This window comes from Falco biarmicus, chromosome 3, assembly GCF_023638135.1.
Source record: "Falco biarmicus isolate bFalBia1 chromosome 3, bFalBia1.pri, whole genome shotgun sequence".
Lineage (NCBI taxonomy): Eukaryota > Metazoa > Chordata > Aves > Falconiformes > Falconidae > Falco > Falco biarmicus.
In genome coordinates this window covers 30,869,194-30,996,629 of record NC_079290.1, presented here as the reverse complement: position 1 = coordinate 30,996,629, position 127,436 = coordinate 30,869,194, and the positions used below count along the sequence as shown (strand labels likewise).

General features: G+C 43.2%; 4 protein-coding genes and 1 long non-coding RNA gene across 17 annotated transcripts in view; 2 read left to right on the top strand and 3 right to left on the bottom strand.

Annotated features, from left to right (window-relative positions):
* Positions 1 to 5,856: 5,856 nt before the first annotated feature.
* TP53INP1 (tumor protein p53 inducible nuclear protein 1) lies at positions 5,857 to 18,153 on the bottom strand. Of its 4 annotated transcripts, XM_056331998.1 has the most exons (5): positions 17,387 to 17,619; positions 14,139 to 14,422; positions 13,267 to 13,615; positions 11,595 to 11,634; positions 9,142 to 9,276 (listed from the first exon to the last, which is right to left on the bottom strand). In XM_056331998.1, the coding sequence occupies exons 2-5, from the start codon at positions 14,248 to 14,250 to the stop codon at positions 9,259 to 9,261; spliced, it is 519 nt and encodes a 172-aa protein (XP_056187973.1). In that variant the 5' UTR covers positions 14,251 to 14,422; positions 17,387 to 17,619; the 3' UTR covers positions 9,142 to 9,258. The 4 variants fall into 4 exon arrangements, with proteins under 4 accessions (XP_056187971.1, XP_056187972.1, XP_056187970.1 ...); XM_056331996.1 differs by lacking the exons at positions 11,595 to 11,634; positions 17,387 to 17,619 and adding an exon at positions 18,025 to 18,153 and having other exon boundaries at positions 5,857 to 9,276; positions 13,267 to 13,618; XM_056331997.1 differs by lacking the exon at positions 11,595 to 11,634 and having other exon boundaries at positions 5,857 to 9,276; positions 17,387 to 17,596.
* Positions 18,154 to 19,695: 1,542 nt separating this feature from the next.
* On the bottom strand, positions 19,696 to 37,289 carry LOC130147090 (uncharacterized). The gene is made up of 3 exons (XR_008821113.1): positions 37,151 to 37,289; positions 28,582 to 32,490; positions 19,696 to 26,922 (listed from the first exon to the last, which is right to left on the bottom strand). It is a non-coding gene; the product is annotated as an uncharacterized LOC130147090 (long non-coding RNA).
* NDUFAF6 (NADH:ubiquinone oxidoreductase complex assembly factor 6) lies at positions 36,836 to 56,128 on the top strand. 7 transcript variants are annotated; one of them, XM_056333871.1, is made up of 9 exons: positions 36,836 to 37,152; positions 39,913 to 40,016; positions 40,909 to 41,031; positions 45,301 to 45,357; positions 46,894 to 46,996; positions 49,732 to 49,865; positions 51,601 to 51,702; positions 55,408 to 55,464; positions 55,979 to 56,128. In XM_056333871.1, exons 2-9 carry the CDS (start codon positions 39,996 to 39,998, stop codon positions 56,105 to 56,107), a joined length of 726 nt encoding a protein of 241 aa, XP_056189846.1. In that variant the 5' UTR covers positions 36,836 to 37,152; positions 39,913 to 39,995; the 3' UTR covers positions 56,108 to 56,128. The 7 variants fall into 7 exon arrangements, with proteins under 7 accessions (XP_056189846.1, XP_056189849.1, XP_056189842.1 ...); XM_056333874.1 differs by having other exon boundaries at positions 36,976 to 37,152; positions 39,913 to 40,012; XM_056333867.1 differs by lacking the exon at positions 36,836 to 37,152 and adding an exon at positions 37,159 to 37,385 and having other exon boundaries at positions 39,913 to 40,012.
* Positions 56,129 to 56,377: 249 nt separating this feature from the next.
* On the top strand, positions 56,378 to 90,166 carry PLEKHF2 (pleckstrin homology and FYVE domain containing 2). Of its 4 annotated transcripts, none has more exons than XM_056333876.1 (2): positions 56,378 to 57,411; positions 86,826 to 90,166. In XM_056333876.1, exon 2 carries the CDS (start codon positions 86,840 to 86,842, stop codon positions 87,587 to 87,589), a length of 750 nt encoding a protein of 249 aa, XP_056189851.1. In that variant the 5' UTR covers positions 56,378 to 57,411; positions 86,826 to 86,839; the 3' UTR covers positions 87,590 to 90,166. The 4 variants fall into 4 exon arrangements, with proteins under 4 accessions (XP_056189851.1, XP_056189850.1, XP_056189853.1 ...); XM_056333875.1 differs by lacking the exon at positions 56,378 to 57,411 and adding an exon at positions 66,780 to 66,932; XM_056333878.1 differs by lacking the exon at positions 56,378 to 57,411 and adding an exon at positions 81,567 to 85,396.
* A 31,619-nt stretch (positions 90,167 to 121,785) lies between these two features.
* The window catches only part of CFAP418 (cilia and flagella associated protein 418), a 7,844-nt gene continuing 2,193 nt past the window's right edge, over positions 121,786 to 127,436 (bottom strand). The window contains exons 3-6 of the mRNA XM_056332802.1: positions 125,534 to 125,604; positions 124,978 to 125,043; positions 124,068 to 124,163; positions 121,786 to 122,131 (exon numbers count right to left, since the gene is read on the bottom strand). Coding sequence (XP_056188777.1) covers positions 121,972 to 122,131; positions 124,068 to 124,163; positions 124,978 to 125,043; positions 125,534 to 125,604 — 393 coding nt within the window. The 3' untranslated portion in view covers positions 121,786 to 121,971. The remainder of the gene's footprint in view (positions 122,132 to 124,067; positions 124,164 to 124,977; positions 125,044 to 125,533; positions 125,605 to 127,436) is intronic.

Genomic DNA, 127,436 nt, shown 5'->3' with positions numbered 1-127,436 from the left:
TGGTTATCCTTTTATGGAGCCCCCTTTGAAAGAGCCCAGAGTCTTACCAGGGATCTATAAAGCACAAATCAAGAGCCACAAGGATCAATCCAGTTACTGAGTGTGCTTAATACTGCTCTTCTCCCAGAGCCTTTGAATATACCTGGTTGCTCCCAAGGAAAGGAGCAGTATTTCATTGTAAACGTTTCTACACAGCTCCACTGTGATCCAGGCACAAAATAACACAAAGTATCGCCCCTTGTATTCCTATCTTACTGCAGTAAATACTTCACTACGTTCACTCGCTTTGCTGCTAGGTTTTGTCCTTGGAGTCACAGCCATGTTGTCAAAGCTATTCTGTAACTTAGTTAAGGGAAAAGCCTGCTCCAAGAGCCTTGTGTGGATTAACAACATTGTTTTTATGAGTTTTAAACTTAGTCATTGCAGGATGGCTCCAACTACATAGGCAGGCAAAGCACCACTAAAGCTTTATACCATTCCTAAAGAGAAATCCTTTAGTAGGAGTTGCATCCTTTCTAAACTGTAATGTTTTCTTTTGTTGAACAGGATGGGATAACTTGAAACCCTGAGGTTTCAACCCCCTTTTTTTCTGTTAGAACCTATAATATTCTACTGCTTTCGTGATATCTCTGAAATGAAACATTTTCAAACAAGGCGTAATCCAGTTTAATACACATTAAGGAATATTTTTAAGACCTTATGAGACTGACTTATTTTGTTGGATGGTTTTGGAGGTGGTTTTTTTTTCCTGGTTTGGTGGGGAGGAAGCCCATGTTACAGTTATGAAGAACCTGCTAGCTAAAATATAACAGAGAGTAAACCTTTTAGTCATAAGCTTGTGAATACGTCTTTCTAAGATCAACACCAACAACAGAGAGCATAGGCAATGACCAGCTGTTGATAAGCAGCCTGTGTAACAATTTATTGTTATACTTGTTAATGACAAATTATTTTTATAATAGGTGAAGAAAACTCATGCGGAGATCAAGAATAAGTTAACAGTTCCCTTAAAATTTGCAGGGTCAGACCTACAACAGTATAGCACGATACAAGGATTTCCTTTGCCATTAGTTTTTCAAGGCATTAATTTAAAGCAGGGGGAGCAGAGCGTTACCAACCTTTTAAACCCACATTCAGAAGTAGACGACATCACTTCACAGCATTCATAAAGCAAACCAACCATCTGTGTCCTTCTGGCTCTCATTAATAGCTTTTTTCTTCTTGAGATCATGTGTCTTTCTCAGCAATAAGCTTGGAATAAACATTATCTTGTCCTGAAAGCCCTTTTGTGCAGGATAGGCTTTATCCACGTCCTGTCAGAGACCCTTAAACTCCCACTTTCAACACACCAAAGATGAAACACCTTCAAAATACAATCCTTGTGGTTTATCCCCTGAACAAAGCCCGCAGTCACACCCCAATAAGGACAACATCTCTGCAGTGGGAAGCAGCACCTGTGACTAATAGCCAAGCATCTATCTTCATCTACCCCTGTGTTGGATCTCCTGTCCACATCTCAAAGAAATAACAAGATGCACCTTCCTCAAGTTTTCCAGCATTGCTTCACCACTAGGCTGTAAACATTACACCTGTTGGACCAGGAGGTAAGTGTAGGGAGGGAAAAAGAAGGAATTTCAGGTGACAGAAAAGAGCTGTATAGAACAAAAGTAGGACAATAATACAGTACTTTTGAAAACCAAGACAGATGAACTTATCCTCACCATGACCTCCTAGGGTGGGCAGCATATTAGGAGACATCCCTTTCCCCTGCTGCCAGGAGAGGTAAGCAGCTGGCCACCAGAGAACACGCTCTGCTTCCTGGCTCAACCTCTGACCTAGGAGTGCAGGTGGTTCCTTATTCAGGTGATTCACATCACCTCATCAGACCTACAGCTGCTGGGCCCTGGGCTCAGGACTTTGCCTCCCAAGCATGCAACACGAAGAGTATTTACTGCTGATGCTCCAGCTCCTAAGCACTGTAGTAAACACCTTTTCAACACCTGGGACTAAGACTTATGATTGCCCACAGCCCCGGTCTTGGCTATGTTTGGGGCACATCACAGATCTCCCCAGAGGCAAAGGTGATGTGCAGGAGCTAATACCCGACCCAAACTGCCCACCATTAGTAAAGACGTATGTACTAATTCAGCTGTTTGGTGGTTTGTCACCAGCTACAGAAGCCAAATTTCTCTCTTTCCTGCCCATTTAATACAAGACACATCCATCTCCTATTTCTCAGTCCCACACCACAGGCAGAAGAGCTGGAGCTGAAATTCACTGCTGTGAGTGGACAAGGGGATATCTCCGCCCATGTCACACATGCACACACACACTTTCTTAACCACAATCTCATCTTCTTGATTCACCTTGCAAAAATTGACAGCCTTTGGCCCTCACCAACATATCCCAAAAGCCGCCCTCCTCCTCGCCTCTCTGCCTCTACTAGTTCTCTGCAGAGCACCATTTCAGGGAATCTGTGACTCTTTTTAGCCCACTTTGGGGCATCATTTCTTATTGGCCGACTAGGTCATCTTGCTTGGACACAACACTGTGAAGGCTGCACTTAGAAGAAAGTATAGACTTATGGCACAGACCACGTCTGCAAGTTGAGATCTGAAGTCTGCTCCTGGCCACTAGCCTAGTTTTGTTACTCCTACCTGGGTTTCCTTTTTTGGCTATTATTCTTTTTTCCTTAACTTGCCCATGAAATTACAGTTTAGTTCTCTTCCTCATTAAGATATTTGAGTGTCCAACTATCAATCTGCCCACAAAACTTTGGAACAAGTCAATAGACTTAAACTTCTGAAGTATTAGTTATATAGCAATAGCTCCAGGACGGTATTTTCATGAAGAAAAAGGCTGGCTGAGGAAAAAAAATAAAATTATATGCAACCTGTTAAGTTCAGTCCCATTTATTCTGATTGATCTACCACGACCACATCATGGGAACAACAGTGCAGCAGCAGCTTCTTTTGATGAGTCATTTCTCTGTGTGTTAAAAAGCCTGAACCCTCCTTGCAGGTATTACTCAATGACGTTGGCGACAACATTTTGTGGTTATAAGCATGCACCAAAAGAAGTCAATAAGACAAAGAAAACAGATATCAAATGACTCAGTAAGGAAACAGAGTGCCTCCATCAGTGTTGTGTCAGAAAGAACAGTAATTAGTATGTCAGCTTCATCAGAGATGTATAAGGATTTAGACAAACAGGAAAACGAGAATGTAAAATGAGAATCTAGGTCAGTATGTTTACATTAATATGACCCTTTATATGAACATTTTTGCTTTGGCCTGGAGAAGTTTTTTAAAAAAATCACTAGTTCATGATGTTTTGGAAAGTGTCCAACCTAAATTTAAAAAGCTGCATTAAGTCTGAACTAAGCACCCCCAAGAGGAACACTATCAGCATAGCTATGTCAGGTTATCTGTATGGATACAATTATACAGGCATAATTGGTCAAACTTTCTGCTGCAGAATACTCTACAGCGCTCCACATAGACTTGCTGCTTTGATAAATGTATGGATCACAAAATCTGCACTTGAAGAGGAAACCTTTTATTCAGTGCTTGCTCTGGGAAGACGGATGCTTTGTTGCACAAACTCCTTTTCATCACTGACAGCTAGATCATTTTTCACCCAGTTATTTCAGTGGGTGAGAATGAAGTCAGGGACCACTTGCAACAACTCAGCCCATACAAGTCCATGGAACCCAAGAGCCTGCAACCCATGTGCCAAGACAGACGGCTGATATTTGTGCAAGGCCATTCAACAATCTTTGAAAAGCCACAGGAATCAACAATCCCTGATGACCAGAGGAAAAAACCAAAATCACACACGGTTTCAGAAGAACCCACAAGAACAACCTGGACACGACCAGCGAGCCTATTTCTTACATTTAAATAGAATTTCCCGTATTTCAGCTTGCACCCATTACCTTTGTCCTTTCACCAGGCACCACTAGGGAAGAGCCGGGGTCTGTCTTCCTTATTGCCCCCAATCAGGTGTTTATACACCTTGACAAGATCCCAGCCTTTTCTTCTCCAGCCTAAACAAGCCCAGCTCTCAGCCTCTTCCCATTATCTCAGTCTTTGATCCTATCACCGCCTCCCCAGCCCCTTGCTGGATACGCTCCTCGATGTCCACGTCTCTCTTGCAGTGGGACCTCAGCAGGGGACAAAGCGTTCAGACGTGCCTCACCAGACCAAAGCGGAGGGGCAGGAGATGCCACCTGCTGCCAACACCCTCCCTAACGCAGCCCAGGAAACTTTCCGGTTTGGAGTCCGCCAGGGTGCACTGATGGGTCATGGCCAAGTTGGTGTCCGCCCATACCTTTCCTACCTACCACGAAGCTTTCCAGTCAGTTGGCCTGGGGTTATTTTTCCTACTGCGGCAAGACTCCACATTTTCCCTTGTCAAACTCCACGAGGTGCCTGTCAGCCCCTTTCTCCAGGCTATCAAGGTCCTTCTGAATGGCAGGCACAGCCCTCTGGTATATGAACAACTTCTCCCATCTTCTGCAAACTTGCTGATGGTGCACTCTGCCTCATGACCCAGGTCATTAATGAAGGTTTTTAAGAGTATAAGATCCACTGTTGACAGAGTACACTGGTAGCAACTGGCCTCCAGCTAGTCTCCGTGCCACTGATCACAACCCTTTGAGCACAGCAGTTCTCAACATACCTGCTCACCTACTTACATGGCCCTCCCAAACTGGTGAATTATGGATGTAACGGGGGACCGTGTTAAAAGCCCTGTTAAACTCAAGATCCACTGCTGTCCCCTCATCCACTAAGCCAGTCATCTACGTAGAAGGCTACCAGGTTGTCAGGCATGACTTCTCCTGCATAAATCCATTCTGGCTATTCCTCATCACCTTCTTGTTCGTGTTTGTGCTTTCCAGGATTATTTGCTCCATCATCTTCCCAGAGATCAAGGTGAGACTGACTGTCTCGTAGTTGCCCTTGTTCTCCTTGCCCTCAGGAATCCTGTCCATTACAACCTTTAAGATAACAGAGAACAGCTTCACAGTATCAGCCAGTTTCCTTGCCGGTCACAGACATGTCCCATAGATCTGTGTCTGTCCTATCTCTAAGCATTTCTTAACTTGATTCTTCTCAACCAAGGGTTGATTTTCCTTGCTTTAGCCTTTCCCGCTGGCCTCAGAGGCCTGCAGTTACGAAAGGCTGTCTTAGCAGCCAAGACCAAGGCAAAGACATGGAGTACCTCAGCCTTCTCCAGGTCTTCTGTCATGAGGACTCCTGCCCAGTTTAGCAGCAGGCCCATGTTTTCTCCGATCTTCCTTTTGCTGCTGATATACCTGTGAAAGACCCGTTGTCCTCTACATCCCTTGCCAGGTTCAGCTACAGATGGCTTGGCTTCCCTAAGCCGATCCTTGGACATTTGCACAGGATCCCCATGCCCCTCACAGGTTACCTGTCCCTGCTTCCACCTTAAATGCTAACAGCAGTCTTCCATACAGATGCTTCAGCGGTGTGTGGCAGGAGGATGACAGGCAATGCGTACGAGCTGGAACAAGAGAGGTTCAGCCTAGATAAGGAACAACTTTCCCCCCACCCCGTTCATGCTTTAAGTGGTAGTGTGTTTTTATCTCTGTCCTGTTCACCTATAGCACTTCTGCACGCTGATCAGGAAACACACCAATTGGCAGAGATGTGTAGCACTACTTGAACCGTGCATTGTCACTCGATCAGCAATGCAAACGGATTCCCCAAGGAACTCCTGCACTATAGCAAGCATTCCAAGATACTTGGTACTTGCACCTCCTAATCCTGAACAGGGTGCTCAGGCATTTGGATTTTGACTGACCTGTAACGTAAAAGAACAGACTGACAATTTGTAATAGGCCATCTTTTATTGAGAGTTAAGATCACATCTCCCCATGGTGCGCAGAACGCACTATGAAAACAAAATACAGAAGATCGCTTTAGTAAATACACACCGGTTAAGCAATGCTACTTTTTGGCAAAGTGCTGTATTTTGTCGGTTTTCAGCTTGTGTTACACTATTAAAAATAAGAGCCAGACATTCTTCTGTATCAAAAGGACTGCTACAAATAGAGAAGTGGCTCTGGAGAGAAGCTGCCATATATGCATAGACTGCTGTACAGTATTAATCCTAACTGAAATGTCCCTTTTGAATCTTCAAGTTTGCTGTGTAGAAGGCACAGTTTAAAATGCAAGTCTGTCTATTGACCAATACATATGAAAATACAGTTTCTGCAAGATTCATGAATATCAATCAGTATGAGACAGTGCAAGGCCTCCACTTTTACAAGAAAAACCACACACGAATACAATTCAAAAAACCATATAAAAGCCACACAGCTCACTATTATAACAGAAAACCAAAACAAATCTAATTGCCCAATAGCTCCAGGCACAAAACAGGGCTAGACCAACATAAATATGTAAAACAAATTAACAAAAAGCCATTGATGCAGTACTCACACAATAATATGGTTTCCAATATTACAAATTGAGAAGCACAGCTTTGTGCAACAAAATAGTTTATATCCTGAAAGATATAGGTTTTCATCACCAGAAAGTCATCTAGTAATGCAGTATAAAAAGATCAGTATCTCCCAATTCCAGGAGCAGTCTAAAGTTGCATTTAAGACCAGACCAAGGCTCTCATTGTAATGCCTGGGAGCCTTACACTCTCAACTATCTCCCCATTAAGAGTTAAAGGGTTACTTACTCTTTCCAACACGGGGAGCTGGAGACTCCATCTTCCTTCATTTCACTTTAAGAAAATTAAAGCTGAAGGAAAGTAGTTACTTTTATATAAAGAAAAACCACAGGAAAGCAAAGAATTTTCCTGAGCTAGAAAGTTGGCAGTGAGAAGGAAGTTTAAGACTGGCAAAAAGCTGGAGTGATAAAGGTAAATAATCTGAAGCAAGTAAGAGCATTTGTGAACAGATGAGAGACTAGTGAAACTGCAGCTATTTGCAGATAAACTGGAGTATTCGGACCACAAAAGAATTTTATGGACATGGGCACATACTGCTGAAAAGAGTAGTAACAAAATCGGTTTTGGATTCTCACGACATGACCGATTTTGTTCTTTCACTGTCCATATGAATTCAGTGTGTCTTAAAAAAAAAAATAAAATCAGATGAGACTAGCATACCCAGGACAGCACCTCTAGCTTTTATATGTTTAACTACTTGTCAACATCCCTTTGCAACGATCTTAACTAATCCCAGTGAAGCAGCACATCTGCATTGAAACAGATGTTATGAATGCTGTTTCCTGTACACTAAATATGTTCTGCAACAATTCCAGCTGCAGAATGTGCAACAGTACCACTACATCAAGGTCAATCCAAACCGTTGGGATTTTGCTTCAGGGAAACTGAAGCATTTGGCTGAATTTAAAATACTTCACAGGTCTGGAATAATTCACATTATTGATCTTGCCTAATTTCAAAGGCTCCTTATACTAACTTCTGTTTAAGGACTGCTGGAAGACATGGTTGAACATCACGTTAACACTTTTATGCCCTAGGCACTGAACACAAGGTAAAACACAGTAAGTCACATCAAGCACTGACAGAAAGGGGGATAATTCACTTATATTTCCCCCCTTCTTTCAATGCAGATTTCTGCTTCCTCACCTCCCTAACCATTTAACCTCCTTCCTAAATTAATCTACTGGGGTTCAGCAGGCCATGTGGCTGCTGTGTAATACATATACTTTTTTTTTTTTTTAAGTGCCCACCAACTTCCAAAACATCTTGCAAAGTGTTTTTAAGAAAACTACTTGTTAGTTTTGAATGGCTTTTCTTTCCTGTTGGCCCACAAAATCGCTATCCAGTCCTTCTGCCCTCAATGGGCCAAGGGAACAACTGCTGTTGATCCATCTCAATTCTTAAACACCCTGTTATCACTGTGTTGAGCTCTATAAGACTGTTTTTCAGCATCCTCTTCTCCTTGCCACACACTGCCCCTCATTTTCAGTCACAATTAACTCAGACTTCATTTTCATAGAAGACAGACAGAGAATGAGGAGAATTTCTAATAAAACCTTCCTTCTAGCTAATTTTGAGTTATTCTCAATCTGTAAATATGAGACAACCTAACAGCAATTAGCAGCTCAGAAGCAGTTTGCCATCAGCCTGACTTCTTTAAAAAGCGGTCAGCTACTGATGGGATTAAAAGAACAGTCGATCCACCATCTTCTTCCTTTAACTAGACTAAAGAGTAAATGAAATAGCGTAGGGGAAATACATCCTTCAGAGACAGAAAGAGAAGAGTTAGAGAAAGGGAGTAAGAACTCAAACTGCACCGAGTAAAACCCAGGTCAGGTCTCTGGGCTGTGTGTCTGCACTTAACCCATAGGTCCACTTTTCCTTCCACTCCACTATGAGGTACCACACCTGTAACACCAGTGCCATATCACACTACAACAATACTGGGGGGACATTTAACTCTTTTCCAATACCCATATCAAGTACCCAACATACCTACACAGACTCCACTAACACAAGTGGGTACTAGGCAATTCAGATTAGATGTCCTTCTCGTAACAGTTCAGCATAGCTATGTAATATCCACTGGCAGCTGTAGTATTTTCTTGTTAGGAAGTAATCACGTATGCTGAATATGGACAGATATACAAGCTGTCAAGTACTAGTCATTACAGCATACGGCTAACCTCAAATTTTCTAACTCCACTTCAATGAACGCAAAAATGTAACTGATTTCCACCTCAGTTAAGTTCCTTTAAAATACAAACTAAGAACCCATCTATACATCATAGTTTATAAAACAGCACACAAATATTGTACTGATAGGCTTCCGAGACATTGATATTTAACATCAACATTTAGGACTGCTGCAAAATGTTCAGAGTGTTATGTGCCATTTCAAAAAAAATGCAACTCTAGTTATGATTGTGTTTGAGGGATTGACGATCAGCTTCAGATTGACCACACTTACCTATGCATGAAAACAAGAGCAACCTAAAAAACAATTAGACCATAGATTAAAACCACAAAAGCCATCAGTAATTGAACTGACGCTGGCAAGGCTGGTGAACAAACAGTCCGTTGTGCTTGATTTGCCGAGAGTGGCAATCCCTGGTAAGGTTTTGGCGACGGAGACTGTTTCTGTTGAGATAGTGTCTTTCATTACGGTCTTTTATCCAGTGGGTAGGACGAAAGCTCTTGTTTTTTTCCAGAAAAGCTGAACGAGTAGCAAGAGCTGTGACATAGCAGTGAACACGCTGTCCCGTTTCATTTCGGGCCTCCAGTCTAGAAATGGAGCAAGCAGATATCTGTCATTACTGAGGTGCATTGGAAAGACAAGCAAACTATGAAGGGCAGAACACAGACATCAACCTCCAGCATTTCAAAAGGGCACTCTTATTCTACTGGACAGAGATCTGGGCAGAGGTGAGGTCAAGCCAGTTCAGGAAAACTGCACTGAGAAGTAATACGCAGTGCTGCACAAGGGCACCACAACAGCCTTCGGACTTTTGCACCCTTCCTTCCCCACCCCACCTCCCTAAGCCCAAGATGCAACATAGATCAGAAATAAAAGGCAATGTGTGTCACACTGCTCCAGCTTTAGAAGACTTTGCGTTATCCGCTAGGCAAAGTTCAGGTTTAAAAATCATCTTGAACATCGGTGGCTCAGCCTGAAAACAAGGATGCTAATGGAAGTGTCACTGGATTGCCAGCCACACGAGTAAATCCAAACAACATTCATGCAGAGGAACAGAAAAGATAGACCAGTTGTGACACACACAGGAAATAACTTAGAAGGATTGTTCCTCAACCAGCCCTCTAGATTTCACGAGCAGAAAGTCAGCAGTTTTGGCAAACCCTTACTCCATCATGCACTAGTAAAAAACAAACCAGCAGCCTATGCAAGCAGGGACTGACATATTGAAAACTGACTTCCCTACTTGACAGAACAATCACTGGCGTTTCCTGAATCTTCCGAAGTAAAGCTAAAAATAGCCTGGCAGTTTTAAAAGCAAAGCAAATAACAAGCCTGAGCGCCCCAGTTGGTGTGAGACCAGTAGCATCCGAGTTGCTTGCCTTCTTTTTCCCCCACCCAGGACTCCATGCCTAGCTGTCAACTCAGTGGTTCCCCAGAAAGGTGTCTGCAAGAGCAGGAGCTTGCTTAGCACAAGCAAGAGGTCTCTTGGGAAGTCTGTTTTTCAGCACTAGCATGACTCTACAATAAAGTCTCTTCTGGAAGAGCTTAACATGCATTTATTGTATCACATCTCTGTAGACGTGTCTGGTCTGCTGTGCCCATGGCACACCCTTGTGGCCTTGCTCTTGGTGGGCTGCAAGTATCTAGCACAGAAGTGAGCTCTTCTGCTGTCCCCCAGCTCCACACTGGAGCAAAATACCTTGTCAGCATGGGGACAGTTCCTCCCTTCTACAATTTTTTTCCTTCAAGTATCCTAATCCACTTGATTTTGGCTCTTGAGTAGCTTGATATGACTGATGAAGCCTACAGACTCCAGAACAGCCATGTGTGACATGCTGTTTTTTCCCCTGTTCATTCACGGGATGTTTCCCTAAACCTAACACTTGAAATATAAAGCAAGAAATAAGTGAATAACATCACACAAATCAATTCACGGTGCCTTGCAAATACCTTCTATGCAGATCACACCAGTTTAATTTACACAAGGATGCCTGCAAATACGGGGCTACAGTGCTAGAGGTGGAATTCCAAATGAAGCCTTTCTGGGGAAAGCTGTAAGGAGCTAGGAAGCCACACCACACTTACCAGAACCCATACTTCCTAACCATGCCCATGTTGCACGTTACTAGCTAGCAAAGGACATCAACTGCTAATACAAAGTAGCGTGGTTTGTTATGGAAAGGCGACTAAACTGGCAAACAGAGGGAAGTTGATACAACATCCTTTTGCTCTGAAAGGAATTTAAAAGGAGCAAATATATTTCCTCCACCAAAGGAGAAAAACTGGTTTAAAATTGCTGGTTGAAGGTATTTAAGCTTCCTCCCCTTCTTATCAAATACCCTTCCAGCACTGGTTTGCAAACCAACACTCTTCTACTTGTCATCTTAAAGCGAAACTGGGATAGCAGAGGTGATTTGAATTAACTAAAAGGCCACGTACTCTTCCAAAGCGTAGCATTTTGGTATCTTAGTGGTTGCCTTTGGTAGCCTGGCACTAGTGAGCCCTAGGCACCGAGAGAACAGGGCTGATGAGCCTCCATCAACACTGTCAAAGTGTAATTTTAGACAGGCTGTGTCTAAAGCTAAACTACATACATTCACTGCTGCCCCCCATCATCTATTTCACTAGAAAACAAAAGTGTCCTGCTGGATGCACTATAGAACCAGACCTCACAAGAAACATTAAAGGCTTCAGACCCCACCCCAATTAACAACGACGTAATTTTTCTGCACTTAGCATTTTGAATTGTTAAAGCAGATGTAGTTAGGCTTGATCAAGTAACATCATTTGGCACAAAGGTTAGTCCTATACCCAGTATTGTTTTGGCAGACAAGGCTCTAGAGGAAGCAGTGTTGCTAGCAGCCTGATCAAACAAAAAGCACTGTCCCAAACCAGCAGTACTTACTGTTACTGTGCCAGTGTGCCTTAAGCAGCTTTTCTTGGCCCTACAATGTTAAATGGCCAACCATTAAACCACTAGAGACTTCAAAACAGCTTTTGAAACTTACTGCATTATCAGTGTCATTGATGTTTCCAGTTTCTGTAGTTTGCCTCAGCTTTAGACTCAAGTCTCCTCCCAGCTCTGCCACTCAACATAAAGTACACAAAAGTCTAGATCGTCTGACAAGGAATTCAGCATAAAGAAACGTGCTCACATACCAGTTGAAGATCATCACACCTTTAGCCTCCCCACACATTAAAGCGGCTTAACTGTATACTGTAAGACAGGACTCTTCTCCAGAAGAATTTACGCTATTATCCCCGGTTCAAGCCACTGAAGTCAGTATCCAACTGTGTGTTACTGTCCACTGCAAACTGGTATTTTAGATATACTGGTCTACTGTCTTTCACTAGGGCATGCCTCACAGTCTACAGTTTTCTTGCAGACTCCTTCAGACCCTCATTGCTGCCTGCTTACAGCTTCCCCCCCGGTTTAAGCTAAGCTAGACTCTCGATGCTTAACTTCACAAACTGCACAAATCCCCCACTCTAACAGTATCAGCGCTATACTTTGAGATGACATGCTGCTGTATAATATGTCACCTGTTTCTTTGAACCAAGAACTTTAAATGCAGCAAAGAGATGATCAGAAAAGTCAATCAGCATCTACCTACAGCAACTCTACCACTACACTCATTTTTTCCTGTGTAACAAAGTTTAGTATACTATGATTTTTTATTATTTTTAAAAGGTAAGCACCAGTTGGTACAAAAAAAAAATCACTTTGTTATTAACCAGGACTCACAAAACACCCAATTATTTCCTAATCAGTGAACACATGGGCAAGTGTGGAATCATAACAACAAAGTAATACCCTACATGTACACATCTACATACACTATACTTGTATAGATGTATATACTGGACATTTAACACTGAAGCGGCAGGTAATGGCAAACCTGCCTCTGCAATAATCCCATATGGCCAGATCTTCTTTAGGACCTGAAACTAAAAAGCACAACTTCTTACCTTGCTAAAAGTAGAAGTTTGCAGCACAGATTCTACCTTGAGGGAATTAAGTTTTGTGGAATATTTCAGTTTGCTTTTGCTCCACAAGTCACCTGTGGAAAAACTTAATCCTGTCCTAATCTATCACTAGGCTGAGGAACAACAGAAAAAAAACCCACACTAAAACAAGACTTCCCTGTCAGGATAATTAAATAACATTTTTCATCTCATCAGATGACTGAAAGGGTACTGACTAACAGTTATGATAAATCCACATAGCTATGAAGGGGGCAAAGTGCTTTCAAATCTATGTTACCAGCTACAGAGTTAACTACCACCAGTTTCAACAGGACCAGAGTATATTCTGCAAGGGAATAATTAGGCTCCATCAATATTCATTGCAGTGTCAGAACAGCATACCCAACTGTTTCCTGACACAACCATCTTGTATAACATTTTTCTAAGCAGGCAGGCAGCCCTGACCACCCTACCCACCTTGTCTAGTATTCATGCTTTATTCACCTGCTCCAAAATAAGCTGGAAAATTCAGTATTAAGTGTCTAAGCTGATCAAGTAGAAACCAGATATTTTCAGCAACAGGGCTTCCTGACAAGAGAAGTCAGACATACCTGGGACTACCTGGGCTGTGAAACTCCTCATCTCCACATGCAGTCTCATTAAGGCTGTGACAGGTATTGTGGACAGCATACACAGACATGCTGGGATGCTCTATTAGGAGATTCTCCATTGGACTGGTTTCCACTTTGATAGTGGTTAATCCACCTGCAGTAAAACATGGGGGAGGGGTAATAAACCAGCTCTCCTCCATGGGACACGACTCAAACTGGATGAAGCAAGACTCGCTGGCCTCTGGCAAGTGTTCCAAAGGAGATGGTAAACAAGAGAAGACCGGGGAGCCGTCCGTGGTTGATGCTTCAGCGATGTCTGCTTCCTCCACGGAGCAATTAGTGCAAGTGTCTGCTGTAGGTGGCCATTAGTCAGTCGAGCAGAACCCATGGATGTTGGTGATTGCAGGAGGCAGAAAACAACAAGGTTGCATGTAGCCAGAAACAAGATATATATATATATATAAAAAAAAAAACAATGAAAGAAAGAGAAATAAAACCCTATTAGCACATACATTATTTTTTTTCTTTTAAAGTAAGGGGAGGGGAAAAGGGAGTTCCCTGATAAGCCATGCTAGACACGTAAAACAAGTGCTATCAGTAAAGCAATAAAATTGCGTAATAAGTCAAATATTTTATCTGTACAAGTGGTTCTGCTGAAGGCTGTATCAGGCTTCTAAATCTGACATCATTTTTCTCATGAATTTACATAACATGCTTTGGTACATTTGCTTCGAAGACACTCTACGCTCTAATCTACACTGGGTTTTTTTTGGTAAAGTTTCTCTCGGGCTACTTGCTTGTCTTGCTTCCTTGCGAAGAAACAAGAGCCAGAGCAGGACAAAGGCAGAGCTTACATTTGACAGATGTCTTACCTATAAAGTCAACCAGAATCCACTCGTCGTCTTCTTTTTCACTGAACTCTGGCTCTTGGCTGGACAAGCTATCAATCTCTCCCATGAGCATGTTATTTAACCTCTGGAACATTACTAAGGCAGGAGCAAGACTTTGGCTGGTAGGTCTTTATATCCAAGGTTCAAGGCACAGCTCACACTGTACTAGCAGAGTGGCATAGACTTGAGATTAAAGTGCATAGATGCTTTATCAGCTTAGGTACAGGGCACACAGAGGCATGACTAGTAAACAGTTTATGTGAAACCTGCAAAAAACGATGACAAGGGTCTTAATGACAAAGCAACATGTAACATCTCTAGGGAACAAATAAAAAACCCTCTCGTTAGTGCAGTCAGAAGTACCAGTGAACATTTTTCCCTAAGAGGAGAGGCAGCTTCACTGGCATTCACCATCCCCTCCCAGCTACACGCATACAGGAAAAGCCTAGGTCTCAAGTGCCTTCCCTCTTGACCCTCCTCCCATGCAAAGGGCTGTTTAGCTGTCAAATCCCATCTTCTCCTATGGGAGGAGAGCAGTCTTGTGCCTATGCTCACCGAGATGCTCCCTGTCTGTCTTCCTCCTGGACTGAGAAAGATGCAAAGGGCAATTGCATGTTTTCTGCTCCAGACAACACATCTCTGTTGACACAGCCTCAGACCTCTCCCAGAGATCCCTGCCAGTGCTCCCAGGGGTGCCCAAGGCAGCTTCTTCTCCCTCCCATCACACCAGTTCACAGGCACCGCCTACAAGTTAATGCAGTGGGCAGGCATGCCCCACCTTCAGGCTTGAAGCGCACTGGATAGTCACCGGTGACATCATTTTCACAGCAAGTGCCCAACTAGTCATGTATGGTAAGTCTAAGTAACAAAGAAAAGTAACTTGTATACTTAATTAAAACCAATGTTTTAAACTCAATACACTTCCCTAAATCTACATGTAATTAGTCACCATAAGCCTGAACTCTGCATTTGGCAGTTAAGGTGAAAAATCCCGTTAGCACTGAGAAGCTGAATGTTCAACCACTTCAGATTAGCATGCCTACAGCCCTTGAATATTTACATATGAGTCGATAAATAGAAGCTATTGAAGTAGCAGAAAAAGACTACATGTGAAAAATATCCACTAATTTAACTGCAAATTAGTTTCACCATAGTGATATTTGCATTATCACAGCATGTCAGAATTATTACATATTAAACACTCCTTTAATAATTAAATAGGGAATAAGATATGCATGTAAGAGGGTATGAGTGTCTGCATTCAGGAAGAGAAAGGGAGTAAGACACACTAGACTAGACACACACAGCCATTAAAAGAAGATACAATCCATGATGAATATTATTTAAGGGCAGTATACCTTGCTTCACCCGTAACTCTCAGACCACACTAAAGGGTCAGGTTGGCCTCCTACGTCATCCTACCCCATCCTACCCCAGGACACCAGACCCCATCAACTACTTGTTCATTACAAGGACAAGCACCTGCTCCATACATATAGCGCTCCTATAGACATTTATGCAGCTACTTCTTTATTCAAACAGCACAGAAAGATAGGATTATAATTCAAAGTACTCTTCAGAAGCAATATGAAAAGGTACAGCGTAACTCAAGAAGTGCACTCAAGTTCTTCTACAGGAACTATCAGCCACAGGAAAACACAAGACTAGGAACAACTGGCTCAGCTGCCGTAGTGATAAAAGGCTCGTTTTTAGGACCACACTCAGAAATTAAACATCTGGGCTCTCCAAGAGAGCTGCAAGAATGACCATAAGTCTACAGAAACATAATAAAATTTGACAAATGGAAAGATTTAACAGAGCGAATGAAAGAAGCGACAACAGTAGTCAATTACGTGAAGAAAGAGGCAAACATTTATTCCCTTCTCCTATGTTCACAGCAAGCAGAAGCAGCTTTTAACTGCAGTAAAGTTAAGTTTTCAGTGGTTACTAGCAGGAAATGCTTTTAACCATTAAGGCTGCTAAGCCCTGGATGGGTTACCCAAGGAAACGCCAAATGCCCACAGTGTTCCTGAGCATCTTCTTGAGAAGGTTTGAGTGCTTCAATTACAGACAGAGCTTACCACAGATAAAGAAAAGAACTCTAAGTGAAAGTTTGAGGTCTGTAGCTTTCCAGTTATCTTCCACATCCATCCCTAACCCTCTTCTGGCATAAGGCCTATGAACAAAAGAGTTTGTTTTTTCTTTGGGCTAACTAACTAGCAAGCCACAGTGTACTCGCTGATCAGCACTGGCTTTCCCTGTACTCCCAGATGCATGCATTACCTCCTTCCTAGATCAAGGCTGGAAGTACCTTCAGGCAGAAGCTGTTTTTCTGTTTTGTACAAGATGAGAGCTCACACTCCTATATTAAGGCTCCACAGGCATCCACAGCAACATCAAATAATTAACCTCTAACAAGGAAAAGAGATATCCCCATTCCTGAGAACATAACGTAAACAAACTACAGCTTTTGACCCATAGATGTCTTTCTGTAGATCAAAAGCAGTTTGTCCCATTTCCCCCTTCCTCCACCCCAAGGAGGATCCAAAAAAACCATCTGAATCATTTAGAAACGGGTCAATGTTTTGGCATCCTTTTGGATAAGCGCCTTTAAAAATGCCACACTTGCACATTCTCGTGCAAGGGGACCAAGAAGTAATGCTGTTATCAAGGGCCTTTGTTAGGGGAGGCAAAGGAGACAGAGACTGAAAGAGAGATACTGTAGCTCTTAGACAGGAACTACCAGCTGCAAGAAAAGACCAGGAACAACTGACTCAGCTACAGCGGTGATTAAGAGGCTGTTACAGATAACACACCTGATGCATGTCAACAATATTGTATTGTCGTCTAGAATCACAGAATGCTTTGGGTTGGAAGGGACATTAGAGGTCATCTAGCTCCCACCCCCCTGCCACGGGCAGGGACACCTTCCACCAGACCAGGCTGCTCAAAGCCCCATCCAGCCTGGCCTGGAGCACTGCCAGGGATGGGGCATCCACAGCTGCTCTGGGCAACCCCTGCCAGGGGCTCACTGCCCTCACAGTTCAGAATTTCTTCCTAATACCTCATCTAAATCTACCCTCTTTCAGTTCAAAGCCATTGCCCCTTGCCCTGTCACTACCTGCCCTCGTAAAAAGCCCCTCCCCAGCTTCCCTTAGGCCCCTTCAGGTACTGGAAGGCAGCTGCAAGGTCCCCCCGGAGCCTTCTCTTCTGCAGGGTGAGCAACCAACCCTCACTCTCCCAGGCTGTCTTCACAGCAGAGGGGCTCCATCCCTCTGACCATCGTCATGGCCCTCCTCTGGGCTCGCTCCAACGAGTCCATGTCCTTATGCTGGGGGCCCCAGGGCTGGATGCAGCACTACAAAGAGATCTCACGACCCCATTAAAAAAAAAACCACCAACAAACACAGGGTGGTTTTTTTCTTTCTATCCTAGCAGAGGAGAGGAGATGCACACCAAATAAACCGAAAAGCAACACACACACACCCCGCAGCAATCTGCCGGAGCTCGGCCGCCGGCGCCCCCCGCCGCAGCCCCCCGCCACCAGCAGGCGGCTCCCACACGCCGCTTGCAGCGGAACCGGCGGGTGACCCGGCAGAGCCCGCAGCAGCTGCGCACCTACCCGGCTGCACCCCGGCGGCCAGCCCCGGGGTGGGGACACACACACACGACCCCCAGCTGCCGAGCACCCGGTAAAACGGGCAAAACCCTCCCCGTCTCTACGTTTATCCGAGGAGAGAGACCGATGCACGGAGAGACGGGACCTCCGCTGCTGCTTTGCGAACCGCAAAGCACCATTACACCCCGCCGCGCAGTGCGCGGGGACAACAGCAGCGTGCTCGGACCCCATCCCGCTAAACGAACTCACCCGCACCGCACCGCCCGCTACCGCGCCGCCTCCGCACCCCGCGGAGCCCTTTGTTGTTACGGCCGCGGCGCGCAGCTGACGGCCCGGCCGCCCTGGCCACGCCTCTCCCCGCCCCTCCACCAATAGGCGGCGGCGGCGGCTGTCGCTAACGCACGTGACGGGCGGGCAGGGACGCTGCGGGGGGGTGGGGCGGGCGCGGGGGCGGGGCGGGGCCAGGGCCCCGCCCCGCCCCCGCGCCCGCCCCACCCCCCCTCCTCCCGCCGTTACCGGCGCCGGTTACGAAGTTTAGGGAAATAAAGTGCTATTCCGTTAAGCTGGTAGTAATACAGACCTCGGAAAGCAGGTGGTGAGGAACAGAGTTAACGGCAGTCTACAAAACCTTAATTTATAACGCAAACATATGCAAAATGATGGCTAATTAAACGTGCTGACTTAATTAGGAGCTAAATATGCACAGCCTTCAGTTATAGAGGGGTTGGCCCCAGAGGGGTTTTCAAAGATTGCCTAGATCCTTCACACACCCCTGCCATGGGCAGGGACACCTTCCACCAGACCAGGCTGCCCAAAGCCCCATCCAGCCTGGCCTGGAGCACTGCCAGGGATGGGGCATCCACAGCTGCTCTGGGCAACCCCTGCCAGGGGCTCACCGCCCTCACAGTTCAGAATTTCTTCCTAATATCTCATCTAAATCTACCCTCTTTCTGTTCAAAGCCACTGCCCATTGCCCTGTCACTACCTGCCCTCGTAAAAAGCCCCTCCCCAGCTTTCCTTAGGCCCCTTCAGGTACTGGAAGGCCACTGCCAGGTCTCCCCGGAGCCTTCTCTTCTCCAGGCTGAGCAACCAACCCTCACTCTCCCAGGCTGTCTTCACAGCAGAGGGGCTCCAGCCCTCTGACCATCGTCATGGCCCTCCTCTGGGCTCGCTCCAACAGGTCCATGTCTTTTCTGTGCTGGGGACCCCAGAAAGCTGGATGCAGGGCTCCAGGTGAGGTCTCACAGGAGCAGAGTAGAGGAGTAAAATCACTTCCCTTACGAATCATTAGGCTGAAGGACCTTAGCTGGGCTGTAAAGTTTACAAGTCACGTATCTGAAGCCCTACAAAGCTTGTGCATTACATCTCTTACTTCATCCACTCCCTGTTTTTTCTTTAGGGAAAAAAGAAGAGGCAATGAACATAAATACAGTGCTCTTCTGAGAGATGAGTAGCTAAAAGGAAAGGGATTTCCAGGCAGTGAAGTTACAGTCCAGGAGAGCTGTTGTAGCTGTGCTGCACACCTTCACTTGCTTCGTGTAACTCCAGACTGCAGCAAATGCTGGCCGGGCAACAGTCTGCAGCCTTCTGAAGATGCAGAAATAAATGGGTGATATGTAGGCAAGCAGCTTTTTACATGCAACACACTTTAACCATTTGGGATTTTTCATGGTTTCAGTAGTGCTGAGTAACTTGATTTGTAGCAAGCAATAGTAACACTTTCTACTAAAATACAAGGTGTGCAACATGACTGCCTTACAGTTACTGGAGTCCAGATAAACCTCTTGATCTTTTAACCACAGTGTTTAATGTCTTGTTTGTACACCTTTCCCCCCCGCCCCCCTTCCTTGTAAGGACAAAGCTTTTCTATGTAGAACATAATGCAGAAAGTACATTCTGGAAAAATGCTGCAAAGTGTCCTCCTGTGGCTGGGAGCAGACTGTCTGATTTGACTGACAAACTGCTAGCTGTACAATTTGCAACATTTTTTGCAAAAATTTCAGATGTCTGGTATTTGATGATACTTTTCTAGACTGAACTAACCCTTCCTGAATTATGAGATCAACTTTATTTTTATATCGGCACCATCGAGGGGTATAAACTGATTGTATGTTCGATTGAACTTTTGGTTTATAAGCTGATACAATGTATGAAAAAACCCTACAAAGTCTCTTTGATTTTCAGTGACAGTGGCTGCAAGGCTGAAGGGGGGAGGGGAGATAGCAGAACCAGCGCGTGTCTGTGAATTCAAGATAGGCGAGACAGAAAATTAAATTTACAGAATAAATGCCCCAAAGGTTTTATCTGTATTGCAAAATTACATTGTGTTAGAACATGTTAATTAAGGTGATAGAAAGCACTTAGTGTAGACAAGAACTGTCATGTTTAGCAGCTGGGTTACCTTGGGTCAACAACAACAACAACAAATGTTAAACATGGTAGTCTTTGTTTATATTGACTTTTACATTAAGCATTACGTGTTAATCAATTAACATAATGTATTTTTCCAGTGTAGGCAAGCCCTAGGAAGGCTTGGGTTGTATTTGAAACACAGACTCTGAATGAAGTTAAAAGGCCAGTGTTCATATTTTTTAAAGTCCTCTGAGAAGTAATTAAAGGGATAGAACCTCGCTTCTTTCTGTGGTGTTGCTTTCAATTTCTTTTCCATCAATTTCACTTACCTTATTCCTTAATTCCCTATTGTCACAAAATGGTGGAAACAACAGACTTGCTCATTCTTCCCTCCATATCACATTGCTGTTGGCAGGAGAGGGGCAGATCTGAAAGTTACCCCACTTCTCAGCCTGGCAACCAGTGCTATTGTTCCAGTCTGACAAGTACTTAGGCATATGAATGGTTTAAAATGAAATAAATTATGTGTGTCAACTTAAATACCAGCTGACCAAGAGCCTGGGTATTTCATCCTACACTCACTGAGGTCAACGACAAATTTTCTGGTGATTGCAATGGTGCAGGTTGTGGCCTTAGATGCTTTATCCAAAGTCTTTCAAATCAATTAGCCTTTCAATTGATTCTAATGGTTGTTAGATCAGGCCCTCAGACAGCAAAAGAAATACAGTCACTTTGGTCCGGGTCTTGCTGGACACAAAAGCTGACTGGCCTTCCCTTGTGGAACTTGACTTCTATATTTGTATTACAGAAAAAAAAAACCCAAACCCTGAAGAGATCTCTGGAGCAAGGGAACCGTTCATGTTTCCAATAATACATGCCCTTGCATGATTCTGAATTACTGGTAGGAATTAGCAGAGAGTCTGTCGTACTTTCTGTGTGCTCAGTGGCAGCTTAATGGCACAGCCATTGCTGTGCCTGCAAATATTTCCCTGTGTGTCCAGAGCGCCCTGTGTCACAGGAATAGTAAACGACTGGGAAGCTGTCCCCTGTTATTTGAACTGTATTGATTTGTCAAGATCCTACATATTAATGCAAGGCATGACCTATTGTCCAGGTTCCCGCTGCGATGAAATACTACAGCAGTATTTAGCAGGCACAATGTATGTCTAGCCATGGAGTACAGAAACACTGACCTTCTTACCACAAGACCTGTGAGTTACAATGAGCACATTGAGCTTATAACAAAGCACTGCCATGTGTTGTGCCTCTTGGAGAGGCCCTACTCCACAGACGTGCCTGTTTAAATGGTAGGTGAGAATGCAGATCTATCTCCACATTAGAATCATTGAGTAGCAGGAAGGGAGAATGACGCCAGAGCTTGCACAGACTGAAAAATAAACTCCCTCTAAACCTTGGAGAAGATATATCCTCCAGACAAATAAAAATTCTTTCCAAATAATGTGCAACAAAGCACTTTGATATCATTCTGAGTGATCTGCATGAACAAATCCATTGACCCCACGTAGCATGAACCTGGCATATCTGTACAGGAACATCCACACCATTCATCTTTGCCGATGTGTGTCATTGGTTTAAGGTGAGTGCAGCACAGCCACCAAAACCAAAGTTTCGGTTTAATGTTCAGTTAAAAACCGATGCCCTAAACCTAATCATAGTTAAGACCAAGCCTAATGCCTTCTGCTCCATGGCTTCCAGATATCTGGCTGTGGCAGAAAGTCCTGTGCTCTGTGGGAAGAGATTCTGTGCAATTTTGCATGACTCTGCAAGATCACTGCTGTCAGACAGGTCTTGGTCTGTCCAGCTGAATGCATTATGCAGAAATAGCTGGGGTTTATAATTTTAAAAATATCTCAAGTTTGTGATTAACCACAATTAAATACTATTTTTTCCCCTTATGGAAAGGATACTAGCTCCTGTTCAAAAGAGTCCAAGCTTTTCTGTCCAAATTTAGGTACAAACACTTCAAACCTGTTGTTCAAAGCATGAGCAGTCTGAACAGATCCAAGCTTAAAAAAGCACAGTCTGACATTTGTGTCCTTGCACAAATGTCAATCCCTTTTTTTGAAGTGGACGTCTAGATTTAAACAGCAGTCTCAACAAAAACAGGCACTTCCTTTTCTGCTCTTCTTCCTCTGACTTTAGTTAGCGCAAAGGTTTCTGCAATGCTGGCTTAAGGACACCAGATTGATTGTTCCTGCTGTAAGTCACAAGTTTCTAATGCTATTTTCCCAAACAGCAAGTTAAAGTTTTGAGTAAGAGCAGGCCTTTCCAGACTTTTATGCAAAACAGGTGTTAGAAACCTGTTTCTGTATTTCTAGAGCATGAATTCAGCAAATTCAAGAATCTAGTTTTGACATTAGTAGGAGCCTCATGATTTGGCTGAATGAGATCCAAGGAAGCAGAAATTACCAGATATGATCCTCCAAACCAGACCGAAAAAGTTGAGGGATTCAGTTTTCTGTTGAAGAAGTATTATCTTAAAACATTAAACCTGTTGTCCTCTTCAGCAAAGAGTCCACGTCAGAATAAAGTTATTTTTCCTTAGAAACTGTCAAAATGTAATTCCTGCTTTTCATATTGTTCAAGAGCAAAACCAGGTATTCAAATAGCCATTGGCAGCAAGCCATTGTAAATCATAGCCAGATTAAAAAAATAACAGTAAGCCTAGCGACACTTTGAGCTCTTTTCCTCCGCTCTGTCAAAATAAAAACCCTCTTAGAAGTCAGTATAGATTTCCATGGTCTGAATAACTCTGCGCATTTTTTTTAATTTTTTTTTTTTCCTCTAGAGCAAGTTCATCATCAGCATTTGAACCCTTAGGTCAGACTGGAGTGTGTCGGGCGACTCCGCAGGTAGTGCTGTACTGCAGTGCCAGTTAGCAGGGAGCCAAAGGCAGATGCCTCTTCTTGTGTCATTATGTGAACCGTTTTTCTCCTGAGCCCAGAGGCATACATCAAACATTTTCCATTGGGATTGTCTGTCCTCTTTCATATTTGCCTCTTGTACTAGAAAAAGTCCAGCATATTTTCACTACTCTTGCCTGAACCTGTCCTCTCCTTCAGCACTTGGTAATAAAAGACCCTATTGTACCTCTGTGTACAACCAGGAACCATGCTCTTCTGCTGTTTTCTTCTTTGCCCTGTGATTAAAGAGGCTTTCCAGAAGCACACCTCCTGCCTAAGACTGTCACATTAAAGGAGAGATGACCTGTGAATTTTTGACGGTGGCAATGAACATGCATTTGTTCATTTGTTACGTTTATGAAATTCCTACATGCTTCCGATGTTTGATGGGTTATTACCATGGTTATTAACCCTTCATAGCTTTTTGTTCTTTATTTCAGTGGTGATGTTAGGATGATGGGCATCCCGTGCTCAATGTATAGGCAAGTCTGCTTGATCAACTACAATAGCTTGACTTTAAGAGGAACTTATTTTGGTACCATAATTTATTTTCCTATGCTAGATTCATCTTCATAATGATTGTCAGTTAATATTTAGTGAGAGGATAAGTAGGTTTCTCTGTCTGTAGCATATCTGCGTTTTAAATCATGTGGGAATGACAGACGGTGCGCAAGACAGCTTCCTCCTTAAATTGCCAGCCCAAAGCATGTTTTGTTGTGTGGCTAGCCATGCTTAAAACCCTTCCTTGAATTTTTCTGCACAACCGCAGAGTCAGCAGACACACATTGTTCACATCTCTGAGGCATTTTTAGTCTCACCGGCGATGCATTTGTTTCCTTTTAGCTCTCCTACTGATTCATATACTTCCTAAAATAGTGAGCACTATCTTTGTTCTGTTGTGACGAGTTACAAAAGAATTAGCAACATTAGTTTAGCACCAAGTAATATGAATCACATCATATGGTTGGATGTGCTTGGATTTCAACTGTAACACTCCAACTGATTGCAAATTACCATTATTTTTGAAAGATCTCTTAGTCTTTGCAGGGTACAAAGCCACGAACCATGATTCTGCATTGTTATTCTTTTCAGCCACGGATGTTTCTTGCAAATACTGAGCCCAGTGTTTCTCAGATTGGCCCCAATCGATTAAAAAAAAAAAGCCAAGTACTTCTGAGAGAAGATCAAATAATGTCTGTCACCATGGAGCCTGAGGTGATGATGGTGGGTAAAAAAGATGTGACCTTTCCTGCTCTCAGGTCTCAGGCACTGCATTGGTAACAAAGCCAATCAATACTTCACCGCATCCTTAGCTTGCATGTTAAAACTTAATTTTAGCATAGTATATATACAAATATATATGTGTGTGTGTATTTCATAATTACTTATACAGTACTATTACAGTATATATGTATGTATATATAGTTCACACATGGAGGAATTGACTGGCGATCCCAAGCACTTATTGACGGGTTCCCTTTCTTGCTTAGGTCAGGCAGGATGAATGCCAGCATTCTGTGCCAGCTGAGCTCTGCTGAATGAATAAATAACGTGGGAGGTCTTGCCTGTTGGGATAAGCATTTCATAGAAGCCAGGTGCAAGCGTCATCATTGCATACTGAATCGCTGCAACTCAGAATCTGGTATTACAGTCATCTGAAGAGCTCTTTTCAGATAGCATTTTAAAACTGGCTCCACACAATAACAAATAAATGAGGTTTCAGCCTCTGCAAGATATGTTCTAATAAGCCTCCAGGCAAGAGACATACTGCCACATGCCCTTCCAGTCTGGAAAAGTTAGTGTTCACAGCAAGGTTTACCTTCCCTGCATAACAACGTAACTCCCCAGACGACAGCAAAGATTTCAGTAAAACTTGCCAGCAAGATTGTCTTGTCCTGTCATCACAGCAAGAGACCTGTAGTTCCAGATTCAGTCGTTAAGTTGTTGCATGGCTTTGGGCAGACTATGTAACGCCACATAAGTTCCTTGTAACTCTGCCTAAGTTCCTCATACTAGGATGTGGAGGATGTGGTCAGGTAGTCAGGTACTCCACCGGGATGATGCAAGAGAGTTGTGTGCACTTAACCCTTTTTACTATAGGCTAAGAACTTTTCAAACAGTCGTATTGTTGTGGAAAGGTTCTTGGGTAAGGTGAAGTAGAGCTGCTCCTGGGGTGTTCTTCCAGCTGCTGTGAGGTCCAAAACCTAGAGAAAGTTAGTATGCTTCAATTCCTAAACACACACAACAAAACGGTGCTTTCTTGGCTATGAGTGACAGTGTGACAGAATGCGACAACTTGACAGTGATGCCCTCAGTCTCAAAGCACCTGGTATCCCCCAAGGCTCAAACCCAGGAGCTGAGGGGCTAAGAGTCATTCGCCTCACCTGTGCCAGTTCTTCAAAACACGCTACCTGATGTATTTTAAAGATACATCTTTCATCCTGCTGCGGTGAAAGTGGTCAAGTATTAGAAATTTTTTTATATAACAAAATTCCTGGCAGAAGCAGGGCCTTAGAGTGTCTTCCAGGGTTTTTGGAAAAACAACATGACTGGTTGTGACAGAATGAGGAATGTGTTGTGAGAAAACAGGCAGTTCAAGAGGAGAGCTAAATAAAAGATGCTGAAGTTGAAAGAACTCTTTTTCTCTGTGCCTGAATTTTAGACATATTAACACTCAAATGTCAGTGTTTGAATAATTAAGGTGGTGTAATGAGATGTAATTGCCAGAGCTGCAAGGACAGTAAACATAACTGTGCTATTATCAGGGCAAGCTGAGCTCCCAATGGTGCAACAGGTCAAACAGCTATAATCATACCACTGTACCTGGAATAGGATAAGGGAAGGGGCCACGTGCAGGCTGCACATGAACATATTGTACCTGGGCTCTGGAACTATAACTAGAGCAAAGCTGAAGGTTTATAGAGCCCAGACACAAACCAGCATGATAAAGCTTAAAAAAATTTGAAAGTAAGTTGGAAAAAATATAAGCTTAATATTCAACTGAGCAATGTCACATTAGTTAACTACATAGCTGGGATTGTTAGTGAAGAAAATGAAGATGCTATTTAAGAATAGGAAATCCAAGATTTTACATCTGGTCACTGCAAAAACACAGACTGAAGAGCAAATGAGTAGGGAGCAGCCCTGCAGAAATATTCTGGAAGTTGCATATTCTTTCAAAAAAAGCAGACTACATACTCAGAGGTACAAATATAAATAGAGGCTATAAAGTAAGTGAAGTAATTCTTCCACTTTTCTCAGTATTGGCAAAGCTCATCTGGAGCTCAGTGAGCCTGGCTTGGGGCACCATGCTTGGGGGAGATAAAACACTCACCAGGCTACAAAGGAGAGCAATGTGTGTGATCAGAGCTCTAGAAAAAAACAGATTAGATGGGAAGACTGGAGAAATAGGGGGTGCTGGCTCTAGTGAAGAGAAACTTGACAGAAATATGAAAGCAGTCTTAAAAAATAAAGATATTGCAGATTAATAAGACATTCCATTGCAGCAGAAATAGACTTTGGTTAGACATTAGGAAAAACTTTCTAAAAATAAGGCTAGTGATGCATTAAGCTAGATTGCCTGGGGATTGTAAATCTTATTAAAAGGAGATCAGATAAAACTTAGTCAGGAATGACAGAGATAAAATTAATCCATCTGTAGAGAGTGGGATGGTATAGATGACTTCTTGAGATCCCTTTTCATCTGTATTTTCCATGATCATCCAAAAGATGAGTGTTTTGTTTTTTCAGACTTGCTTATTTATTCATGCTGTTTACTAGCTTCTTCATCTTGGAAATGGAAATCCCATTATTCAGTTCCAGTCAGCGCTGACTTCAGGTTTTTCTTGTACTCTGTAGCAACACAATGTGACTGTTCAAGTTGCAAAGACATCAAGACAAAGATTAAAATGGTGTTAGTTAAAATAATAACTTTGAAGTGACAATCATACCAGTCAAAATTCTTATCACTGGCTCCAAATCAAAAGGTTTAATGAAAACAAGTCCTAAGTCATGGGTCTCAGGTAATGTGCGTGGTCTCTGACACTTCAAAGAAACCACGTTTGGATGAAATGTGCAAGTTTACTGGGACAGGCAAGACAAGAGTCAGGAACAAACCCATTTGGATCCACTCTGCAAAGCACCTGTTCCCACTCTGGTGTGCCACACGGAAAGCAGGAGGCCTGTTATTATTTCACAGCGCTGCCAGCACCCATTGACACTTGCATACACAACCATATCCACTGCCAACACAGAACAACCTGGAGTCCCTCTAACAGAAAGGAGGTGGCAGGTGGATTTAAAGGCTGCCCACAGTGCTCTCACTGGACAACTGGGCCCTTTGGTAGGATAAACCTGAGACAAGCTCAGCAGTTTAGGCCTCCTCCTGCTTCCACAGATGCCTTTGGTGGTTTTCTTCCTCCAGTGTTCCTATGGCGGCAGAATCAAAGCTTTGAACAGCTAATCTTCCTGCCTTATATCCAGGGAGATCTGGGCAACATTTGACTATGCCTCTGTCTCCATGTAATTTTGGTTATTACCGAGAGAATTTTTCACTCGCCTTCAAATTATTTAAACTCCATTACAGTGATCCTTGTTGCAACATGTTAAGGCACTTGGCTCCTGAGCAAGTGCCTTATAAAAAGGATAAAGTGCTTTTACTTATTATGATTAATATTGTTTTGTTAAATATGGAGGGCACTTTGGCTGCCCTCCCCCCAAGTTGCTACAGCAACACACATCTGTTAGGAGTCATTCTTCTAATTGTGTCAATTAGGCTTATATAAGAGTATTTCAGTGATCCAAACACTGTGGAAAGCAAGGTCTGAGGTCTGGCTGAAGATGAACCTCATCCTCCAAACACTAACGAAATTATTTTAAACTTCCTTCTGGTGTAATTGCGTTAGTCATGGTGAGCAGGAAGCAGTGCAGTGGCCTGCTGAGCTGGGCAGGTTTGCTTGCTTCTCTGATGGAAAGGAGCACAACAGGCAGCTTCTGAAATGCGTCTCAGGAACAGAGGAAACAAAAAGTGAGCTTGCACATTGTTTGCAATCCGTTATTTAATGATCAAGCAAAGGAAATCAGAATGCAAACCCAGCATGTAATGATGTTATATTAATGATTAATAATTTACAGCTAAATGGTGCCAGATTAATGACTAATACTTTACAGCTATACATTGCTTTTCAAATAAAACCAATCTGTGAAATACATACAGATGTACAAAACGACAACAGTGAAAGTGCAGCAAATCTCTGATTGAGATCTTTGACTGGAGCAATTTGAAAGCTGCAGGGCCATATGTAAACTTTCCAGACAGCAGCAGGGCCTTTCTCATGCGAGAAAAACATACTACTTTCCACACAATAAAATTAAATGAAGGAGTTTTTACTAACTAGCTACTTATTTTATTAGCTCTATCCTCCAAGGGTGTTTTGGCAACCCAGATCGTTACATGTGAATAACAAACACTTTCTGAAAATGTGGTCTACTTGAGATGGTTGTCGTTAAAATATTAACAGAAGACACTCACTTGCTGTTACATGACATTACACCACCACATGTGCCATGATCTGCCAATGTTGTGACTCATCATAGGAGTTTGCTAGAGACTGGCTATTGAAATGCCATCCAATTGCAGTTAATTGCTGGCTGAAACCTCCTGAAACAAAGAAAATTGTATCTTTAAAGTGAGACAACTAGGCGTAATTACAGCCTGTGATAGCCATCAAATAATGTAACTGTCTAAATGTCACAGTATCATTGTTCAAATATGTAAATCCACTCATCCAAAAGAAATCTAAAAGTTTCAAATTCTCATCCTGTGTTGCAATGGAATTACAGATCAGGTTGGAATAGTGCTTATTGTGTAGAATACAGTGAGAAAGCATTTTCACATAATGTTTTCAGATTATAGGAAAGTGTAAAAATGGCACTTCGAAGAAAAGTTTATCCTTGCTTCATTTTTAACGCAGTTACTGGAGGGCCACAAAGTAACTCACAGTTGTCTATGCGTACCAGACCAATCTTGAAATGTTTTCATGTTAAAAGACGATAGTGGCTTATACAGGGTAAAAGATGAGAAAAGGACCCCTACACACACGGACGCCAAACCTCGGTGCTAGCCACATCTAATAACTTGCTAACTCTATGGTAAAATAAGGATCACTGTACTCAGAGCAACCTATTTTATCTCACACCAAGCTGCCTAGTGCTGGAGTCTTTGGTTCAGAGTTAGACCGTGGAGCTGAATGCTCAGTATGTGAAATTGCAACACCGAAATGCACTGGCTTCCCTTTGTCAAAGAGGGGGTGGGGAGGAGGCAATGGGGGGGAAGGAAGCAACTAGAGAGGTTCCCCAGCTTAGCATTTCCAGTGCAAGCATTGACCTACATTGACCTGCCTCCCAGAACTGAAGCTTTGCTATACTGATGCAGAAAGGATTACTTCTCCATGGTTTTTAGTCGTCAATCTTCCAACCTAAAGCTCCTTTCTCCTCAAGGTTCTCAATAATTCTTCTGTTTCAGCAACCACAGAGTTGTCATAAATCACCTTTCTGCATCAGCACTTTTTCCCCTTCTGTGCTCTCTAAGGGTGTTTTGTCATTGATCTCGTCTGCTCTGCAACTCTTTTCACTATTTTAGCTGCATTTAATTAGCACAACCATTTATAATGCTCAGAACTGAACTCTGGACTGTTTGTGGATTTGAAAACGGTTTTTAAAAGGTGTTTTAGAAATGCTTTGAGATCCCACACCACCAGAAAAATGTGGGGAAGTGAAAAGGAGGGCAGCAACTAGGCATCTAATTTTTCCAGCAACTTCTGTACTTTGCTGGTTGTTTGACTGATAAGGGCCACTTATCAGTCTGGGGGAGAATGTTTCTACCTACCACTGCAGATTCAGTATCAAAATTCCTATGCATGTTTGTGACCTGAAATCCTCTACAGAAGATCCTCCCAGTTCCTGCCCAAGTGTGTCCCCTCTCCTAGACCCCCAGGATCTGACAAATCACTTTGGCCAAACAGAGCTGGGAGGGATTCTCTTCTAGGAGTAAGAACGTCATCTGTAAACAAGGATGATAACTGCTGAACAATGTGAAGTTTCCCTACCTGTGATGGCTCTGCTTTGCAGATTCCTCTCGTGGAAAAAAACACCCTTGAAAATAAATCTGGCATTATTGCCTGACTACATGGATATTTTACTAACTATACACTTCCCTGAAGCACTTGAGAAGTTACTTGAGTTTGGTGTCCAGAACCGAAATGTCAAGCTTCCTTGTTTACTCTGCACGTTTCTTCAGTACTTTCAATTTCCTACTACTTTGTACATACTCTTCCCAAGGATACTCAAGTGCTTTCTGTTGATCCAGTGAGGACTGGTACTACCATTTATATTTTTCAGTTACAGAATGACAGCATCAGTGGATTCTGTCAGTCTGGGAGGTGCCTCTGGAGATTGTCTGGTCCACCCCCTGTGCTCAAAGCAGAGCCAGCTAGAGCTATTCTCTACCCCATGCCTGGGCTTCCTTTTGGTATGTAAGGAGAAAAAATGCAAACATGAATGCTTATGTGGACAGCTGGAAGAGTAGGATCCCGATGTGAGATGGGGCAGACCGATGTGACAGGGCAGAAGCACTCTGTGTGACCTCTGAGGAACCATGCTGAGTTTCCGAGGGGATATGGCTGCCTAAAGATGCAGCAGAAAGCAGTTTGGGCATGCAGGCCCTGCTTGCTGATCTGAGGACCTGTAAGTGCCCAATATTTTGTCAGGAAAAAGATACTTAGACACCCAAGATCCTGTTTCTGTGCATGGCTCTAGGTGCTATCATCTTGGCAGAGCTGGCTGTCGAGAGCATCTCTTGTATATCAGCATCCCTTACTCACCTCAGGGACCAATCCTAGGAAACCCTGTATCTTCTCAACAATCATTTTTAAATGAGTATAAATTGAACAGTGTCTCAGGAGTCTGTGTGGGTGTCTCTACTCTGTATTCTTCAGTCCTGTCCCTACAATTGTTCCCTATGGTCTGCGCTGTATAAAACTGTCAGATCATTTAAGGATACTTCAGTGGGGTTGGCAGCCCTGCACCCCTGCACAATGGGTTTCAAAAAGAAACTTTTTTCAAAAAGAAGCTTTCAGGGTTTGGGGCACTCTCTTGCTAAGCAGCTGACTGCACGGCCTGCTTTCACTGGGACTGCCTGGCACAGGCCATGAGAAGCTGGGATGAAGGAAGGACAGAGGAGAAGAGGCTAGTTTCATACCATGAGCAGGGAAGGAGGCTGCCACTGGGAGGCAGAGAGCAAAAGTCAAGTTGGAATGAATCCGTGTTGGTGTCCTTGTAGTTCTATAAGTTTTGGACATGTTGCTGTCAGCCATTTGTTACAGGTGAACTTCCCAAAGCATTGTCTCATCCCCTGTGACGGGCACGCTGCCTGACCTGCAACACCCCCGGAGTGCCTGTTCTGCACAGAAAATTTTCTCTGAGCCCTTTTATGAGCTGTTACAAGAGCCTTGGAGGCTGCAAGGGTGCCTGGGATGCTGTAGCACTGCCAGCAATCTGTAATGTTTTGCTCAGATGCCTGGCAGCACACTCAACCCTGCAAAAGTTTGAAGCCTGGTTAAAGTTCCTGGACAGGTTAGGGGTCAGGCTGAATTGACCATAATGATGAGGGATCCCCTCAGGCCACCAGTGTTTTAAACAGCAGAAGACAGCAGAAGTTCCTGCCTTGTGTCTGGTGGAATGTATCCAAGTGCCAAAAGGCGCCGTCATCTTGAACTCTGCCAAGGTAACCAGTTTATGAATTATCCTCTTTTACTGACAAGGCTGGGGCAGATCAGGGTGCAGTATCCTTCCTAGTTCTTGCCGATACAGACCCCATGTGGCAGGCAGCAAAACTAATGTGGGTCCTACTTCTGTCTCTAGTTTTGGTGAAATGGCATTGGGTGAACTCCCTTACAGCTCAGTGTCTAGGACAGGGCACTCACAATACCAAGTTCTACCCTTTACCTCACTCTAACACACAAAAGCAGCAAGCACCAGCATGCCTGCTCAGGGAGCGCAGGGCAGAGGATGAATGGCAGAAGAGGGAGTGGTCCATACCCAGCCACAGGGACTGCTGCTGGTCTCATCCCCTCTGTCTCAGGTAGCAAAACTGGAAACAGGCCTGTGGATGTTTCCTCGGTGGAACAGGTCTCATACCACCCTGTGTCTCTGCCAATACCCAGTAGTGATGTGTCTTGTGCACCCAAAAGGTCTTGAACTGTGATTAGATGCAAGTCAGTTAAAATGACTTGGCCCAGGGACCACGAAGTGTCAGCTGCTCTCAGATGTGACCATTGCAGACAGTACATGTGTTGTCACAGGAGCTCAATGACAGGACTTCAGAAGCCAAGCTGCCACCCTTGTGCTTTAATTACTCAGTAATGCTCCCAGCTGTAAGTTCCTAAAAAAAGAAAACATAGGAAAATGTAGAGATCTCAGTAGAACATGATAAGGTTCTGGAATAAGTTGTTCTCTCCTACTGTTGCCTCTTTGTTGAAATGCCTGAGGGCTCTCTCACCTTGCTATATCTGCTGTCACTTCTTTCTAGACTTGTCAGGGACAAGTCCTAGTGATGCAGTTTCCCATTAATTCACCTTCCCTCGCTTGGAGTGCTAGTCTGTTTTGCAGGGGTCCAAGCAAAAAGATAAACAAGAGCAGTGTTCACAACAAATACACCTGCCTTCAGGCACAGCAGACAACATTTAGCTCTATTTTGGCTCTGGTAAAAAATAAATTCACTTAGTGGATTCCATTGAAATCCTTGTTATATTTGCAGTTGACTTCACCTGCACACCAAAAATGAGTTTGCACACCCCCAGCTTCCTCTCTTTCTCATCTCCCTCCCAATAACTTCACAAGAATTTTAAATAAGAAAAGGTTGGCAACTGGTTGAAAGAACACAGAGACCTTGTCCTTGCTAGCCAGAGAAAAAGTGCTGGTTCCTGTCTGTCAAGAACTTGTGGCTTTTCAGTTTGCATGTTTCTTGCTAACATTGTTTATCCAGGTAGCACAGATGGGGCGTATCACTTGGCAGGCTTACCCCTAAGCTTTTTACAACACAGATGATAGCAGGTGCAAGATAAGGGATACATACAAAAACAAGAGTTCATTACAAATACATTTGCATCCAAAGCAGCAGCAGCAGCAGGACTTGGCTTTATTTTATCTTAAAAGCATACGCTTTGTGAATTCCATTCAAATACTTGCTGTATTTGCATCTGATATTGTATGTGTGTCACCCCAGGCAACAACATGGAACCGAACTGTGTTTGCGTGGGCCTGTGCTTCTGTGCAAGAGTAGCCAGGTAAGTCATCTCTTCTCATGACAGTATGGAGGTTTTAGGATGGCTCTTGAAAAACTAGAGACAAAATTCTGAAGGGAGTGCATTGTCCCCACAGAGAGCAGGATTTTCAAAGGAAATTGTTAGATTAATAGCAAAGGCTTCTTAATTCTGAAGGTCTTTTTTTGATCTCAGAGTGGAAGCCGGGCACTTAGGAAGTGCTAAGCCCTTGAAAATGTGGCCCCAAGTTCTGCTTCTGCCTGTTTGTATGTTCAAATAATGTGGCACAGCTGTGGAGATGTTCCTGGTCAGAAAGGGTCAGTAACTCACAACCAGAGAGATCAAGGTTAATAAGCATGATGCGAGTGCTGAAGCTATGTCCATATTCTGAAGACATGTCCTTATTCTACTCTCTAGAAGTTCTATTTTAATCCAGTGGCTAAAAAGAGATAAGAGACTATCCTAACAAAAGATAGGTATCAAAAGGTGTCACGCGACAAAAGCTGCATGACCTGAATACCACTATTTCACTCACAATTCTGCAGTCTGAATCAGGAGTAACTGAAAGTTGGTAGTATCTGGCCGTTCCTTGACGGTGTACATAAAGTGTGTTGTTGATAGATCCATCCATTTCATGGGAATAAAACTGAATCTTAGGTAAAACCACAGGAGGATTGAGAATATCAGATGAGCAGCAATACCTACTGAGTGCAGTGGAGTATGCTCACAGCTGGCAGAGGAGGCGGTGGATAAGGAAAAAATGCTGTTTCCTTTCATTCTGAAGGACAGTTACTCCAACTCAGTCCAGCACCACACAGCCAAGGAAGCATGCAGTGGTCCTCACCCTCCATAAATCACTGAGACCTTTATTTCCCACTGCTGTTAGCATAGCTCCTTCTACAAACTTTATATGTGTTTGGAACTGGGGAGTGAAAGAGCACAACAGTAACAAGAAATAAATGAAAGTTTACCAGCAATTTATTTACAGACAAACCTACAAAAAATAAACACATGCAGCAGCAACAGATACAAAACCCCTCCACTGCAACATCCTTTGGGAACTTTCTGTCTACCTTGTAATTAAAGACTTGGGTGTTTAAACCATGGAAAATGGAAAACCTATGTTTTAAAGTGGCCCAGTGCTTGTTCCCACATGCATTAATGTATTATTCTGTGGCCAGGACTGAAACGACTGCAGTTAAACATGTTTTCTTAGTCTACTCCTTTAAACAAAGATTTTTAGTTGAATATTTTTAGGAGTCCAGGTAAAAATAGCTGCATGTGCCTGTTGATTGAGGCATGGAACTGGACAGGAAACACTATTGTTACAACACACTGATTTTTCCTTAACTCTGATACTGGAATGAATCCAGGATTATTCAGAAGAGGAAAATCAGAGAGTGGGAGAATACATCCTTGCCCATGTGAGCATAGAGAACAGACCTGTCAGATCACTGTTCTGATTTCTGCTGTTGTCACTACAGATGACGGATCATGGGTGCCAGCCTCCCATAGCCCAGTGAAGACCTCAGCCTCTGGTCACTAGATATTCTGAGGCAGGTCTCTCTCTGTCCCCCATTCTCCTCTCCATGAAGACTTTTTTGGTATAGGCACGTGAATATATGTAGACCTCCTAAAGGTCAGCCTCTGTTTGGCCATCATGGAACAGCTGAGGGCTCCTTTTTCTCATTATACGTTGACAAATAATATCCGGCTGTTCTTTTATCAAGGGTTGGCTGTAACTGATCAGTATTTCCTGACACAAAACTTGTCTTTATTCAGAAATTCCAGGTTAGAGAAATAACTGAATTACTTCTATCTAAACCAGCCGTTGCTGCCACTAGCATTGCTGTCCAAGGATTTCAAAGTTTTATCTGATGAGTCAGCAGGACAAAATACTTCACTAAGAAGTACTCATAAGAGAGACAGACAATCATCTTTCAGCTTCTGAGAGAAATATTGGAAAAGGTGATGAAATGTGCTCTTTAACACAACAAAATCATGAAAAAAAAATTTTTAGACACTCCTTACTATGCTTAACTTTTCATATGCAGTGTTAAAAACTCACTAAAACATTAAGCCAAATCATGACTCCCACTGCGCCGGCAGCACAAAAGGCCAATTTACTAGAATCTATACAGATTTAAAGAATTTTTTCAATAACTATACACAACACATGAAACATTTGTTTAAAGAAAAAAACCCCTGTAATTTAACGAACCAGTAAAGGTACAGAACAATAGGAAACAAATGTCAGCACACTGAGAAAGAGGTCAGGATTATTGTTTCTTACATGACACCTGGTTTATTCTTTTGTACTAAGGGTTTAAATCAGTTTAGCACCATTTTGGTTCATTCAGAGATTAACAAAAGTTAATATTTTATAAGATTTATTTATAATACCCTTGAGGTTTAGAGTGTGTTTATGTAACCCTTCTGCCAGGAACTGGCAGCAGCTGAAAGAGCTGGATTGGTTTATCTAGGGGTTCTCTCTGAAAACTTAAACAACAGCAGTTTCAGCCTCCACCCAAAGCTAAATGACCTCCTTTGGGTGCCCTGACAAACAATAAATCCTGCTCAGGGCATAGCAAGAGTTTAGAACAAGATCCGGAGTTTCAAGACAAAAAGAACTTTAGAGACGAGGAAAAGGGAAGAAGAAAGGCTCAGGGTAAACCCATAAAAGCCACTAATCAATAAAATAAATAATGCTTAAGCAAGATCCCTAACCTCCCTCTCCTTGTCGTCTCTGTGGCACAAAATAAAGGCTTGCTCTCATTTCCAGACAGATGCCTTGTCACTTGAACATCGCTGCCCACTCAAAATTCTCCCCATATTTACTGTGTGGCTTCACTTTACAGCTAAGCTTATCAACATATGCATAGGAAATCCTACCCTCTCTCCAGCCCCCAGCCCCTTGTCCTGCTAACACCCTGTGCTGGTGCTGGTGCTCCGCTGACCATGCAGGGAGCTGATTCAAGGCACCAAACTGGTGGCAAATGAACTCAGCAAAACCAAAAGCAAGCAGTGGATAGTTTTCTGCTGGTTTAACTCCCTGAATCGACTTACTGTACTATAAAATGGAGATCAAAGCTAGCACCAGGGAAGAGGATGGCAAGGCTGGGGATAGAAAGAAAAACCAGACTGCTGTTGCTTCTATTAGTTACTAATAGGTTGGGCTGGTGCAGCGTTAAGATGAAGCTGCTCTCAAGCGTGGTGGCACTTTTATGTATTTGCTGGCTTTTCCCATACAGGCTAAACTTGGAGGGAGAGTGGCTACTCTGGCCATGACTACAGGAATAACAGGGCCCTTCTGTCTCTAAATAACCCTGTACAGTATCAGAAGACCCTTCACCCAGCCAAGCGGAGAAGTAGGGCCTCTGCTGCAAAACTGGAACACCCCATTTTACGGAGGACTAACCCTGTGGTCTGCCTCGCTGGCCAGGCAGCACTGCCCTGCTCCCCCCCGTCCCTCACAGAGCGAACAGGCCCTGAGGCTTCTTCCCAGTCCCACGGCCACTCCCGTACGTCCCCTGTGCCATAGCTAGATTTTGACAATTCAGCTTCCTCAGGTTTTTGGGGCACCCGGTGAAGATACCTAAGCGCCTGGTTTCCCCGGGAGCGGCGGAATTCACCTCGCACGGCCGCCACCAGCGCCCGCCTCGGGAAGCGGGGCAAGCTGAGGCACGGCCGGCCGGGCGGGCGCCATTTGCAGGACAACAAAAGGCCGTAGCGCTCCCACAACCCCCGGGCCGGCACCGCGCATCCTCGGGTGCCACCTACCGGTACCGTCTCCGTTAGACGCTGACCCGGCGCTGGCCCGGCGGCGCTGGGTAACGGCGGCCGGGGCGGGCAGCATGGCGGCCGCCATGGCGCGGGCCGGGCTGAGGCGCGGGCCTTGCTACCGCCTGGCAGGGGCGGCGGGCGGGCGGCCGGGGCTCGGCGGCGGGCGGGCGGCGGCGCGCTGGAGCCGCTCGGCGCCCGGAGGAGAGGTGCAGTACTGCGCCGAGCTGGTGCGGTGAGTGCCCCGCCGCGGAGGCCTGCGGACGCGTGGGTGCCGCTCCCCGCGGAGGAGGGCGGCCAGCCCGGCAGAGGGAGGCCTGCGGGCGCTTCCCTCCTGGCCGAGCAGCTGCGGAGTTTCCCGGGAAAGGCGGCCGGGTTTCCCCCCGCGGCAGCCGGGGGCCCGGGCCGGCGGGTGGGGTGCGCCTCGCCGCCTCGGGGCGGGGGGCAGCGCAAAACGGGCAGATACTGCAGCCGCGTAGAGCCGTTGGGGTTGGGAAGGACCTTTAGAGTGGCCGAGCCCGGCCGTTAGCGCAGCACTGCCGAGCCCACCGCGAAACGCCACATCTGCCGGTCTTGTAAACACCTCTAGGCATGGTGGCTCCACCACCGCCCGGGGCAGCCTGTGCCCGGGCTGGACAGCCCTTTCCGTGGAGACATCTTTCGCCGATGCCCAGGCTAAACCTCCCCTGGCACAACTCCAGGCCATCACCTCTCGCCCCATACGGTGTAGCCCGATGGCAGTCTCCGCCCTCCCCCCCGCTTCTTTCGTAGCAGTTTCTCTGAAATATCGAACGTTTCCATTTCATCATTTCGCCTTTTTGGAGAGAAGGATCACCGAAGTGGGCGTTTCAAAATAACGGATATTTTCAGGTCTACTTGTCTGCCGGGAGATGGCCGAGCTTCTGAAGTACTCCCTGGAAAAATGAGCAAAAGCAGAGGGAATGTGGCAGCTGGACAGAGGGCTCACCGAGCTTCACTGACCTGAACCCAGAGGGCGAGGAAGTCCCTGTCTCCAAAACCACCCGGTTTTGGTCAAATCCAGAATGCCACAAGAGGAGCTGGAGCGCAGCTCAGAGGCTCCCAGGCCAAGTGGCATTTCTTGCTTGGCTTCTGGACTGTAGTCGATGTGCAGGGCCCCTTAGCTGCCTTCCAGTCCACGGGAGTTCAGAGTTACAGAGTAAAAAAAAAAAAAAAAGTCTCCTTGTAGAGACTTAAGTAACTTTTCTTTGGATACAGCTGTCCTAGACAGATGGTTGACAAAAGCAGGGAGAGTACTTCCAAGCATGTATAGAAAGAGTGGAACGGGATCATCTCCAAACTGATGCTTGTAAAAGATACAAAGGTGTGCATGGTCAGCAGTAACATTTCAAGTAGGAAAACTAATGGAAAAAAAATAGTATTTTTTTTGCTACACTTAATTTTTAAGCTTAGAATAATTGAGGAAAAAAACATTGCAATATGCCACCACCATTACTAGATGGAAGAGAAACTTCTCTTGTTGTGCTGACCTGTACTTTGTGTAACATAGAGGTGGTTCTGTGTTGCATAAACAACTCAGGCAAACTGCGAAACTGGAACTAGGAAAATGTGGCTGTGAACCTTGGAGCTCTGCCCAGGGTGGGCAGTACTAGGTATTACTAGTCACCCTTGAAAAAAATACTAGGTTTTGAGCTGATAATACTTTTCAGAGTGTCTTAATTGAGGGAGGTTTTGTGCACCTGTTCTTTAATATGAAGGTGACCTTCAAAGCCTTCTGAAATTCATAAATTTTTTTTTTTTTTTTGGTTGGTGCTTTTAAATTTGCATCAAGCCCTGAAACAAGTTTCACAACTGTTGCGAAAACTCTTAAGGATTTGCTAGTTATCAGCTGCTGTGTATTGTAGGGGTAAGATCCTCTGTTAGTCTCACTTCCTGATTGTTTGATGCTTGAAGTAGCAACCCTGATAACCCTTGGTTTTAGTTTAGGTTTGCTATTTTAAGCTCACATTCAAAAGAAACATGAGCACATGTAAGAACAGCAGACTTCATGAAAATGAGAAAATATGTTTTCCTTGACACCTGCTTCTCCACTTTTGAGGTGAAACTTGGGGTTATTGGTCTTGTTCTAATGAAGGATCAGGTTATAGTCTTATCAGAAAGTACACAAAAACGTTATTTCAAAACAAGCAATTTAGCTTTTCAGAGGTGACCAAGTGTTTTTATTAGCTGCCATTATGTATGATTTTGCAATTTACAATTCTGTGCACTGATTGTTTTTAATTTAATGGCACACCCAAGTGGCCAAACAAAGGCATATCACTCTAGATCGGCCACAAGTTACCTGCAGCGAAACTGCCGAGACCCAGAGTTTTTATGCTTTGAATATAGTTGCCAATAAACAAAAACTTACTGGTTAAGCAAGTGCTCTTTTGCCAAGCTCCAAATCACAGTCTTTTAAAGAAATGTGGTTTCATGTTTGGAACAGAAGTCTGGAAGTTGGACAATCTGGATTCTGTTTGCAGTTCTGCCACAGCCTGGTTCCATGCTTTTAGCCAAATATCTTGAGATACGGATTTGAGAGATGCGCTGAGAGTTCAGACAGCATCCTCTCTGTCTTGGAGTTTGTCTTTTTTTAAAATAAGCTTAAAAGCTGCTGATTTTGCATAGCCAGAGTTTTGAACTATAACTTCTTGCTACTATTTTTGGAGCTCAGTGCTAAGCAATAGCACACCCGGTTTATATAGAGCTGTAAATAATAAATGTATTTTTTCATTCTTTTATAGGAAGCGTGACTATGAAGGGTTTCTGTGTTCTCTGCTGTTGCCTGCAGAATCTCGAACCTCTGCTTTTGCTTTGAGAGCTTTCAATGTGGAACTGGCTCAGGCAGGTATTAAAATATGTTTGTGAACTCTGGAAATGTAAAATAACACTAAATTACAAAGATTACAAATTCTAAATTACACTAGTAGGGGGTGTTTTGCCAAGATTAACTTTCTGTACTATCATGTAGTATACTATAATATAAATAGTGCAATACAAACCTCTGATTTTGAATGGCCCTTGGAAAGTAGCCAGCCTCCCCCAATTTATTTTGTTTATGTGTATAGTTTTTCTGACTTTCCTCTTTGTCATGCATTTTAAAAATAAATTATAACAAACAGGCTGTGGTCTTTGATACTGCTGTGTGACTGCATCTATGTCTGGCTTCAAATGCAGGGACTGAATGGGTTGCCAAGCCATATCTGTAGAAGCTTTGTCAAAAACTTGGATGATATAATCAGTCCCAGGTCTTTGTTGGCAGAAGCTAGGTGATGGAAACGCTGCTGGGAGGGAAGCTAATTAGACAGTTGTGGAAGTGGAGTGGCTGCAGTCTCCCCCCTTTGCTACATGGCCAGAAACTGCCAGTGCAACCAAGAAAGTTGGTAACACTTGCCAGAAAGGAACAATCCAGGAAATGTGCTGACCAAGTAAAACCCCTCATCAGCTTCTGTGAGCAGCGCTTCTGTCAATCTGTGACGCTTCCTCACTGCTTTTACCTCTTCTTATACTTCTGGGAAGAAAGCTAAGGTTAGGGTTGCCCAGGTTTTAACCTTCATGGGTGAAGATATTTTTTTTTAAACTCTCATAGTGCTCATATGCTTTATGAGCAATAAACATAAATTCAGAACTGAGCACTTCCCCTGCTGAGTTTGCCTGTGTCCTGTGTCTGTCTTTTCAGTGTAGACAGACCAAGTGCCTTAAAGGAACTGTGAATTTCACTCCAGATGTATCCTTTCCAGATTAAAGACTCCATAACTCAGAAGACTACAGGTTTCATGCGAATGCAGTTCTGGAGGGAGGCTGTGGAAGACATATACTGTGATAACCCACCACATCAGCCCGTTGCTACAGAACTGTGGAGGGTAAAATATACCTTTATTGTCCTAAAATTCACTTAACTAAAATATTACTGTGGGAAATAATGTCCTTGTTTTGTGTGTGCTGTGTTGCATAGTTAATAGCGTTATTTTATATAAAACAGGTAATGTAAACTGTGTTTGTGTGATGTTGTAAGTTACCTACAACCAAAGGGCAAAGTTGGAGAAGGAGGATAGTGGGCAGGACCTACCAGGAGGGTCAGACTTCTGCAAACAGTCTGCTTTTTTCTCTTCTGTTTAGGTGAAGGACTGAGTAAACTGTGGTAAGCTGTAAGTTGATAGCAAGTGAAGTGCATAAGTATACTATCTTGAGCCAGTGCTCATCCTGCCTGAATAGATTTAAGCTGTACAAAAAGACAGGAGGCTAAGCACAGGTGTTGAACTAGTAAATAGGGCATGAGGAAAAGTCCGAGACCTCTGTATGCAGTTACTGGGTTACAGGGAGAATCTTGATACAGTCTTCTCCTTGCATCAGGAGTTGCTTGATGACGTCTATTTAGGTATATTTTCCACAGATCCCGTTGTGTGCCATGAGTAACAGGGGATGTACTCGGTGAACTTAACAGTGCATTGAGTAACAGGGAATGTACTTGTGAACCTAACAGTTTATTTTTAACAAGATGCCCGAGTTCTACAGGCACTAGAACATCACACATAAAGTACACCTACAGATCTGTTCCTCTGCTGTTCATGGCCAAAGAAACAGAAGCTTTCTTCCAAAATTTTTTGTTTCTAGTTAGGACTGTCACTGGTATGTTCAAAGTATGGTTGAAAGTCTGAAGACAGTGTAAATGGATTTCCCCTTGATACTGATCTAGAACCATGGAATAATTTAGTTGGGAGGGATCTCTGGTTGTCATCTAGTCCAACTTGCCACTGAAAGAAGGTCTAACATCATAATTGGATCATGTTGTCAGGGTCACATTGAGCTGAATTTTTAATCAGGGATGGAAATTCCATTCATTGCTAACTTGTCATCTTAGGGCCGTGGGCCACAGCAAATCAGAACCTTCCAAAAGAGCAGCTACCATAAGGCCTTTATAAGATCAGAACTTAAACTAAATTTCTCTGAGCTCCTGGACATGAAAAGCTGCAGTCTGTCTAGATATCAATAGCTGAATTCAATTAACATGAATCCCATAGGTAGTTAGGTTTGTGGACCTTCTAAAAAACAGGCAGTGAAGTGTGGAGTCTTCACCTAAGTATTCATCTGCATTGTTCCTTTTAAAATCCCAGGAAGAGCAGGACACTCATTGTAATGCTGGGTTAGGCCAGTGCAGTTCCTGTGGGATTAAAGCATTTCACTTGTTGCCATTTTGGCTTCATATCTACTCCGCTGCACCTTTGACACCACAAAAATTAGTCCTTTCCAAATCCTCTATAAATGCTTTTTGGCAGTGCTGAAACTGTGGCCTCTCCTTGACTCTTCCTCCTTCAAATGTGAAATAAAGCATAAGTGAACATTTGTTCCTGTCTATCAACACTCATGTTTAGATTAAAGTTCAGATTTAAACAAGGTATACTTTGTTTAACTAAGAGAAAACATAGGTAAAGCCAAGAAGTAAAATAAAAGAAAAACAGCTGTTACAGTCACTTCTAGGAGGACCAGAGCTATTCACAGGTGTCTCCAGCTCAGATAAAGCGTGTGCTGTAGCCACAAAGAAATGTTCATACAGTTAGAATGAAGACTGGCAAATGTTGTGAGCCTCTATGGGATTATGGGAGTTGAAGATGCACCCAGGGTGGTACTTCAAGGTAGGCATTAAAATGCAGAACTGGTCATTTTGCATGTCAATCTGACTGTGCCTTTGCCCCTTATTTCCTTCTTTCTTTCTGTCTTGCATATTGACTTAGAATATGCTGATATTGTAAACTTGCCAGGAACAAGACCCTTTTCTCCCAAAATGCTTTTGTCTCCTGTCCAAGGAGGAACTTGCTTTAGTGTAGCTTAACTTATTTTTGTTTCCGAAAGATTCTCATTCAGTTGTCGGGTTGAGCAATTTAGGTACAAGTTAGTTTTGGATGTGATTGTATATATTCTTTAGACCACTTTTAATTTCGGGCTGCGTGTGTGTGTATCAATGTCCAACCAGTCTCCGAGCAGAGCCCCCTCCCAGCACCAACTTCCCCCCTAGTTTTATTGCTGAGCATGACATCCCATGATGTGGAGTAGCCCTGTGGTCAGCAGGGGTCAGCTGTCCCAGCTGTGTCCCCTCCCAACGCCTTGTGTGCCTCCAACCTACTTGCTGGCAGGGCAGTATGAGCAGAAGAAAAGGCCTTGATGCTGTGTAAGCCCTGCTCAGCAGTAACTAAAACATCAGTGTGTTATCAACACTGTTTTCAGCACAAATCCAGAACGTAGCCCCATACAAGCTGCTCTGAAGAATCTTCACTGTCCCAGTCAAAACCAGTACAACATTCAGATGTAAACCATTCAGATACTGAGATCAGTTGCAAACCTTTCCAATAGCTAAGGCTGCCAGTTATACTCCTTTCTCACAAATCAGAAAATTGATTTTGAAGTGGAAGCAAGAATTGGTCTGTCTCTGTGGGTAAGATTTCACCTCACGTGATTTCTGTAAAGGAAGACCAATAAAAGACAATCCAAACAGAACTGGTTGTGACGTAGGATTTGAAGAATAATTCTGAAAGTATTTCTAGGAGCTCTGATAGCTCGGAACACTGCCATGTGCTGGAGCGAACTAACAGTCTGACTTGACCTGGTGACCTTTGCACTCAAGATGTGATTTTATTTCTACATTTCAGCAAATAGCCCAAGAATGACTTGTTCGAAGAGCACAGCTTCACAAATGTTCAAGAATGTCATTGCAATTCTTAGAAGGGTTTGGAAAGACACCTGAACTCACAAGTATTGCAGAACTGTTAACAGAATTGCTGTCTCTTTTGTACAGCATATTTTACATATACTCTTTTCTTGCTGTTGAGTTTGTATGAGGACAGTTTTGTTTTTCTAGAATAAATACTAATTTATCATGCTAAGCATGTTTCCGAAGTTTTGTATATCCCAGAACACTCACATTTGGATTCCAAGAGTTTTATGCAGTAGTAAGATATAGAAATAGCTTTTAATAGTATTTCTAGAATTATTAATAGCTCAACTCTTAGTGACTTTCGTATAAACTTACACAGCAGCTGTGTGATAGTTGTTCTTACTTATCTGTCCATTTTGAACATACAAAAAGTGAGGCCTAATTCTCCGTTGATTTCTGTGGAAGAAGTCAGTTTTCAAAAGCTGAAAAATGAGGACCTGTGTGTTTGAATGAAGGTAGCTTAAAATGGGTGTAATGTACAAAGTGGATTATTTAGCATAACTCAGTCACAGGTCAAGTCTTAAAGCATCAAACTCTTTCAAGGATTTCATTTACAAAGTGATACTCAAGATGAATAAGTGAGAAGTAAACCTGATGTTAGTAGTTGTAGCTTTAAATTTGCCTTTTCACATACCAAGTACTACCTCAAGCAGATTTTGTTGAATCAACAAGAAGATCTAGTTTTGTCAGACCTTAGAAAAAATATTTATAAATACAACGGATATAAAGAAGAAGTTGAAAGTGAGCTATAAAGGCTAAGATTGTGAGAAATCTGTTCCATAGGTTTTGTTTATATGTGTGATTGTAGCCTTTCTGACAAAGTGGTCTGCAAAATTCAGCATGTGTAAGTAAGGGGATGGAAGGTAAGTTGATAGGAAGGGGTACAGGAAGGAAGTCAAATACAAAAGTCAAATACAAGTTAAGAACCAAAAGGGGAGTGCATGAACATGAGATGCTGTGGGATACGTTTTTGAACAAAACCATAATATTAATTACATTTCTTTGTTAGGATGCTGTCTTTACAGTACCTATTTGTATGTTGTACTGACATTTTCTGAACATTTATAGGGGAAGTCTTTTTATTGCTTGACTGTTCTCTTTGGAAAGCGAACATAGTAATCTGCGAATATTTTGTGGGAATATGTGACTCCATGAAAAAATAAATTACTTTCAAAAATATTTTTAAATGAATGCTTTTAGTTAACTGTCTTGATGTCCCAGATCTCATTTTTTTGTGTGCAACAACTTGTCACAAATGCTAGTTAAATTTTTTTGTATTTGAAGACGATTCTCATTTTCCACTGACATGCCACTTTGATTTAACCCAGTGAATACAATCCTTGGGAGGAAAGGATTATCTAAAATATTTTTCAGCCTTCAGAATGCATACATTAACATGGATGTTTTATCTGATAATCTTCAGGCTGTCAAGAGGCATAAATTGACTAAAATGTGGTTTATGAAGATCATTGATGAAAGAGTAAGTATTTACCAATCAAAGTCTGATTCTGGTTTTAGTCATATTTGGGGGTTTTCCCCTTATTTTTAGGTGTTTGTGTGTAAAACAAAAGCTTAAGTAATTAATCTTTTCTGGGCAGTAGTATTTCTCCTTAAGGATGGTACTGCTACATTTCCTTTTAATTCCTTGATGCCCCTCTTCATAGGTTCTGAACTTTCTGTCTAAAATGGCTAATAGAATCCTTTGTTTATTTTTGCTTTAAAATAGATGTAGTTTTTGAGTCCACATCTTTCTTGTTCCCTGTTTTGACGACCCGTGTATCTGTGCTCATGTTTTCTGTTGCTGGTCTGTATTCCTGATTTGAAGTGGTTGCTCCTAGAGGTATTCCATTGGGAGTTACATTTAGATACTTTTCTGTGTGTAAGTGAGGGAAGTTCCATCATGTGGGGTTATGTAGAAAGGTCTCCATGTGCTAAGAATTCTGGAAAACTACATTTTAATAGAAATGGAAATGAAGATTGTGCAAGAAGGAAAGTCCGTACATGTTCTCTCTTTGTGCCATTCCAATCCTGCCCCAGGAGAAAGGCCAACTTGCATATTGCAAAAAGTTGCACAGATCTACATCATTGGCATCATCTTATTTCTCCACACCTCTTTTCTTACCATGTCAATTTTGCCCCTAAATAGCCTTTTCTTGTGATGAGTCATTGATATAAAATCTCAAAAATTAAATGACCTGTCTGAACCTTTCTTCCACATTTTTCTGCTTCTCCTTATCATGGATGTGGAGTTTTTTCTAAGCAGCACTGTAAAATGGAGTATTTAAATCACATGAATTTTAAAGTATCTATCCTTTTTCTGGGAAAAAACAAGAGGAAGAATTTCACTGATACAGTGATGCTGCTACCAACTGTGACACAAGGGCAAGACTGAATAGCTGAGGGCAGGAATTTCTTAAGTGACTTTAGCTGCTAAAGTTAGTGTCTCATGAAGTTATACCTTGAGAAAATTGGTCAGTTACTTGTGGGGTCTCATTGCTGTGAAAGACTGCAGAGTTTTTAAATTTTAAGACTGGTATGTTTTAACCACAAAAGCCACTAGGACAGGAAGAGCGATGGAGGATGTTATATTTTTGTGTGTATTTGCATATGACTTTGGAACTCGTGTGTATTTGGTGGATTGATTTTTGTGCATATTTCAACAAGTGTATACCTGTTTATCTAAGTTTCTCTGTGCTTAAGGATTAAAATTGGCAACCTCGTAGTGTAAGAATACCATATGCGTTTTGTTTAGGCTGTATCTTTTTTAATTAAGAATTCTGATTTTTTATTGTTGCAAAAAGTTACATTTGCTCCAGTAACCAGACTTGGCTGCAGTTGCATGTAGCTGTTTGGTTATGTTAGACTTGCTGTACGTTTTAGTGACCGAGTTTATACTGTCTCTTAATTTTGTCCTTTTTTCTTCTAATAGTGAATTAGGCTGACATGATTGTAGTAATAAACTTGTACAAATATCATTGTGTTTACATTTTACTGAAGTTCTGTGTTCATATTACAGGAGAAGAATTTGGATGATAGGGCGTACCGTAATATCCAGGAGCTTGAAGCATATGCTGAGAACACTCAAAGTGCCCTCTTGTACCTCACCTTGGAAATGCTGGGTAGGAGTTTTCCCCTGTTTAGATTTTCTTGATGACTCATTAGTGCAGACAGAATATTTACTGATGTTTCAAAAAGCCTACTCTTTTTTTCCACTGGAGTTTAATTTCAAGAGAAGCTGTCTTGGGTAATACTTCAGATACCTTTTGAATGCTCAGTGATAAATCTGGAATCTTACTGCACCTGTCCTAGAACTACATACTTTCCTTAGAAGCTGCTCAGTGAAAAGCTCACTGAAGTGTGGTTTCCTACTGCTCTGTTCTTTGTTGCTTTGTTTTGTCTCTTCTTGCTCCTGTTGCAGTGTGGTGAATTCAGCTAGCTCTTCTCCATATTTTCTGATTGTCCCACTTGACAGAACACAAAGTGCTGTAGTTATTCTGCAGATGTTGTTCTATATTGCAGTGATGTAGACTGCTTATCTTGGAAAAGCTGACTTCCCAACCTCTAAACTTCGCTTGGTGGTGGTGTAAATTTGGGTCTGAATCCTCTCCTCTTCGTAAAAGTGGGTTAATTATCAATAATTGAATAGCTAGAAAAAATGTGACAAAGATGATATGATCCTTGCAGTTAAGAGCTAGTCTGTGTCAGGTTTAACACAAGAGTCACAGATTGGGAAATAACTGTTCCATTTGCGGTGAAGAAAAGGTTAACTTTCTTTAAGGTGTCTTGTTGCATTATGGAAGTATGCCCTGTATGAGTTCAGGAGTAAAAGAAGGGTGAGAATTACTATTTTGTAGTATTTAGTATTGTAGTAGCAGTATTTTCTTCTTCCTTATCAGAGTAGTCTGATGGAAGGCTGATGCTGAGTTTAAAAATTTAAAAAGAAGAGAGAGAAGTAAAAAGAGAGGTACAGAAAGTACATTATTCTTTGGAAGAAATGAGGAACCTATTTCTTAACATCTGATGTTCGCTTCCTCAGTGGGAAATCAGTGAAATGGTGCAAGTGTCTTTCTGAACTTCTCATTGAAGAAATGTAGGAGTATGAAAAATAACAACATTTTCCATTCTGAGAAATGTCCTCAATCCTGAACAAGTTCAGTCATTCTTGGGTCACTCCTAGTACAAGTCAGATGATCCTGTTCTTGAAAATCTGTTATGGGGGCTGCAGATTTTCTAGGTGCCCTATTGTCATGTTTAACCTCTCTTAAATACACTAGTGTAACAAAATATCTAAGCAAAAGTCTCCTTCACTGCATATTAAACAGTTAACTTCTGTGGTTTTTTTCACAGATGGGAGAAATTAATTGAACACAGACCTTTTCTTGGTGTTTCCCGTCAGCAGTCTTTTCTAGACTAGGTGGACCTGGTTTCATTACAGGTCATACTTGCTAAATTTCTTGTGGTTTTTAGCTTCTTTATTTCTGATCTATGTTCAGTTTGTGTGTCTCTCTTCCAGTAGCAGTGCTGCTTTATTCTTACTGATTTTTGGGTTTCTTCTTTTGTCAAGCTCACTTTGACTGGTAATCTTGTTGTGCAAAGTCCTGGTACTTCCTCCCAGCTTCTGTCATTTAAAAATACTAACAATGTGCTCTCTGATTCATTGCCAAAGTAGTGAGGAGTCTGGTACTACTCAATAATTTTGTTAAACCCTTTCAGAGCCTCACTTTTGGGATATATTCCAAGGTTGAGCATGAGTCATTGCTAACTCTTAGACTTTGAGGTGTTGGGTTTTTTTTTGTCGTGGTTTTGTTTTGTTTTTTTTTTTTAATTCCTAGTTATATGTAAAGCTTGAGCTGCCCAGTCAGTATCGATGTTATATCCATTGATTCTTCCAAGCCATGCTCTGCTTTCTGCTGCCATTGCCAAAATAAGTCCATGTAGTCTACTGATAGCCACTGTTTTGCAAAGGCTTCTGAGACCTGTGCAAGGCTCAGGCAGGCTTGGGCAGCAAAACTGGTACGCCCAGTGTCCTTTCTCAGGTGTCAGTAGGCTCATCGGTCTTCACAGAATGCTGCTTCTGTTAGAGCTGTTGTGAATTTTAATTTCAGTTTTCCTTTAAGTTTTCATTCTATCCTAGATCAGTCCTACGAAAACATTACGGCTTTATGATCAGTCTAAGCCAGCTCTGTATGTTCTTGCCATGAAGAGCAGTGGTGCTGCTCTGCCCCACTCGCCTCCCTCTTCTTTCCCTTCCCACAGTTATGTGACCATGCAGTAACTAAAGTTAGTTTTCCATTGCTTTGGTGATCTGATTCAGTTCACTATGGTACTACCCGCATGGCCTGTGACAGCACAAGGGAGGTGGCAGAAGTACAGGTTCTGGGGGGAAGCATAGGACCATTCTCTTTGGCCTCAGTACACAGCTGAATCAGCTGCAGCTAATCATGAAACCATGCTGTAAGCATTAGTGCTTGTCAGGAATCTCACGGTTGTATGACTTTTCTAGCAGGAAAAAACAGTTCTTGGAATACTGTTATCCTGGGAGAGGACATGGCAATGAAAATGAGTTTGTGTACTGATGTATCTGAATAGGTACTGCTCTGCTAAGTGTTCACTTTGCCGAAACTGCAACAAGCTGAGAGGTATTTTGCTCTTCAGTGTGGAAATCGATGACCTTGCCTGCTGCTTTGCACCTCTGAGATGAGACCTCAAGGCAGTTTATGGATATAGACAGTTCTATCATGGACCGATGCACTTAGCTTTCCTTAAATATGACTGTGGTACGCGTCAGGGAAGACTGTACCCCCTCAAAAGGCCTGACAGTGTATTTCTAAACTTATTATTTCTGCAATTTTAGGTGTGAGGGATATCCATGCTGACCATGCGGCCAGTCACATTGGGAAAGCACAAGGCATAGTTACCTGTTTAAGAGCAACTCCGTATCACAGTAGAAGACAAAAGGTCTTTCTTCCCATGGACATTTGTATGTTGGTAAGAGAAGCAAGTTGTCTGGAATTGAACAGTACAGTGTTTCTAACTGTGTCTCTCAGAATTTATTAGGCTAGAAACAGAACCCTTTTTTCTTTATTTTAACTCTTCGTGCTGTGGCCTAGTGATATGCCAGTCATGGTTTTGTGTCTTCTGGGAGGTGAAAGGAGTGACCTTTATGAAACTCTAGGGTTTCTGAATTTTTTTTTTTTTAATTTTATTAAATGTAGTAGTATTTTAGCTTTCAGGAATTTTTCCATTAATGTGTAGGATTACACATATGGAATAGTGCCTGGGTTCTGGTTTTTGGGTTTGTTTTCTTTTTTCTTTTCCTCTCCCCGTAAAGGAAATGCTGTGAGAGGTTTTACTTCTGAACAAAGTTCTTGTGTTTCCCATTACTACATTTCATAAATGTGCTGGTGATTTTGGGGTTTTTGGGGTTGGTTTGGTTGGGTTTTTTTGTTACATGTTTGATAGCTATAAGCATACATTCTATACATTGCTGTAGGAGATAGTATAGTCCTCCAATTTAATTGTACATGTAATTTGCATTGGAATTTAGCAGACATTGCAATTTGGGTAAAACGGGATTAAAGCTCAAATTTTTTGGTTAAAGATCTCTGGCTAGAACTGTAGGCATCTCAGCTGTTATTCCTTCATCTCCAGTCTTTATTTTTAAATATTAATGCTGTTCGTTTTATACTTACCCAAAATCTATGTAATATATTGTGGTGATACTTAAGGCAGTTGTGTTAGTATTTTTTGAATGTTGTTGTAATACAATTGGAAGTTTTGAGTTGAAGTTTAGTAGTTAGTTGCAAAAACCATAGACCTAATATAGGTCAAGGCTGTAAGAATGCAGAAAGGAGCTGCACCCTGCTTTCAGCCCTTCTGGGACTGGATGGTATAGGAGGCCTTCCAAGATTTTAGCTTTTCAAACACAGCATGAAAATTCACAGTCATTCCTTGCCACTGAAGGTGTTTTACAGTGAAACTGTAAAAACAGCTTGCATCCCTTCTGTGCAAACTGAGCATCTTGCAGGCATTTCAGCTGCTGGCAAGTATCACAGAGTGCTGCTGGAGTCTCTGCCTCCTGTGAAGCCTACCTGCCTACCTTTATACAGCTTCCACACGTTTGAGTGTTGTTGAGAAGAATGGGCAACTGGTGCAATTCTGAATATACCATATTCTGTCTTACATTGGTCACTATAGTCAAAGAATTAAGTTTGGGGTTGGGTTTTGGGGCAGTGGGGGTGGTTTTGCTTTTTCAGTTTGTTTTGGATTTTGGGAGTGGGGTGGTTTGAGTTTTTTTTGTTTTGTTTGTGTTTTTTTAGTTTTGCTGGGATTTTTGGTTTGGGTTTTTTTAAGAAAACTGAAAAAATATTGGTTCTTGGGTTATGGTTTTAAAAATGGGGCATCTAAACTGATCTAAATTCCCAAACCTTTAAAATCTGACTTGGTTATCTGACTGACCACAAAGTCTTTAGGGAAAGAATTCATGCAGAGAGTCTGTACCAACTGTCCTCTTTGTTCTCTTGATTTTTTTTCCAAGTGATCAACACAAAAAAAAAAGGGGGGGGGGGAATTTAATAGGGGGGGGGCAGTGGGAAAACATTTAGGCTGTTTCAGTCTTATGTCATTAGTTTGGTGGCTGGGACAGGTTTCTGAGAAGCTAAAAGGGTAACTTGATATTTATTGAGGTTTTTGGTTTTTTTTTTTAATTTTCTTTCCTGTCTAGCATGGAGTTTCACAAGAGGATTTCATAAGAGGCAAGCAAGAGAAAAATGTGAGAGATGTAATTTATGACATTGCCAGCCAAGCCCATATTCATCTAGAACACGTGAGATTCCTTCCCTTTTATTTATTTAAATAAATGTAATTGATGCTAATCTTCACAAAGCATTGTGCGCAAGTGTTGTTAGAAGACTTAGAGCTGCATACTTATTTTCAGGCATTTTACTGTTAATTACTTCCAGTGTTTAAATAAAAAAAAAAACCAAAACAACAACCCAGCCACACAAACCCTTTAAATATTACAACTACTTCTGTAGGAATATTATATTTACCTGTGTGTAGTTTACTCACAGCCGGGCCCAAGTGCATATAGATAAATACTGCCTAAATGCCTTACTACTGGCAGAGAAACTTCAAGCAGATTTTTATAAATGCAGCTATATGCCAGCATGGGATCAGCACCATAGAAAGCACTTCTGCATATGGTATTTCACAGTCAGGGGAATGGCTGCCAGGAAAGCAGAGCATGTTGCCTTTAACTGCTGGTTAGTGTGTGTGGGAGGGGGGATTCATTCCTTAACATGACCGTACATGCTTAAAGCTATGTTGGGAAAGGTACTTACTGTTACATTTCTTTTCTGGCTCACAACCAAATGAATTAGGGAAAGACTTTATTTGCTTGGAACAGCGGATGATGAATCCTAGAGAACCTCAGAGTCCTCTTGTTTTTCTTCTATGCTCCTATTTTAGCTACACTCTGAATTGTTTGTTGGTACATAATACAAAAGCAAAAGAATGTTTCATCAGTAATGCTGTGTCTGCCTTTATCTGGAAAACAAAACTTGCAAGCAGCACTGTAGAGTGTGTCTTAAGTCTACAAGTACATGTAAACATATACTTTGAACATTGCACCCAATACTTCCAGTCAAGGTAGTCTGAAAAGATACCACTTTGAAGTGAAGTGCCAGATTTATCTCTGCATTTACACCATTAATACAATCCTCAATTACAGTGTTACCTGCGATCACAGTACTTTATGCAGTAGCGATAGGAGAGCCCTTCATTTTTCTGAAGGTAAAATGAGGCATCCCTAGCTTGTTCAGTCAGTGGTTAGTTGATTAATATTTTGGGGTTTTTTTTTAATAATATGTAGCCTTGGGCTTTATTTTTAATACAGACTCTTTATAATTGGCATTTAATGCATTCCTGTTCATGTTGTTTCTTCACCTGATGTCTCCGTTTTTGTTGTCACATGCCCAAGAAAACTTTATTCCATTTAGAAGCAGAGAAGACAAAATGCAACATCAGAACTGCCCACTGTCTTTGTTCAAGCTGAAATATTTTGATTTTTCTTTTTTTATTCCCCACCCCTCAACCTATAATGCACAGTGTATAAAACCCACTGACTTTCATTGCAATTGTGGCTTACAAAAATGCCAAGTGTCTGGCCTGAAATGCCTCACATCAGGGATGGGAGGCATGGAAAACAAGCAACATGTATTTATTGTCCAGATGTTTAGAATTTAGTTCTTGGTATTGCATGCAAATTTTGGGACAGAAATGGAGAGAATTCACTTCTGCAGAGCCTTTCAGATAATTTGGTAATTCTTAGTGCAATGGTCCCCTGGCTCCCAACATGCCAACCAGCTTCTGAAGAGAACAGGCAGATCCTTACTCCTGCTTTCTTCCCACTCCATTCCTAGAGCAGAGCCCATGTTATGCACTGGGAGGGTCCTATGGGAAATACGCAATGTGATCGTGTAGTTGGAGACTATATAGAAAGTAGAAACACAGGGAAAACAGATTAGGGCAGCATTAACATTTTATTCAATTGAATGTTGATGTTGGGGTGTGTCCCTCCTTTTTTTTTTTCTTTTTCCTAAATTGTGGGTTATATCTTCTTAATTAAAATAAAAAATTCTCTCTGAATACCTGCTTCCAGCCTCCATCATCATCAGCGAAGAATAATTGACAGTGCAGTATCTCTAAAGTGTTCAGACCACTTGAACTGGCAACAGCTGGCAGTAATAACAGGGTATTAGCCTCCTTGATAATCAGATGGTCTTTGTTAATGCAAGGATGAAGATACTTTCTCCCCTAATGGATAAACCAGTCTTGCTGGCAACATTTGCGGGTGTTTCAAGACATTTAGGTGAATGTAATGGGCTGGTGCCTTTAAATGCATCTGTTCTCTGGTATAAAATCACCATCTTGTTTTGCCTGAGGGTCTTTCCAGCCACTTCACCCTCTGTCTTAGTTGGAATTACAGGGTCGGGTAAAGTTTAAACCTGCAGAGTGGTTTCAACAATCTCAGCGTTTGTTACATAAACCACATATTTTGGAGGATGAGGGTAACAGTTACCACCCTCATTTCACAGTCAGAAGAAACATAATTCTGAAGTGCTAAATTAAGTCTCAGCGATGCTATATGAAGCGTATTGTAGCGATGTGGCACTTGATCTTGGGGAAAAAAGTTTCTGTAGTGTGGTCAGCTCTTCCTGATACTGCGACTGATGACCAGCAGAGGGCAAAATAAGGTAATGAAGATTGCAGTTTTCTTTAGGAATTGTGTATTTTCTTAGAATAAAAGCATATAATAAAAGTTCTCTGTCAGTCCCACCGTGATCCCTTTGAAAGCCTGCCAATACATTTACATATGTGTACCCCTATTAAACACCCCTTCCCCTGTTCTTCTTATTTAAGAGTCTCCTTTTGGCTTTTTGCATTTATCTCAATTATGCTAGATCATTATGGACTCAGTTTACCAAGGAAGATAGCATGGTTTTCGAATGACAAGCAACCCATTCTGGGTTAAGCAGGTCAAGCAAGATTTTATTCTTTTCTCATCCCACAACTAATAAGGCAGAACATTAGATCAGGGAAGAGCATTTTGTGTTTTTTAGAGAGAGATGTATACACACACACACACACACTTTATTATATCTCAAAGTTTTAAAATAATTTGCCTTCTGAAAAGATTCAGTATTTTTCCCTTTTAAACAGCCTAATTTTCTCAATTGTCTGGAAAGACCCATGGAAAATTAACAGAAATGTGTATTCTCATCAGTATTAATGGTTTGTTTGTTTTAAACTGCAAGGAAAGGAAAACAGGGAGGGATTCTGTATTTATAAATAAGCATTACAGCAAGATTTGATTCAGCTCTGTTAGATATACCCGAGTTGTACATGGGTTTAAACTGTAGATTTGATTCAGCCATGTTTTAAGACTGTTTTTATGTAGATACTGAGGACCTCAGGCACTGCGATCCTTTCAAAGTCCCATAAATGTAAATGGAGCATAACTGGACTTCTGGGACTGATGGCAACACTGGACCAAAAATATGTACTCAGAAAAAGGCATTTCTGGTCTTCCATCATTTCTGTCTCTTGGGATGTAGAGAGTTATTTGGTGGGGGGCGGGGGGAAAGGGCTAGACCATATTTATTAAATCAGATGTAACTTGGAACTTTGTTGGAACAAGGGATGCTAATTTACATTGGCTTATTATATCTAAACCGTAAGGCTGTCAAACTGTGCAAGAATTTTAGTAGGACTCTCCCATTATTATATACTTTCTGTGCAATTACTTTTGTATACAGTGAGGGATGGTGCTGGCATGCACGTAATGAAAAATTACAGTTTCAGGATGTCAGAATAAAAAGGGATGAAGCTTGTAATGCAGTCTGTTGCCTCTAACCATTATATATAGTACTTGATATTTAATCTGAAATGTTAAATTCTCCTAATAAGTATGTTTGGTTTTTATTGGTGTTTTTTTTTTCCCCTCCCACCTCACCCCATTTACTTCCAGGCTAGATCTTTCAGTAAGAAAGTTCCTGTGAAGGCATATCCTGCTTTTTTCTGTACGGTGGGTGTAATATCATACACTCTTTAAGTGGTGGACTCACTTCTGTGCTAATATGCTTGTGAAGACTAGAGTATCAGATGAAGCATGGTTAACTAACACTTCAAGTGTCTATTTTGGGAGGATGTAATACTTAAAACTTGTGAAAATCATAATGTGTGCCTGACTCTGGAACCTCATATTTTTGATCAACACTTCTAATCCTTCTTTAACTACATTGTTTTGCTCAAGATGTCTGTACATTCACAGACCATTGTTCTGATGCAAGGGCCCAAAATCTTGTCACAAATTATTTTTGTAATTTGCTGTTTGGTCTAGTAAGAGATAATGCTTCTCTTCACAAAGCCTGCCTTTTTTATATCCTTTGAATGTGACAGTTACACTACCACTTAATAAAACAGGCTAATTGTGAAGCCTTTTGGCAGTTCCTCAATCAATTTCATCGGTTGCTTTTTAAACTTAATACCCAGTTATTTGTGTGCACCATATGGATTAAGCTTTTTTTCTTATTTTCTAGGTTGCTTTAGATGATTATTTATGTAATATGCAAAAAGTGGACTTCAATATATTTCATCCAAGCTTACAAAAGAGGAGTACATTATTACCATTGCATTTATATATTAGATCTTGGAAAAAAACATATTAAAGTTTGTTTTTTTTAATATGGGTTCAGTGTGCTGAGTTTTTTCTTTAATGTCTTATCTTGATAGAATTGTTAAGTGTCGAACTTCACACTTCTGCAAAGTGGAGCTCATGGGAAACAGCAGATGCGCATGAACTGTAGCTGTCAGCTTGCTGGCAGTAGTTGTTTGTTCTTGAAATATTAGGCTGATACCTCTGCTTCACATGTCTGCCAAGTCATATGTCCTTGTCTGAGATTACTTTTCTTGTCTTTCCTGTAGTAACAGCAGTATGACAGAATTCTTCTTGGACAAATTCTGTGCTAATGGATACTTTTGACAGTTCTAACACTTCACTGAAAAAAAAGAAAAAGAAAAAAAAGACTGCTTGCTTTGTGCCCAAAAGCAGTTACAGTAGATGCCTTCTAAATCAGCTAAGCAGTTCTGTTCAGTGCAAGGAGCAGACTTCTCGCAAGTAGTAATGATGCTTCATAGTTGGAAGAATGAGCACGTGTATTTGAATGCAAGAAAACTGTCAGGAACAGCTTTAGCTGTTTTAATTATGTAGTTAATGTTTATGTAGAGTTTCAGAATGGTGCAATAGAGCTGTAGTACAGAAACTAATTGCATGCTGAGATTGAGCATTGATGTTACTATAGGTAGTAGGAGGAGAGCTTTACAGTGTAGGAAGAGAACCCTTACACAGTTTTCATCTCCAGCTCAGCTCTATGCTTAGCTGGGCTGTATCTTCCTCCTGGCCTCTTGTCTCTCTGTTGTTGCCCACGGCTGTCATTACAAAGCTGAACTCCTTTTCTACAGTACTATGAAGAAACATATTCCTGAATGTTCCGGGTCATTTTAGTCCGCCCTCTCTGTAAAGATATAGTGCTCTGGTTTTTTGGTGGGAAATTACCAGGAGCTTTGTACTCAGCATCTCTTAGGATCAAGGTAAATATTTTTGTCTGATTTGTTATTTGGTGAAATAATAATTCCTAACATGCAGCTTGATTCAGTTGCACAAATCCGGTAGTTTATTCTGACCTTGTTCTTTTAAATAGCAGCTTTTCCCAGAGATTTTTATGGTTTTTTTAATCGGGGTTAATCTCCCCAAATGCTTGGTTGTATAACAGCATCCTGTATTTTAGTGTACAATGCTACGTAATGAATTTCTGAGAACAGGATTGGTGGTTTTTTTAATCACAGAAACTATCAGCATGGTAGAAATCTTAGGAACCCAACATTCAATCCTTCATTTATTGATTTTATTTTACGTGTTTGAAGTCCGTTTGTGATACAGATCATGGTTAATTCTGCAGTTTCCTATTCACGGGTAAGACATTTCTCTTTGAATTGTTCAGCTCAAGATCTCTGTTTCTGTATTACTAGAGGTGTGATAATCAAGGTTGATAACGAACCTAGAAAAATTTGTGTATACTGCATCAAGAGTATACTGGCTGTTTTCTAAAAGTAAAATCTTTGCAGGCTCTGTCCACTTTTCAAGTCAGCTGCTGTATCTTACCATTGGTGGGTTTGAATGTGGCAAAGAGGTCTGGTGAAAAGGAAATATTTCCTTCCCATGCCGGCATCGCAGCTCTTCCTGCCAAATGAAGAGCAAAGGCTTAGGCTCTGTCGCTGCTACCAGGCCAGCTGCGTATTCGCCCTGTTTATTTTGTGTTCTGGAGAAAGCGTTACAAATGTCTCTTTCTGCAGTTGGTCCTTGTCTTGTTCCGAGCGTGCTGAGTCAGGACAATAGAGGCAGCCCTGTCTGTCCCCTCAGAAGCAGTCGCTCTCCTGTAAAGTTAACTTTTGGCAGGGGCGCAGTACAGTAAGGAGGAAGAGAAGGGAAACCACGCAGTATCACCAGTACATCGAGTTGCTACAGTGATATCTTGCTTCCAGGCCACAAGGCCAGCGCTTTGCTTCGGTGTTGAAGTGGAAAAAATTTGACAATGTGCTTACAAAGGCATCAATGGAAGGGCTGATTTGTTCTAGTGTAGAAAAGAAGCCCTGTGATGCGGTGAATGGTTAGTATAGTGAGAGGGACTTCTCAGGGAATTAGTAAACAGGATATGGAATAAATAAATTCAAGTTATGACTTCAGTCACAAGAGAGTTTTGGGTACCCTCAGAAAGTAAAGCAGTACTTTGAATTGCAAGTGACAGGAGGCTGCTTGAATAAGTAATTTATGTCTCCTTTGTATCCTTCAGGGGAACAGCTCTCTTGGATGGCCATGCCTGATTCTGTCCTTAGGGACAATGTTGTGAGTGCAAGCATTCAATACTTGTCAAACAAGTTAATTTGTCTGCTTTTGCTAGTATTATCTCCTTTTATTTCTCAATAGCAATTGGTGCCATATAAGAAATTCCATTCATCAGTTCTGATAATTTATAATTCTACATTCAACAAAAATTTGTCCTATTTCTCCTTTTTGGAGATTGGTTTGGTGGATTATTTTTTTTTCCTGATGTGACAAAATATTTTCTTATATTGGTGCTAACTTACTGCTTATTGCTATCAGAAAAGCAACTAGCAAATCTGTTGCTAGCTGCTAATTACATATTTGAATAAAATTTCTATGTCTAATTACCCTGGTTCGTGTAAAGCAGCAGCCTTGCAGGTATCCTCCTCAGTGACCTTATGTGTTTTCTCATCTTTGATCATTGTCTTGCTTGCTTTTGGTTAAGCACAGAATTGTATCTCCATTTTTTTCTTCAGAGCAGCAGTTCACTGGAGTCTGTTCCAGAGTCTCTTTCCACTTAGACTTGGAGGTTTAAATTAGCAAAACATAAGAATTGTATTGGTCCTGTAACAGATGGTAGTATTTTGTCCATGGTAAGTAACAGCTATGGGATCAAAAGTCCTGAATGAACTGAAACACATCAGACTTCACATGCCTGGTGATCTTGCAGTTTAATTGGTTTCCCACTTAGCTATACAAGAGTCTTAGTAAAAGAAAATTCGAGGAAAAATGCAAAAATCTCAATCATTGCTTTTGAGAAATTCATCCTACAGGTCATCTCTGTTTCCCTCATAGCATAGCATCTGAATATTGGCATCTTATTTGGGCCCTCTCCAGTATCAAACCCTTCAACAATAACAGAAAATCCTTTCTAGCCATAAACATAGGAACTGCTATACTGCAGAAGGGGAGGGCTGTGCAGTTTTGTCATGTTTTGCAAAGGAAGATACAAGAGGAACCTTTTAGATGATTATGAGCAGGCTGCCAGAATAGTGAGGATTTTTTTTCTTACTGCTCTGATGCCAGGGTAAGAACTACAAAGGTTTAGTTAAAAAAGGATTTAGAAAGGGATACAGTGTTATGCTGAATGTTCTCGGAACCTGTTTTCCATTGTGTTTGCCGGTGGCAGTTGTGCATTGTCAAAACTGTTTGTCTTTCAGTTGTCAAAACATCTCCACCTTTTTTCCAACTTTCATGAATTTTGCTCTAAGTCTACAGGATTTTTTTTTTTGAAGTGTGGCTGACCCTCAACCACTTTGAATCCATTGAAGCTGATCCAGTAAAAAATTGTGATAGATAACAGCCACAGATACGTAAATCAGAACAAAATATATATACAAGCAGTCCTTTAAAATGCTTCAGGCTATACATTGATTGGTATTTGCCTTTATAGACAGGCTGCAGATAATAATTCACCAGTGTGTGTTCTCAGCTGAAGCAAATGGTGTTCAGCACTCTGCTCCAACAGGGGCAAGTTATATGGCTCAATCTGGATATTTTAGATTCCCTGTTCTAGGATAGGCCCCTCTGTATCTGCACAAAGTCAGAAAGGGAGGATAGATGTGCTTTTCTGTTTCATGGATAAAAAAGCTGGGAGTCTTTAAAGAAGGATGCTGGGTTTCTTTCTTCATACTAGAGGGGGGAATTCTGAAACCTTTTAATTGTGCAATATTAAGTGGTTAAGGGTTTTTTGTCGAGTCAGCAGTAGAAGACAACTTCTAAGTGGTAGCTACGCCTGTATAACCTGCTGTAAGGTCTAGGAGCAGCTATCCAAGAACTGCTGTCTGGAACAGGATTATTTTGATCTGTGTGTTTCAGGCTGAGTGCTCTCCCTTCTTACTCAGGCCATTCAGACTTTCTGTTTTATTTATCTAAAGACTGCAGAGGAATAATAAATAAATAAATATGTAAAGGTGTAACTGTCAGTCACTATCCAGAAGGCTGGGATTTGCCTAAAACCAGAAATCCTTTTTTGTTGTTGTACATAATGCAGAAAATCCACAGCTTATTTCAAGCTGCAGGTAGATAGTGTGTGACAATGCAGGGCATTTTTCTAATTTGTCCTTTTATTAAATTACCTTAGTTGTAGTTCATCAGCCTAAACATATTTTTTCTCTTTAAGCACCTAATAAATCGGCATGCCTGCTTAACCATCATATTCACTGACAACTTAATAGGTTGAAAGATCTCCTTTTTCCAAATAGCCACAAATGCGTGTCTTCTGTTTGCTTTTCCCTGTGGGCAGTACCTTAGCGGGAACGAATCGGGTCAATTGGGCATACAGATCTGTTACGCAAACATCTTGATGATTCCACTCAGATATTCAGTACAGCATCATAAAAATAGGGCTGAAAGGGACCCTGGGAGGTAATTAAAGTACCAGTCCATCTATTAGCAGAATCAACTGTAGCCATCCAATTACCCATTTTATGGATGAAATGTTGTGCATAAATGGATTATATTACGCATTAAATAACAGGGTTTTTTTTATTATTGTCAGAGATTTGGAATTTTTAATTTAATATAGGTTAGGAAGATGGCAGAAAGGACTCAAAATGATTTTTGCTTTCAGTTTTTCCCCAGGATAATTCTGAAGCAAGATAAAGGATGTTTTAAATCGTATTGGGGTGCCAGTGGAGCAAGGAGGGCAATGCATCCACAGATGACTCTCAGGGCTACAGTGACTGCCATCATGTTTGCTGCCTGCTACTGCTTGGTCTTTAGTCTGTGCCAGTGAGAGAGGGGCTGTGGTAGGGATGAGAAATTTTGTATGCTGATTATCTTGTACGGTATTCTACATCAGAATCACAGTGCTCTGGAGAATCAAAGCCAAAATGTTGGGGCTAGGATGGGGAGATTGTTTAGACTTGTCTCAGTCTATAGTTTTTTTTTTAAAAAAAACAAAATCACAAAAGCATAACAGAGCATGTGTGTCGTTTCGCCAGTGTATTTAGATGCTGTTCCTTGACCTATTATTGAAAATAATCAGTTAAGGCTGACATGTGAAAGCTTAGATTTTGTAATTTCACATCTTTAGTTACCCGGGGCAGAGCAAAACACTGTGGTCTCAGACATCCGTGCCTATTTAGATTGCCATGCTTAAATAAGCATAAAATTAAATGAAAGGGAAAGAAAACCACTTTAAGGTATAACACTTGGGCTTCTTCAGTGTCAGAAAGACCACATTCCTTCAACAAAGTTCCCCCTAGAACCAAACTCCCTCCATAGGAGGGCTGGGCCAACAGTGGGCATGTATAAGGGGCTTCATAACAGACGCGATGGTTGGAAATGAGGTCTGAACTGTAGCTACAGAAGTTGCATGAAATCTGCCTGCCTGCCTATACTGCTTTTTGTGTAGTGTGAGTGAAGGACATGAGCAACTAATGTGAGGCAGAGGAGAAATTCACCCTAAAATCACAGTGCAGATAACTGCTGGCCAACAGCTGCCACTAATCTTTACAGACCCCTATCTTTCAAGGTGCTTGCAGCAGTGTCTGTGGGCCGGCTCAGAGCTGTCCCAGTATGGGCAGTCTGGTGTTTCTCTCATCACCACATCGTACAGGCTCTGGATATACAGTGTCCTTCTACTGAGTCCTCTTGAGCCCCTCAGCAAGCCAAGGACAGAACAGTACAGCTGGGTTTCCACAAAACACAGCCGTGGCTGCTGTCCTTCATGGGCATCCCAGGAACCCAGGAACGGAGACTCCAACTCAGCTTCCTTGTAGCACTTCCAAGGCCTCATCATGCAGAAAGGTGCCATATCCACCAGGAGACAGCTAACCTGAAGCTATCGGGGATGTCAACAGGCTGATTTGTGTGACAGCTTTTCCCACAGGAGTTGTTCCATGATGCAGCAGAAGATTCACGATGTGATTGTAAGAGGTGAGATGGACTGGGACAGGCCTGGCTGTTCCATTTGTCACCTGCAAGAGGAGAGCAGCAAGCTCTGGTGTCTGCTTCTGAGGGTGGGAAGTAGGCATTTATGTGCCTTTAAGATGTGGATTTAGGCCTCAGTCCATTGGGTAACTTCGTTGCAAACTGTTCCTAGAGGGATGGAGGTCTGAAACTCCTTCCCTGCCAGTGCACAGTCAGATGCTATTGCTTAAAAATCCTGAGAGATTCATGTATAGCTTAACATCTGTTTGTCATCTTCTAATGTCAGGACATGTAAAAGCATCCTGAAAATTTGTCCATCTGCGCTTTCTTAATTGAGCTATTGCTTGTTACTGCCCAAGCTGAGCACAGGAGTTCACCCTCTTAAACCACAGCTCTGGCCAGGAGAGTTTAAGGATGGAATTCCAAATTTTGGTGAACGGTTTATTCAGAAATGAACACGTGGGACTGTACTCCTTCTGTGTTTTGTAGAACCCTCCACAAAGCCAGACTAATATGATTTGTTATACTTCACAAATCTTACAGTCTAAACTTTTAGTAAGGTAATATGCTTTGAACTGCAAAAATTTTATGCCTTTAGAGCACTTGGAAAGCCAAAAAGGTACAAAACTTAGCACCTATTGTAGTTTTTGCCTTAAAAAAATAATCTATCTTATCAGATTAATTTCTAATAAGGAGTAGAGAATCATCTTTTGCTTTCAGCTATGCAAGTTTAGAATTCAGCATTGTGGATTATTTAATGAAAGCGAAAGTTTAAAACTACACGAATACTTGCAGGGACAGAACGAGACACATCCATTCCCAGGAAATGAAGAGTTATTTCTGGTTCAGCTTCTGTGCCCTTTCTTTTCAAGCCGATGGCTAGCAGTTGGGCTGTGGAAACTGAGGAAAAAGAACGCTATTTGGAAGAGAACTGAGTTTCTGCAACAAAAATGGAATGAACACCATTAAATAAAAGGTTGTTTTATGTTTATATGATTTTCTATTATAAACATCATTTCTAGGGAAAGGCCGTGCTTCTTGTAGCTACTTCTTTGCCAAATTCTTTCATATCTTAGGTATACAATGAGTGCAACCTCTTGGTTATGATGAATTCTCATCATATGAAAACTCAGAGCACAAACAGTGGATTTTGTTAGTTTTCCCTTGGCTGATCAGAAACTGCCCTCAGATAGTTCCAAAGGGATTTTGGATATACAGATGGTAAGCAAAAATGCTTACTGTGTCAAAACCAGCAATCCCTTTCTGTCAGTGTCAGAGAAGCGATCCATCAGAAAATGAGCTTGGTTTGAGTCTTTCTGTTAAAATATTGTTAAATTATTACATAAAATAAATTCTGATAAAATGTTGAGCGCTGTGTTAAATGGTTATTGCTGAGTCTCGTCTGTATGGTATCTACACCCAAGGGGCAGAAAGAAAAAGCACTGTATTGTAGGTTATCTTGGTCTCACTTCAAAAATAACCTAGCAATTTGCAATTTAGCTGTTAAGGGAGGTTAAAATGTTAAACTCTGGTATGGTTGTACGTGGACACAGCTCAGTCAAAAACTGAGAAAAAACCTACAGATAACCATCTGAATTCAAGTTCACAGCTTGGGGCTAAATTTACAGAACACACTTAAGCAATTTTATCCCAGAGAGGCTGGGAATCAATCTGCAGTCTGGAATCTGAGTTCCCAAGTTTAGTTTCTATTGTACATGCACAGATACCGGCTCTCATAATAATACATCGGTGCAAGCTCTTCATTATGCAACAGTATATGTAATTTTAATGCAACTTGCAAAACCTTTGCAACAATTTTTTTTTGAAGATATCTAACAGCCAGAAATTCATATTACTAACATAAACTTGACAAAATATTTTTAAATTATATAAAATTACAGATGGTCCTCTTTTATTGGACATGTTGTTTATAATATGAGAGACGCAAATGTGCATTTTCACAGAAAAAAAAAAGTCCATACATTTACACGTTTTTATTTTTAAAGGGAAATGCTTAAAGCCAATTATCGAGTTATGTTCTTTTGACTGCCTCTTCTCATAAATGTTACATGGAAAGTAAGAACCATCATATATAAATTTTATGAGTGTTAAATAGATTTCCATAAAAACGGTGTGAGAATCTCTATTTGTCACTCAGCTATTTCCATTGCAACTGTGATCTGTTTGCTACTAACAACATTTTTTTTCCCTATGCCAAGAGTAAAATTCTAACCCCATGCTGGCCCAACCGAAGGTAAAATACTTGTTGACCTGAGTTCTGTTTAGAGAACCAGGGTGTTCAGAAATTATTAACGGCAAGTTTCCACGGTTCATCTTTGGCTCTGGTCAGCTGGTTAGTGGGCTGTGGTGGGTTTGCCAAAAGCTAACTGCTCAAAGGTAAGCAAGCAGGTGTAACAATTTTCCAAATACAAAATATACTCTTAGGTTTGCTGGATCCTATTAAATGAACAGAAATAGATGATGGCAAAATTTTTGTAACATATATATTTATAGATAATATATATTCCAATTTATTTTGAAATTATGAATCATTCCATCATTGACTAATGAATTTCAAAAGAATAAATAAATCAACACCTGTTATGAAAAAAAGAATGAGATTAATTTAGGGATTCGTTATTGGCTGGTGTCTATTAAGGATCATGTTAATTGCAACCTCTATCACGTGAAACCCACATTCCTCCTTCACCCCCCAAAAGAAGACGTATTAGAAGCTCAGTTAATGAGATAAATACGTAATTGTGCTATTTTTACTTGTTTTTCTTAAGCCTCCGCTAGTGGTCACTGTTGGGGACAGGGCACATAGTTAAGTGGACGTCAAACCCCACCTACGGCTGCTGTTGAGTTTCAAGAAGAGTGGCCTCTTTTGACCATTATGAAGCTTTTATTGGTTTTTTTTAAATTATTTTTTTCACCTATTTCTGTCTACAAAAAAATGAACAGATACCAGAAAAGAGTGAGGAAGTTATGAGTGGAAAAAAAACCCTCATATATTTTGCAGAAATGCTCTAAAAAAATAAAGTTGTGGTTGACAGGCAACATACATGGGTCTACATCAGGGCTTACAAAGCTACCACAATACTGTTTAGAGAAAGAAAGAAAAAAAAAAGAATAAAAAATGTTCTTCATGCATGCTTGGTTTTCCAACTATTGCTTGCTTTCTGCTTAGAATCCAAGTGGCTTGCCATGGGTTTCTTGTCTTGGTGGGAGATTTGCTCTCCTTCACCAGGCGCTTCCTGCTTAGCACCATTCATTGGCTCTTCATCAGGGTCCACTGGAAGAGGTCAGATCTGTCCTTGCAGAAGAGATGTGGGTTCAGCAGCTCTGCTTGCTTTGGTTCCGTAGGAAATTCACTCACGGGGCTGGGAACATGTCTGAATCTATGTTAGTGGTCTTTTACAGCTGTCCATGTCACTTGTCACACCCCCACACAGAAGCTTTTCGATGTGTTCCACATCCAGAAGCCACGTCTGTCACATTTCTGTCCTTCAACAGACCCAGCTCGGGCTGAATGCTGGGTGGATTTGAATGGGGAAGCAGACAGCCAGGCCAAGCTTTGGAGTGGGAGGACAAGCATGCTCAGCCCTCCATGTCCTCCTGCTCCCTTCCCTGTCTCCCTCTCCCACTGCAGGAGGGACCCAGCTCCATGATGCAGCTCTTACCTACCCGTGTCCCTGTCTGAGCTGGGATAAAAATTTCAGATGAAAGTCGGAAACTCCAGTGGGTTCACTGTTACCACTGGAAAGCCCCACCACCTAACTACTCTTATTTTTTTCCTCTCTGAAAAGCCAACCGTGCTATTGCTCAATAATGTGAAATTTGGAAAACAAAACCCTGCTATATTGCATGTAAGTGAAACTTTCTTGGAAAAAAAAAGCCCCTCGGGCCATTTTCCAGAGCACAGACTTGGCCACTGGAGTGGCACCACAGCAGTGCCTGGTGCTACCATGGGAGCAGCGGAGCTGTGTCCTCTTCTGTCCCGCTCCATGGCTCCCCAAAACACCCTCCCACTCTGGTGGTGCCCATCGACGCCTGGAAATGTTAGAAGGACCAGTTAACTGCGGATCTGCTGCTCTGTCTGGAGACACTGAAAATGGCCATGGGGAGGAGGGAAGGGGCTCCTCGCATCCCTGACCCGGCCCAGGCAGCGTTTCTGGTGGGAGTTATACCAGACGACCTGATCATAGTTTCCCCAACCTGGCCAGTAACTCTTCAAACTAAAACATGTTAATAACTTCCTTCCATGTGCTATAAAGGGCTTGTGGAGGGAGAGGTAATGAAAAACATGACCATCCTTATTTACTTCTAGGAGAAAATGTCTGGAGCCATGGATGGACCTGGGACGGTGCCCAAAGAATGGAAATACGGGTTCTTTAAAAAAACTCAGTAAGGTAATGCTCTCGTGTCCTGAGGGTCCCTCTTCCACGAGGTGCCACTCGTGGGTCGCGAAGGGCCGGGCCCTCCCCGGCTCTCCCCACGCAGGGCGGCCCTTCGGGCCAGGCCGGCGGGGCGGACGGCGCCGCCGCCTCAGCGCTTCCCGCCGCCTCAGCGCTTCCCGCCGCCCGGCTCCTCCCAAGATGGCGGCGGTCCCGCCCCGCGCGGGTGGTGTCCCGGAGCCCGTCCCCCGGCGGCGGGGTGTATGACCGCGGCAGCGCGGGGAGCGGGGCTGGCGGCAGGCGGGCGCTGGGGGCGGCAGCCGGAGCGGAGCGCGCCGGGTGAGCAGCGCGGTGCCGGCCGCGTCCCAGGTGGCGGGGTTCGGCCGCCGGGGCCGGTCGGGGAGGAAGAGGGAAACTTTCCTGGCGGAGCCCTTCCCCGCCGGGGCTCCGGCCGCTTTTCCGCGGCCATGTTGGGAGCCGGGGGCTGCCTGGCGGGGAAGGAGCTTCGCCCGGTGGGAGGCGGCGCCGGCGGCCGCTGAGCGGGGCTGTCCCGCCGCGGGGCTGGGGCGCTCCCGGCCGCCCGCGGGGCCACGGCCGCTTCCCGCCGGGAGGGAGGCGGTGGGGCGGGAGGGAGCCGGGGAGGAAAGGGACGGTGGCGGCGGCGGGCGCTGGCTCGTCCCCGGGCGCCGAGGGAGTTGCGGGGCCTTGGAAACGAGTTCGCCTTCGGGGTGGGGTGGGACAACAATGACAGCGGCCCCGCGGTGTTACATAAGCGCCTGGAGCTCCCCAACTCGTGACTGGCGCCGAGGCCCGGGCGGCGGCGGGACGGGACGGGGCGGAGGGCGCTTCCTCCCGCGGCCGGCACCCGCCGCCCGCCCGCCGCGGGGAGACCCCTCGCTCTCCCGCCGAAACTCCTCGCAAGCCAGTCGCCTGAAAAGTCCTGATGCTGTGGTTAGAAAAAATAAAAAATAATAAAAGGCAGCGGAACCGCGAGCGGTGCGGCTGCGAGCTTACGGTGCTATTTTCTTCTGTGAGACTCGCGTATTTTGTGGAGAGGAACGTGACTGGTCCGCTTCAGATATATAAGGCGCTTTAGCTGTTGTCTGAAAGCGGTTGAGGGAAAGGCGGACACGTGTTTTTCCTCTTGCCTGATCTGAAATGCTGTGTGCATAGACACTGATATTTATAAATGGCAAAACTGCGCATCGCAGCAAAAAAGCAACGAGCGAGTCTGCAGAGCAGCACATCTCAGTGTCGTCTTTGTCCCCTCTAAGAGAAACGGCTGTAGCTCCAGCCTGGATGTGAAACACGAGTGCAATAGTTGTTGGTAACCAAAATGACCTGTTATATGTCCTTAACCAGAGATCGAGGACTCCTTTGCCTGTCACGTGGTTGAATTGATAAGAGTGGTTCCAGAAGCATTGTTGGATCCTAACTCGGGCTGTCCAGTGTGCGGAGTGGTTACCGTGGGGGTTGATGCTGGTTTGGCAGACACTGCATCTGAGGCTGCAAGGTGCCTGACAGCTTAACTTCAAACAAGGTTAATACAGTAGGCAAAGCGAGTCTAAAAATCAAACCCACAACACTGGAATCGGTTTCAGAACTGAGGTTGCTGATTCCTCTTTCCTGAAATAAAGAGAACTTAAATATTTGGCTTTCAAGTTCTAAGACTGTTGCGTTATTTTAGGGATGGCTATCTGAAAGAAGGGGTGTGTTTAATGATGGCAGCGTAATTGGTGCTGAGGGCCTGCAGATGATGTGCTTTGTGTGCAGTCATCGACATGCAGAAAGGAATTGGTTATTTAGTCCAGAAGGCAGTGTTCTTGCTTTTAACCTATATAATCTAAATACTGTTGACTAATCAAGTGGGAAATAAGAATCCCTGGGTAGTTAAATCTCATGTGTATCAGCTGCGTTTAACAATTTCCCAGGTGTTTTAGTGCTGTGCTGCTTAATGTTGAAAACAGCAGTGATAGTGGAGTGTTGTGAGCTTGAATCCCAAAATCTTGCTTCTGAATGCAAATTGGCCATGTGCTTTTGGAAGTGTCTGAGTTTTGCTGTGTATAGAAACCCACATAGAGAAAGTCCCTCAAACGCTAAATGAAAACCAGTGAGTAGAAATTTGGAGTTGGAGAAGCTGGATAAGTTTCTTCTGTCATACCCTCTGGAGAGAGACAGAGCAGTGTCTTTTCACCTAGAAGCAAGTTTTCATTAGATGCAGTGATGAAGTAATTCTTTAGCAAGAGCTGTGTCCCGTTTCCCTTAAATAATGGGATAAGACTTAACTCTAGTATTACATACATCCCTGGACTAGCAGAAGATCTACCCCTAACATCTTGATGGCATTTAGTTTACAAAAATATATCATTGGCAAAATGGTCTTAATATTCAAATGGCATGGTGGCTTAGGTTTCACTGTTGCTATTAGTGGGTGCAGGAAGGTTTCAGAGCAGTAATGAGAGGTTGAACTGCAAGTTTCAGGTGAGGCATGATATGACAGAGCTTGGTACAGCTCCTTTACCTCTCCAAGAGCCAAGTGAGGGCAATAGAAGCAGGGTACAAACACTGGTTTTGTTACACTTGCAGCATTTTTGGTGCACACCGAAGTGGGCTAGATGTGTTAGAGTGAAAGCTTATGGTCAAATTATGGCACGTAGATGGGGGCAGCTTGGAAGCTTTTAACACTTGCAGATGCAATTTTGTGAAAATACGTTTGTTGGATAAAAAGTTGGAAGGGGTGGTCAAGCAAACAAGTGGCATGCAAGTTTTTGTTCTTAAAGGCCATTTATTAGTGGGTGAGGTCAAATAAGGAAACCCCAGCATTAACAATGGATATGTTTCTTAGATGTTGATTGGGAAGGCTAACTACTTGATTTTTGTATTAAGAAATTAAAGGTTATTCTGTACTGCTTCAAGTTCTAAAGGTTCATTTGTGACTCATTCTGAGCTCTGTTGATAGTCAAGCTTACTTTTCCATTTAATTAATGTAATTTTGTTAGAATTATAGATGGTGCTTGTGTATGTGTATATATATATTTATTATTTTTTTTACTACTGTCAAGGATTAATTCAGTTATTTGATGAAAGGATGATAATCTTGGAATTGTTCCAAAAGAGAATACATAAAGTGCAAAACCAGGCTTTTGAAATAGAATCACATATTTAAACATTTTCCCTATGAAGTAAATGGCAGAGTTCGCTGTTGTGGAATAAGTTTTGTTTTCATATTTAGTGAAGGACTTGTTTTTACAGTTGAGGGGGATGAAAAGCTACTCTGTAGATAGGTGTGGTAGAACATGTTTACTATACTGAGGATTATTTTAGCAGTCATGAGCTGTAAGATGTGATGATGACTGTGTTAGCAAGTAGCGTCCTGTAAATTTGAGCCACATCAGTCGTCCTGTTGAAATAGATGAGTCCACTTGCATGAGAAGAGGCTTGACTGAGAGTTGTAGGACAAAGATTCTCCTTACATGAAAATAAGTAGTATTGTGCAGAAGTGTTACTGAACACAAGGGTGCTTCATGTTTGTCAGCCTGTTGCTTTAATACTGCATAGTAAAAAATGCGCTGATATGTTTACTTTGTTTTTTAAAAGTTGCATAAATAGGTAAGAGTGCTGCTGGCTTGGACATAATGTGGTTTGTGTTTTGTTTTGGGGTTGTTTTTTTGGTTTTTTTTTTTTTTTTAAGCCTGCTGGTGGTTGTAAATAATTTCAGTATTTTAAAAATTATTTGGGAGTGACTTTGTTTTCTCTTTGCATCATTATGTTTTACAATACAACAGCATTAAGCATAATACACGTAAGTGTATGTAATGTAGCAGGATTTTGGCATTTTGTATAAGTTTAAAATATGGACAAATAGTTGAAGGTTAAGGATTTCAAATACAGGAATATGTTCTCTACACACATCCCAGCTCCTAAATGTAATAGCATCACAAACAAGCAGTTAGTTGCTGTGTTGAGATGCAATCTCTTGAGAAGTTGTACTGGTTCAAACAGATACGGGTAAGCTGCTAGATAGTGATGTATCTGATCTTTCTGTCAGCAGCTTTGGCTTTCCCTAGATACCTCTTGTACTTCAAACATACCATCTAGAGGTAACAGTTTTGCTTTTAAGTACTTAATATGCCTTCTACAAAAGGAAAAGTTACAGCATGTTCTTTGATATTTGCATTTCTAAAGTGTATGCGTAATTTGTTAATGCAAATTAATATTAAAGAGTGTACTGTACATGCTACTCTTCAGGTTGTCCGATAGCATCTTTCTCGAAACAGTGAGCTGTGCAGGTTAACTTCAGTGCAAACCTCTATGCAGCTTCCACAGTTTCCTCTAGATCGTCATCTTTGCTGCAGCAGTGAGGGCCTAAAAGCAAAGGAAAATGGCCTGCTGGATGAGAATCATGTGGGCCACAAGCCCCTGCGGTATTCTGGACGGTGTTTATTGCACTCAGAGGACTGGGTTGTGCTGAGTGCTCTAATGTCTGTACTCCAAGTGCTTTCTGCATAACTTTAAAATGCATCAAACACATTTGCCAAGCAGTAAAAGGGAAAAAGGCCAGTGAGTACATTTCCCAGGAAGGCCACCTAAAGCAAACCATTGTGATTACGGGGTTCTTTCAGGAAGTGACATTCACCCCCACCCCCTTCTTTAAACTTCTTCTGACTTAGCTGGTAAATGTAAAACTTCTGAGACTGAGATTTTCAGCGTACTTCTGTTCTGAAAGCTCTGTGTTGACAGCGATCCTCCCTCCTCCCCCTCCTTTCTGATGTAAGTTAGCAGCATGGAGACAAGTGAACTGCCCTTTTAACACACAGGTTATGACTGCAAAGCTGGTTACGTGACTGACAAATTTTATTTATGGTGTCATTGTTAAAGCTTTCCTTTTGGCTTTTGTTGATAGCTGTCAGATGTTTGTTTTCTAGACCTTCACTGTTCACCTATACATCACCAGGTAGCAGCATGTGGTATAAAAAAGGGCTTATGTCCTTTGGTCAGGAAAGAGCAATTCAATGCATGGCTTATCACCTTAAATATTTTAAATATTGCTGGATAAATAAATTTTAAGTGTTGCTGGGGGACCGCAGTGACAGGTCCACGACTGTAGCGCTTCAGTATTGTCAGGCTTCCCGAAAATCACAACATGTGGTTTGTTTCCAAGCCCCAAGCTGTGTTTTGGCTGCCGGTGAACCCCTGGTTTCTGCTGGGCTGGTGGTTTGCAGCCTGATGATAGCCCTGCTGTGCGCATGGCTACTGGGGCTTGAGCCACTTTTTGGTACCAATTTGAGTGACTTCTTTAGGAGGTTTAGTTTAAATGGTAGGAAGAAGGTTCCTTGCAGCCAGCCATACTTGCCCTTAGTCTGTTGTTGCTGGTGAATAAGTGTTAGAAATTATTTGGCACTTTCTTTTTGAGTTAAGAATTTTAAGGAATAAATATGTCTGAACATGCCGGAGTTTGTACTGCAATACTGAAAATACACCGTAGCAGTGCTTTGTCTGACCCTGTTAGGTAGTGGCCAGCTGCCTAGCCTCCTGAAAGTATTTCTACAGTATAATATAGTATTAGGGTTGATCCCTAAATAGGAGATTTCTTACCTTGAGTTAAGAGCAGCAGCAAAGTTGAAGTGATTGCACCTGGTTAGAGAAGGAGGTTGAGTGTTGTTACTTGGCTTGTGTATTGTGTAGTTTTGTGGAAATGCTTGGAATTACTGAGCTGGTAAAAAAAAAAAAGCCTCTTTATTATGCAGCTTCTTTTCCTATAACAGGATAGCTGAGTTTAAAGGACACATGTATGTGAAAATAATATTGATATAATAAAATGAGATAGTGATGATGTGGTTATGCTACTGTGCTTGTAAACTGTGAGACTGCATGGGAAAACTTTGCTCCATTTTAAAACATGGTTAGCTAAAAGCAGAGGTCCTTTTGTGTTGCAGTTATTGGTAGGAATTTAATTGCTCTTTGCCTAGATTTGGCTGCTTGGTAACTCTCTCTGTAGCTTGGTCGTACTATAATCAATTACGTATAGTCTAGTCCTCGTTAGGGCTGCTAGTAAAATTCGGTAACTTCTATCATAATGTTAATAAAAGTAAACTAAAGAAAACCTATTACAGAAAACTTGTTTTTTAATACTGGCTGTTTTAAGTACCTGTGCATAGCAAAAAGGCATAAGCCAATGAGCAAAGCCAGGTGTGTCATAGATGTGCATTCATGAAGAAAGGGAAAATAAAATCCTGTTAACTTGAGGAAGCTTACTTGAACATGTAGATGTTCTGGTAGCTCTCAAGTGCTAAAACATGCAGGTGCTTTGAAATCTAGGAGGTGCAATTTTTAGTGTATACTTGCGTATAAGAAATACACATTGGAAATCCTATAAATGTTCTCTACTTGTAGGTTAAAGAAGCAGCATGCTGGCAAATACTATTTATTTCAGTCACTGAAGACCAAATCCTGTTTTTCACATTGACTGAGAGACAGTCTAGCTAGCTGTTAGCAAGTTGCCTCCACGTGTGCTCCCAATACAATAATCTGTAACAACAACAAACCACACAACCAATCTGGTTTTGGAGAACTGCTTGCAAGATGGATTTGGCAACGCTTCATCTTGAACAGCTGTATCGGGATCTGTTTTTCCTGTACTTATGATGCTGTGTCCCTTCCCCGAAAGAATTTAAGTAAGTCTGTTTATTTCAAGATTTAAAAGGTATGTTGATGCTTGTGGCTTCTCTTCAGTGTGCTGGGCTGGCAAAAACTTAAGGCAGGATCTAGATTGCTCTGAAACTGGTCAGATCCTTGTGATTGATTTTTCATGTCCCTCCCCCAATCCATTTAATGTTAAGCGTGGTGGTATTTGTGTATGTAAAGTTATTTGCTAGCCCAGGTGTGTGCCCCTGTGCTGCCGAAGTGGGCTGTCACCAGTTAAGCTGTTCCTTCACAGGCAGCATAGATGGGAAGGGCACACCCGGCGCCTGTCCAGGCAGCCTGGAAGGGAGGAGTACATCGCTGCTGCCAAACTGGAAAATAACATTTGCTGGGAGAGACTCTTCAAACAGCTAAACAATTGGAGTAGGGAAACATTAAGTTGTAAACAGAAAAACTTACTCCAGTTTTTGGTATCACAGCCTGGTCAAGTAATCCTTTAAGCATGGGCCCATCATGGGTTCATGTCTGCTGGAGCTTCTCGAACCAGAGCAGGATCCCAGGCTCCTGTCCTCTGCCTTTGACTTTTCTGGCGCATTTCAGAGGTGTTGGTCTGTTGTCTGTGTTGTTCTGGTGGCTTTTAGCTACTCAGAGCTGTGGAGAATTTTGGAAGGAACTTGGATGTTTTTGGACTCAGGATCTGTGGAATCTGGTTTTGAAACGATTCTCGTGTATGTTCCCAGTACTTTGGTTAAGATGAAAGATGCAATTTGCTAGTAGCAGAGGCTAAGCTAACCACTGCTAGTGCTCCTAAATAAATGCAAATGGAAAGTTGAAATATAAGGGCATTTTCCCATGGCAGCAAAGATTTGATTTTAGTATTGGATTTTTTCAGTTGATTGTTGTTAAGTAAAAGGTCACATGTGTATTATAGTTTTTATATATACGTGGGGTTATATATATATATATATATATATAAAAAACATAGAAAACCTCAGCCTTTTTACTTATACCCATTTCAGTATCCATATTTGCTGGATCTTGCTTTCTGTGCTTTGGTAGATGAGTTTGATGTCACACTGGAAACACTGGTCGTGGTGGGTCAGGCCTGCCTGTTCACCTCTGCAGAACTCGAGCTTTCAGGCTTGTGTGACTGGGGGGTTTTTTGGTTTTGCTTCTTTTTTTAATTCCTTTAATTCTAGCCATTACCTGGTTTACACATGCGTGTGCTGGCTACTTCCTCTTTCACGGCATTAAGAATTTTCTCATCTGAATGGCAGCGGTTCGACTGGCAGTACTGTGTTTCACAAGGGCTGTTCGGAGCTGTGTAAGCCTGTAGTGGTGCTTGGAGAGTGCTCAGCTTGTTGACAGACGGATAAAGGACATGGAGATGAAATGAGTTTAGGAAGTTGCTCCCTTTGCTCCTCCAGCCCTTGATTACGAACCAGGTGGTGGGTGGAGAACTGCATGTTTCTTTCCAGCAGCAGCTCTGTCTTTATTGTGCCAAGAGACAAAACCAGTATCAGCTACCATGGTTCATTATAAATAGAAGTATATTTATTATAAATAGAAGTATATACTACTATAAATAGTAGTAATAAGCAGCTGATTTCATTAACAAGCTGGATCTCTTACATGTGTATTGCTCCTGGGCTTCCACAGTGAGGCTTCTTCTACGCCAAGAGACATTCAAGGACTTTTTCCAGTGAAGCTGAGGGCAGAATACAACCACTTCCAGTTGGTCGAGGCTCTCCTGATCAGGTGCTTCCCTGTGGTGTGAACCCTTCAATACTGTTTGGGTTCTCGTCTTCTGTATTTTCTGTTGCTGCCAAATGGGAGAAGGTAGTGGGAACAGCTCTGGGACTCAGCAGTTCTGTATTTCTGTGTCTGTTTAATGGGTGCCACATGTTTCTTGCTTGGAGCAGGGGTGCTGGCATTTATGGCACGTGGCGTTACAGCTGAGGTGGTTCTTCTCGCCTTTCGTGCAGGGCGGGCTGCAAACTGGCCAGACTTGTCCGGTGGGGCAGCCAGCTTCCCCATGACTTTGTTTTCCTCAGGTCCCCTCTATGATTAGTTAGCATTACAACTCATTCAGGACGTGGGAGCTAGTCTTTCTGTTTACAAGCAGGTTAAATTGGTGTCCTCTTTCCAGCTGAGGGTTATTATGTTAAATACCAAACCTCGTGAGAAGCTAATGTCAGGACTTGGATGGTTTTGCCTTGATACAGCAGCTCAGGCAGTGTACTGGCTGTGAGGGAGGGTAGCCTGGACAATAAAACAGCATTGCTCTGCTCTTGCTGTGCTAATACATATGCTACTTGGCAAAACAGATAGTGTTTTGCTAAAAACAGCTTTTTGTATCCAAACTAGCTTCTGAGTGGGCTGGGGAATATAATAATGTCATACATCTTGAAAGCTTTACCTAGAAATTATCTCCATCCCCCAAATGCAGTTGGCCTTTCTCGGCATTCCTAGCTTAATTGCATAATGGCTATTGCAAATTTGGAGAGTTAATGCATTTGCCATGCAGGTTTGATAATAAAGGTTTTTTTGTTCATTTAGTCATTTACATTCTCTGAGCAATTCTTGCACAACTGGTCAATTAAAGTGAAATGGCAGTCCTTTATAAGTTGGAAATCAAGAGTTTACTAAAATTAACTGCAGTGTATTGAAAGAATTTCTAAATTGTAAATTGTTAGGCAGTTAAAACAGGGATTTCTATGTTTTACCTTCAAGAAGAGTTTTAGTAGGACTGGACTTGTGACAGTCATTTGCAGCAATTTAAAAACAAAACCCAAACATCTGCCTGGGTTACTATGGTAATTATAGGTTTATGAAGATACCTGACTAAACAAATGCATGGATTTACTTTTGTGATTTATTTGGACATGACTAAATGCTGGACTGAGAAATAATCTAAAGATTTCTAAAATATTTCAAGGCAGAATATTACAGTATGAAGTAACGTGATTGCTGTTAACATATTTCCCGCATGGTTTCTGTGAGCCTGTGGCTGATGCCAGAACATCAGCCAACAGGTTGAGACAAATGAAAGGTTAAGACTGGTGGTTTGTACTGGATATATGAGTGAGGGAGTGAGTTAGCTCATCTGTGTTTCCCCACACTGCAGCCATTGCTCCACAGGCTTGTGCAATGCAGGAAGCAGTGTCTTCACAGTGGGGAATTGAAAAATCACATTCACGTAGAAAACATTGCCCTCAGAATCATAGAAATGAGACTTGGGAGAGGTCCACACATTATCCATTCCACTTTCCTGCCAATCTAGTACTGATTGATGCTTACACTGTTTTCTCTATAGTATTGGGATGAAAATGTCACAAGCATCTTTGCTTCCTTGGAGTAATCAAAAGCAGCCTCAGTATTGCCACCATCCTTTTCCATGTTTCAGCTTGCTGCTTTTTTTGACTTTATTAAATGCCAGTAATTAATAAGGGTGTGAGAAATGGTGCAAAGAGGCAACAGCATACACTGTCTTAAGGAAAAGGTAATTTTTTGTGTGTCTGTAAATAAAGTCAAAAGTTTCTGTCCCGTTACCGGTACCTTTCTGAATGCTGCAGCCATTAACCAGATTACTCAGAAGTGCTCCTGGATAAAGATTGTGTTGAAGAAGTTCAGAGAGGGATCTTACTGCCTCCTTTCCTGCTGTCATCTCTACCTTAATATAGTCTCTGTAATCTCTTGGTCCGTGTTATTTCTTTGCAGTATCGTGATGCTGCTTTTTGTTGTTGTTGATACTCCTGTCTTTCAGATACCATCAGGGTTATCCTCTGCATCCTTACCAGCTGGTTACAGTAGCAATAGCAAGACAATTTGCTAAATACAACAGCTTTGGGAATACTTTTGTGAGGAGAATTATTAGAGAACTGCTTGTTAGAAGACTGTATTTCTCTTTAACTGACAGATGTTGTCTTATGTTTTAAATAGTACCCAGGACAGCTAGCTCCAGCACAGCACAGGCATTTAGTTGTTACTGACGTGTCAAGTTTTTAGCAGTGATGAAGACCTTTAGAAAGTGTTTATCATACTTCTATCTCCTCTCAACATATTTTTGGGGTCAAATGTCTTTTAACTTCACTTAACTTTATGTTCAAATTGGTCTTTTTATTGTTTCATAAGAAGCAACCGGTGAACAATGGATATATAGAATCAATATTAAAACTTTCAATTAATTGTTGTATTTAACTATAAAATATAGAATGAAGTACTAATTCATTAATGGGTTAATGGATACTTCAAACTTTGTTTTCCTCAATATTTTACACACTGAATGGTAGAAATAAAGTTTAATTAAATACCTCTTGCTGCTATTTCTGTATCATGTTTAATCTAGCTCTTGTTATTACCTTTATGGTCCTTGACAGGTAGTGCTGACTTGTGTGTGAATGTTTGGATTCTGATTACAGCTAATCAGATCTAAGTGCATAGAAAAGCTTAATTTTGCCAGTGAAGATGACACAGTGAAACATTCACGACAAACGAATGGTATCATCCTTCTCTGTATATATTGAAGGAGGCTGTGTAGGAGGTGGAACTAGTGAAGCCAAAGTAAGATTTAAAACTTAACGCTGCTTTCTCTTCTGTATCAGAAACTTAGAATTTCTAACTGCTGTGCATGTGTTTATTTCAGCAATTTTCCACACTAAAACTATTTTCAAAGCATTAGACATTGATGGCTTCCTTAAACAGGTTGCACTTCAGAAATTTACACTGTTTTACTTGGCAGTGGTGGAGAAAGTCAAGTGTTGCTCTGAAGAGCAATACATCTAATATTAATAGAGATTAGAGTACTGTATTACAGTATTGAGATACCTTCATAGCTGAAAGTTTGCTCACAAACAGTAGCGATATTACCATTTCAGACATAGCTTTAAATCAGAGGGACGTGTAAAGGTTCTGTGTAACTTAATTGCTTGTGTTTATTCAACTGTAAGTCTAATTAGCATGTCTTCCTTGCATAGGCAAAGTGCAAGAGGAAAGCTGAATTAATCTGATGTGATAACATACCAATTATTTGAAACCTGTTACAAAAAAATATATGTATATGTACTAAATGACTGATTCTGCCTGATGAACCCTTGGTTTAGAGACAGTGTGATGTTTTCCTCTGTAGATCCAAAAGATGAGTTGTGTTACAAACCAGTTATTTAATGCACATTAGATATCTGGTCTGCAGATAGTTTTGTCTGTCTTAGGTTTACAGTTTACTTGTTTCTGTCTTGTAATTGATCTTCTGTACCTTTCATGTACGTTTAACTTGTCTGATTAAGTATAATAAAAACAAGATTCAATTCTGTTTTAAATCTGTTTTATTCAGACCCTTCGAGTTGTGGAGTCAGACAGGATAAAACCTTTAACTTTTTTGCCTTTTATTAAGTGACTCTGAACAGAAACTCTTATTATGAAACTGTGTTACCCTTGGGCAAGAAGGAAAATGGGTTAGTTTGAATGTATCTGGTGAAACATGGTTGCTGATGTTGTCTGTATGTTCAGATGCAGGTGTGAGAACAAGGGCTCTGTATGACAACTGGATAATTATTTAGAAGTTAATTGGGTTGTAAGGTATAATGTGCTTTCATTTAGACCTGCTATTTCTACCTTTTCTTTCTTTATTCTATTTCTTTTGTATGCCAACGTTTCTGAGTCTTCTCTTTGCTATTCTCTGCATTAGCTTCACTGCAACAATATCTACATCTCACTTCATCCATTCCACTGGTGTGATCAGATACTGTGGTTAGTGATGTGGGTTTTGTTTTTTGTTTTTTATTGGACTTGTGTTACTGAATATGGCTTGGAAACATCCAGAATCTGCTGCTGCTGCTTTAGGACTGGATGGACCTCTGTGTGGTTGGTTTTGAGCTCTTGTACTTTTTCCAGCAGCTTAAATATTTTTTCTTTAAAGCTGTCACCTTAACTGTGAATATATGTAGTAATGGATGAGCTGCCTGCATCTTGATACCATGGCTCTGAGAAATCTAGATTGCCTGCTTTGTATTAATGCAATGTGTGAAATGTTGTTAACAGCCTAATTGCTAATTGTAAAGATGATGATAAATGAACTGGCAATTATGGCAAGGGCAGTAGCATTTTCCTCCCTTGAAGGATTGTTGAAGAAAAAGAATGCTAAAAATTATGTGCTTATTAATTAATGCTTGTTAGCAGGGACTGTGTACTGGACAAGACTTGTTCTTGCCCAGGCCAGAAAGTAATGGAGCACTGCAGGTTCTGCTGTATTGCTGAAGAAACTTGGGAATTGATGTTGCATCCCTCTCTTGCATACCCTGTCCTGCAGTCTAAACGTGTGCTTGCCGTGATGGTAGTATGCACTGAGCTGGGGTGAGGAAATGTTTTTGCACTGAGCTGTATGCAGTCTGCATCACTATGCCATAATAGCTTTTTTCATCTCATTTCTCCCCTCCAGCACCTTTGTGTTATTTGTGGTTCGGCTCTGTGTGATCATGTGAGCTGCTACACTGCTAATGTAATAGTAGAAGGCTTTTTCTGGCAGCGTTGAATTAGGTGTAGCTATGTAAGTCAGGGTTGCTCAGTATGTCTGTCTTCAGCTATAGCTATTCTGTGCAGCTTAGTCAGGCCTCAATCAAGAGCAGAGCTGGCATATAGAACAAACGTTCTTCTATTTTACGTAAGACCTGTAGAAGCACTGAGTCCTGGCAGGTGGTTGGTTTGGTCACTGGGATACAGTGGCAGAAAGAAACAATTATGTGGGAAGTGACTTGTCAGTGTACAGCAGTCCCCCAAAAATTACTTTTCTGCTGCTGTAGCCTGGAATGTTAATAAAAGTAGTAAATATGTTACTACTTCAACATGGGTTCTGTTTTCGCTAAGTGGGTAACTTGGTTCCTCAAAGGCTTCAGTAATATCTAAGTTTGCTCACTTTGAAGATGACTGTTCTCTCCAACAGGATACAAATGCAAAACTGGAATGGAATAGGGGAGCAAGATGATCTTGGTACGTTCAGAATTTTTATTTCTGTAGAAGCATCTTGTGAGTAAAAGTAGAAATAACTTGGTGTCAAAGACTGTTCTGCATATGGTAAAGGAGATGGGGCTTTCTGTATCAAGAAATATTTTGTCATCTTTAAGTAGTGTATTATGCTATGGAGATGAAAGCCTTTGCCCAGGGTCTTCATTGTGAAATGGGCTTACTGAGAGCATGTGTGAGAGAAGGAGGACAAACTGAAGGTATTGCAGCATTTTGAGAGTTGAGATCTATGTATTCGAAAAGGCTGCTGAACTGTGCTTGTGGTGTAGCTCTATGTAGCTAATTTTTCTTAAAGGGTCATCTATTTATTTTTGTGAAGTTTTGATTAGCAGCTGGTACTACACTGCAGTCTGGACACAGAAAATGAACCTAATGTGATGGATTGATGGTCCTTATAGACAAATAGTCATCCTTGCATAAGGGCCTGGGGACCTTTGGGAGTTTGTGTGCAAAAAATGTGAAACAAGTCGAATGTGCTAAAAGTCTGAACAGTAGGTTTAGAGGTTTTTTGATTTAATAGCATCCGTAAACCGAGACTATGTATAAGATGCTCCCACTTTTCCCTCAAGTGGAGCTGTCTAGCCCGTCATGTTGAAGCCCATGGTTCTGGTTTATTCCTCATGTGCTTTAGGGAAGATTCGAGGTATGTTTTCGACAGTTTGCCATCACTTGGGAATTGCTTTGCTTGATAAGGTCTTGAGATCCTGCATCTTGAGGACAGTAATCCAGTATCTGCTTATTACAGTAGCCAACAGTAGAAACTTCAAGAAAGTTTTAGCTGGCAGAGAGGAGGATATTGCCACCCAGTTCCAGGGCATGATCTCTTATCTTTTACAATATATCTGAATATGCTTTAAGAAGAGATTATTGTAATTTTTAAAGACTGGTAATTGATAACCTTGCATAGTTTTTGGACCGTGACATCTTGGCGTTAAAAGTTCCTTTATGTGTACAGGCAGTGTTTTAATTTAACATCTCCTTGGTCTGTGTGCTCTTGAGTAGAGGTGCACTTTTCCTAACTTTAGCTCTTGTGACTTGGGGGATGGCTTCTCTGTTGTATTCTGGTCTGTTTTTCCCATGTTTCTTTATTATTTGTAATCATGATACTTCCCAGGTAGTTTCTCATTACCGTTTCTGAATTGCCTTCCTTTCTCAGAAAAGGCTAGTGAAGGTGAATAAGCATTAGCATGCATAGGATTTCAAATGGATTTTTAATTTTTAGTTCTCTAAAAATTTATGAGAAAAATGACAGAGTGCTTACTTCTTTAAAAATCTAATCTATTAGTGTCGGAAAATAAAATTCATGTCCTGGAAAGGTGGAATAATCCAGCAGCAGTCTGTGGTTTTTGCTACCTTAATTGAGGCTGCTAGAGGAGAATTTGTAGAACTTTATAGATGAAAGTTTCAATCTAGAAGAGATGAGATTATCTTGTCCTAATAGTCCTTAACTTGCCCTGAATTCTTGCTTTAAATCCAGTCAGTAATGATTTTCACAACAAGCTGAAAGTGCGGTCTTCAGCACAAGTTCTGGAGTCATGTGTCTTGGTTTCAAGCCATAATGATTATTAAGTGATCCTGGTTGGAGTTGTTTTCTCTTAGGTCATCCTAGAGAACAGTTAATTAAAACCTTTAGCCTTTTCTCCCACTGTTTTCTTCTCCCAGTGACTTGTATTTTGAAAGCTTTCATGGTGACCTTGAACAGAGTTTGCTGTGTATTGGCAGGGAGTGCAGAGAGGCTGAACTGGAGTTGTGGAGCAGTGAGTGCTTTCCTGCAGGTTGCTGTAACTTCACACCATGAGCTTTGCTGAAACCTGTCAGTGTGACTGTGGGGTTTTTTGGGGGCTGGGGTGTGTGTGTGAGAGAGTGGGTGTTCCCCCTTGCAGACTAGCTAAAGCATCTAAATTGTTGTAATTTGCAGATAGTGTGTATAAAAGTGTAAGTTTAGAAGTAGCACATTGATTTGTACCTGCAGAAAAGTGTATTCTCTTTGCCAGTCCACTTTGCGCTCTTTTGACTTATTTCCTTCTCCACTTCATAGGGAACATGGGGATTACTAAATAACTTTAGACTGACCCTGTGACTGAGTCCATGTTTTTGAAGTCCGAAGCAGCTGTTGGTCTACTTTGGCACTTGCAAAGGCTGTTTATTGCTAGTGTGTTGTTAGATGGGAATGGTTATTTGGCAGTTAATGGCAATTAACCCTCATTACAAATCTTGGGCTTTGGCAGTCAGATGCCTGAATTTGGTTTTTGAGCCTAGGATGACAACAAATACACAACTAAAATTTCCTGGCTTATCTTTTGCGTTCCTTCCTTAGGACTTTCTCCTTGGTAGATAGATAATAGCTGGGGCAAGCCAAAAGCATTTCTGCAGAGTGGCACCTCTGCATTAGACAAGGCTGTAGTAGAAGTAAAACTAATCACCCAAAAATCTCACTCCCAATTGCCAGTGTTGTGCCTCCTTGCCATGTGGTAGTAGTTAGTTGGTATATATGTAAAAAAGGAGGAAAATAATAAAAAAAAAAGGTTAGATCTTCATGCTTAGTAAAACATGTAAAGGGTGGTTATTGTGTGTCCCCATGTGTATAAGTTAGTATTGGTGCTTGGAATGCTTGAAGGAAATAAGGTGTCTGTTGAAAGGTGTATTTTTGGATATGCCTATATAGTAATAGCATTAAAAAAAAAATGAATCGTGTTGATGCAACTTGAGTCTTCTGCTGTTCCCTGAGAGAAAAAAACTGCAAAGCTGTAATACCTCTGTTTACTGATCAGTTTAAACCAATGCACTTTCTGTGCAGGGCACTGTCTAAGCACCTGCCTCCCTTCCCGTTCTTCCCCTGCAGCTAACCAGCAAACCTGAGCCCTAAAGCACTCTGATTTGTTCTTAACTTGATCAGCCCTGATCTGATTTGCTGTGTAGCTTTTGTGATGGCACAAGGGAACAGGGTGGGGGCAGATAACATAAGTTGGTATCGCTACAGAAGGAAACAAGGCTGAATTGTATCAGCTAAGTTTTGTTGTTGCAGGAGGATTTAGGGATTTACTACAACGTCTGCTTGTGGGCCTCTCTTAAAGGGAATGATCGACAAAGCTTTGAGAACTTTGACAAGAGTCATGGTTCAGAAAAGTAGAGCTGATGAAGGAGATGGAAATAACAGTTGGTTTTTTTTTTTTTATTGGTGGGGGTTTTTTCCTCCTTCCACTTGGACTCCCCATCTTCCCTGTAGAGATGACTGACAAGTATTTCAGTCCTCAGCTTAACAAAGAAGGTAGTGATGGTTATTCTGATTGAAGATGTATTGGGTTTGTGTGGCAATGTTTTGGTAGCAGGGCGAGAAGCTGCCAGAAGCTTCCCCTGTGCCCGATAGACCCAATGCCAGCTGGCTCCAAGATGGACCCATCACTGGCCAAGGCTGAGCCCATCAGCAGAGGTGGTAGTGCCTCTGGGATAACATATTTAAGAAGGGGGTATGTGTGAAACCTGCACAACGGCAACTGCAGCCAGAGAGGAGTGAGAATACGTGAGGGCAACAGCCCTGCAGACACCCAGGTCAGTGCAGGAGGTGCAGGGGGTGCTCCAGGAGCCAGAGCAGAGGTTCCCCTGCAGCCCATGTTGAAGCCCCCGGTGTGGCAGGCTGTGCCCCTGCAGCCCGTGGAGGTCCACAGTGGAGCAGATATCCACCTGCAGCCCATGGAGGACCCCATGCTGGAGCAGGTCGGTGCGTTAAGGAGGCTGTGACCCTGTGGGAAGCCTGTGCTGGAGCAGGGTCCTGACAAGACCTGTGGAGGGAGGAGCCCAGGCTGGGGCAGGTTTGCTGGCTGGGCTTGTGACCCTGTGAGGGACCAACGTTGGAGCAGTCTGTTCCTGAAGGATGGCACCCCGTGGGAGGAACCCACACTGGAGCAGTTCATGGAGAACTGCAGCCCGTGGGAAGGACCCACGTTGGAGAAGTTTGTGGAGGACTGTCTCTCATGGGAGAGACCCCAGGCTGGAGCAGGGGCAGAGTGTGAGGAGCCTCCCCCTGAGGGGGAGGGAGCAGCAGAGACAATGTGCAATGAACTGACTGCAACCCCCATTCCTTGTCCCCCTGTGCCTGCTGGTGGGGAGGAGGTAGAAAAGATTGGGAGTGAAGTTGTGCACAGAAAGAGGGAGGGTGGGGGTCAAAGTGTTTTAAGATTTGTTCCTATTTCCTTGTTACCCTACTCTGATTTGATGGTAACAAATTAGGTTAATTTCCCCCCAAGTTGAGTCTGTTTTCCCTCCCCTGTCCAGCTGAGGAGGGGAAGTGATAGAGCAGCTTTGGTGGGCACCTGGCATCCACCCAGGGTCAACCCATCACAGAAGAACAGAAAGAAATGTTTGCTTCACAGCAAAGATGACTTAAAGCTTTACACTTTCTAACTGATCAAATCGGAAGCCACTGGCCAGGGTAACGGAGGAGGTCAGCCTTTTTTTCTTTGATACCTGGTAGAAATAGCATAGGTGTACTTGCTTGTGTGCCTTGATGCAGCACAGTTAAATCTTTTGAATACTTTTTATAAGGCAGTTTGTGTTTTGTCTTGGCCTTCTGCAGATCAAAATAAACTCAGATTTGGTGGCTTTATAATTCCATTAACCATAAAACTGGTTAACACAATACTTGCATGCTGTAACTAATGCTGTAAGGCACGCAAAGACAATTCAAAAGTAATGCTGAGTAATATCTTTAATAGATACTTCTGTCTTCTCTGTCAGACTTCGATACAAGGTGATGTTTGTGCAGAACTTAAAAAAAGGTCGGTTTAGTTATGTCTGAGCAAGCCTGCTTGTGGAACTAATTAAACTCTCAAAGTAGTAACTTATAGGTTATTTTTTAATCACACTTAACATTGGCCGTGTGGATTTGTATAATGATAGGTAACATACTTATTTAGATGAGGCCTGATGAGAGGTTTCTCTGCCACCATGCTTCTATCAAGAAGTTTCATCCCTATTTTGTAAGCAAGGATCTGGGCTTTGAGTCATGGGAAGAAGATTGACTGGATCAGGTTGTGGCAGAGTGAGAGTCTGAGCAGCATCAAGTCTGAGCCTTGTTTCAGCCCAGTTTCATCTCTGTTACAGCTGGTGCTCTATGGATGGCAGGCAGCGTAGACCTAAAAGAAAAGGTAGGTGAATGTAGAGGAGTTCCCAAACGGGGATCGTGTTGGGAAGCACAGGTAGCAGGCGCTGGAGTGTTGGCTATTCTGCCCTCCTTCAGGCCTGTTCAAAGCTGTACTTGTACCAAAGGGTGTTGTGAGCGTCAGCCCTGTGGTAGCTGGAAAGGAAGGCACAGGAGAGCGGTCTTCTGCCCGCTGAGAGACAGGTCTGTCCTTAGTACTCGCCTCTGCCAGCTTTCTCGCTGTCGTCAAGCACACAGTTCAGGTTCATGGCTGCTGTACTCAGGAGGAGCTTGAGGGGAGCAGATCTGGATCAGACTGGCAGAAGTTTCCTTTGCCTGACTTCTGCCTGGGAAGCTCTAGGGTAAAAGGTAGGCTACAGAGCGGTTTGGTGACGTATGAATCACTATAGAGGCTTCTTATTTTCAGTTCCCCGTTGGATGCCTTAGGAACCTTACCCTTTCAAGAGAAAATCTTCTTTGCTGCTTGGGGAAGGATGAGGGGTGGTTTTAAGTGGTAGCTGGAACATACGTACTCAGTTCATCAGCACTTCCTGAAATACGAAGTCTTCTTGCCTAAACTTTAAGCCAGTGCAGGTCACAAAGTCTTTCTCAGGAGCAGTTGCAAGCTGTGTGGCTTATCCTCTGTGCTGGTCTGCTTGTGTACGTCACCTGATCCTGATGCTGCAATGTGGTTCCAGTAGGTGAGGAGGGAGGGACTGTGGGACCCCTGCAAAAAGAAGGCAACAGTGAGCAGGCGATAGGCCACCAGCTGTGACTCACTCCCTGTTCTTTGCTCAAGTTTGCCATGAAAGCAGGTGCTGGTGGGTGCAAGCTGTGGCCTGTACAAAATGTTTCTGGCAGGTAGAGTCATAGTTTTGGCCCATGATTTAATGTCTACGTACTGCAAAAAGAGCAGTACTGAGCTCGGGCATGGCGGTTTCCTATGTGAACATCAATTATATCATTTTTATTTGTTGTGTTAACATGAACATGGGTCTCCAAGCAGCTCAGTTAAGTTGATGTTTGTCAGTATTAGAATTTGGAATGATGGGCGATACTTTCTTTTGCCATCCAGACTGTAAGTTCAGGAGGATAGGCAGAGAAACATGAGCATTAAACCAGGACACAGTAACCTTACTAGAAAGGAAGCCTTCTAGTCTGTTGCCAGAGGCTTTCAAGAGCAGTGCTGTAGGTGCTGTCTGTGTGGTAAAGATAGCTGTCAGCTGGATGGAACATTTTTGCTTTCGAAAAAAAGACTATTCAGTTGCTAAAAATTCTTAGGTGTTAAGACTTCTTTAAATCTAACCCAAGTTGATGCCACTGAGCCAGCAGGTTCTGTTAGATATTTTAAGAAGTGCGGGGTTGGTACCTTCCTCAGGGAAGGCTGCTATTGAATCAGTCCTGCTCTAACAACAAACTTGTCTTTCTAATTTTAGGATACTTGTGAAAGATGGTGGATCGCTTGGCAAACAGCGAGGCAAATACTAGAAGAATAAGTATAGTGGAAAACTGCTTTGGAGCAGCTGGTCAACCTCTGACTATTCCTGGTCGTGTTCTGATCGGAGAGGGAGTACTAACAAAGCTGTGTAGGAAGAAGCCTAAAGCAAGGCAGTTCTTCCTGTTCAATGACATTCTTGTTTATGGTAACATTGTCATCCAGAAGAAGAAGTACAACAAACAGCACATAATCCCACTGGAAAATGTCACTATTGATTCCATCCAGGATGAGGGAGACTTACGGAATGGGTGGCTTATCAAGACACCAACAAAGTCTTTTGCGGTTTATGCTGCCACTGCTACAGAGAAGTCTGAGTGGATGAACCACATAAATAAGTGTGTTTCTGATTTGCTTTCCAAAAGCGGGAAGACTCCTAGCAATGAACATGCAGCTGTCTGGGTACCGGACTCGGAAGCCACCGTGTGCATGCGCTGTCAGAAAGCGAAATTTACGCCTGTCAACCGTCGTCACCACTGTCGCAAGTGCGGCTTTGTTGTGTGTGGGCCTTGCTCTGAAAAGAGGTTTCTTCTCCCGAGCCAGTCTTCCAAGCCTGTGCGAATTTGCGACTTCTGCTATGATCTTCTTTCTACCGGAGAGATGACTGCTTGTCAGTCCACTAGGTCAGACTCCTACAGCCATTCACCTAAATCATCTTTAAATGATGTATCTGATGATGATGATGATGAAGACAGTAGTGATTAAGGACCAAACATATTTTTTTTCCACATGTTGCAATTTGTGTTTCAAACCATATGGAGCTGCTTTTGGGGAAGTCTATAGTGAGGTTCCTCAAAAAAAATCCTGTTCTAGCCATAAAATATGCCTGAATAGCTTCAACTGCGATGTGCCTCAATCTATGAATTCTCTAGACAATAGTTTTTTCATTCCTCTGCAGGGATAGACTGTTGAAAATGTTATCAGAATATTTTCCAACTTCTTATACTTGAGTTGCGTCTAGGTTAGACTTTTGTGGAAGGTTGGAGAATAAAATGTACTTTCTTAATTTAACAACCCATACTTCCTAATGCTTCATATTGATACATTATGTGGGGTTTTTTGGATATAGGGAGAAAAACCGTAAGCATGCATGGAACAGTGATGTTTTGGTTAATCCCTTAGAACACCCTGTTTTTCTAATCATGGTATGTATTAAGTTGAAATGTGACATAACTTGCAAATCGAAATGTCACAGAACTTAGAAATTGTCTTGTTTTGCTCTTATTTATGACTTCCTATGCCAAGCAGTGCCTTCTACCAGTTGTGCTGATTCAGGAAGAAACAAACCTATTCTGTGTTGTCTGTGTTTGCCTGATGCTGGTATCTGAGAGATTGTTGGTGCTATTGAAAATAACTGCTGTGTTCAAAGTGGAGCTTTGACAAGGTCAGAACTGTACCCTGCGGTGGGTGACGGAGACCTGAATCACATGTCCTCCCCTCTGCAGGCAGACCCAAAGACTCCATGGATTCCCACAGGCTTCAGCGGGTTGGTTCTTGCAGGAGTTGCATTGCGGGTCAGGATCTTGAGATAAGAAGCTTAGGGTGACTCTTCATGGGGATTTATAAGTTTTCTTTTTAGAACAGTTTCTAAGTTTCATGTTCGGCAAATGCATACTGAAATTTTAGTTGGGTGATAAAGTATTTGGATGTGATAGCCTATATGTTTTTGGAAATATTTCCCAAAAATGACACTAAATTGTTTCTTGAAACATTGGTGAGAGGGTTGGGTTCCCCCCCATAAGGGTTTGATTAGCTTGTTTAAAAATAACCTCATGTTTTGAACAAAAAGCCTGCAAGTAACCTTATAAAATTGGCTTTTCTTTTTACACAGCTGACCTCAGGATAAATGTAAGATGCTAATTATTTCAGTCTAAATGTATACCCAGGACCAAGAAAGATGTATTTAAGAACTAGAATGAAATCGTCAGTGCAGAAAATGTCTCTACCACAGTATTCATTTTTATTTTAAATCAGTTCTTGAATACAGAAATGTCATGTTTGCATGTAAATGTAAAAGTTAGACTTGCAGAGACATGTTAAACCTCCAGATACTATGTTTCTATATTTTTATAATGGTTGTGTCAAATTTGAAGCAGAAAACCCTCTGAAATAGTTGTATGGCTATAGTAGCAACTGACTTTATAAAAAAAAAAGTTAAACTTTTGTATCTCTAAGTGACAATTTCTGCACTGTTTGCCTTGGGTGGCAATAATTGGGTTAAATATTTATTAAATAAACAATCAATGCTGCATATTGCACTAGTCTCCCATTCTGTATGCTGTAAATGTCAGTCTTTTTTTTTTAAATATAAAAATTAGTGGAGCACTTCAAAGCTGTAGCCCTCTGAGATTTCTGGTAGCTAAAGGTGCACTTAGCATCTTTAAGAAGGCACTCTAATAGTCTGTAAGACATTGCTTCAGGTGAAAATTCTGTTAATATTTTTAGCTTGGGCAATTCTAAAAATTCTTTTTTTAAAAAGCACTGAAGAGTATTTGATCTACTTTGAAATAAACATAAGAAGGGGAAAATGCTTTCTGATAAGAGATTAGGGACCAGGAAGATTCTGTAAAATTGCCAGATAAGCAATAAATAATTGTATATACTGAAAGACCAGCTGATTGAGGGAATGGTGACCTGCAGCAGGGGAAAATGGGCTGTTCTGAGAAGGCACTTTCAGTTAATAGTGCTTACTTTCTGTACCTCTCTTAGTATTTATGTTTCAGGATTTTTCTACAGAATCAAAGTACAAACTTCCCTTGTATATACCTTCTAATGACTAACAATTTTCTTCTGGATGCAATTGTTTCCTCTTTATTAAGTTGTCAAATATTAACTTGTCCTTGTGTATTTTTCCCTGTTTCTGTATGTTGTGCTTAGTTTTCAGCACTTTTTAGAGGTGGGAAGAGGGTTGCCAAGAGCTAGATCGCATCCTGTATTTTGCAGAATGTTCTTGTACCTACTTCAAATATCTTTTTATCTGTGAATGAAACTTGCACTGTGCTGCACTGATCCCTGAAGCTGTAACCAAACCAATGCGTGCGTGTGGGATTTCTCATCTGAAATTGATGTATATGGTCCAAGCTTTTTGAGAAAGCATTAAAAAAAAATAAGAGTATTTTATGGTAATACTCCTATCCCTCAGTAGTATTTGTTTAAAACTTTACAAAATGGACTTAACATCAACTTCTCTTGTACTTAAAAATTCCTGAAAGGGCTCGTTTCGTACTTTGTAATCTTGTTCTGTCAAATTATTTTATTTACAAATATATGGTGTAGCTTCAAGCCTATGTGTTTAATTTTCTTTAACTGGGCCTTCAAGGGTGACAGAAAATAGGGTGACTGTTGTATCTTGACAAGTGTTTTAGCAGCAAGTTTATTTGCTATCAGGAGGGATTAATAAACTGGCAATATGGAAAATTGCCAAAAATGGAAATAAATGTAGTTATGAATTTAGAAGCCACTCATGCACTTGAGGAACTGTTTAAAACCAGGATGACCAAGTCTGTTGCAAAGTTTGGGATTTGTTGGGCCAGTGCCAGTTGAGGCACTGGGAGAGGCTGGAGGACCTTTCATGTGCAGGACGGTGCTGAGCAGCCCAGTCCCAGTGCCGGGGTCTCCGCTCTGGGCCCTATGGAATCGTCAGTGGGGATCAGATTGCTTGTAGTATCAAACTGGAGAGTTACCTAATGCTTTTCCCAGAGCTTCTGCACTCTTAAGATCTTAAAATAGTGATTAAATACAGTTGGTCCCTGTATATTGTATGTTCTGGTTTTGCTTATGGTAGATTTAACCTGCTCTTTCTTGATGATAAGCTTTCCAAATCTGACGGGATGAAAGCAGCAGCAGTGCCTGCAGTGTATCTCTTGCAAGACTGGGCAGTCAGCTTCTGCCTTATAGAAGATGCCATATTGGAGATATAAGTACTTACTGGCTTTAGCCAAGTTAATTTTGCAACTCTTCACTGGTACTTCAGTGTTCATTTGCTGGAAATACTAAAGGAAAGGTAAAAGTCTCTCTTCTGAATGTTTTAATTGAGGCCTAGTAATTTTAGCCTGTGCACCTAAACTGCCGTTGTTAGCTTAAGATAAATCAGACTGTTTTCCTTTCAGGTTTGATGCAGCTGAACTTCCTGTAGCTAATGAGTAATCTGTGAGGGTTGAGCGTTATTACTCCATTTAAGTAAAGTTTAACAAAATGGGTGAGTGGATTAATGAGTGTTGAGTTTCCAGCAGGGCTTTTAAGGTCTCTTCTCGAACAGGCAGATTATGAAAATGACATGCAGAAACCTTGTATTTATGTGGGGCTTTCCCTCTGGGCGATATACTTTAGCTAATCTCTTCATGCAGATGAAACAGTGGTTATCATAGTTGCTGGTTAATGCTTAAGTAGAAGCAGATTATGAATCGTATTTTTGTATTTTCCTGTAATTTCACTGAACAGATAGAAGAGTGCCTGGTTCTGTTAGCAGATAGAGCTGGAAAAGTCGGGAGTACTGATTTCCCTCCCCGTAGCAAATTATTGTAGTAAATATTAAAGTCTCTTGGCTGTTTACTGCCTTTCATTTGGTGAAATCTGAGCGCCTTGTTTGTGCTTGCGGTCGGTCTCTTGCCAGTGCTGGCTCCCGTGACTCATCGGGTAGCCGGCACTCTTGCCTCAAAGAATCTCTGCTCTGTTCCTTTGCTGTGATCGAGTTCGGAGCTGCCGGGGAGCGCAGCGCAGCAACGCTGGGTCTGCTGCACAGTGACAGACAGCTCTGCTGTACTGCGTGCGTCTGAAAATATTCTGAAGCTCAATCAGGAATAACAAATCTGAACCTCAGTCTTTGCAGCAGAGATTCATCGCTTTCTAAATTACTTTCTAATCATCTGAATTACTACCTGTGCCCAGACTAAAAATCAAAATGCTTCAATTGCATTTGAACGCATTTGGGATAAAAAACTGCCGATGTGAATGGATTGAATTCACAGTGAAATAATCTGCTGGGAAGCAGGAGGCATTTCAGGGTCACTTAGGCAGGCTAAACAACAGTTAGATGCACCAAGTGGAATAATCCTATTGTGATGAAGTTTTAAATTTACAAGATTTCCAGTTAACTTGATACAAGTAACTGGTAGTAATACTAGATACTGGTATTTTAAGAAACACTGTCTCAGATTAATTTCTGCAAGCATAAAAAGCTACCGGATAACAGCAGCAGCCGCCAAACCTAAGGTGGTACAAAGAGACCTAATGCCACCCCATCTGTCCAGGGACGTTCTCAGTTGTAGGGAGGGGAACTGGATTAAATGGTGAGAACGTATCTAAAAGAAACCTCCTTTAGAAATCCTTTTACACAAGATGATACCCCCAGCCTAAGCGGTGTTCAGGCAGAAAGCAAGGGGTCATTTTATTCAGCTGTTCTGAGGTATAATGTGAATAAGTTCAAGGGCTTACATCTTCAAGAGTCAGGTCTTCAGGAGTGTCTGTTGACCTTCCTTAGGTAGCCAGTTTTGCTGATGGTCAGCTGTATTACAGGCATGAGTGACTTGATAGCAATTCATTTTAGCTTCTGGCTGGATTTACTATATAGATTTTTCTCTCCAAAAGCTTTTGCCTGTATGCAAATTTAATCATAGTCTGTGTTGTAGTAAGCGTTAGGGCTTTGAGGGCTGCTTTTTATAGAGCCAGGTGCTGCTGTTGAGCACTTCTAACCTGTGAGCTTGTAATGGGTTTGCATAACATCAGCTGTCCAACAGTGAAGGAAGGGGACCTACTTGGTCTGCTTGAAATAGCACTTGGTTCCTTCTGGTACCTGTTTGCCCCAGTCCAGGTATGTGCAGCCCCTCCAGAATGACAGCTCCAAAATGAGCTGGGACACCTGCTTCTGTATGTATAGATATATAGGTACGGTCACTTTCTTTGTTTCTTTCCTTCCCCACCTGACTTGCTTCATACTTGCTTTATCAGGGTATTACCCTGGAAGATAAGATGGATAACTGAGGGCCGAGCCTACCCCTCCTGTCTGCCAGGGATGATGTGAGCACTGCTGCGGTGTTAGGGTGTGTTGTGTGATACGTACAGGAGTGCTGGGAATATGGAAGACAGCAGAGCTAACTGCTACACTGAGAAAATGAGCGTGCTAGTAGAAAGCCAACGGTGTCTGGAGGGGAGGACCTGGCCTCTCAGTCTGTTGCAAGCATGTGAAGTGCTGTGGAGCTTACTGCCAGGTGCAGAGGTAAAGGCAACCACCTTCAGTGAGAACTGGCCTTAGACGGCTTGAGTCTGCTCTGAGGCTTTTCTTCTGAAGCTGAAAGTTACCATTGGGGGAGGAAAAAAAAAAAAAAAAGTCACCTGTAATAGTATTACTCATTGTATGCATCTGATCTGACCTTTATTATATATAAATAACTTGGCATTTTGAGTAGACTCTTAAAGGTTGGAAGGACCAACCTAGCTTTTAAACGAGAGTTGTGTAATATTTTTAACAGCACCGAAACAGTAGCATACAAAAGGAGGAACACATGAAAAAGCCCATTTTTAATCCAGTTCTCTTTTGGCTTTTAGTGATGGATATAGCTCCTCTCACATGTGATTTTTGGAAGCAGAGGAAAGTTACCCTCTGGGATACTTGCTTCCTAGTGTTTGTAGTGCACATAATGGAAAGGGTTGTTACCTCCCTTAACGGAAGCTAAGTGTGGTAAGCCCAAGCAAAACTCCTTTGTGAATAAACCCATTTTACTTGTTGCAGGAAATATTTAACATGATTCAAATGTGCGCAGTGCAGTTCTGCTCATGCCTAAAGCAAAGCAGCCCCTTGTGCTGCATAGTGGAAGCCAGTGTCTTCAGGCTTACAGGTGATGACAGCGTGTCGTGAGTGGCGGATGAGTGCAACACTAACATGGTCCCGGTCACCCTTTGTTCCAAGGGACAGGGATAATTTGGGAAGGAAAAACAGCAACCACCTGTTGCTGGTCAGCATGTGCAAACTAATGCTGAAAAATGCAGTGTGTGATCCTTAGCCGCTGTAAGTGCCAGAGGCTCCTTTAGTGTCATTTTGGAGACTAGTAGCTTCTGTGCTGTCCCAAAACCATACGTGGAGAAGGAACCATGCTGGGTCTGAAACGCCCTGTGCCCATCTGCCCTGGAGCAGGGTGCTCAGCACTGCTGGCTGCTGTACAGCTGCTCTTCGGAACTGCTGGGTGCTCTTCTGCTGCACGGCTGTGCCCCCGCAGCCCCCACCCGGGTGGGCTGGGGAGCTCAGAGCTGGCGAGGGGGTATGAGGAGGATCACCCCGGGGTGCAGACGGGTTCAGGTGAAGTTTGCAGTTGGTTAGTAGAGCGAGTACAGAGACTGCAGTCTGTAGTGGCAAGCATCAGCATGTCTTGTGCGTGTCACCCGGCTTTGGTTGTGTAGGTGGGGCTCAGCAATAAATACCTGGCGCTGAAGCTGCCACCCGGGAAGCTTTATCTGCAGTTTCTGTCTTGGATCCGGTGCTCTTTGGCGGTACCCGTGTTGAGAAGCTGTTTCGGTTGTGTCAGAAGAGTGTTGGAGCTGCGTGTAGTCGTCCTCCCGCTTGCGCAAGTGTCAGCGCCTGGCATACAGGTGACGAGTGCCCAAGGCCAGCTCCCACCTCTGTCCATTTTGAGGCTGATACTGTGCATTACAGCATGCAGTGGCAGCCTAAGCAGGGTTAACAGGGAGCTTTGTTGGTCTACAGAATGTATATAATGTGGTTGCCTTGCGGTAGCAAGGGAGCAACAAGGCCACGCAAGGTTTCTTCTGCTCCTCCATCCTGTGGGCATCATACCACTGACATGAGGCCAGGACTGACCTGACTCCTTGGCTGTAGAAAAATCTGTGAGCTGTTCTCTTGTTTTCACTCTGCTTGTGTAAAGTAGGAGGGGAATGAAAAACATGCCTCTCTGTTCACCTGTGTGGAGTCACAGGATGGCTGAGGCTCTGGAGGTCATCTGGTCCAAGCCCCTGCTTGAGCAGGGCCACCTAGAGCCGGACACCCAGGTGGCTTTTGAATATCTCCAAGGGTGGAGACTCCACAGCCTCCATGAGCAGCCTGTGCCAGCGCTTGGTCACCCTCACAGTGAAAAAGTGTTTCCTGGCATTCAGAGGGAACATGTTTCAGTGTGTGCCCACTGCCTGTGGTCCTGTCACGGGGCATCACTGAGAAGAGCCTGGTTCTGTCCCCTTTGCACTCTCCCTTCAGGTATTTGTACACATCAGTGAGGTCCCCCTCGAGTCTACTCTTCTCCAAGCTGAATATATTCCCACTTCTCCCAGCTTTCCTTGTAGGAGACATGCTCCAGTCCCTTAACCAGCCTTGCGGCCCTTCATTGGATTCTCTCCAGTATGTCCATGTCTCTCTTCTACTGGGAAGCCCAGAACTGGGACCCAGCACTCCAGGTGTGGCCTCACCAGTGCTGAGCACAGGGAAGGATCTCTGGATCACCTCCCTTGACCTGCTGACAGTACGTTCCCCCATGCAGCTGGGGATTCTGTTAGCCGCCTTTGCTGCCAGGGCGTGTTTCTGCCTCATGTAAGTTGGATCCTAAAGTGCTGCTTTATGTCTATAAACTTTTGGTAACTTGATTCTTTATTCCAGTTCTATTGGTTCCCCCCTGTGTTGTTATGTGTCTGTCCCCCATACCCCCACCCCATCCCACCCCCCAAAAAAAAACAGTAAGAGAAAGCTTATATTTTTATCGTTTTGGAAAGACGGAGGAAAAGATTCTAAAAGTTGTTGGTATTTTCTTGATTTGCACTGAGGTTTTCCCACAGAAGGATGTTTCCCTCCCCTTGTTGCCATCCCTTTGCTCTGCCACGCGTTCTCACCCATACAGTATTTCTTTCTAGGTGGGAGAACTAGTATCCAACCTCGTAAATATTTTTATGTTTTCTAGCAGAAGTGCTGACGTCAGTTTGATTTGGCATTGCTAGCATAGCACAATCATTTGATTTGCTCCAGCCTGGAGTTCGTGTGCCAGATGTCTTGGTGTAGCCTGCTGTGTTTGGGATGCTTGGGTCCCAGGTGGCACGTGACCCCCAGCACATCATGCCCCACTTGTGAGTCAGCCTACGACTAAAATAGCACATATGTTGGTGTTGGTACTAGGACAGCTTATGGTAGTGGGAGGAGGACTTTCCTCACCTGGATGTGTTTGTCCTTAATGCCCAAAGCAGTTTAATGCAGGCAGAGGAATATTCTGGCTGGTGCAGTAGCTGTAACCCTCCTGGCGTGGCTTGTAACGCTGACCATGCTTCCGACCATCCAGAAGCCGGAGGGAGGATGTGGTGCTTGGAGCAAGCAACCACCAAGCAAACCGGGATGGGTATTTGCCTTGGCGTTCGGCACTCGTGTCTGCCCTGGAGAAGCAGTGTGTCCGGTGCAGGCGTTGCCCGGCTTGTGGGCAGGGAGGCTGCGGGAGCAGGGAGCGGTGCTTCTCCCGCCGGGCTGCAACGCCTCTGCAAGGCAACACCCGGGCTCTTGGGGAAACAGCCCTGCATCGTGCTGAGATAAGGGCTCCTTTGTTGCTTCACTTCTCACAAATGCCTGGACCTGCCTTCTCTAACGCATTTGGAAGAAAAAAGGGCAGATAAAGGAGAAGGGGAGATGAGTCACAGAGAAACAACTGGTTCAAGACAACGCGACAGAAGCCCTGAGTAGGTTTGGAGCTGTTGGTGTGCTCCTTTGCTGTACGCAGTTTCCTCCCTTCACCAACCAGAGAGCTGGTGATGAGGTCCAACCTCCCGTTTCTCACAGAAGCAGCATCCTCTGCTATCTCACAGGGAGGCAGGACAGTGCTGGGACCCTGGGTGCAAATCCATCCCACCTGTACCGTGCTTGTGCACCGGGAGCACCCTTGACATTGCTGTGGCTCCAGGAGAGTTGCACCAGGCTCCTCTTTGCATTAGTCCCCCGCTGTACAGGGTGCATGACCCATACAGTGGTGCTACCTGGATGTTAAGAGCTGCATTTTGTGGGTTTTGGGATGTGGGGAGAAGGCAGTGTGTGTACAGGTTAAAGCGAACTCCTGTTAGTTGTTAGCTTGTTGTTAGCCAAGCAGTTGGGGCTGGCTTTATGCACATTTCACGTGTAATGGCATGAAGGTAGCTGAACCAAGGTCAAATAATAAGGTAACACTGCAGGTGGGATTTTCCTCTTGAATTTGAGTAACTGCTTGTGCTGGGAGTTGCAGAGGCCATGGTGGGACGAAAAGGGTTTCCCAGGCTGTGCCTGCCTTTGCTGTGCTGGCTGCTAGCGGCTGTCAGTGGCTTTTTTTAGCGGGTGGATGTAAGGTGCAGCTTATGCTCCACAGAGCTCTAAATGGTCTAAATCCCTGCTGCGTCAGAGCCTGCCTGCCCCCAGATGACACTTGCCTGGTTCAGCCGCCTGCTTGACCATGGCCGTGTCCCTGGGCTGCGCACGGGCTGTTCCCAGGGATATGATTGGGGTCAAGTGGAGCCTAATTCACAGTGCAGTGTGCAATGCAGCCTTCATGGAAGCTCTTCAGTGCTTTCAGAAACCCTCCCCCAAACCTTTAAGTCCCCTGCTTACCTAGATTCATTGATTCTATCGAAGATGCTATTGATCTCCTTTCCCTTGACCAGTGCTTAATGGATTTCCAATGCAGCTTGTCCTAAGAACAAGGTGGGCTAGTGGGGGCTGCGGGAGCCGCTGTGGTCAGTGGCTGTGAAGTGGGGAGCTCGCCAGCAGCTGTGCTGTGGCCGTTTTCTGTCCTCTCCTTGTGCCGAGGCAAGGGCAGTGCAATGCCTCTGCTTCGATGCGCTCTGCTGAGGCGAAGGCATGAAAGCCCTTGCAACTGTGAGGGAGGGCAGCTCCTCCATCCCAGGGAGCAACCACAGATAAGGGAACACTTGCACCTGGTGTGAAAATGGAGGCTGCTTCCCAAGGGATTCACAGAGGAGCAGCTGCAAAAGAAAATTGGCTGCCCTTTCCCTAGCATGCTGCAGGGGAAAGCAGGAAAGGTACAGAGGGGAGGGGAAGGGCAGCCAGTTTCTGCTGTTTGCCTATAAGCTGAGGGCAAGGAGGAAAAATTCAGTTTGTAGGTGCTGCTAGTTGGTTTTGCGACACAATTCCTAATAAAAATAACAGTCAAAACCCTTTAAGGGAATCCTTATCCTTGTGGGCCCGACAGCAAATGTAGCAATACAACTAACGTGGACACAAATGCACAATTTACTTGAAACCCGTAAACAGGAGCTCGCACCTTGATAAAACACTTGGAGGTAAGTGACTGCCACTTGTTACCTGTCCTGTGGGGAAATTGTTTGGGGCCTGGTGCTACCAGAGCTGAGCTGTTGGTGAGACCCAGCTGTGTTACTCGACCAGAGTAAGAGGCAGGGGGACAGTCACAGCAGCCACTAACACTTGCTGGGCAGCCAAAGCTGTGCTTAAGCGGTGTGGAGTTAATTTTAGGTTTTTCCTCTTTCTCAAGTTTCAACTCTTCACAGAGGAGAAGCTTTAAGATTTCATTCCCATCCTGGATTTGCTGCCTGCAACAAAGTGCCGGTCCAGATCGAGCACGACTGCTCAGCCCCAAACACGTGCCATTCGCAGGTCTGATTTGCCTGCTCTTGTAAATAAAAGTTTCCTCACCTGCGTGAGAGGACCTATAAAGTAACTTTCCAGTGGTCTCAAAGCACTTTGCAGAGTGTGCTGGCTATCGTTTTGCTTGGCATGGGGACACCAATGAAGTTGTGACTTGCTGAATGTCAGGCTGAGGCTAGACACAAACCCTCTCCAACATTTCCCGTTTGGATAAGGACTGTGTCCCTCCCTCCTTAGGTGAAATGACCCCAGTAATGGGGAAGGGGAGTTTATCCCCCTTGCCATGAGCCACTGCCTTGCCCTGCAGAAGGTGCTCCTGGTGAGCCCCAGTGGTTTGCAGAAACGGGTGGACGTTGGCTTCTGGCTGGTCCTCCCAGGGACATCCCACACTGGGGCTGGCACCCGCTTTTGCGGGATCCACAACCAGGAAAGAGGATGTGTCTCTTGATCCCTCTTTCCTCCCTCTGTTTGAGCCTGGGCTTTGTAGCTACAGTCTCTCTAGAGTTTTTCTGTAGTCTGAGTCTGTATGAATGCGGCCCTACCGCTTGGTGGGGAAGGACGCAGGAGATGGCACCCACCTCCTCTCCCAGCCAGGGGCAGCTCGGGTAGCCCATGCTGGCACGCCAGTGTGCCGGGTTGGAGGACAGCGCTAAAAGGCAAGTGCAGGAAAGGAGCCAGACTTCAGCAGGCATCCAGCTCTTCACCAGCACGTTACCAGGGTGTGCTGCAGAGCAGCTGCCTTGCCTATTTTTTGTAAAGCACAAAACTGGTGGTTGCTTATTTATCTTATGAGTTGAGGGAAGTGCTAAGCGAGCAATCTTCTCCCCTGCAGGCTGCCATGTGTAGGTTTCTGTTTTTAAAAGGGAAAGAAGAAAGATTTAAAGATATTTGATCTGCAATCTGGCTCTGAGCTGGTTGAATATTTACTTTGTTGTATATGCAGTTAGTTATTAAAAGCCTTATCGTGGAAGGAAATCAGACAGAAGGCTCATGATTCAAACTGAGCAGGCACATGGGTGTGGAGAACATCACAGGGAGACTGTGTTGCATGGAGAAGAAACTGCTCATTGCCATAACCTTATTTATGCCGTGCTTTCTGTGGCACAAAGGGCATCTGCTGATCATTGTGCAGAGACACTGTATCCTCCGGGGCCTTTCTCCGTAAAGCCCTTCAGCCCTGCTGGTACCCACGTAGCTGACATGTAGTGCTAGAGCCGCTGTTTGCAATGCAAAGCTGTTGCCGCGTAGGATGAGAGACATGCTGCACGTGTTTCTGAAACGCTCTAACTGTCCCTAGCAAGAGTTGTACAGAAGTACTGTAAATAGGCAGCCTGTGAGCCAGGAGACATAGTTTCTGGAGGTGTGCTCTGCCGTGGGATTCCCTGATGCCTGCTGCAGGCTGGCTTCATTTATCAGCCTGTCCTGCGGTGGGGGTGATGGCAAGATCTTTATTCACTATCTCTGAGTTCACAAGACTTCTGCAAGGCTTCTACTTTTTCTTTTCCTTATCAAATTATGTGAGGATATGGTGAGCAGATTCAAAAAATGTTTAGGGGTGTGTGTGTGTGGTGTGGGGCAGAAGGGTTGCTTTCTTCAGAAGACCTGATTGAAACCGTGCCTCTGAGTATGGAAGCACAAACTGGATGAGAAACCAAGAATGAGAACAGCCCGTGGAGAAGGCAGGAGTTTGGCTGGAGGCCGTGCATACAGAGACTGCCGGCAGTGCTGTGCGTTCCTTTTTGGGTAGCAATATAGTGCCGTTTGCCTAATGCGAAGCGAGGTTGGGTGCCTGTCCGCGGGCAGGCAGGACGATGCTGTAATATCCCCCGGCGCAAGGGCTGTGTGCTGTTTCAGCGATGCTTCCACAAAAGGGTGAGGGGTGAATGACACGGCCGGTCATTAATTTCCTTCCCGACCAGATTCTGCCCCTCTCACGTTCTGCTGTAATTTCTTTTGGGTTGGTAACACTGCACAGCTTTCCCCTTCGGCGAAGAAGTCAGGACAGTTAATTTGCTCTGGCAGCTGCAGCGGGGGAACCCCCTCGCAGGCTGTGAGCATTGCAGCCGGCTGCAGAGGGCCATGAAAGCGGTGCTGCTGGCTCTTGATATATTCGGTGTTTTTCTAAAGCTCCACCTCCCCGGAGTAATATGAAGTACATCAAAATGTCAGATGCCATTATGCAGTAAGTGGTTTGGGAGGAAAACTGAAACAGAACCCTAAAGGCTCCCCAATCTGAAGGAGAGATAAAGAGCCCAAGTGTATTATATGTAAGTTCTTGCTTTTTGAGCATTGAGTTGCTGTCTTTGAATTCTTGAGGGATGGCAGCTGTGTGCAAGGCACTACCCTGCTCCTGCTTTTTATCTTCTCTTTTATTTGGCAGTTTTGGTATCTTTCCTGCTGAAGCCACAGTGTAGCTAATGGCTTTGAAGCCCTTTCCAAAGCCTGATCCTGCCACCTTGGGTGCATCTTCACTGTCCTTGCCTCCGGTTCTCCTCCCTGGTTAAGTCCCTCGCCCTTGGCCTCCATGGCAAATGGCATAATGGCCTAAAAGTACAAGGCCTTTAAACAAGGTGGTCCCCTCTTCTCGTTTAATAATTTAGGAGCATCTTGCATTGGCAAAACTCTGGCAGCGGAGTGCTGGGGCTGGCCTGGGTAAACCCAACCTCTCCCTTTGGGGCAGCTGTTGGTGGTGTGATCGCTGCTGGAGGCACTGTGTGGGTTCCTGCCGAGGTCCAGAAAGTTTCTTCAACTGCTGCCTGCTCAAATGCAGACAGGGAAAAGCTACAAGCCTGCAGTATAGCTCCTGAGCCTGAGAGGTACGAGTTACAGGGGGGGCACATGAGGCCATCATTTGTACTGCTGAGGACCAGCAGCCATGCAAAAAGGCAGGGGAGGACAGCCAGGGAAGGGGCTGCAGAGGGAAAAATGGAGAGAAATGTCTGGAAGTGAGCTGAGAAAGAGGAAGGGAAGATAGATTAGAGAACCAGAAGGTAAAGTTGGTAAAAAAAAAAAAAAAAAAAAAAAAGAACAAGGATTTGAGATGTGGTCAGCCCGGTCTGGGATGACTCTTGTCCTCCTGGACATTTCTCTTGGTGGAGTGGTTTCTCCACCAGGCAGAAGGAAACAAAGCTATAGCTTTGTAGAAAGTCAGAACGTAAAAATTAGTAATAATTTGCTAACAAAAAAACACTGTCTGAGAGAGAAGCTGGAGTGGCTCCGCTAGTGACCACTTTTGCTCATCTATTCTAATGCAGCAGAGGGTCTGGTGCTCCTCTGGAGCTGGTGCTGATGCGGTCCCTGCCCTGTCCTGCCTGCCAGCACCACTGGTCTCTGCTCTGGCTGCAGGTGCTCAGGTGCCGCATGGGATCCCTGGTGCCATCAGGACCGAGGGCTGGATCCTTTGAGTCCCATCCCTGTTTGGTGTTTGGGGACTGGCTGTGAGCGTGTCTCCTTCCAGTGCTGACCCCTGTCCTTCAGCTTTCCATCATGTACCTTGAGTCGAGCCCAGCACCAGCACAATTCATATGAAAAGCCCAGCCCCCTGCTTCAGGCAGCCCTTTTCCCTCTGGTCAGCTTAAACAACCTGACTGAAACAGAAATTTTCTGGGATCTGATTTTTCTATTTCAAAAGTGGTAAGAACATGCACTTCCCAGCCCTTCTTGTAACCACTTTGGCAGCTGGTTGCGCAGGTGTGTCTCCCTGCACCCTACATCACCCCACGGGAATCTCCTTGTGTAGGTGAGACGTGTTTTTTAGCCCTTCACCATGGGTGATCTTGGGGGGCGTGCCATTGTCTGGCTGCCTTTGTGCCATTACCTGCCGGGATAAAGTCCCAATTAGTCGCTTGGCCAAGCGAGCTATCTGCTGCAAAAATTTGGCTTACAGAAGAGGTTGCAGGGCGAGGTGCATCCAGAGTTTACAGCAGAAAATCAGGACAATATGGTAGAAAATGCATGAAGCTTTTCGTTTCCGTAGCCTTTCAGCCCCTTCTCACCCCCCAGCACAGGGCTGGCCCTAGCCTTGCTCTGTGCTGCTAACAGAGAAAATTGGACTTTAGATGAGACCTGCACCTGGGAGTATAATTAATGCGAAGTTATCTGCATCTTAGAGGAAGAATCTGAGTCTGCATTAGTGTGTGATAAACCATCCCTACCCACTTTGAAACATACCAGTCGTGTTTGTGGTTGCGGCGAAGCATGTAGGGAGTCAAACCGCAGTTTCTAACATCCAGACCTGACACAGCCTCATCGTTAGGTGAGTGATCACTCATCAAGGGCAAGCTGGTGTCTGGCTAAACACCAAAAAACCTCGCAGCACCCCATCAAGTGTCCACAGCCTGTTTTGCACAGCTGTTTGGCCAGGTTTTGAGTAGGGAGAGACCAAGCAAAATAACTGCTTAAAGCCATGGAACGACTGTCCTTTTACAAGGCAAAGCTACATGTGTATACAATCTTCCTGAAGTTTCAGGTCTTGAGTGAGTAAAACCAGCCTGGATCCAAAAGTAATGCCTTCTTTCACGGCTCACCTTCTGAAATTCTGGAGAGCAAAGAAACCAGCACTGCTGCGAACAGCAGCTCCTTTGGGACAGTCCCCACGTGCTGCCCACTGGCAGTGGCAGCTCCTCATCTGTCGGCACACGGGGAGGGTTGGGCTCACTGCTGTGGCCGTGCAGCCACAAGGCTTTTTTAATTTTGAGCTCATGGCTGGACACCCGCAATATTCACCATTGTTGTGTGGGCAGCGCATCATCAGCAGTGAGCAAAAGTGGAATGACCAGGACTTGCTTCTCACTGACAACAGCCAGAAGCACTTGACATTGATGAGACTGTTTCTTTGGGGAAGGAGAGCCAGGCCTAACCCAAGGACGTTGCAATGCCTTCTTCTGCTCCTGGCTGAACTGCTTTTCCCCAAGCTGGGCAGCTCAATATCAAGGCATGAAGCGCAGCTGGTTGCTGTGCGTGGAGGGGTAGGATAGGGATGCTCCAGCACCTCGTGGGGCAGGGATGGTGCTGCTGCACAGTGACGCAAGCAGATCCAAAGCAAATCCACTGCAGCTTTCCATGATGCTATGGACAACCCCAGGGTATCACCGGTGCAGGGGCCACCGCTGATCAGATCTTGATGTGACCTCAACCTGGACCATCAAATCCAATTTTCTTTATTTTCCTATTAGCTGTTATTAACTGATGGTTTTAGCATAAGCTTAGCATTTTTAGCCATAAGGAGGGACTTGGCAAGCTCTCCCACATACCCTAGGAGTACATGCCCTCTGTTCTTGCCTGCACCAGGACAAATCATGTCAAATTACAAGGGCTCATTGATGAGCAAATCCCCTCACTGACTGTAAGCAGTTCCCACCTGCCTGCTGGGTGAGCACGTTCCCTTCCAGCATTTGGGCATGCTGGCAAGAGCGGGGTGGAGATCTTAGCCCTGGCTTCCTCTCCCAGCCTTGCCATTTCTCTGGCTAACAAGGCAAGCCCCCTCATCTGACATCCCGGTGGGAGCCAGCAGAGCCCACACAGCCTTCATAAGCCAGATTTTAATTTAATTCCCACATTGCTGAGGTGGGGTAAGCACAAAGCCCAACTGCCTGTGTGGACCTGGGGATCCTGCCAGCCTCTTGCAGCCCTTTCCCTCAGCTCCCCATCGACTCCTGGGGCTGGGTTGGAGCCTGTGGTGCTGCCAGGTCTGGTCTCAGAGGGAACGCCAGGAACACGGGGCACCTGCATAACCTGAAATGGCTGTAAGCATGATGCATAAGCGAGGTCATGGTGTAATTTGGTTTCCTAAGTTTAGGGCAAGCCCTATGAACACATCCCTGGGCTTCAGATGCTATTTAATGTGCCTGAACTGCGCGGTGTTAGGCGGAACCGATGGGTAGATATCTGCTCCGCCTGGTTTTCGCTTGATGAAACAGAAAGACCATGATGGTTAGGGCTGAATCATAACCAGCCTGGCCTATTCGTAAAGTATCGTCTCTCTAACCAGAAATCTGTGCCAAGAGAAGCAGACATTCATGGCTCCTGGGCTGGGAAGGAGGCTGTGGCCACGGGACACCTGGTAGGGCAGCAATAAACCACTGTTTATTAGCTGCTATGAAAACAGGTTCTCCCATCTGAATCCTGGCCAAATTACAAGCAGCACGATGAATTAGTACCAGTTAATGTGCTCGTCATAACTACTTCAAGGGAAATTACTAGGAATCACAAATGCACTATTCATTTAAATATTATTAATTTATTTTAACTTGCTGCAAGTGGGCAGACAGGAAGGGATGCAGGGAGTAAACAGTGATTAGCACTAATTGGCACGGCGTGTGCTTCACGGAGCTCACATTCAGCTGGACCTACAAATGCAGGGGGTGCTGCTGGATGGCAGGGAAGATCCCCTGGCCTCAGTGTGAGGGTGGTGGCAATTTTAAATGTCATGGCCATCGAGCCAGGCACATGTGATGCAGGAGCCAGCTGAGAGATGGAGCCGCCTCGGTGGTTGCATGGTGCCATGGGGCCAGCCCATGCCACCATCCTCCAGGCACTTTGGGGTGAGGAGCTGCACAGCACTGGTGCCAGCTCCCGGTCCCCATCCCATCCCCACAGGGATGGTGCTGAGTCCCAGGCTGGCACTGCCTGGTGGCACTGCTGGAGGCATGGGCAGGAAAGCCAGGCTAGGGTGCAGTTTGGCCCCCTTGAGCTTGCAACACCCATGCAACTGCACAGCAGATACATATCTTCAGTCTTTGGTTTTTCATGGCACTTACAGAATAACGGGTTATTAGACTCATGGCACGGAGAGCAGCAGCTGGCTGCAGCCTCCTGCCCCTCACTGGCATCTCCTGCCCCCTCCCAAATGAGTTTCTCCAGTGGGAGGAAATAAGGTTCCCCATCTTGCCTTGGATGGATCCCTGGGCCTCTCTGGACCAAACTCACTTTGGACATGCGCCAAAGGCACGCCTGATTTTCCACTTGCCTCCAAACACTCAGACTTTCCTCCCCAGTATTACCCCCTCCAAGCTACAGCACGAGAGCCCTCAGTTCAGTAGCTCTCGGAGCAAGGTGCCTGTGGTAGCTTTGCCGTGTGGGTGCTCCACAGAGCCTCCCCGCAGGCCGAAGCGGCTCTCCATATTGGCACCAGCAATGTCCCACGCTGCCGAAGGCATGAGCTCCAGAAAAGCTTCGAGGCGGCGCAGGGCACGGTTTGAGGGGCTCGCCAGTGGGGACGAAGGGCAGATCCTGCAAGCTCAGAGCAATGTCCCTTGTTTGCTATATCTCTACTGACCCAGAAAATGGGAATCCAAGTACAGCACCTCGCATTCCCCTTGCACTCCCCAGCGAACACCACCCTGCCAAGCGCCCGTGGCATGTGCAAGCCGTTGCAGAAGCTGTGGTCGAAAGATACCTCAGACAGATCTGAGGCTGAAGCAACAGAAACTCTGATTTTTTGAAGTCTTCTTCAGATGGGAAGAAAACCAAAGGAATGATTGTTTTTCTTTGGTACAGCTGTTTCCCTGGTGAAAAATAGCAGTTTTTACATCTCTGAGCAGATCAGAGCAACTGAAGCATCAGGGACTGGCACAGTCAGTACCCGTGAGGCTAAACTTGCTTCAAAACCACTCCAAAGTGTGTGGGTTTGGGTAAAGAAGTGGGCCCTGCTTGTGCGGTGTGTGAAGGGGGGTGCTGCCAAGCTGGGGGCACCCGCAGAGGCAAGGGAGTGACATCCGGAAAGCCTGGGACACGCAAATAGCCTGAGAATGCGGGGGTGCTAGCTCAGGTGTCTCGTACTAAACTTGCTGCTCTGAAAGAGGCATCGATGAGCCTCCCTGGCCAGAAGCAGGACCTGATCCAGCCTGGCAGGTGGTTTTCCCCAGTTCCTTGGCACCTCATCCTGGGATGGTTTCGGTCTGGCAGGCAGGCAGCACCTACTGGAGAAGGGCACTTCAGACCCCACAGTGCCAGGTGCCACTTTCACCCACCTGCCTGGTTATGAACACCCTGTGAGACTAGAAACTGGGTGTTTTTCAGCAGTCTGATGTTTCAGAACAGAACTTGGGTTTTGGTTAAATTTAAAAAAATAAAGCAATGAAAAAGGTGTTATGCAGGCAAGGGTATTTCCTGCTGCTCCTGGTGTTTGGCAGTACCGTGGCATCCCTGGCAGAGGCACACGTGGGGTTTAAAGGTCCAGGCTCTGGCTTTTATTTTCTCTTTTAGTGGGATACTCAACTTCACAGTTTTGATCATCCCATTTTTGCTTGTAGCAGGGATGGGATCTCCATACCGTGTCATGAACAGAGATCTGTAGCTTTTTTGGGGGTTTTGGCTTTTCTCATTCCTGCAGTACCTGAGCTTTTCTTCTGCAAGCTGGATATTTCCAGTGGGAGTCGGAAATAGCTCAAACCTGTACATAATTCATCCAGCATGTTTTTAAAGTTGCTGTTCCCAAAGTTGCCACAGTGCCAATGCCTAAGCAAGCAGTGCTGAGCAGAGCATCCTATGGGCCATGCGTCCGGCTGTGTTCTAAAGGGGCTTTCTGCTCTGCACGTCTCACTGCTTGCAGTAGTAAAGACCCCTCTGTGCAGGCCACGTGGCTACAGGATTTATGGAAAATTCACTGTCTGGAGACAGCCATTGAACCCAGGATCAAGAGGAGGAGAGGTGCACACAAGTGCCAAGAGGAACAGCATCAATTCTGGGGCCCCAGAGAGAAGAAAAAAGACAAGGAGGGCACTTAGCTGGCTCTGATCATAGGGAGAAAAAATGCAGCCTCTCTACTTTGTTTGCAAGGAAAATAAATTCCTGCAAATTTTAAATTGCAGTGTTGAAAAGTATCTTTTTTCCCTGTTTGGTGGGGTAAGAAGAGCTTGTGCATTGCCCTTCTGCAGTTCCACAAGCAACAGCTGGAGGTAGCTCAAACCTTTTGATGGCTGAGCTGTGGGAGGGAAGCTCCTCTGGACCTGTGCAGTGACTTGGTAAAGCGTAACCCTGCGTGTGCTGGGGTAATGCTCTTCACTCACAGCGTGTCTTCAGCTGCCGGAGTGAGGGAAGGCAGCTCCGAAGGGCTTTGGAGATAGGTGCCTAGTTTTGCTTAATTTCCCTAAGTTCTAAGTTCTTTCAGGGAGCTGGAGAAGAGCAGCTATGCTACCAGTTGCTAACAACCCTTCCCAGTTTCTTATCGCCGCTGAAATAGAAACATCCACCTAGTGCAGGAGGAGACAGCACGTGGTACACAAACAACTCCTCGTGTCTCCCCTTCTCCCTCATGAGGCAGGGATAGTTCTTCAGATCTCACTGCTGACACCCTGTACTGTGGTAGTTAAGAAATGAGGGGAAGTGCAATAAGAAGGTCAAAGTCCGACGCTATGGAGGGAGAGGAGGGAGCCCAGGAGGAGAGGAGGGACATGCTGGCCGAGAGCCTGCGGCGTGGTGAGGAGGCACCGTGCAGCAGCCAGCCCTCACCCAGCGGGTCAGCACTTCAGTGTTTCACTCTCCCTTCCTGAGCTGCTGCTGTCGACATGGAGCAGCTCCTCTTCTGGCCAGTGCTGTTGGCGTGGTGGTCCTCTCCAAGGGCATTTATGTCACCCTTTGCAGTGCTGTATCCATCACTGTCCCTTGCGGTCTCCTTTGCGCTCATATGTGCCCCCATCCCTCCCTGTGTTTTCTCTGGAAAGGCAGATTGGTCCTGCCCTTCCCATGCACACTTCAGCTCTTCTTCTCTGCTATGTGCTACCTCCCTCAAGCTTCTTCACTAGTTATGTTCAGTCTCCTGTCTACTACTTGGCTGCTCCTCAGCATCACCTTCCCTCATTGCAACATCTCTTTTTTCCCCCCACCAAGTGCCTGTGGGTGAAATAGGGGTGGCAGTGACAGCACAGCCACTGATAGATTCTTTCTGTGTCAAATCAGCAGTCTCTCACCAGCCTTAATACCTATCTGCTCTGATGGCAAGAGAAACATTTGTGAGCTTCAGGCACTTTCACTGGCCAGAGGAAACAACTGCAGGGTCGTGTTTGCCATTACAGAGGTGATCCTCTTGCATTTTAAATGCATGATGCTTTTAACGAAGGTTAAAGAACGGCAGGAATAGGTGAGCTCCTTGCTCCAGACTCTTATCTTTTATGAGACACCTAAATAGTGGTTTGTTAAAGTTTCTCTTTCGTGATAGATTTCCCCCTGTATATCTCCCATATTCCTTAGCTACATTTAAGCACATCAGTTGGTTCAGCTGTAACTGATGTATCTAGGAGTGATGGTGGTTAAACACCATTGACTTGCAAGCAGGTAAAGACAATGAAAGTCTACTTGATTATTTATACTACTTTCTTGCCTCTGCAAAAACGATTCCTAAAAACCCTATCAAATTGGAAAAGCGGTGAATACAGTAAGTGAACGGACATTTCAGTGGGCAGAAGTTATCTATAATGTATCTCTGTTTATTTCTAAAGGTCGAACACTTTAAGGAGAACAGCTCTGTCAGGAACGGTTCTGCCAGTTCGGGATCCTATCGGATGCATGATACGATTTCCATAATTTGAAAATGTGGTTTAAAGAATGAAAAAGGATGAAACCCCAGTAAGTCTTTCTCTTTCCCACCATGTGCCACTACCCCAGAATCTGCCTTAGAGGTGATCCGAAGTGTACACTTTCATACGGTAATAATGCTATAAAATAATCAGTGCATTTTAACATGGCCACTAACTCTAAACTCTTCAGTCTCAACGTTTGGTATTTTAGCTGTGGGAAGTACTGAACAAGAAATCACACACACAAAATCTGCCCCAGAGAGCCAGCAAGGCTGAGGGCTCCCTGTAATGCCAGTCAGCAGCGGTGCGGGGACACCTCTGCAGCCCCGTGCGTAGGAGCGAGCACGTGTGTTGGCAGGGGACAGTAGGAAGGGCAGTGCCACCAGTGTCTTGTATATGCTGGGGGTTGGTCTCCCAAGAACAAGGACCAGTTTTGCAGCTGGCCAGTGATGCTCTGGAAATTGCAGTGGACCTGAGCAACACAGGTGAGGCAGTGAGTGGCTGTGCCTTTATTTTTGAAGTATCCAGCATGGGGAAAACAAGCAACAGGGTGGGATCCCACTTGGCAGCCTTCCACCGCCACAGCACCTCTGCTCCATGCTGCAGTACAGCTGGCCAGATAGCTTCCAAGGCAGCAGTGGGTTTCATCCCCAGGCTTTAGCTACGTGTTCACTTAACCAACTAAAGAAGGTGGTGGTGTTTTGATCTTTTAAAATTTATCATTCACCCGGATACTTTCCAGTGCTTACCCCAGAGGAATTCAAACCTGTTGCCAAACTTTTTTTCTCAGTTGTTTTTTGTGACCTGTCTGAAGGCGGAGGAAGCACACACCGAAAACTACTGGAGCAAGCAATGGTAGAGGCAGGTATGAAAGACACTTGGGTAAAATGCAAGCAGGAGTATGTGCACAGTGTTTTGCAAAAGCTTCAATTAGTTTAATTGTTTCCATTGAATTAATGCAATTCCATATTTAGAAAAGCTGCTGAGGTATGACTCTCTTAAACTAATTTTCTGAGGAGAGTATCAAAGTCTGGCTGACTGTTCTTATTTCTGGCTTCCTAACTCTAAAGACAGAGCTGAAAGGGATGATGCAAAATCATCCCAGCTGGTTTGATGCAACCACCACGCTCTAAACCAAGCAAAGGCACTGTCACTTGTTCCCCAGTACACGTTAAACCAGTCCTAGTGGGAAGCTGTTCTAGAGCCAGCTTGCCTTGCCCAGTTATAGGATGTTTTAGTGCTCAGACACATGATCAGTTTAGGGGAACACATCGGCCAAATGTCTTCGTGTTGCCTTTAATCAGTGGCAAAGGAAGATTTTCTTTTGGTGTGCAATTGCATGTTGATAGCATTTGACTCAGGCCTTACCCTTTTGCAATTCTGGGAGATAGTTTTGAGAGCAGAAGCCCCCAGAAACTAGCAGGGGTGATGGTTGAATGGATATGTGTGTGCCAGCCCTGCTCATCCCACCAAGAAGTCATAAGCATGAAAGTCACTGCAACGAAACCACGGAGCTGCGTTAACATCAGCAGCAGAGGAAAGCTGGCACGGGGACTGGTCTTCCCTTCACTGAAGGCTAATACTACTCCCTCAGTGGGCATCCCTTGCGGTAAGCCTGTTGTGGAGACGAGAGGGTTAAGTTTGTGCTGTTCGCCAGTTACAAGGCAGTTCTGAAAGGGCACAGTTTGTTGCAGGCCCTGTGCAGGCAGTAGCATTTTTAAATCAATTTCCAAGTTGCAAAGCACACGGAGCCATTTGTTCCTCGGAGGTGTCTCTCAGACCAAAGCAAAGCCGGTGGATTTAACTTGAACAAACGGCATTTGTGTATGTGCTATTGGCTAAAATCAGATTTTAGCTCCCCAAGGAAAATCTGAAATAAATCCGTTGAAGGGCTGTTGGCGTGTGGCCTTGCCTCTGCTGGCATGGGAAGGAATGCATCCAGCGGGATGGACCAGTTGTGGCAGAATCGCCCGGGTTCACGGGGCCTGACCCCAGCTGAAGATCAGCCTCTCCGTGACTCTGGTGCATGCCACGTTTTTTCCATGGTGCGTGCGGCACAAGTGCCGCACACTGTATTTTGAGCAGCGAGCTGAGAGGATTACCGACAAGAAGCAGCACTGCGCGCGGAACATTCCCCCACCGCGATGCAGAGGGATTTCGGTGTGTAACTCCTGACGCAGCTGTGTGAGACACACAATAAACTGGGTTTGCATCAGTCCCCTAATGCTTCGCCCAGCTGCTGCCCCTGGAAAGCACCGCTCAGCTCTGCAGCCTGCGGGGTGAGAAGGGCCAGAGTGGAGCTGTGCCACCACCGCTGGGTGCAGATGTGATGGGGTGGAGATACTGGGCCCCTCCTTTACCCCCTTCCTCCGCAGCCGCGGCTGCCCTGAGAGCCAGTCTGGTCCTGCAGGGAGAAGAAATTCCTTCCAAGAAAACCGCTGCGCTCCTCAGTGAGTTTCCATATTTAAATGATGGTCTTGCAATTTCTCTAATACCAAGGCTCCATCAGTGACCAGGAGTGTTGCTTGATCCCTGCCCAGCCACCGGCCGTTTCATCCTTTAATTCAGGTTAATGCTCCAAAGCAGCACAGTACTTATCCCCATTACACAACCGCGCTCAGGCTGTCCTGCTGGCAGGCATTTCAGTGCCTGCGTACCTTATTTTAGCATCAGCTCCTCTCAAAACTATTAAGTTCCTGACGCTGTTTGCATCATGTTGATTTACTTTATGAACCAAATGAAGCTAATTGCTCAAGAGTATAAGATGTAAAAATCTCTGGGTCACCACCACATTTTATTTACACTGATTCAAAGCTTTGGCTGTAATTATTCTAATTCTTACATTCTTTTTTTTTTTTTTTTTTGCTTTCCTCATCAGAGGTGTGATCTTTAATACTTTTTTTAATGGCTAGCAGTTTATGGAGATATTTTAAAAGGTAGGCAACGCATGTAACTACTCATTGTCTGAACTCTCCAAACTTTTAAAGAAGTGCAGCCTGCCCCCTCCCTCTCCTCTTCCGCCACTCTCCAGCTGCTGACACCTGCCTGCCCCAGGCTCAGCACGCTCATGGCTTGCAGCCCCAGATCCCTGCTACCTGTGTGGGATTTAGGGGAGGAGGGGGAGGTGTTCAAGGGCTTTCATTTCCCAGGCAGCATCCTCCATCTCCTTCTGCTTTCAAACCCATTGCTACTCTTTTGGCAGCAGCCACCAAGGAGCTCCTGCTGAGAGCCCCTTTTTTGCATTTAAGGTGCACGTCAGAAAAATGGAGCCCAGTAGCCGGCGGGAGGGGTTGATGCTGTACCTTAAAACTTCGGGTATAATTAGCAGAGTGAGGGGAGCTCCTCAGGTGTGCTTTTCCAGTGAGCAGGCTCCTCAGTGCTCACCCACATCTACCTAGATGGCAGCAACTCTGAAGTTTTCCTGAAAACACCTTTGCATTTCAGGAAGAATTTGCCTCTGTGTTTCAAAAAACACAACAGCTGCTTCTGCCCCACTTGTAGCCTTGCTCTCAGACCTTTCTTTCCATCTGCAAACCCTTACTTTTTTTCCCCCCTCCCTGCAGTACAGCCTCTAGCACAGCAGATTTAAGGCTGCTGACAACAGACTTGCTTTTCTTAGTTACCCTTCTTGGGCCTCTTAGATGTGGCCTGTGACCTCCTGGGGCCCAAAGCTACACTAGGGACCACAGCACAAGGCTGCATGTCCCGGAGCAGCAAGCTCTTTCTCCATCAGAAGTTTAGAAGGATGGTTGTCAAATGCAATAGTTGAAATGGTTAGACTCATTGAGAAACTAAATTTGCTTGCTCAAAGTTTGCATTGCAAGTGTGGCCTGAGCTTTTTCCCAGGCCGCCCAGGCTGAGATAAGACTTTTTTCTGAAGGATGAATAAGCATAGTTTCAAGTCTGTCAAGAAAACAACAGCCTACAGGCAAGAAAAAAAGTGTGGGAAACAATGTTTTATTTTTAAATGGTTGAAGTGTGAATGTGCTTAGTTAAGGGAAGACTGTCAAAAATAGCACTAAGTGCTTAAATCCCACTGGTGTTAGCTTAGTGAAGTTCTCCCACGTACTTCTTTTCTTGGCTAAAACACAGCCCAAACCATCAGGCAGCAGCAAGAGGTGTTCCTCCTGTCCCTCCCGGGACCCACCGGACAGCCAGCGTGGAAACTCATGGTCTCTCTTTCTTGGATGTATACTATATCCAGCTCCCCTGCAGACTGGAGAGGGATTTCTGGTGGCAACCTGCCTCCAGGGTTCAGCCTGAGCTTCCAGCAGGGATAGTCCTGTCTTAGGGCAGAAGGCACTATCCGCTCCTCCGAGATGCCTTCCAGACCTGTGTTTGTGTCATTCATTCGAGCATGGCTGCAGAAAAACAGGAAAATATTTCATTTCAGACAAGTTAATGAACTCCCATTTTCAGCCCTTAGTCCTTTAAAAAACAGAACAGGAAACAAGAGTAACTTGCAACATCTGACACAAAAGGAAAGTAGCTGCTTTGTTCTTTTATGGCCTGTTACCCTGTCGAGCAATGATGTGAGAATGTGTTGGGACAAACCTGATGAGGTGCTCTCTGCCATGAGGTGCCCATTAGGCTGTTTGTTTTTCCCCTATTTAAAGGTGTCATTTGCCTTAGGATGGATCCTGCAAATACCCAGGGTAACCACATGCCCAGTGCTGGCCGAGAACCCCGAGCAGTGAAGTGTTATTGCAAGGTCTGCAAAACAATTTGACATCTGGAAATTATCCACTTTACAAACATATTCTTCATAAAGAAGTAATGCTCTCCAGGTTTTAGGAGGGATTTCCAATATACCGTGGGGGGAAAAAATCTTTTGCAAAAACAGAGCGACAAAGGATTTTAGCTTACACTAGCGACCCTGGTGTGAAGCACCTGGCTGGATACTCTGGGTGCTAAGACTGCTGACGGCTGTGTCACGGTATCCCCCGTGCTCAGGAGAGCGGTGATGTGCAGTACTCACATTCAGCTGGCAGAACAGATGGACCCCAGTATCTTCTTGGCCTGACTTGTTTTAGGAATTCAAACCCAGAATATTCACTTTGCAATTCCCCAGGACAGATATATTTTATTGCTCTTCAGGACATGGGTAGACTCTTTTATACCACTCTCCTTTTTCATAGTTTAATTGTTTCCAGCCTTCCTCACTGGAATTGAACTAATATATATATCTAGCATGGAAAAAAACACCCATGAAAAGAGGTGTTTCAGACATATGTGGGAAGATGCAACTAGAAGACTGCTTTAAAGTGTTTCCAGGTCTCAGTCCTAGCTTGAATCAAATTTTGAGAAAATCTGAAATAATTTTGCAGTGTACTTTGGGGAAGACGGCAGAAATATGAGTCATCGTTTACAGAAAAATCAATGCAGAGGGTGCTACAATTTTGTGTTAACTCTTCACTTCAGCGACTGAGGATCACGTATTGATTGAATGGTGCCTTGCTGTAGGATCAGGGCAGATAGATTTCCCAAGATATCCACAGAAATCAAAAGGAAACTTGGCGTCACATGTTAATGAGCAACCGATTACACTGCAAAGAATGTTTTGAAGCCACTTACCTTCCACTTGTAAACAAGATGCCTCACTGATTCAAAGCACATCATAAAACATTGTCACAGCAGTTTTTATCTCTGAAGTGTTGGAGTCAGAGCTGTGCCAGCTCTGATATAAAACCTATCATCTAAAAATTAAACCAGATATTGCTGCGTGTTAAGTAAGGAAAGGCTTATGTTACTTTAGGGCTAATAAGACTAATAATAACTCACTATGGCAAGGTTTTTATTTTTAAAAGACACATCCTCCTACTTCAGCATGCGGATCAATCTCTTCCTGCAAGTGATGGTAGCCGTGGCTGAAGGAGACCATAATACCCCATGCTAAGCATTATTTTGGATAACTGGCCCCAGGATATAATCTCTTCGTAAACCCACCTGCATGTGCAAGATTGTAGCCTGATAACATAGATGTGAATGGTCTTCCCAGGAAGGGACAGTTAATTATCACAGTCTGCTGTAGCAATTTATGCACTTTTTCTTACCAGCATCCTGAGCAGCCCGCTCTGCCTAGATAAGGAATTTGATGCTAAATTCAACCTTCCTGTCTCTGGTAGCTGCTTCCCCCTTCCTGTGAATGCTGTTTACATCGGGGGAGTCAGGAGGGCTTCCCAGCACAGTCAGATTGCTGGCTATCCCAAAGCTTCTTTGCATTAGCTGGAAGATGCACGCTTACTGTATGCAGTTACTACCACGTATATTGCATTGCTTAGAGTAAGGCCATATTGCTTGCCTTTAAATACAGAGTGAGAAATTCTGCTTTATGAATATCCTACCACCATTCAAGAGCTAGTTAATACTTTTTTCCCCTCAGTAGACAACCACATTTTTAAATAGATGTATTTAAGGTACTTGGAGCTAGAATATTATGCGTTTGTTTGACCAGTATGAAAATGTCTTCCTCCTCTCTGCCTCCCAGTTCTTTACTATAAGCTCTGAGGTTGTAAGGGTTTCAGTTTCAATACATTCTCATGAAAAACTTCGATCATTTGCTTGTATTTGAATAACAGTTCTAAACCACTGGCTAAGAGGATGTTAGCAGCCCTGAATATCTTAGCTCTTGTACCCAAATATAATATCTGACTCTAATATATAAATATAATATCTATCTTAGTTCTTGTATCTTAAACCTATCACCAGGAAACAGGCTTCAAAATACTGCAGGAAACCCTGAAGGCCGTGGATGGCGGGGTGGATTCACCCCCATCTTCTGGGTCAGCTCCTGGAATTGCAATCCTAAAAGACTCTGAGCAAGGACACCTCCCACATGAAGTTTTGTCCTTCCTTTTGGCAAACCGTGGGCACTTGAATGTCTCCCTGCAGCATGCTGGTTTTGTTTCCTTTACTTAGGTATTTCTTCATTAGTTTAGAAGCAACCCCCCCCCCCCCCCCCCCCGATAGCTTATTTCTTGCCTGAAAAAGTGTTTTCACAAATCTTTTCTATATGCAGCCTTTCACAGTGTGCTACTCAGCCTTGCTTGTTCCTGTCTTCTCTACTAAACTTTTTGTTCAACTATTTCTCCTGTTAGAAGGAAGGATGTAAGAAAAAATGAAGCGTGACAGAAATTGCTCACCTATGGTATAACTAGGCTAAATTTAGATGATATTCCCTGTTTTACCAGTGAAATAAGCAAACTCTAGTTTCATGATGTAGATAGTTTGTGCTTCTAGGTAAAAGTACCTCATCTCTTCTACAGCAACAGACACAATTTCACCGGTTACCTGAGATCACGGTTACTTCCATCCACTAGAAATCAGCTTTGCATATTCACATTTACTGGATTCCAAAAGAACCAGGAGAGTTCAGTGAGACTTCACCAAAACCTTAGCCATGGCTCATGGCTGATGAACTGCAGGATGCAGGTCTTTGGACGTTTCTCATTGCCACTTCTCAGACTGCTCTGCAGCACCTCTGGTCTATGTTGCTTTCCTACATAGACAGAAACAATTTTTTGGTATTTCTAAATCTTGGCCTTTTACTATTTCCTTTTTAAGATCTGCCATCTTTTCCCACATTGGATGATGTGCTATATAAATTTTGTATCGAACATTAGAAGATCCTAATGTATACAACCTCTACTTGCCAGAATTACTTAACAACATTTTCAGGACAATTAATTTGGGCAGGGTGAAAGGTAAATCCTGAGGCAACGTAGTTTTCCCACTGATGTGTATATATACATACATACATATACCTACATACAAATGTACATTAGCTGACATCCAAAAAAGTTGATCTGCTTCAGTATTGGTCAAGGACCACTTGAGGATCATTTGGATGAAGTCGCACAAAAATCAGCTGGAGTTGCCACAGATCTGGTAGCCACTAATAATCACATTCAGAGGAGAAAAATGCGAGCAGCCTCGGTTGGTTGAATGTAAACCTTCATTATTCCAGCAAAATAAGTAAGTATGAGCGTCTATCAGTGAAGCAGAAACCTGAACTGTAATGTTCAGTGGTGTTGCTCTGCCCTCTGCAGACTAGATTGTATAATCACATTTTACTGCAAATTTCATACTTTTAAAACACAACACAATAAAAGTTGTCAATATGAAATAAACATACACGGGTGCTACCTTCTATCAGTGCAAGTCGTAAATAAGGTAAGTCAGGAACAGTCTCGAGGCAGTGGGTGGTTCCTGTGTGTTCTCACCAAGTCCACATCACCCACTAAGTCTGGGAAGTAATTATTGCCTGAATAGTGCCAGTGCCTAGAGTCCAAATTTAAAATGGAGTATAGGAAATATTTATGTCTGTTACTGTGATGTATGCCATGCTGCATTTCTTCATTATGGAAAACAAAGATTTGTTCCAACTCCCATACACGGAGCAATTTCTTCCTGGTACGAAGAAGTTTTCTACAGCAAGATCCAGGGGACAGCAAATGCTTTGATTCCTTGACTATCTCCCTCTTTTAAGTGACCGGTATGATGCTAGTGGTAACCTGCCTTCACTGATACACAAAGATACCAGCATCCGACTCTGCAAGAAGTTGAGCTATACGCCACCTTCCACAGCAGCTGGTTCCACCTTTTATCCTAGGTAAACATCCAAGAACTGTGGTAAATGCATTCACCTTTATGAGCTCTCTGTAATTTAACGGGCTCTCCTCATGTTATCTGGTAAAGAATGTTAAAGCTCATTTAATTCTCAGATATTTGCTGCATCCCCATTGATGTGAGAAAACACACGCACCAGTAATTATTGCTTCTTACGAGCAGGATGTTTCTGTACTAAGGGCATTTCATAATCCTTCTGATGGAGAAACCATGGCCCTACACCATTTTCATAAAGCTTCCCTTGGATAGGAACAACACAACAGAATTTACACAACACACAATTCAGATTTGTTCCAACTTTTTATTTTACTGAAGTGTTGACATTTCAAAAATAGTTTCCTCGAAGCACACATGCCAAGTCTCAGGCATCATATGTGGCCTTCACAAATAAGCAGCATCTGACACTCCTTGACTCCATCCCCCACAGGCTGGGCTGTCTGTGATTACTGGGTATCACACAACAGACAAAACTGGTCAGGTCTTGTGTAAAAAGAGCCTGGCAGGAAGAAAAATTTGCCTATGCAGCTCCCAACACAGGCCCTCTCCTATTGTGTGACTACCACATGTGCTGGTTACATGACCTGAAGACTCACATGTCAGGAAACAAGAGAAGTGAGCAGTCTTTCAACAAGTGACAGCTTCCAGTTCCTAGCACTTGCAGAATACCTTTGGTACAAAACTGAAATGGGTGCTCAGAAAAAAATATCTTTATGCCATTTTATACAGTGCATAGCTTGCAATATGTAATGCTATCACACTTCTGTAAGTTCAATTTTATGGCAGGGCAAGATCCTTAATATTTACTCTTCTGAGCTATATTCAGCATCTGGGTTGGACACACTCCATAGCTTGCAGGTAAAAAAAGTGAGATATAGCCAGAACAGCACATTAAGATTTGTTAAAGAAAAGCTATAAAAATGTACGATGTAGATCTGGACTGGATTCCTATCCAGAAGTATTGCAGGAACACAGATTTAGAAAAGTTTGACATTAAACCACTGACTACATTTCCAAGTGAATGCTTTTGTGTGGATTCTTGTTTTGTCATCCTTCATTGCTTTGTCTTTGTTGAGGGATCTGCTGCAGGCTAGAAAATTTGCAAGCGTATCAGCTAAGCAAAACCAAAGTCTCAGGTTTTTCACCTTGCCCATTTCACAAACAGAAATGGTATTATTACTTCCAAGGCAAAAAACTGGAGGAAAACAATGGTCACATTTATACTTAGCAAAACTGTTCTCCAGTACTTCCGTTTGACAACAGCTGAATGGCATTCTTAAACAAAATTCTTTACATAATCCCTGCTGTCTAACTGACACGGAAATATCACTTAGGGTCTGGGCTACATCTTAAAAACCTTGTGCAATCTTAAAATAACTTCATCAAATGAACACTCAAGCTCTAATTTTACCTTACATTCTTTTCATTTGAGAACTCTGGAGGGGTTTTTAACATGTAACTGAAGAAAGCAAAGGAAGAGAAATCAAATACTTAATACCACTCCTTTTTCTAACAAAATAATTGTATTTCAAGACATAGTAATTATTCTCAGATCTAGAAATATGCTAAACGCTGTACTGAAAACCAATACAATAAACACTATTTCTGCACCTGTTTAAAATTTCACTTGGACAAAGAGCCACCACATCCCACCATTCTGACCAAGGCCAGAAACAAGTAATGACACTTGAATTAACATAATGATTTCAGGGGAAGGCTCAGGTTTCCACATAGGTTTACCAATAAAGATTATTAATAATAATCTATTAATAATATTAATAATAAAAATAAGCTTTTAGAGCTTAGGGTGCAGTCTTAATGGTGTTAGTGATACAATCACCTCACAACAATCTCTGCCCAGAAAGGGAACTCTCTTTCTACAACTCTTCAGGCTAACAGAAGACTGAGGGACAAGCTGACCTAGGAGAAATGCTGACTAATGTTGTCAATAGATACTGGTGTTAAACCTTTTTACTCCTCCTATACTCTAAGTCCTTGTGTCTCCATTCCTTCCTAGCCTCTACTTTTCAAGTGCTGCAGGCTGTCTTCTTGTCATAAGAATCACTAGAATGGATGTCTTGAACTTTTGTTTCTGCACCATTTGCTCCACACACTTGGTAGCGCAAACTGTTCAGAGAGTGTGACTATTTCTGTTGGTTTGTTTAAAACAGGGTACAGGAGACATGCTCCTTTTCCGAGTCATGTAAGACTTGGTCTCGTGAACTGAGATGGGTGTTAGGATTCTCTTCATCTGCTGCTCACAAGTTGCAAACCCAATTCATTCTTGCAAGCTCACTGTGGGACAAGGTCCAGCGCAAATCCAGGCCAAAAGAGGGTCCTGTGGGGCTACTTGGTCACCAGTTTCAAATGGCCTTGGAATAGGCAGGCCAAGGCAACTCAGCACTTTTTGAAACCCATTCTTCTTCAGGAAGAGGAATGGAAAGTAGGTTTCTTCTTCTCTAGAGCTTGTTAATAAATTATACTACTGCTGGGTTCTTCTCTTACCATTAGCATGGATCTCTGGGAATGGAAATTGCTCAGGCCCACCTGAAGAAAACCCAAGAACACTTACTGCTTACAGTCCACACAGGGGCCTTCTCTTCACAAAGGACAGAAAGGCAAGCAGACCTCTTCAAGGAGCTAATGGAGCATTAATCAACTGGTCTCTGGGTCTCTCTATCTTCTGAATCTGCAGTTTTAGACTCTAGCAGTTGCAACTTCAGCCTGATACACCAATTGCATTGAAACCAATACGTGACCCTAAATACGTCTACAACCTTATGCCAAGCAGTACCTCTCCGAAGCCAGCTCACCTCTGAACCTACTAGCAAGGCTCCATGTGGCACTGGAACATGCACTCTAGAGCACCGAAGAAGCACTGTACAACGTAGACACTGCCAGGCCTTCAGGAACACTGCTGGTCCTCTACAGGTTCAAAAAAACTCCCCCAAACCAACTCACGTAGGGAGAAGGTGAGCAAGATGCAGAGTACATTATGCCTCCGGTCACTACTGGTATCTTTCAGAGTACAGACAAAGCAACAGATTTGAGGGATGACCTCTATGGGAAAGACCATGCAATTGTTTTGGAAAAGCTCAGATAAAGGGCAAATGTACAGATTAGGGCCATGAGCAAAACTTTTTTTAAAAAAGATAAAAATTAAATAGCTCAGTATAGCTAGAATTGCACTAAGTAATTAATTTTGAATTTATCTGGACAGTATCACATACTGCATAGCAAAGATACTGACAGACTTCCCATCTTGAGACACTTTTCAATCTAGTAATTGCCAGGACTGGTAATCCTTTCCTTCCTCTCTGCTCACCCCAAACCCAAATCAATCTCCTGTGTTATTTATACATAATGAAAAGAATGAGCTCATAAACTATAGTGACATTAACTGTAATCAAGACAATTCACCAAGTAACATGATACGGGAAGTAGTTTCGCGACGTTACTGGGGGAAGGGAGTATGCTGAAACAGGCAGTTATACTTTCTGAATATGTAGCACTTTGAAAGTGAAGCTGAAGTGAAAACTAAGTGAAACTGAAAAAAATCCAAACTTGAATGTCAATGGGGATAGATATTTTCTCACTCTTAAAAGCCTGAGCCTTTTTTCCCTTGAACATATTGATAGAAGGGTCATATACTCTTCAGAATCTCTTTAAAATTGCACAGTATTTAACAATTGCAGAACTTGTTCACCTCTTGCAGCGAAGGCTGAAAAGAAGTCCAAGAAATTCACTGTGGTATAGAAGTCCTTAGTCAGCAGAAGGTGCTTTGAAGAAAGCAGTAGGAACTGGAAGGAAATTTCCAGCACCAGTTTTCCAGTTTTTGGCTACTGGTGGGTAAAAGAAAGTAAAGTTTTGGGGTGTGCTGAAACCTTCAAGGTGAGAGCTGATCTTGCAGTAATTTTTTAAGACATCTACAACCACTTGCTCATTAACAACTATGAGAAAAGCAGAACAGCAGTATTAATTTCTGTGCAGAAATTCATACGCTTTTGTGTCATGGCTGCATCCCAATTCACCATTTTGAATCCAAGATTCTGCAGACAAGGGAAATAAAGCTCTCTGCTAGATACGAGAACAGTCTCAGCGGGCTTTGCCCCATGCCTATTCCTCTTCCTTTCTTTAACACTGTTGAGTATGAGCTTTAGCCTCATTTAACCTCATTTAGCTTCCACAAAGCCTCCAAACTTCTAATAATTCAACTCCCACATTGCTTGCAAGACAGTTAAATTGAAAAAAAAATTTCAGGTTGAAATCTGGGTGTTATAATCTATTTCTAGATGTAAGTATTCAGGTTCTCAGAAAACTGTGTGGGAAACAAATTGAATTTGTGACCTGTTCCTACACAAGCAGGTACCATACACAAAGTGACTTCATTCTGCATGTTTACCACAAACCCACCGAAGCTGCTGGTCTGTTCGGAGGTCAGTTAATTCATCAATGGACCTCCAACTGCACTGACAAGCATATGCTCGTGCTCCTTTCTTCTTTATCATCTTCGCTCTTAGTTTACTGAGCTCAGGCATGTTATTCCTGCCAACCAAGTGAATTCAGTTTAGGATCATGCTTTTTTTTTAAGAAAAAATATTCATGGGGCCATTTCAATTCAGAAATGCTCTTAAGAACACTTCCAGTACCACTGTCATGAATGAATTTAGGGATATGTTTAAATTCTGTTTTGGACACAATCCTTTCCTGAGAGCAGCCTCTGTGCAGAGTTTCCTGTATTCTCAGATCAACTGGAGATTAATTGATGTTTTTGTAAGCAATGTTCTCTGTCACGTTCAGTAACCCTGTGTCAGCCTCCAGAGAAAGAGTTGGGAACAAAATCAGGTAGTGTTAATTCTTGTGTTAAGAAACTAGTACAAAATGTATTTATTCTATCAAACTTACTGTAAAACTCCCTATGCAGAATGGGTACAACTACAAAGTTAAACTTTTCATCAGGAACTGTTACTCAGGATGGTTGTTAAAGTGACTGAAATGAAATGGCCATAAGAGGTAACAATGTACACCAAACCACAAATAATTCCTGTGCAGGCATCACCACAACAAATTAAAAACCAGCAAGGCTATTACAAAACCAAGTTGTTTCCAAAACCAAGTGAAAATTTATCATTTTAACTATCCCTGCTCTCATGACCTCCTGCTGGCCATTAATTTCTGGCCACTGGATTGCTCAAAAACAACATTAGCAAGTCCAGCTAAATAAAGAAAACCCAAAACAAACACTAAAGGAAGAATTTTTAGAAAAAGAGATCATACACCTATTAATGGAAGGCAAATGTTTAATCTTCAAGTTTGCTTTTTAAAATTCAGGTTAGACAAAATAAATAGCTAAATATCTTGCTAAAGATTAAAGATTTTAATCAATGTTACAAGTATCTCATACTAACGCTTTTCATGTCTTTTAAATGATTTCAAGACCTTAGAAGCAGAATAGTTTACACTTCAAGTAAATAAAATAATCTTATTTCTATTTAACCTTTCAGCTACCAAACTCATCTCAGGAGGCCAGGGCAGCATGGTGTTTTTAATGCTGCTTTAAATAATGGGAAAATAAGATTTGCATTCAAAGAGAGATACAAATTTCAAAACTGGAAGGAAAATACAGGAAAAACCTAACATGTAATACAAGAAAAAGAATGGAAAAGGAGATCATGTATTCATTATATGCTCCAGTTGTCACATCCCTGGTGGCCAAGCACATACTCTGAACACATCCACTACCTCCATCAGTTAATGGGCACATACAGAGACTTCACTAAAATAAGAGGAATCCAAATTTGATGTCTGTATTAGCAGCATGCCTACTACACTATCCTTCACTAAGTCTTGGCATTAGATACAGTTTTAGAGAAACTGGAAATAAGAATTCCTTAATTTTAAGTCTTCAAAAAACTCTGAAATAATTAAAGTCAAAGATACCACAACATAAGAAGAAAACAAAAATCCCACCCCTCCATTTAATCAAACTTTGCTTCAAAAAGAAGTCTGTTAAGAAATCAAACTATTTGATCTTCTCTGAACATGACAGCATAATACTTGATACTAGAAAAAAGAAAATCTGAAACAATCACAGTCTATATGACTGAAGGTATGGTGAGAAGCACATGCTGAACAGTCTGCATTCATTTTGCAGGCATCCTGCTATGGCACACCAGAGGCCAACCCACCACACGGATTTTCTGCTTATTTCAGCAGTAAAGTTGCCTTTTGATCCATGAAACTTGAATTCTTTTTAAAAGCAGAGAGAGAGAGTGATGGGGGAAGAAATGGAAAGGCATGAAAACAGATTAAGGGAGATGTTGCATCCCTTACCCTGCAGACTTTCCCACCTATCCCCGAACAGGTTGCACACATGCTCCTTTTTAGCACTGGAGTGCTCAGGACTTTTCATCTTTCCCATTCCTATCAAGCCCCAAAGCACTGCGACACAATACTAATACCAAACCCACCTCAGACATACCTGAAAAAAAGATAATCACAGGACTGATCCCAGATGTAGTCATTGAAAAGTGACACACGGAAGTCACAAGCAGTACAACGTAGCTGATCACATGTCCTGGTCAAAAAAGAACAGAAAGCTCCATGAGCTTATTACAATCAGAGAAGCTACACAGATCATAACTCTTTTGAAGTACAGTGCTCACTCAGAAATACTAGAAGCAAGGTTACCCTGTAATTTTAACTTTTTTCACATCTCTGGCACATTCACTATGGTATGTGTTTTAACTATATGACCATGGATTATTTTCGCAGGTCCCTAGCCTCACCGAACCCCTAAAATAAAGTGATATTGCCTTGATATATTCTCTCTGGTCCTACTCACTGCTATGGCACCTGACCAGCATCCATCAAAGTACATACATCAAGTACTTACTACAAAAAATGGCACATGGAAATGCAATAACGTTCTATAGGATGTTGGCGATAAATCTTTAAAGTACCTCTCCTACAAAGTTCAGCTGCAGTTGCAAAGCACTCTGGCTATTTTCAGTTCATGCTCTGGGATGATTTAAAGCAGCCCACTGATTTAAGTCACATACTCAGCATCACATAGGAAGGCTGAAGAGAGGCAGGGAAAAGTGACAATACAGCAGTAACTTCCTTAACTACTTGTTAGTGATTTTTGGAGTCTCATGGCTCACTTGCACACATTTTTCAACTCCTCAAGCAAACAAAAATTCTAGTGGTCAACAACACAGGACTGCAAGGGACCAGCTGACTCCAACTGCAGTTACAGGTAGCCACGTGTTTAGGTGAATATAAGGCTGTCCTATCCAGTCCAAACGCAGAACTCTGTACCACCACAAAACATGGCTGTGAATAAAAATAATGACAAAACAATTAGAACATTTTTTTTTCATGTTTCCTACCTTTTTGAAATATTTGTTCCTATGCCATATGGTGAAGAGCTTCCACCCAGGTACACTGGACAGCATCTATATGGATTTTGTTTAAAATATTAAATTACAGCAATGCTCCTCCTAGTTTAACAGCATGGTATTTCTGAAATAGTGTTTATTAAATACAGGCAAAGCATCCAAATGCTTACAAACTACAGAATTTTAGAACTTCCATTACCAAGGTGTTCCAAGAAAAATTATATGACAGCCACTCTCTATACCAAATATACATGGGAATATATATTGCAGCATTTGATAAATGTGTATGTCCATAAGGCAAAGGAAGCTGCTGTTCAGTAACTTAAATAATTAATAAATATATAATACACAATTTTGACCACATGAAAGCACATTAGTAATTCTTCAAAATTGTCTATCTTTGGGGTTTTTTTTAAAGAATGCTTCTCTAAATATTCAGTTTCTTTCCTATTTAATGTCAACACAGATTAAACAATAGCAATATTATTAGGCTGACAACAAGCTATAATCAAGCTATGTTCAGCTAGCCAAAACATTTTTCACTTACCTTTTCCTATGAGACTGTACAACAGCACTGTTTGTTTCAGGTGTAAGACTTGCAGAGTTAGACTTCAATTTCTATTTAAAAAGCAGCCAAAGAATAAAGCAGCATTACAGCAAGGTAACATTATTCTGTTTTACTTAATAAGCAGGAGCCAGAAAATCTTGGTCACAGAAAAAGGGGACTAAGAATTTGGGATTATTCAAATAGATAAAGTTTTGAGAAGTTTCTGTCATTTCTTTGAATTCTAGAATACTGGAATTCTAGATCCTAAATGGGAAGTCCTAGGCATACAAGATGATAAAATTGTACAAATTTACTGACAATTCTCTCTCACTCAGACATATATATTGTGACATACAAGTGGGTTTTTGTTGGTTCAGGTTTAGTCACTCTGTAAGAGATCAAAGCCAAACAAAGCAAAACCAACGCTACTCATGAAAATAAGAGAATCTGTACAAGGGGTTACAAAGTATAAATATCATCATTTTCTACTGATGATACCTAAATGAATATCTATTTCCAATGTCTTCTATCACTCTGTCTTGACAATGTACATTTGTGGCTTCATCTCCATCTCCTGCTGTCAAACAAGAGAAGTCATTTGCACATGATACAAAACAGGAAGCAGTGGTTTGTATGCCAGGTGACTGTGCTGCCATTCAGAGAGACCTCAACAGACTGCAGAAATGGGCTGAGAGGAATCTCCGGAAGTTCAGTCCAGGGGCAATGCAAACTCCTGCCCCTGGGGAGGAATAACCCTTATGCACCAGAACACACCGAGGGTTGACCAGTTGGAAAGCAGCTTTGCAGAGAAGGCCGTGGGAAATCTGGTCAACGGTAAGTTGACAATCAGCAAGTAGTGGCACAGAAGGCTAACAGCATCCTGGACTACATCAGGAGGGACATTGCCAGCAGGTTGAGGGAGGTGATCCTTCCTCTCTACTCACCACTGGTGAGACAGAATCACAGCATCATTTTGGTTGGAAGGGCCTCTTGAGATTGTCAAGGCCACCTCCCGGCAGGGTCACCTTCAGAAGCTTGGCCAGGACTGTGTCCAGTTGGGTTTTGAAAATCTCCACAGACAGAATCCCCAGCCTCTCTGGGCAGGCTGTCCCAGTGTTTGACCACCCTCACAGTAAAAAAGTGTTTTCTTGTGTACAGATGGAATTTAATGTATTTCCCTTTGTGTCCATTGCCTCTTGTCCTGTCACTGGGCACTACAGAAGAGAATCTGGACCCTTCTTTATGCCACCCATCAGGTATTTACACACATTGATAAGATCCCCCCCGGAGCCTTCTCTTCTCCAGGCTGAATAGTCCTAGGTCTATCAGCCTCTCCTCATATGAAAGATAGTCCAGTTTCTTAATCATCGCCATGGCCCTTTGCTCGAGGCTTTCCAGTAGCTCCATCTCTCTCTTATGCTGGGGAACCCAGAACTGGACACAATATTCCAGACATGGCCTCATAGACACGTCTGGAGTGCTGTGCTCAGTACAAAAGAGACATGAACATAATGGAGTGGGTCCAGGAAAGGACCATGAAGGTGATTAAGGACTTAGACCATCTGACGTACAGGTACAAGCTAAGACAGCTGGAATTGTTTAGCCTGGAAATGACAAGGGTCAGGAGAATCTTGGCAATGTACGAAAATAGATGATGGCTAAGAATAAAGACGTAGCCAGACTCTTCTCAGTGGGGAGAGACAATGGGCACAAACTGAAATACAAGAAATTCCAGTTAAACATATGAAAAATTTTTACTTCTTGTGAGCATGGTTGAACACTGGAACAGGTTACTTAGGCTGTAGAGTATCCATCCTTGGAGATACCCAAAAGCCTTATGGACATGGTCCTGGGCAATTGGCTCCAGGTGGCCCTGCTTGAGCAGGTGGTTGGACCAGATGAC

Excerpts from the sequence above, each read along its gene's own strand:
- TP53INP1 (XM_056331996.1), bottom strand. The coding sequence starts at position 14,250 with ATGTTCCAGAGGTTAAATAACATGCTCATGGGAGAGATTGATAGCTTG. Across the intron at positions 13,619-14,138 it reads GATTCTGGTTGACTTTATAG|CAGACACTTGCACTAATTGC; the intron begins GTAAGACATCTG and ends GGCCACCTACAG. Across the intron at positions 9,277-13,266 it reads CACAGCCCAGGTAGTCCCAG|ACTGGAGGCCCGAAATGAAA; the intron begins GTATGTCTGACT and ends CTCCATTTCTAG.
- NDUFAF6 (XM_056333867.1), top strand. The coding sequence starts at position 37,225 with ATGGCGGCCGCCATGGCGCGGGCCGGGCTGAGGCGCGGGCCTTGCTAC. Across the intron at positions 37,386-39,912 it reads TACTGCGCCGAGCTGGTGCG|GAAGCGTGACTATGAAGGGT; the intron begins GTGAGTGCCCCG and ends ATTCTTTTATAG. Across the intron at positions 45,358-46,893 it reads TGAAGATCATTGATGAAAGA|GAGAAGAATTTGGATGATAG; the intron begins GTAAGTATTTAC and ends TTCATATTACAG.
- PLEKHF2 (XM_056333876.1), top strand. The coding sequence starts at position 86,840 with ATGGTGGATCGCTTGGCAAACAGCGAGGCAAATACTAGAAGAATAAGT.